This window comes from Gavia stellata, chromosome 22 (genome assembly GCF_030936135.1).
Source record: "Gavia stellata isolate bGavSte3 chromosome 22, bGavSte3.hap2, whole genome shotgun sequence".
In the NCBI taxonomy this organism is placed as follows: domain Eukaryota; kingdom Metazoa; phylum Chordata; class Aves; order Gaviiformes; family Gaviidae; genus Gavia; species Gavia stellata.
The window spans coordinates 5,681,592-5,799,884 of NC_082615.1; the positions used below are offsets into that span (position 1 = coordinate 5,681,592).

Sequence of the window (118,293 nt, forward strand, 5' to 3'; positions counted from 1 at the left end):
ATCTGAGCTTTGCTGATCCCTCATTATCACCACTTATCAACACATTTCATAACTCCCAGTTACCTATATATGAAAAATAATCCCCTTCTTTTCCGTCTACGTATTTAAGCACTCACCTCTGCTTCTCACCCGGCTCGTTACCAACCTCGCCTGGCCATGGGCAGCTACAGGCTTTGGTCCCTCACAGAGCAAAACGTGCTTTGATCCTGCAGTGAATCCAGACCACAGCAGGGGTGAACTGGTGTTGGAAAGCAGAATGAGACCCATATATTTAATTTTTTTTTTCTCCAGAGTTTGGACTGGGGTGCGTAACACTGCCTAAGCAGAACAAGCTTATGCCCTAGGAACCCTTTCCCCAGCCCAGTCACGAATGCCAAGCAGTACTTCACTTGCCTGGTGAAAAAAACGCTCACGGTGGGTAAAAAACCCAAGGTCTAATTGTCCATAGCCTTGTGACAGCCCCAGGAATGCATCCACCAACCCAGAGCTCCATCCATAGCGGACCCACTGGGTTCCCCAAGCACACATGGTTATCGAGGCAGGTCGAGCTGCCCAACACTCAGGAGCAGCAAAAGTGACAGCTCTGCAAGGCAAGACAAGAGAATGCCATCACCAGCACGGCCCACAACACCCCAACCGGGTCCAGCGATGGCAGCCAGGGTTAGACACAGCCAGCGATCGCAGGACAAGGCAGAGCCGAGGATAAGTAAGTCACATCAGTAAGACCTGGTCAGGATCAACGCAGTAAGAGGCCAGGCATGGACCTGCACCTACTCTGTAGCCTAAACAAGGACCAACGGCAAGACACTGAGCTCAAACACGCTCCAGAGGGGAGCAGGGGGTTAGAGCAAGGTGGCTGGGCAGGCTGTGGACCTAGGGAAGCGGCCACGCGCAAATACGCTCATAACTAGCCCAACAGAGGGAAAAGTCCCTACGAACATATCGGGGCTACCTACAGTCACTGGCCTTTCCCCACTGGAGTCGACAGGCACTTGCCTTAACGGCATTACATGGATTTCCCTCAGTACAAAGGTGTCTTACCTCGGAAGCGTGTCTTCAACGCGGAGCTTCCGGTGTTGCAGCATTTCAAGTCATCCTCCCCTCCCAATCCCTGGGACTGGTGGTTTATTTGTTTGCTGCAGAACATCATAAATATTTTTACCAGCTAGCAAACTTTTAAATCCAATTGCTTTCTGCATGAAATGAAACCCAGCGTGCATAATGCCCTTTCCTTCCCCCACAGTCCTTTTTTACGCGTATATCAAATCACAGCAGCGCTAGCATGAAAGCGCGAAGCATAGGCAAGGGCAGTTCCACGCTGATCCTGATGAACACCCGCAGGGGTGCTGAGCGCTGTCCTCTGCCACTGACTGCGAAAGGGCAGCACTTCGTGTCTTACCCACACGTCTGAGAATTTGCAGAATTAAGCTCTTATGAAGTATAATTATTATAATTATTCATAAATGTCATTGAGATCTGACTGCGATTGCTGCTCTATTTCATGCTGCAATGAGGTAAGGATGGCATATGAATGTGAGCACTGGAACACTCATTTCCAGGCTGTCTCACTCATGCCGTATTTTCTCCAAAACTTTCAATTACAGCACAAGTGCTCGTCGTACTGGCGAGTTTAACACTGCCCAGTGTCTACCCGCTGTGTGCCCTAACACGCCAAGGGAGAGCAGCCACCTCGGCCGCGTGCCCACACCGTTAGCCTGCTGCCTCTGAAGGCAGAGGAGGAATCCCAGCCCCGCGGGGAGGAAGAGCAGCTACTGTCATCCTGCTGCAAGGCTGGGTCACCCACACAGAGAAAAAACACCTAAACAGAAGCACCAGCTGATGAATGTGTTGCTTTTACCCTGTGTCAAACTGAACATAGGAACACAGGACAGTGGTCATTTATATACTACATAGATATTTTATGGGAATATGTGTAATAGGAAGAAAGGTACTTTGTAAGTTTAGTCTGCAAATTTTAGTTGAGTGTCAGGGAGAAATTCCAGCAAGGGAAAAGGCTGAGCACTCACTGCTATCCTCCACCTGCGTTTTCCTCCATCGATCATGCTGCTTGAACAGGACATGGGTGCTCCGGCAGCTTGTGATTCTCTCCACTGCCCCCCCCAGTCCCATGGCAAAGGGGCACAGCACGCAGCCCTGGGCATCCTCCGCTGTTTTTCCGCTACAGAGGAAATCCTTTTCTTCCTCAGCACAATCATTCAGCACTGGAGCTGTTGAACAAGTGTTCTGTACCACAGTTATACTTCTGCAAGCACGAAGCAAAAAATGATGTATGGTGGTGAGGCTCTTTTAAACAGGTTATTATCTGTGTAATTGTGGTTTTTTTTTTTTTTTTTTTTTTTTTTTTACAAGGATTAATAATCATAACAAACTCTGCAGGTCAGGCATTACCACAAGATGAGTGGCTCTGACAATAAGCAGTCACCACTGCATTTAGTAAGGATGCTTAATTGAAGCTAATTTTACTAAGTGACCTTAGCAAATAGCTATTTCCCTTTAATATGGCAGAATGATTTTTTATTTAAGGCACGAGCCTTCTATTTTTTTCCCCCCTTCATGATCTAACTTTGAAGTGCAAACTCCTAATGTCCTTTTATCCAAAGATTCAAAGGGCTATACGCAACAAAAGCTAACTTGCGAGGTTCTTTTCTATTTGTTCACATAAAGGATTTTACAGTCAGCTATTGAATAGATATTCTTTCTCTCAGAAATCAGAATACCAAGGCTGTCCAAAGATCACACTAGTGGAACCACAGTGGATTTTGACAAATCTGCAAATTACTGAATCTTGAGGGAACAATGCAGCAGGCAAAATTTGTCTGTACTGGCCTCCTTGCATGAGGCACTTGTTACCTTCCCTCAGCATCATCTCTGCAATCGTATTCTTCCACATACAATCCAGCCAAAGGATAGCCAGCAAAGCTGTTCCCTGCTGCTCCCCTCCACCTCCTTTAACTGCAGCATGAAACCAGGGCTGAATCGCGCCTTTTAGCCACACAGCCTCTGACTGGACAGTCGCCCTCCACATCTACATTTCATTTTAGATAAACAGCAAGCTATAATCCACAATTCTGATGAATTTTGTAGAGTTGGAGACATACAGCACTTAAGCTAGGAGAAAAACATCCAAAGTCATGGGAAAGGCTACTGAAAGAGGAACCCACAAAAACCATTCGACATCCTCCTCTTGACAAGGAGGTCCGTTTTCGGAAGATGGGCTCTCCAACAGGGCAGGGAAAGCAAACGGGCCAGGACTGAAGCAGCCACCCTGATTTCCCTACGACATTTCAGTAACCTATTCTGCAACTAGAATTAAGTGGTTCAAAAGGGCTGCTTAGCACTAAACCAAACATTTTCATTTTCCAAAGCAGGCCCTTACAGGTGCCACAAAGCACTTCTGAGATCCATCAGTTAAGACTGTGTCTCCCTTTTACAAAGCCCCTGGCATAACAAAAGCCATTCTGACAACTTAACAAGTATATTAACAAAACCATTATCTGTGATTCCCTTTTATTTGCATGGCTATGACCATGAAAAGAAATACAGTAAAGAGTCAGGTACACTCACATGAAATCAGCATTTTCATTAGGATAATCATTGTGCGAGCCTGTTCTCAATCATCACCAATTCTAACCCAAAGATAGCTTTTATTAAAGCAAAAAAAGTTTCAATCATTTAAATTAGACTTCTGCACAGTGTCAAAATGTAAACAAAAGAAAAAGGATAGCTTGGAGGAGGACATGTCAACAGCCGAAATAACTAAGGTAACAGAGAAAGTGTGAAACAAATAGAAATTGAGCTGATGCCAGCAGCAGCTAAATGCCCAAACTCAGTTGAACAAAGCACCCCCTTCACGTGCTCGCTGAGAATTATTCTCTGTTCCAGATTTGCTCTCTTTTGCACTCTAAGGGTGTTTTTTTCACTCTCTCCTCAGTGCTCCTCTGTGGTACCAACACAACCTCTGAAGTTAAACTTACCAAAGCATCATTCTGAATTTATCCATGAAAACTACAACAGTCTCAACCTCGCTTCTGAACCAGTGTGGTCATATCAGAATGGCAAGTACCTTGTTAAGCAGTAACGTCTCAACTTTGTCTCCATCTTTAAACTCTCCCATTTTTTAATATTTCTGCCAGCACATTAGAAGACCTACCAGGGAACAAGGAAAACATGGTATTAACTACTGCTGCCATTCAATTAGCGTAAGTGGAGCTACAAGACTTCCACAGAAAATAGTGATTCAAAAACACATTTCACTAGGAAAATTAATGGTCGTGATTGTAAGATCCTGTCTTAACTAACATACATGCACAATTCAAGTCAAAGTTGAGTATTGTGTCTACTGGCATGACGTTGAACATAGTGGTTCCTACTTATACTGACAGCAAACAATTAATCATTGCCCTAGAAAATAATCTTTGAGGTTCTCTTCATACACGCCTACTCTTCAAACAGAGGCAAGCTGCTAGGCAACCTCTGTAGCATTACTTGCTGGCACTTGGTCAGGTTGGTGCCCAGGGAACCACATTCCCCAGCTGAAGTAAACTTGTAGAGTTCAAAGACAACAAGACTGGAAAAGCTCCATTTGACTAACTGGCACACAGTCCTGAGTTTATGGGGCTTTTTCTTTGGGTTGTTTTTTGCATTTTGGGGTTTTTTTTTAAACACATAAACTATTTTTCCATAAGGTTATACCAGCAAATTCCACCAGGAAGTTCTCTTTCCAGTATAATTTAAAATGGTCACAAAAGGAGAAAGAACTCTAACAGTATACTACTTGTTTTTAATAACTGTACCACGGGAGGGTTTCTGCTAAGATAGGGACCTCAGTAAAAGTTATGGGGTTGTTTTTTTTTAAATATCCCTTACTAGTTTAGCTGTATCTCCAGAAACTTATAAAGATTAGATTATTTATAAAGAATATTTTATAAATGGTTCTCTTCCTTATCTCAACTTGCAAACATAGATGGTACCTAATGAAATTAACACAACAAAAGTAGGAGCACATCACAATTATGAACAAGGTCTACAGTTGTAGAAACTTTCCATATATCAAAATGAAAACCAACTGGCAAGACAAAAATGTAGGTATGCTTATATGATATGCATGAAAGACCAATTTTTACAATCTTCTTTGGCACTTAAATATCAAGAATATCAGTTTTTATTTCCTCTTTAGCATTTGTTTGAAAAAGTTGGGGATGTGGTAAGTCAAGATATTAAACCTTAGCAACAATGTAAAAGGATAAGAAAAGAAAAAAACAAATTAAAGGATGACAACTTTCCAATAAATGCAAGCAACTTAATGTGTAATTTTGCTTATAAAGATAAAATGCCTAATATAAAACAAACCCACAATACCACAAATACAGAAAAAGCCTTTTTTCAAATTCCACTTAATTAAACAGTAAGCTCCCAATTCAGATGAATGTGAAATTGTTCAAAGACCAAGGAGGTGAAATGAATGGGGTGCAGTCTCAGGGCTGGTAAATGCTGATAAAAAGATTAAGAGATGGAATCACAAACAGATATCAGCATTACTATTCTTTATATTGCTATACCAAAAATTTTGACCAAACTAACAATTGTGTAGAGCTGGGTGGACTTTTTTGCCTCCTGACAAATGAAAGAAATATAAGTAAGTGCAAAGCAATCGTGTCATCATCAGCTTGAATAACTGAGAACTGTCTCTTAAGATCAAATGTCAAAAGCAATACTTAATGTAGTTGATATTAAAAAAAGATACGGCTATCCATGATGCAGTTTTGAGAATTTCATGATTTCTTGTGAAAACTTGTCACAGAGCAATAATACTTCACTTTAATGACCCAATAAATAGTTCTGAACAGCCTTCTAACATCTGATATCAAGTCAGATCAAGCAGAACAGAGAAAAAAGAAATAAAAGCATCAGAGCCACAGAGGCACTGAAAATCCCCAAGTCCTAATTCATTAGTATCCCTGAAAGTCAGTCTCAAAATGCTTTGAAACTACATAAACTTAGACATTTTCTTTGATTTCTAATAAAATATTTTATATAATTCTTATATGGCAGGTGAACAACACAGAAGTTCATCATTAAAAGGGATCAATTTAAAAAGCAACCTCATGAGAGCCATAACCTAGCTACAATTAAATGGCAATGTTTTAAAAGCATTTATAAGTTACTCATCACCACAAGACCTGAGAATCATTCCCCCCCACCCCCGTACTGTAAAACATAATTGTTCCTTGTGAACTTCCAGTTCTTTCTTCTCTCGTTAATATATACGGGAGAACAGGTCCCAGGAACAGTTTGGAGACAAAAGTCACTAACTCCCTACCTTAAAAAAAAGCTCTTTATCCCTTATTGGTACTTGGGAGAAAACACATATGTGTAGCAACAAGAGAATTGTAATCACTGGCAGCATCCCATCATCTATAGCTTTTATGGTGCTCAGTATAAAAAACCAGTATGTCTTAAATTATAGGATAACCGGAGTGGTTAAGAGAGAGGCATTAGAGTGCTGCTAGTCACATTAATCATACATATTGATTGAATACTGAATGCTTTTTCAGTTTGTCTGACAAATTGGAATGGCTTTGGTAACCCCCTGCTCAAATGTGTGTTCTGTCTCATTTTCTTGTACATCATTCATTAAATCTCCTGGGAATACACAAGGCTTGCTTTCCTTACTGTCCTAACAGATTACTTTGCTTGCCAAATGTTCAGGTGCCCTCCCATCCTCCCATTAACACCTTACTGATCTCACAGCAAAAACCTGCAGTGAATTTAAAAATCCCTTTCTACACGCTTGTAAAATAATCCCTCTCTGCTGTTTTACTGTGCACGAAGAGGGCTGTGCTTCATGGGAGTTGTGCGTTACGTGCCCTGTGAGAGCAAAAGTGACAGCAAATGTCACAGGAGATACCATACTCCCTCACCAAGTTTAACCTTGGGTACACCTACGTAGTTATGACATGCAGGAGCTACTGACACATACTGAGTCGACTTTTTTTTTCCCACTTGTCTTATCTTTAAAGACATTAACATTCTGACTGTGCATAAAAAAAGGTTGGCAAATGGTACTTTACCAAAAATAACTACATGGAGTGTCTAAAAACACCTCTGCAGTGTTCCATACCTGCTCTCGGTTGCATCTTGTTCGCCTACTAGACAGAAACATAACTGCAAGTACTACAGAGTCACATAGACAGATAAAAATCAGGGTGAGTTGCATTCACTGCCTGTGTTGTATCATCTATAACAGTTTTGGATTAAAACTTACTATGCTAGTATCCTCGTTTTCACATTTGGCAGAATACAATTACAGTACAGTCTTCCCAAAATATACCGAATGAAACAACTTCGGTCAAGCATTTTAGGTATTTTTAAACTATGCAGTAGAATAAACACTGCAAGATTATTCTTACAGTTCACATTCTGAGTCTATTTGTACTTTAAAATTTATCTTAGACAATGTTCTCATCACAGATTATGAAGAAATTTCATTGAACTCAAACGAACTATTTGGGAGTCTAGGAGGGAAGCCATGTCTTATGGTCCTTCATATAGCATTACCCTGAGAAAGTTTCAGCAGCTATCCCAACACAGCTCAATTCTGAGATGCTGAACCAAGGGACTGTTTTCAATCATCAATACTTCACAGATCTCAGGGATCACATCTTTAAGATTGCTAAGGGAAATGTCTTCAAATTCTTATAAAGTCTTTCATGTCACACCACAACCTGATTCACGTTCTTCAAGAAAAAAACACCTGCATCTTATAAAATTTAAGCACATGAAATAGATTAAAACACAAATGGTTGGGAAACAAAGAACTGGGTGATATAGAATAAGGCAGCAACATTTCCCACAGAAATACTTCTGCATATCTAATTGTTGAAAAAGTCAGTGACATAAACGGATTTCTCAGTTGTGCAGACACATTCTGCAATATAATGTAGTACCTTATAAAAGTAAGACTCATTCAAGACAAGAATTCAAGTGTCTGCAGAACTAGAATATAAGAAAAATAATTTAAGGGAAATACAAAACTGTAATTCCATAGTGCACGGTAGGGTGAAATTAGGCAATTACATTCTGAAAGGTATGTCTCAGAACAGACTTGTTCAATACATAGATCTCTACATTTCCTGCCATTTCTAATACCAGATTTTTAAGAACACGCATACCACACTCAGTTGATTAAAGCAAGAAAAAAGCCTTTCAAATCTGGCATTTTTTCTCTTATGTTGCACATTCAGTTAGACTGATGGTGATTTAGTAGTATCTTCCTCCATCTTAACCTCTGCCGCAACTTGATCTTTTCACCTTCTCACATCACTTCAAAATAAAGGTGCCTGTGTTTTTCCTTATGTTGGACTAGGATCAAATGCTGCTGTATTCAGAGCCACGAGCAACGAGAGCTGCTGCTGCTTCCCACTCCACTGTAAAGAATGTAATTGTTCCAAAGAAGCCCACAACCACCATGATCAGGAGTTGCCACTGCAGAAGGAAATAGTTGCTGTAGAAATACGCAACTGCAGCACAGATGGACTGAGAGAGGAGAAGAAAAAAAAACCCACAATGTAAAAAGATTATCAGTAGAGGTATCCAGGCTAGTATTGCTATACAAGAATTATCAAATTGACATACCCAGTTTAATACGCAACTCTCAGTAGTATGCTTCTGTAGAAGATATATAATCTTAAAACTTCATTATACCTCAACATATGTCTTAATATGATATACAACAGATGTAGTTTTTACTTGTTATTTAAATAGTGTTCACTGCAGAAAGAGAACACAAGTGTTGTTCTCTGGTATTTGAAAACAGTTTGTCTAGTAACAACACTGCCAAGGCTTTAAGACAAAATCCAGAAAGCTATGTCTAGTTTTACAGCACCACAAACTATTCTATATAGAAATAGCTAGAGGCTTTGACAAGCAGTGTTGCTTACTTGCAATCTCTCCTTCTTAAAGGTAAAATTTTCATTAGAGCTCATATAAAGAAGCTTTATATTCCATGTCCATCTCAAATTCTTACATACCACTGAGACTGATGTGAAAATGGAGCCATGCACAAGAAAAAAAAATCTTTTTGAAGCAAGCAGCTGTCATCTTTTAAACCAGACATACCCTGACCTCTGCTGCCAGCACTAGCTTGCTATTGGTGTGACCGTGCATGAACAGTTTCAATGCTTTGCACCACCGTTTTTCTACTGATACCGCTAATCAACACAGATCTTGACCTGGAAAGTTCAGTAACCAAACAAAATTAATGCCTGTGAGTAAAGTGATCTATCCAAAATACAGCAGTTGTATTCATATTGTATGAAGACTTTTAATCGAGTCTCCAGCTAGCATAGATGCATTTATTTTGGCATTCTGACAACTTAAGGACAGATAAACGTTACTCAATTCTTCTTTTGTCTGCACACCCACCCGATAACTCCCAGTGATATGGTACAGCACCCACAAGCTCTTCAATTACTATCTTGTTTCCTTTTAACTCACACACCTCTGTCAAAGACTCCTTTGAGTAAATAAATTCAGTAAATGATTATTTAAATAAAATGCAAGTCTGGTTAATTGTACTAGCTTTCTGACTTCAAACCACAATTCCCAACACTTCTAACTTCCCCCAAAACTTGTAAGTAATAGCAGTTTGGTTATATAATCACACCAAGCTATGCAATCAAGCTACTCCTACCTAAAACTTTTTTCTCTCCCATGAAAGATACCAAACCAGGCTGAAATCCTTTACAGAAACAACATAGATTTTCCTCAGCTCATTAAAAACCCAGCCCAGTATTTCAATAACATTCCAACAATCATACTTTCAAAAGACTGTGTCATGTAATACCTGAACAAACTTAAAGATGGCAAAGGCAGGAGCACTGTCTTCTGAATACAGGAATCCTAAAATACTGAGGAGCTGGGTGTTAAAGCAGCTGTCCCCCAGGCCCAACAGAAAGCTGCAGAATATGGCCACCTCTTTGCTGAAGGAGAAAGTGAATAAAATTTAAAAGCCATTTGTTCAAACGACTTACACATCTATAAACTATTTTTGGCAGACTTATTTGGAAAGTGAGAATGGAAGAAAGTTATCAAGCTTTAAATTTCACTGGAAAAGAACTGGGAACGCTTGGCAAAAAGAATAGTTTAATCAGATTTTAATTTCTTGAATACTAAGACTTCTGTTACTGTTACCTGCAGTCAATTCTACGCTAATTAGAACCACTAGAAGAACTCATTTTGGTGCCTGAAGCCACAAAACCCACAAGGCAGTGATTAAAAGCTGACACACATGGTGAGTTCATAAAAACTGCAGGGATATTAGAGAAATACCAATTCATTTTGCAGAAAAATACTCCAGTTAAATAAAGAATAGTGACCAGCACAGGCACAAATGCTTATAATTGCAAGTTAGCAGCTGTGTCTGCACAAACTGACAACACTGTATTTTCACAAAAATTGGCAAAAATACACCCCAAAAGAATGTTGCAATGATGAGATAAGAAAGCTCCCTATATTCTTCCCTTAACACTGAGCGGTATAAGAGACAGGCCTAGCACAGCTCCAGTTAGACCAAGCGGACTTTGACAAGAAGCATTCAAAGACTTTGGAAACCAGTGCAGCAGTGCAAGGCTGGTGCTCTGTGCTGTAGTAAAACTGAGTCCAACACTGTTTCAAAAGATACTGAATTCCTGACATCTAGTACAGTAGTTGCTGGTCTCACTATTGTACTAGATGTCAGGAATGTCAGTTCTCAATGACAGAATTGCTACCAAATATCCTCATGCTTTTTATTCTTATGCCATTTAAATTCCTAAATTCAGTGCACATGGGTAGAATATCTACCTTTAATAAAAACAGAACTACTGAAAGCCTTTTCCATGGAGTTAGTCACTACACAGAAAAGCAGCTTCAAAGAGTTTTCTATTACAGGAACAAGCTCTTTACACACATCTTGAGTTATACCAGCCAAAGGAAGAAGTTTATATACCTTGGAATCATGTAAGCAACATCATCTGTTCCTTCCATAGGAGCTATAGGGGCATTATTTGGCATGTTGAAAAAAATTAAATAAAAGGCTATGAAATGGACAACGATGCCTAGCATCACAACAGGGTTCCTGCCAAAGCGATTATTCTTGCTCAGCAAACCGAAGATTCCTCCACCTGTATGAGTAAAGAACGGAACAAAACTTAAAATACTGCAAAAAAAAAAAAAAACCTCTGAAAACTTAGATAATAAACTTCCCCATGTTGGATAACTGAAAGATTGACAGACATGAAAACAGTCCCAAGGAGTTTTCCAGATCTGCCAGACGACACAACCTTTGGGTTGCTAGAGATGTCTGGGAAATGTGGGCAGGAGATTCATCAGACGATTGCCAATGAAAACACTTAACCTTTTTGCAAATACTTTCCCAGCAGCCACTGTTTCCTCCAGTATTGCAAGAGCACTATGTGAAAATGGATGGCCTTGTGCTTAGCCCTTTTAATTGCAAAAAAACCCCATGCATCTCTATGGATCCAAGCTGCTAGTGAACAAAGACAGCGTTGGTTTTTTTAGTAACCACTGCAGTACTTGAGTTTAAGCAAAAAAAAAATTACTTAATGAACATTACCTGTATTCAATTTTACTCAAATATTAGATCTCATTTAACACAAACTAGCTTTTTTAAAGAAAGAAAACTTTAGTGTAATACTTTTTTAGTAAATTTTAAATAGTTATGACATCACTTAAGAAATAGTAAAATTGTAAACAGAATACTATTTAAAAACAGACTACCAAAATGCCAAAAATTCCTGAACAACATTGTAGCCTACCGTTTCTCTCATTCTGAGTCTTATGTATTTCTTTGCAGTAACCCAAAAAGAATGCAAAATCTTAGGATTCGTGGTCATCAGTATTTCACATCCTAGTCTGCATTTATTTCACATGGTGTAATGTATAATTCGGTGCAATAAGGAACCACGTTGACAATTTTATTTCTAATATTTCATTTTTGTTTACACAATCATTGCTGGAAGCTTTAAAGACAGTATTCAGTTAAATAAAAAAAAAACAATTTTAAGTAACTACATCTTAATCCTTTTTTCTCTATGAGATAGAAATAAATAAGTAATAAAATACTCACCTAAAATTTCTCCGACACCAATAAAAATACCAGAGAGACCAATAAGGCTTTTCTCTTCACTACCAAACCTATTCACAGCACCAATACATGTTCCATATACTCCAGAAAAGAACGTTAATTCCAAACCTTTGAAAGAAAACAAACAAAATCAATAGATGAACTATTATGAAAGTTATTAAAAAATTCTTTATGTTTAAAGACTGTTTTTCCCCTAAGGTAGCTTTCAAATACATATATTTAAATGAGGTTTGTGTAATAGAAGCAACCAGGGAATTTTAAACTATGTAATTATGATATTCTCCTATGGCAGTTTATGAAAACTATATTAGAAAAAACAGTGTCACTAATTAGCATCACATGCACTTCAGTTCAGTACTGCTTCTGTTGACACAATCCCTATATATAGTTTATATTTCTACTTTTCAAGAACTTTGGAATTTCATCCAAATGAACAGTGCCACGTGAAATCACACTTAAAGTAACTGAAGAAATAAAGCACAATTTCAGTGTAAGATTTCCGCCCCCCCCCAAGTTATGGCATTCCTAAGAAAGTCCCTGCATCCCCAAATACCAATAAGGAGCTAAGATTCCTAAAACAGCCTGCTACTTCCCTATACATACATAATGAACTAAAACTGAGAAAGAACAACTGCTATTTTTTAAAAAGCTTTTTTCTTTCTATTGCCATTACTGTGAGGAAAGGTAACATAGCTGAGTCCAACTAGCATGTCTATAAGCAACCAGTGTAAAAATATCACTTTCTTAATAAAAAGTATATTTAAAACAATGCAAAGTGTTATGCTTAAACAAAGAAAAACAGTTCAAAAATAAAACTGTTTCTAATTCAGCTCCTTTGTCTTTCACTGGTACAAAAACATGGTACACCATATCCTGGTCTAGCAGTAGTAGGCTACCTAACATGGTATATGGACTGCACACACCCCTCAAAAAGGGATGAGCTTTGAGCAGTCTTAACAATCTGACCATCAATTTTGGAAATAAAAGCCTTTGTTGGCCTTAGGGGATTTTTCATTTTCCTACATAAAGTTGCAATATTGGCCAAGAGCCACCAGGTGGCAGCAGCTATTTTTGCCAAGCTGGACTGATTTTTTTTCCTGCTACCTTTAAGATCAAATTGCAGATTTATCAGGCAAAACCTGACTGACTCCCTTCCCTTGTTATCTTGCTTCACACTCCCATTGCACTAAACATCTAAGAGGAATTCAAGTTGGGTTAACACAACATTGGAGATGCTGTGAAGTAACCTGTAACTCAGATTAGTGGCTGGTGCAAGCTGACTTCATAGTTACTATTGCTATTTCTCTGTGAGAAGCTGACTGCAAACTTCAGCAGATGTTATGGCACTGTTTATAGTTTGTTCACATCAAGTCTTTCTTTTCACCTACAAGAGCTAACAACAATTTTTCATAACTGTGATTCTGAGCTGAGGTTCTGAAGATGCATCTATTCTTCCTAAAACTTATTTTGATCATGAACAGAACTACATCTGAAGCCAAATGAGGAGCAGGAAATCCCCCAAAAATCCATTAAAGAATCCTAGTAACTCTTTGAACATTTTATAGTAATTTTGTAGAAGAATCACTGTAGTATATGGCAAAAAATAAATGTATTTTTATTCTACAACTCATACCTCAGTCTAACAGTGGGAGACCAGGTTTAACTAAAGTTGCTAAAGAGAGCTCCTGCCATAGCAAATACTAATGACAAAAACAGTTGAAAGTGGCTAAACTTTTTCCCAAAAGAACCAAGACTAAAATGAAGACTGTTAGAAATCTCTTATGCCTTAATGAAGGTGACACTGAAAGCGTAATGTACAAACATGATTTTAATTCAAATGCAATGCAATTGCATTAAACATAACCTACAACTTATTGACAGCATAATGCCAAATCACATAAAAACCACCTATGTAAATTTTGCCTAACCCTCAGTTTGGGACCAGAACTGTACTGAACCAAGCATTACTACATCTGTCAGTACTTGCAGATTTAGGTGCACCGCTCCTCCCATACAGAAACGCTTTCCAGAACACAGAAATGTCGTAAGTGACTAAGTCATTCAAAGTTAATTGAAATATTCAAGTAACATTTGCAGAAAACACCTGGAGGTGTTCAAGGAACATGTGGACGAGGCATTGTGGGACATGGTTTAGTGGGCATGGTGGGGTTTGTTGGTTGATGGTTGGACTTGATGATCTTACAGGTCTTTTCCAACCTTAGTGATTCTGTGATTCTGAGATAACAAAATCGTGATGTTGCTCTGGGGTTAAAATTCCAAACAATGCCCTGACTGCTACGTGATTATACACTCTGCTTGCTTCATACCTGTGTAGGCTGTTGTAACACTGAGAAGCATAATCTCTTTGGTGAAGCTCAGCTTTATAGATTTCTCTGTAAAAACATATGAATGGAAATGAATATAACTTCTGATAACACTACTAAGAGAATCTACACTTTCTTTAGCTCTTTGCTTAAAGCAAAAATAGGTTAAAATCATGCAAACTGTGACTTTTTTTTTTTTTTACAGTAAATAGAGTGCTAAATAAACCAATCCTGACTTGCCCTTTAAAAGAAATGCTGTGATCTGAAATCCTTTTTTGTAAGAAATGCAAGGGGGGGAAATATTGAAGAGGGGATACACAGTTTTCAATTAGCAGACAATTTTCTGCTCATTGTGTTTTTGTACTCTCTCTCAGTTCATGGTGGTTGTCTGCTAAAAGGATAAATAAATTCTCAGTTAAGATCTCCATGTTCTCAAAACAAAATTAACAGTCACAGGCAGACCACATCAAACTTTAATAGAAACTGCAGATGCTCCAATTCAAAATTGTTGGTTTTAAGTGGTATCATTTGGTTACAAAATAAAACAACATGTAACTTCTCCTTTATCTTGTTATGTTAGTGATTTAAAAAAAAAAACACACAAACTAAAACTTTAATGCACTAGCTTTCCCAAGTGGTGACGTGTTCTTCTGGAGCTCATCTACAGAAGGAAGCTATTGTGAAATAGCTTGGATCTGAAACTGTATCACAGAAGTACCCCTGACTACACCAGTACGTAACTGAAGCGAAGTCTACTTCACTTTCTTTGCTACAGTCGAGATTTGTTTCTATGGTATAGTCACTGGAAAGGAGCGTAGACAGCCAGCTCACACCAATCCCACCATCAACAGTGATTTGCCCACGTTAGTTCAATGGTTCCAAAGCTTTTCAGTTGCAAGACCCATTTTGGCTAGGCTGAAAATCACAATGCTCACAGAGACAACTGAATTCCTATCAGGCTCAAAACTCATCAGTCCTATGTCCCTATGTGAACTGTCATCTCTGGTCTGGAAACCATTGCCATCTGGCAGTCATTTTTCCAAGCAGGCCATCGCTGAAGGTCTGTATTTGAAGTGGAGTAACTGAAATACATTCTTAAAACCTTATTTATTCACAATTTTTTGTCCTAAGTGATTTGTACATAGTCACGTTATCAGCAGAATCATGGAGAGCTAGAAAGTATATGTCAGTATTTTTTGAAGCAACTCTTATGTGAAACAGTACTTACTGAAGGCAGCTACTGCTCTCGTCATTTTGTTTTGTGCAGACCTGGGAAAATAAATTACTTGGTCAAAATGGAAAAAGAATAACCACACTGTATCACTATGCTGGAAGGCAGCTTAATTTTTCAAATTTTCTGTACATTTTCTAGCCCAGCACTACATACTGGAATACGCTAATATAGAGTCTCAGAAACTTTTGATAATAAACTACTAACGACAAAATTTATTTGCTTTCTGAACTAGTGAATGTCATTCAAAAATTAACCTGCTTAACAGAATTTTTCTTCTGAGCATTTTTAGCTTTAAACATTTTTTCACTGGCATGCTTACTGATGTTTTTCTAACATTTTCATTGTTCTTTAAATAAAGCAAAAAGATTTAAACTGATGCCTCAGGCAAAACTGTACTGAATCTATCTTTTGTGTACCTATGCATTTCTAATGTATTTATCAGGGTGGCATATATGTATTTAGAGAAGATACAAAAACATGTTTCATTATGTAAAAGATAACCTATAAAAAGGGAGTAATTTCTGCTTATTCCAGCCTTTAAACTAGGCTGGCGAGGGCAAGAAATACTATAAAAGGCAGATACATGTTTAATAACAATCAGTGGAGAAAAGAGGTAAAAGGTATCTTTCCAAAAGCACTTACTTATTAATGGAAAAACTTGATGTGCAGTACTGCACTCCACCCTTGAAAATATGTCATATAAAGAACATTAATTCTCACTTGTTAAAGTACAGAGACTTTCCTACTAAATCTGTAAATTCTACAGGTTGTTCGTAACATTCATGTTCCCAGTGTAGAGGGAAAGTGAACGCACAATGTTCTGTTGGAGGAGTAGAAGCACAAACAAGTATATGTGACAAGTTATTGCCGTAAGCACTTACGAGCTGTCCCCCAGGATTTCATTAGCAGAATCTTCCTCCCCTGGAGCTTTTGTGTCCTCTTGTTTCCTAATCAGAAAGAACAGAACTGTGCCCACAAGACTGATAACAGTCAGAGCAATGAAGACAGTTCTGCGATCACTCTCTGTGGAAAAACAAAGAAGAGTCATAACTGGATGTGCAAAAGCAATTCCAACCAATTCAACTACCTTCACAGAACTAATACAGACATACTACGTAACAGTGTTTAAAACACATACTAGTTTTCTAACTTACCTTCCACATGGAGCAAAAGGTACCCACCTGCTGGCAAATTCCTGTCTCAGTTTTATGATGCTAATAAAATATCGGCATATTAAAGAGTGTCACTCGCATTTTCTGCCATGCAAAGGCTATGACCAAGGAGGAATCAATTAACAAAGGAAGTGCATAAATTATTAGCAGAAGAAAGAACATCTTTCAAGACTTATATAATTCAGAGTGGCATAGCAAAGTACCCCAAAATCCTTCAGATTTCTTAAAAAAGAAAAGCTCTTTACCAGCATCAGAAATATTAGCACTGTAACATCATAAACCAGTAGGCTTGTAAACTACAAAGGCCTTAAACCCACTGAAACCTCACTAACTGACACAGCATACAGCACGCAGCTGGAGGAATGTAATTGCTGGCCTGTGCACGAGCTCTGCTGCACTAACCAACTTGTTTGGCATGGGAAAGTCTGCAATACAGAAGTCATTCCCATTTACAAATCTTAAGCAGAAAGAAAAAAAGCCAAGAAACAGCTAATAGTTGTGATTGAACTAGTGGATGATTCCGAAGACACTGCCTATGTTTGTATTTACTTCCCCTTTAGCTTAAAGGTAAACATAAAATTGTTCTACATCAATTAAAAATAATGTGTATTATTACAGATCAAAAAGGGAATATGTGCTTCACCTTGAAACGCCTGTAAAATTTTCATTTAGGTAGTAAAAGGAAGGAGGAATTGATTTTTAAACACTGTCAGATCTTCTGATACCAACATTTTTTAATAAAGAGGAGCCTCAAGACATTTCAAGGTGGGGGGGGAAATGTAACAGCAGAAATCCCTCATAGTTAATTGCTCTATTCTGTGGTTAGAAAGAGCAATGAAATTTAGAACGCACAGAAATGCAGGCCCACCAGATCCAAAGTGTCTCCAATACTTTCAATAACATTTAAGCCTTTGTGTTAAAGATGAGGGAACATGGGAGCTGACCTTTAAAAATTAACCTGTGCTGCACTACCAAGCCCATGTCTGAGGGGAACTTGAAAAGACTGATCTAACAGAGAAATGACGTGGACTATGTATCTCAACAGGGCAGTATTTCTGAAGCCTGATAATTATAATTTAAAAATCAACATCTTATTCCTGATTGACTACAGCAGAAGTAACCTCATCTTTTAAACATTAAAAGAATCGACTATTCTAGTAGATATTTTACTTTAACACTACAATAAACTAAACTCCCACAGTCATTATAGAACAGAACAATCAACCCTATTTATTTACAAAACGTTGTGTTTCCAGCAACACTCAGGTTTTATAATTAAAATCTTACATTTTGCTCTATTTTCACCATTGCCATTTTCTTAGCTGAACACCCCCCCCCCCCCCCCGCCCCCCACCTTGCCTTGCTTACTTAGGTAGAAATCTCCACTTTAAAAACAATGAGTCTCAACCACTAGCCAGCTTAAGAATAATATTAAAGTTTACTGTTCTCTCTCCTGCTCTTTACCCATCTAGCACTGTGCCAAATGAAAAAAAAACAAAAAACAACACTGTAGTTTTAACTACAATCCCATTAGGAAGTTAAGTCTTCATAAACTATGCCAAGAAAGGAAGACTGAGCTCTTTACATGCTCTTCCAGCAATGCTGCCAGTTTAAGTATCAGCAGCCCACTCTCAGTCGAGCTGCACATCTCAACCTGTCTTGCTACTGCTTTGTGCCAGCACTATGATTTGCGCAGCCACGCAGTGAACTGGGATGGTTTTCCTTTCTTTTCCTTTATTTCATAGGTTAATCAGTCTCTAATCTGATTTAGAAGGATGATCTACACCAGCAACTTACTTTAGAACAGGATAGCGTGTATATTAAACATATAGCCATTTCAGAATACCTTTCCCCCAAAATATGTGTATTTTGGCATAAAAGTGTCTGCACAGGGAAAATGCCAGAGTAGCTATTGTGGAAAAACTTATTCTAAACTAGCATTCTGAAGAATTTCATAGACAATACCCTAAAAGAAGGTACTCAAAGTGCATCACACACATGAAAACAACATACATAACACAAGGGTTGTAAGTACCATGGAATTCTGAATCAAAAACATACTCCAAAAACAGAGTCTATCTAACAATAAACTGGAAAAAAATTGTCTGCTATTGCGTAAGTTTCTTGCCACTTTCCAGTTCGTTATTTCATCTGTTTATTCATGCTACCATTTTTTAAAGGATGACCTCCCATATAAACAAGCAATACCCACCTGATATGAGAGTTTTTCCTTGCCAAGCGAAGTATATATAGAGGTTTCCAAAAAACAAGCTGTAAACAAAAAGGACAACAAAGGTGAACAGCACTTTTTGTGGTAAGATTAAGGTTGTAGCATCACAGTAATACTATTCTATGCAAAAAAATAATACTGTGCAATTGTGAAATAAAGACACTAGTCACTCGCCATGCAAACTGCTTGGTCTATATAAAACTTAAAACACAGTAGAGGATTCTTCCCCATAATGCTGGCTCTTCATTTTCCATGATCAAGACACAAGGTGGTAGCAAAAATAAGGAATTCTGCATCTAAGTTGCCCCTCTCTCTAATTTTGGAAGGGTATACATTAGAAAGCTAACATATTTATGGAGATGATTTCATAATACTTCCATAGAAGTCTCACGTGTCTTGTCTGAAGTATTTTCCCAGCAATGCTAAATTGGTTGTTAACAGCTCAAGGGAAATGCTGTGTTCCTACCTACAGTTTCCTGAAATACAGTAATTCCGAATGAACAGCGATTCAAAACAGCCTTAGAGTCAAGTTTCCTCATATAAAGCCATATATTTTACTCACTGTAAAACACACAATATGCTGGGTTTGTGAAAACTGCTACTCTAATAACGTACTGATATGCTAATTCTGGAACCTGAAACTTAAAGAAGACAAGAAGTATGCCACTGGTTCACACTGATGTCCTACTAATCCAGTATTCTGTCCCCACAACAGTATTAGCAATGCCGTCTAGCACAGGCTCATTCCCCTCATTATCTCCCAATATCCAAGAATTGCTGTACTAGGGATGGTAAAAAGTACTTCTTTTCAGGAACCATTTGTGGACCTGTTGCCAAAGAATTTGTTTGATCACTTTTTGATCTTGCTGACACCACCCAACTCAACACCCTTCGTGGCAGTAAGCTGAGTACAGCACCATTTCGTAAGCAACAGTTCTACATTCAGCTCACCTGCTGCCTTTGTGTTGTAGTAACCCATCAGTATAATCCTCCTCAGACACTTTTGCTCCAAAGGAAAGAGTCCCAGCCTTTTCAGTCTCTCTTCAAGTCAGCAGCTCTATCTTTTCGCCCATTTTTGTTATTTTTCCCTATACCCCGATTACATTACACTCTCCCAAGAAGCATAAACCATATACACACAAAATACTCAATGGCAGCAACACAACATCCACAACCTTGTTCTTACTACCCTTCCTGATGCCGAGTCTTTTGTTGACTTCTTTGGTTGATGCAGCACTCGGAGCTTAATATCAGAGAACTAACAACAACAAGACCTGTTTTCTGACTTATGACTGCCAGGTCCAACTTTAGTTAATCTTCACTTCAACTTGTCAGGGAGCAGCAAGGTCCGGCTGCTCCCTTAGGGAAGGGGGACTAAGAGTCAAGGGGAATCACATATCCAGCAGAGAAGGTGCCTCATCAGGTAGAGCCCAGCCCCACGATACTCAAGCAAGACAAGCAGGGCAGACCAAAAGACTGTAGGCAAGTCCAACCAAGAGCCCAGACCATCACAGAAGTTTGTGTTGATGCGGCAGGTCTGAGATCAAGCCAGGAAATCAGTCCACAGGCCAGAGTAAGGTCCGGTGTTGCCACACAGGTCCACAGCAACAAGGCAGAACAAAGCCAAGATAGGAAGTCAGTCTAGACCACCAAGAGCCAGAGCCAGGCATAGCTGTGGCCAAGCTGGAGACCAGTACTCCTCTAACACAGCTCCAGAAGAATTAAAGGCCCAGGGCTGAGTTTAAATAGGGCTCCTGGGCCCATGGGCAGGTGGGAAGGGTGTGGTGGAGGTGCCAGGTGAGGTTGTTCAGGACCATTAGGGCTTATTAGTGCACTCAGGATCCTGACACAAGTTAGCACAGCCCTCCACAACCAACAAGATTTCTGTTATGTATGTCAAATGCTCCCCTAACAGTGATGTATCTTTTTAGCATGCTGAGAGCAGAAGCTCACAATATGTAACTTTCATTCATTGTTCTATAATGCGCAATAGAAATGTGGCTTCCAGCCTTCCCTCCCACTTCATTAACTGCAAGGTACCAGTGGAGTATTTTTAGATGCAGTCTACCTGTTATCTAAAAATGTAAAAAGTAGAATGTGCATGCAAAAAAAAAAAAAAAAGATTAACAAGTACAGCTTACCTGGACTGTAAGAGTGCCCAAAATACTCCACTGTTCCTTCCAATGGTGTTTTCATCAGAATTTACAGTCAAGCAGTTTCCCTGTGCCGTCCAGAGTACTGAAATACACAGAATATATTGCTCAGGAAATAAAAATATTTTTTAGAGGTATATTCAAATGTAGCAAAGAATAGTAAGCAGGGTAAGAACAATGCTTACCAGCAGCTGCAATGCCAATAAAAACAGAAGCAGTGTAGAAAGCCCATGTAGCAGGTTGGATAAAAACTGCAATGTATAGGCTAGAATAGAACAGATCAGTTTATTGAATATAGACTTAAAGTGGACAATGCTCTTTAGCAATCAGATAGCTCACTTAGCTTCTTCTAAATCAGCTACTCTCTCTTAAGTGACTTTGGAAAATAGTTCAGGTCATATGTGAAAAAAGGTAATCTTTTTAATCTACTAAGCATGTAGAATTTGGTTTTTTATACAGTCATTAATCTGAGACCACAACCTGAACTCCACAGTCAGCAAAGTCTGGAAACGCTGTGGAAGAAATACGCTCTGTTTCCAGTAGGCTGAAGTACTCTGCACTTACACACCTGCTGATACAGAGAGTTGCCTTCCTTAGCCAGTACAATGTCATGTACGGCATGGTAGCCATAGGTGTGAAAAGATGAAAGAAAGATTTCAAAGGAAGCAGACAAAAATTCAATATTAAATACTTACCTATAAAATATGCCACTAACAACCATGGAGAGTTGAGGTCCTACTATTGCAACCACTGAAGGTGATATAAGATTTGATGCAGAGAATACTCCATAAATAATGGACATGCTACATAAATAAACAACAAACATGATTAAGTACTTAAAATACAGGGTGTAAGTGCAATGGATTTAAGAATGTTCAGTCGATTCCAAATTATCAAGTTAAATACATACATAACTTAAGTAACCGCATAACTTTCATAGTCAAACATTTCCTTCCTTTCTTCCATTACCTTCACCCACTGCACTCTATATGGGAATATAGGAGTGTACAGTGTTTCTTGGATTGCTGAACAGAGTCCCAAACTATTGCAGGCAAGCACATCTTGTAATTTACAACATGCATTTGTCAAACTGTGCCTTAACAATAGTTATTGTATTTTGTGCCCAGTAATTCTAGAGGAGAATGTTCCAGATCCTCATTCGTCTATTAGTGACATTGTCATTTTCTGCCAAATACACCACAGAAATTTTATAGATATATTTTGTGCCAGTTGTATTTTTAGTTTAAATTAAGACAGTAAACCCTTCAAAGCAGCAACCATGTTTTCCTATATGATAGCTTAATTTGGCGTACAAAAGGTCCCTGATCATGCTTGGCGAGTTTGGCTATGCCAGTGCAATAAACAAACAGAATGGCTCTTCATGGCTTTGCTTCTCGTCTTTCTGACTGCTCCTTTCACGTTTACATTGCAGTATTTCCTGGAATTGATCCACACGACCTATCCTACACAAACACACAGAGGTGTACAAGGGCAAACACCAAGGCCTTAGTTAGCAGTTTTATTTATTTTAAAACCTCCACATTCTTTGTCTCCTAAGATAAAATGCTGAGAATGTGATGACCGTATGGTGTTTTTTCTCCCTACAAAGAAAACATGCAAACGAGATATGTAGTTCAACTAGAAGTAATTCAGAGTAGAACTAGAGTGAATGTGAGAAGCACTTGTTTTAAACTGCTTTAAGTATGTTATCAAATTGTGAAGTCAGCAGAACACTATAATCTCTTGAGAGTATATCTCTACCAGATGGAATTATAACTAGCTTCGCCCTGCAAGGAGCACAGTAATAAGAAGATCTGAGTAAATTACCTTGTGTAGCCACTGCCATGAAAATCCGTATTGTTTAAATTTGTGATAACAGTTTGCTGTGAGGAGAAAAATCATATGTTGCAATATGTTAGAACACATCTCGTAGTTTGAAAACACTTGCATCAGTTTGAAGTCAGTATTAAACATTAGAATTAATCATTAACAGACTCTACAAAGTACTTAATTTACAGTGTTAATTACAACTTACAGCACCTCCACAGTGAAGGAGATATTTGGCAGGGAAACATCTATGTTTGAAGCAGTAATTAGTACTTTAGGATTGTATCATGATTTCATCACAGACCTTAAAATATTTCACAAAACTTTTGTTTCACAAAACACCTCCCTTCGGTAGATATGTATGACTATCTTAATTTAAAAAGTGGGGAAAAAAGGAGAAGTTTTAAAATACTCTTAACTTGACCTAACTATAAGCTTCTGATAAGAGTTTCCGTTCTTTTTGGTTTCCCGTTATTTCCCCATTCCTTTTTTTTCCACTTGAATCAGCTTTAGTGATCATGAGACCATGTAATTAGTTAGATTGGTGGGCAGATCTGATTGAAAGTCACTTGTAATGACTTCAATGACAATAAGTCAGGTACAGTATCACGCTGCACTATGACTTTTACAAAAATTATCCTAAGTAGTTATTTCTATAATGCAGTGAAGGGCATTTATATGTCTGAACCCAGAAAGGATTCTTCTTGCATGCCAGAAAAGAGAAGCTGTAAGATCTGTAGGCTCAAGAAGTATGTTGAAATCTAACTGTCCTTCAGGCATATAACTAATATTGAAAGCAATGCCAACAACTCAGTAAGTTAGGATCTGGGCTAAGCATGTCAGTAGCAGGATTCTAAAAATTTAAGTAGTAAGAGTACAGTCTGCTTTTAAAAGTAAATTTGGATTATGTTATGCCCAATTTTGCTTCACCATGCAGAGATACATGATACTAAAGCAGTACATTACTTATTCAGATGGAAGGTGACTTGGCAGTTCTAGCAATTGTGGAAGTCTGACTACTTGTCAGATGTTATCCTCATACTCCCCCTCAATGTTTAGTTTGTTAGAACAGAAAAATATGTTAGACTAGGAAAAACACTCTAGGAAAAACTAGGGGCATAGTTAATAATAACAACTTAGGCAAGTATTTTGAAAGGGACTATATAGAATAATCAGAAATATGGAAGGTCCAATGTAATTCCATTGTTAAATATTGCAGGTGTCAAAACAGACACCATTTTAAAGTTCAAACATTTGATAAGATTCATTAATTTTCTACTTTCTAAGCAATCAGGCACAGTTACATATGTAGCTGTGCTATCTTAAAGAAATAAACTGCTTAATTATCCAGTTAACCAACTTAATCTCGTTAACACTAAACCAAAAGAAAGGAGACAAAACGTCAAGGTGTCTTGCACATTATAAAATCCCAAATAAAGCAACTCTTACATTAGAGTACATGAAAGACAGGAAAGGATGAATAACTGCTATAGAAATGTAGCAGGTTTTGAAATTCATACCTACCGCAATATTTCCACATGTTTGGAAAGCAGTGAATATAAACATAAATGAGACTCCCAAAATAATTATGCTGAAAAGTTTTTTTGATTCAGGAGACATTTTGTGTTTTCTTGCCAAGTCCTCAGCTTCAGTCTGGAAAAACTCTATTTTCTTTTAAAAGTTTCCTCTTAACCACTGTTAAAAACAAACAAGCAAAAAGAATAAAACAAAAAAGAAAGCTTCAAAAATGACAATTACTTAGAGCTACTTATCAGCTGCTAAGACATAACCATCAACTAATCAAGAAATCTGGTGACTCTCTTAAATAATGTACTGCAAAATCAGTAACTCGAGAAAAAACAAAGATAAAGGTCTGGTACAAAAGGTAAAGATCAAGAGTATCTCTACCTTTTTCCATGAAGTTAACAGAGCAGAATGCAGTATGTTACTTCTTCATGACATCTCTTTCCCCCAAACAAAGCAGTTTTCCAGATACTGAGCTAGTTAATCAGATCAGTTTCTTGCCATTGTTCTAAATCAGAATTCTCGTCCAAAGCCTTTAAATCACCTGACGAAGGAAAGATGAGACATTCGTACACACGAGTCATTTCCATGCATGTTGGACAGGAAATAAGGAACATTTCACAATCTGAATCAGCTGACCCAGCCTGGGAAGCCCTTGTGCACTATGGGAAATGCAGTTTTATGAAAGTACACTTTTTCTACTTGGAAAAAAGTGGTGGAAATCTCCTAATCCTTAACATAAAAAGATTTGTAGTAGTTTTTAAGACTTATAATCTCCATCCACTAAATAATACCCAGCAAGATAAAAAAAGTCTTAGAAAGTTGTCTAAGAAAACTGTCTAATTAGCTGAATTCAAACACACACAAGGCCATTCCAAAGGGAAAATTATTCCCACCTGGGAGAAACTAAGAATCTCAGTGCCACCAACACATACACTCTGCACAGTGCTTCTGCCTTTCATTGTCTCAGTGACTCAGGAAAGTCTTCATAATCTTTCACTCCTTTGTCTCAAGGACTAACTCTCATTTTTAGTAATTACATAACCTTAATATTTTACTTCACAGTATTTCTAAATAATAAATTTAAGATCACTTGATCTTTAAGTTTTTAAGATCTCTGTTAAAGCATCAGCAAAACTGAAAGAGGATCACACGTCTTGTATCGACTGAATGGCTGCTTTTTACTGTTACTATCCTGCGTCTATCCTGTTGGGCCTCCAAGTCAGGACTGGAGCATTCAGCTAAATCAACTCCACCTAACTGATGGCCAAAGAGGAAAGGAAGGAAATACAGAATTTATTGAAGTAAACCATCACATTTTACCTCTGCTATCTACAGTAAAGGACTTAAATAAAGTCCATATCCCAACTGTTGTTACATATTTAACTCTTTTTTAACTCCTAAGCTGTATTTTCTAAAAACGTAGAACTATTTATTTTTTACTTGTGGAAGAAAGTCAGTATGATTATTCAGAGGCTGCTTTACAAAGATCCAATTAGAATATCAAGGTGGGTTTCTTTTAACACAAGCAAAGTTCTCTTCTTCCTTTTCTATATTATGAAATTATAGTAACAGATTCTTAAGATCCTCTAGGCACTGTGTCCCACTCACACTTTCTTCCCCTTGTGCCAGCATAAGCATTCATCCAGCTGCACAGCAAACTGGGCTGGTGTGCTGGACCAATTCTTTTGGCAGCAGCTTGTATTGATTTGAAGTGACTGTGAAACTAGTGAATAAGGGACACAGGAAGCTCCCTCTGTCATTTTTGGGAACTCGTTGTAAAGATGAACTTCAAATTTCTCCTTAGAGAAAGGGTTTCTGCACATGAATCAGAAAAGTTTTAATCAAACTCTTCTGGGGAAAAAATAACGAACAACATAGCATGAAGCAATACAAAATGTGCAGTACTAGTTTATTTGATTTCGTAAGTCTTTTGCAGCCAGAAACAAACCAGCCAGCAACCTGTTGCTTCTAGGTTTCTACTGATGTCATTGCTTCTTTTTATACTTCTTCAGTGAAAAAAATATTAAATATAATTACAATAAGAATTAAACATAAGTACAGTAAGATTTACATTCTGATACTGAATTGTTCTCATAGTGATACTGTCATTGCATGAAACAAATCAGTAGAGAACTCTCTCTTACTTGTTTTTGGTTTTTCTTTAACACAGTATTACAAAACAGATGGGTAGAAACATTTATCATCGTAGTGAGATTAGAACTAGGTGTTATAATTCATACTCAGAGTTTGGGCATTTTATTCAGTGCCCGAAATGACACAGCAGCAACTTTTGGGATGCGGGGGCAGCTTTCACCGAATTCCCTAGACAAAACTCAGGGAATCTGCTTGTCACCCTTACACAAGGGCTGTGCTAATCCTCACCCTTGTTCCGATTTTACCACGCCTGCTGCCGCAGCACGAACTTGCAGAGCGCGCTGCGTGTAAAGGCGGATTTGTAACGTTCCCCGGCTCGGCCCGCCGCTCTCTCACAGGCACTGCTGCAGCCGGTGGAGCTCGCCAGGCCGGCAGCGTGCGGGCAGACGGCTGCCTCCATGGCTCTCCCACCGCACCACAGCCCGCATCCCCCGCGGCGCGCCCAGAGCTGCACGGCCCGAGGAGGCTTCACCCGGCGCCGCTACCCGCCAGAGATGAAGGAGAGCCCGCGCAGCGTCCACGCCGGCCTGCCAGGCCCCCTCACAGCGGCGCCCGGGAACGCACCCGGCGGCAGCGGGAGCAGGAAGGGCACAGAGCTCCCTCAGCAGCTGCCCCAAGCAGAAGCGCCCTCACAACAACTCCAGCCGAGGTCCCCCACCCGCCTCCCCCTCACAGCGCTCTGCTCCTCCGCGTCCGCCATTTTAAACCGTCACCTCCCCGCCCGCGAGAGAGGCGCTCCCCTTCGTTAACGCTCTTTTTTCACGCGGCGGGGCTTTCCCGCCCCTCCTTCCCCTAGCAAAGCCAGGCCTCGCCTTATTTCCGTTTTTTTACCGTTTTCAGCACACATTGTTCAAAATTTCCCCGCCTCCGGCGAGTCCTTCCGGGTCACGGCGGAGCCGCCTTAACGGTCACTTCCAGCGGCAGGCGAGTTATTAATTTAGAAGACGATTTTCCGTGCGTCCTCCAAGGCTGCCTCCGGGATCCGCGGCCGGTAAGGAGAAAAAAGAAAGACAAGGCCGCGCTCGGGGAGGCCACCACCGGGCGCGGGGCGGGCGGGGCAGCGCGCGCCGGGCGGCGCTTTCGCTTCCGGGTCGCCATCGGCCATTTTGTGGCGTTAAGTAGGCGCGCGCGGGCGGCGCCCCGCTCATTTCCTCGCAGCGGCGGGCAGGGGTGGCCGTTGCTGGCGCTTCGTCTCCGCTCCGGCCTTAGGCCGCCTCCCCCCCGGACCCCAGAGGTGGGTGCCTACTCCTCCCTTTCCGCTGAGGACCCCGCGGCCTTCCCCTATGCCCTGTAGCTCCCCTCCTTTCTGGACTCTGCTGGGCCGCCGCTCCGGCGCTCCCCCTCCGGTGTGAGGCGCTTCCCCTCCGGGCCGCGCCGCCTCCTGACTCGCCCCCCTTCCCTCAGGTTTCTTCTCCTCGGCCGCCACCGCCCCTCGGGGGCTATTGCCCGCCATGAGCTACGGGCGCCCTCCGCCGGACGTGGAGGGCATGACGTCCCTCAAGGTGGACAACCTGACCTACCGTACGTCCCCGGACACGCTCCGGAGGGTCTTCGAGAAGTACGGCCGGGTAGGCGACGTTTACATCCCCCGGGACCGCTACACCAAGGAGAGCCGCGGCTTCGCCTTCGTCCGCTTCCACGACAAACGCGATGCCGAGGACGCAATGGACGCCATGGACGGGGCCGTGCTGGATGGCCGCGAACTCCGCGTGCAGATGGCCCGCTATGGCCGCCCCCCCGACTCGCACCACAGCCGGCGTGGTCCGCCGCCACGCCGCTACGGGAGCAGCGGCTATGGCCGCCGCAGCCGCAGGTGAGTGCCTGGAAGGGTGCTGGGGGACAGCGGAGTTTCAGTAATAAGGCAGGGAGACGGGGTTTAGGTGTGCGCCCGTACAGCGGGGGTTGCTCGGTTTTGTTTCCTCTTCCGAGTGAGTTTCGCGGCGCGGTTGGGGGGGGAGGGGTAGGGGTTTAGAAGCAAAGGCACGTGGAGTTCCCTCGGAGCGGAACGGTTTCGCCCTTTAGTAGTTTTAGCCCCCGGCCACTCACTCTGAACAATGGCGCCCTCTTAACGCTCATTTTCTTGCCCACGTGGGTCCCGTTCTGCCCTCCCGGTCCCGAAGTAGTGGCTGAAGTCTGTTGCGCTGCCCGTGTTCAACTTCTAACGCGCTTTTTCCCCCTCCTGTTATATTTTAGTCCTAGAAGACGCCGTCGCAGCCGATCTAGGAGCAGGAGCCGCTCTAGATCCCGCAGTCGGTCCCGCTACAGTCGATCCAAGTCCCGGTCTCGCACACGCTCTCGGTCTCGCTCCACCTCAAAGTCCAGGTCTGCCAGGAGATCCAAGTCAAAGTCCTCGTCTGTCTCCAGATCCCGGTCCAGGTCAAGATCCCGGTCCAGATCTAGAAGCCCTCCCCCTGCCTCAAAGAGGGAATCCAACTCTAGATCCAGGTCTAAGAGCCCTCCCAAGTCTCCGGAAGAAGAAGGAGCTGTATCCTCCTAGGAACATGGTAATGTACCTCGGGATCAGCACATGTTGCATGTTACTTTATTATAGCACTTAGGTGGGGTGTTGGGTAGTTCTTAGAGTATTAATAGCCTGAACCAAGTGGATCCTAGTGGGGCACATTGTTAGCTTTTTTTTTTCTTGAGCAGTGCTTTTTGGTTATCGGTTTAGGGAAATTAATACCAAAGGGCTTTCTGCGGAGAATTTTTTTTACAGAGAAAATGTTTTATTGAGAGATTAATGGCTTGGTTTTAATAAAATATTGTATGAGACGCAACCTATGATGAAAATGACTATTTCTTACTGTATTTATCCAACATCTGCATTTTCCCCTTTAAAGCTGCGGTCTCCTGTTTGCTAAAAGAATATTGGCCAGTATTGCAGATTTTAACTGATTTGGCTGATCCTCCAGGGACCAGTTTCTGTGGGCGTGTATTGGAGCAGGTTTGTCTTTAAATGTTAAAGATACACTATCCTTTTATAATGGAAGATTGGTTCAGTGGCCGTTGTACTGACTGGAGGTAATAACTGTTCTAGAAAAGTGGCAAATTCCTTGCAACAAGAAAACCATGGAAACTAGTTTTTCCTCAAGTCGACATCTTGAAGAGGCATCTAAGGATACACCGGGTGGGGAAAGGATAGTGTGTCTTTAACCCTTCAAACTGTTTGGTCCTATTTTTAAAAGGAAAGGGCCTAAGCTAGCTCTGAAGTTAGATAATTGTAGCAAAATTAGTTACACTTTCTGTTTTGAATGCTAATTAGAGTTTAGTTAAGTCTTTGTGAAGAAGTGTTAGCTTTATAACTTCTATATAACTTTCAATAATTTATTGTTGAAGAGGCTGGATTGAAGTTAATGGTGGCTTGATCTACAGCCTGATGCTCATTCTTCTTTGTAACTAAATACTTTGACAGAACCTTACATTTGGCCTCTGAAGTAAAGCAACACATGGGGGGAGGTGGAACACTATGGAAATTCCTAAAACTTAATTAAATTAGGCAAAGCCAGTTGAAACACAACTAGAAGTATACCTGAAGTCATCCACACAACCAAAAGAGACAAGGTAGGAACCTGGCTGAACTTTTCTTTCTTCAAACCTAGATGCATCAGATAAATGAGAATCTACATAAAGAACGCCTTTGGGGGAAAAGGTCGCTTGAGTCTTCAGTCCATTGGAGAGACCCCTGGCACGAGCAACCAGCTGTTGAAAAGGTTATTTTGTAACATTTTGTCTAACTTTTTACTTGTTTAAGTTGCGCCTCAAGTGGCAGATTTTACATTTTATGTGCCATTTTGTTGCTGTTATTCAAATTTCTTGTAATTTAGTGAAGTGAACGACTACCGATTTCATTATTGGCTTGGATATTTGAGGTAAAACTTCATTTTTGTTTATATAGTGCTGACTTTTATTTGAAATTAAAACTGATGGTAACTTGCTGCCTCCAGTTTCATACTGAGGAAACATGCAGCCACTATATGCTGAGTAGCTAACTCTGTCAAAAAGTATTCTCAATTTTGTCTTCATTCCTTAAATAAAATTCTGCAAAACTTCAATTCGAAACTTACTGTAAATGCTTTTTTTACTTTGAATTCAAATAGTATCTTCAAATTCAAATTGGTAGAAATCTTTTCAGGTGACAGTTGATATTTGAAAGGATTGTTTTATCAGACTCAATTCTAATCTCTTCTCTTATGTATTTTTGTGCACTAGGCGCAGTTGTGTAGCAGTTGAGTAATGCTGGTTAGCTGTTAAGGTGGCGTGTTGCAGTGCAGAGTGCTTGGCTGTTTCCTGTTTTCTCCTGATTGCTCCTGTGTAACGATGCCTTGTCGTGCAGAAACAAATGGCTGTCCAGTTAATTAAAATGCCTGACAACTGCACTTCCAGTCACCCGGGCCTTGCGTAAAAATAATGGAGCATACAGTGAGCACATCTAGCTGATGATATACACACCTTATTTTTTCCAGAATGGTAAAACTTACCAACCTACATATATGAACTTATATATGAGAAATGTTAAGAAAAGAAATGGTTCATTCCTTTGTAAGTACTGATTGGTGTATCTTTTGCTTAAGACATTCTGTACTATACCCACTGTCTCTGTAGTTAATATTAAACATTTTTCTGTGTTAACTTTTCTCAACTTAATGTCTGAGTCAGCTTATTTTTAGCTTGAAAAGATTTCTGCAATTATACTGTCAATGTTTAACTTCTATATAGTAACTGAATGCATTCTACTGCTTATAAATTTTACCCACTGGGGTTGCTTTTAAATTACCGCGGGCAAACTTAACTAGTATTGTGACTAACCCAAATGTTGTATGGCAAGTATTGCACACCAGACTACAAACACAAATATCGGACAGGTCCCCTGGACATTGTTATGGAAGATACACACTGAGCAGTACTAATTGCGTTTGCTGTGTGCTTGCCCTGACTTGACAGGCTGCTGCTTGATGGTAGCTAATCTTACAGCGATGATTATTTTTTTCCTTGATTTGGATACCAAATGAATTGTAACTTCAACCATCACGTGTCAAGGGTTATTGTAATGCCTTGTTAACTTTATGCATGTATGTTAAGTGGGAATGGAAACATCTGAATACTTGCAATCTGGCTTGATTGAGGATTAAAAGTACTTTTCTACAAACTTGAGGAGTTTGTATGTTCCAGGACTGCATGGCTAGTGGCAGTCTATGCAGATTCATTAAAAACAAAGGGGCTGGCTTTTATATATGAATCTTTGGGAAGGATCTTACGGGGATATTTTTTATCTCAAAAGAGTGCAGTTAACTTTTCTTCATAGCTGAAGTTGTGAATTTAAGTTGGATCTTGTGGATTGTCAGGTTGTTAAGCTATGTTGTGTAGTGGCTTACATAACAGAATTGAGTCTTTGAACTATTACATGGTCTTTGGGGAGGAGCACAAATTTCTCAAAAGCCATAGCTAAACAATTGAACAGCTTTATTTTTACAATGCATGTTTTAAGAATTACTGCTGAAGGGATCTGCTTCCCAAAAACATGTGCATGAGGTTTGCTGTGAACAGGACTGTTTTCTGCAGATCCATGCTACAGTGAACAGTTACATGTCATCTTGTATTGGAACCAACAAGTGGAATAAACTTAAGTACCATCTGATCTTGCTAGTGAGATGATCATCATTTCAATTGTGTGTCTTCCTGGTAGAGAAGAGCTGGCCAAGCGCTCCTTGTCTGCACTGAAGGAGTGTAAGGGAATGTGGGTGTTCTTCAGCTTCCATTTGCAGAGCAAAGCTTCAATAGACCAGTCAGCGCTGAGGGGAGGAAATGCAGTGTGTGAGAACGTAGTCCAAGTTTGTAACTTCTGCAGCAATTATAGGAGACTGTCGCCAAGCTTAAATACAAGAGTTCACAAAACTGAGCTTGTAACAGTTTTCTAGTCAACAGTAAATTTGTGGTTCTTGGATCATCTTCTGCTTTGGCTGCTTTTGTCTGCTACCCCTGGGATTTACGTGGCTAATAACCAGCCTGAGTCACAATCTGTGAGGAGCTTCTCTGGAATCAGTGTGGTGGTGCCTCTGAGAAGTTAACACTCTTTAATAAGAGCTAAGACAGGGAGATGGGACTTAGGATTTGAGACTTAAATATGCAAAAGAGTTTACCTTCGCACTTGATAAGTAGTCCAGAATTGAGCATGTGGATTCTTTTCCAGCAAGAAGTAAACTGTAGTTAAAATGTCTTCAAAGTCTGTAGCATGGGGAGATTAAGCAGTCTTGGTTAGTCTCTGGATTCTAGATACAGTGAAATATGCCTGGTTACATGAAATAGTAATTAAAAATAAATGCAAGATAGTGCATCTGTATGAGAGACCTGAGAGGCATGGCCTTCGGCAGTTAATCTACTCCATTTTCTGTTTGCCCACCCTCCAGTGGTATTTATGATAGCTTAATACCAGAATTACCCCCAGAATGAATTACCCCCCCCAGTTCAGTAGCACAGTATCACAGTAAAAGCTGTCACCTGATCTCTTGATAGTGTTCTCAGTACTCCTTGGACATGAAGTCCTTGCAGTTTGTCACAGATCAAAGATACCCGAGACTATTAACATACCTTTTGGGTCAAAAAAGACATCTGATCCCAAAATAATGTCAACAGGAGCGAGAGAGAGCAGCTCCGGAGACACCCGCCCCCAGGTGAGCCCTATAACCGGGACGTGGGGCAGGTCGTTCATCAGGCAGCTCCTCCGGCAGTTCTGCAGGCACCGGGGCAGCTCCTCGCTGTCGGACAGGATGACTTCAGCACCGCACTTGGCGGCCACCACACCGGGGAGGCTCACGCCGGCACCGATCTGAAAGCACAACGTGCCCGTGGGGTCGGACGGGGGGACGCCCCCCGCTCCCGCAGCTGACGACAAGGCGGGTGCCGAGAGGGGCCCGTCAGCGGTACCTCCAGCACTCGCTTGCCGGGCAGGCTTCTCCTGTGGACCCAGAGGTACTGGGCCAGGACCACGGCGCAGGGCCACACGTACATGCCGTACTGCGAGTCCAGCACCTGAAACACACCGGGCGCGGCGCTGGGAAGGCGGGCCCCGCCCCGCCGCCGAGACGGTCGCACCGATGTCCCGGTTTTACCGCCATTCCCCGCCCCGGGGGAGGTACCTCGGGGATGCGCAGCGCCAGCGCCGCCGGCCCCTCCGTGAAGCGGTACCGCCGCACGCCGCCCCGCCGCGGCTCCCCCATGGCCGCGCCGCGCCACCGCCCAATCGCGGGCGGCCACGTATGGCTCCAAGCCGTACGGACCAATCGGCGCCTTCTTCGGGAGAGGCGTCACGCGGAGCGCCGCCGCGGGCGCTGATAGCGGCGGGCGGGTCGCTCAGCGCGCGGCCTGTCTCGTGAGGTGCCGTGAGGGGCACCGCGCAGTCCCGCACGAACCGGCTGACACGCGGCCGGCTCGCTGCTCTCAGGGGAGCAGCGGGCGCGGAGCGCGGGCCCGGCAGGGGAAGGGGAGAGGCGGTGGGGGGTTCACCGGGGCGATCCTCCGGCGACCGGGCGCGGGCCAACGCCGCCAAGGGCGAGCGGCGCCCGCGCTCCCTTTCTGTCGCCCGCAACACCCTCCTTCCCAACATGGCGGCCCAGCGGCGCCGCTTCCCCGCCTCGGCCAATCAGCGCCGGAGGGCGGACGAGGCGTGGCGGAAGACGGCGGCGCGGCGAGCCAATGGGAGGGCGGCGGGGGCGGGGCCGCGGCGACAGCGGCGGCAAGGGGGTGAAATTTCTCGAAGGTGCGGCGGCCGGGCCGGGGCGAGCCGGGCCGGGGCGGGCGTGGAGCGGGGCCTGGCCTGGGGCACGCCGGGGGCAGCGGCAGCGGCGGATGGTGGCGGTCCCCAGCGCTGCCGCTAACACAGCCGCTAACACAGCCGCCATGAATCATAAGAGCAAGAAGCGGATCCGTGAGGCGAAGCGCAGCGCCCGGCCCGAGCTGAAGGACTCGCTGGACTGGACCCGCCACAACTACTGCGAGACCTTCCCCCTCAGCCCCGCCGCCTGCAAGGTGCGCGCCGGCCCCGCCTCGCCTGAGGGGAACAGGCGGGGGCTGAGGGGAACCCGGAGGGGGGGGGGGGGGGGTGGAATGGGGGCGTGAGGGGAATGGGGAGACCCTGAGGGGAACGGGACAGGGGGAGTGACTGAGGGGGTCCTGAGGGGATTGGGGAGGCCTGAGGGGGACTGGGTGGGGCTGGGAGAAGCCTGGTGGAAGCGGGGAAAGGGCCCTTTCTTGAGGCGGGGGTCGCCTTAGCGCTGGTGGGGCTCCCCGGGGGGTGCCGGGGCGGGGACCCTGAGGGAGAGGGTCAGGGTGGGGAGCAGGAGGTCGAGCAGCACCCGAGTTTTTTTCCTCCCTCCACGTGGCGAGGGCTGCCGGGCGGTCAGGGCCCCGTCGGGGTGGGATGGGTACCCTCGGTGCCGGAGCGCCCACGGAATTCCCAGGCGCATTCCCCGGGGGTCCCGGGGCGGCGTGGGGGGTGAAATGCAGCAGCGGATGTGTCAGCCGAAAGGGCGGGGGTGGCCTCTCCGCCTGGGGAGTTACCTCGGGGGGAGGAGTGCCAAACGGCTCCAGGCTGCTGGTGTTACTGATGGGTGCAAGGAGCGGGGCATGGGAAATAGGACTGCAGCCTCGGGGAGCTTAAAATAACACGTAGGCAGCTTGATACCCTCGTGGTGTATGGGACAAAGTATGAGTGTGAAGCTTCTCCACACCAACTTAGAAAGCGCAGCTCCAGGATGCTAGTCTGTCCTAATATCTGTTCTGTATTCCTCTCTTGGTTTCACAGGATAACGTGGAGAGGGCAGATGCACTCCAGTTAACGGTGGAAGAATTTGTTGAGCGTTATGAAAAACCTTACAAGCCTGTAGTCTTGCTGAATGCTCAGGTGGGCTGGTCTGCCCAAGAGAAGTGGACTCTGGAACGACTGAAACGCAAGTATAGGAACCAGAAGTTCAAATGCGGGGAGGACAATGACGGTTATTCTGTGAAGATGAAGATGAAATACTACATAGAGTATATGGAAACCACGCGTGATGACAGCCCGCTCTACATCTTTGACAGCAGTTATGGAGAGCATCCGAAGCGCAGGAAACTCCTGGAGGACTACAAAGTACCCAAGTTCTTCACTGATGATCTGTTTCAGTATGCAGGGGAGAAACGAAGGCCACCTTACAGGTATGTTACAGTGACAGTAAGATAAAAGTAGCTATTTTCCATCTCATTAGCTATTCCTAAATAGGTATGATTGTCTTTATATAAAGAAAAGCCATAGCTTTACCTCTGCTATTTTGAAATGAGCATACATCCGTAACCTGGAGGGAGGAGGGAAGGGCAAATTTATGTATCACAATCTCTGATTCTGCCACCAGTGTTGCCACAAGTTTATGGGGTTTGTCCTCCCCTTTTTTTTTTTTAAGTCAGTTTACCTCACTTTTTAGATTTTTAAAAAAATACATAGCTACTGAAAGTTTTGAAGATTAATTTCTTGCTATATATGTGCCTTCTGGCTTTCAAATTTTCAGTACCTCAAGACTAGCTTCTGGGTTTTGCACCAGTGGCTTGTGTACAGTGTGGAGTTTTGTTTAATTGTGGGTCATTCCTTTTAAGGTAAAGATCTTAAGCTAGATTAGTATGAAGTGTGAGTGTGAAGACTAGTTCTTAGCTCCCCTTCAGATGATTTCAAGAGAGAACAGTATTTCAGATCTATGTAGTCTTTTCAATGCTTTTCTTGCAGCTGATTAGAAAAGGGTTGAAGTGACATTTCATTCCTGAAATCAAATGCAACAACCTTGTATTTGGGCTGTTAGATACAAAAGTGATTTCTGTCTACGTTAATATAACGCTTTGTAGCAGTATGAGCACAAGCTGAACACTCCCAAGTAATTAAAGCCTTTACAGCCATATTATAATTGTCAGAGAATGCCTTGCCCTTTGAGTGACATGAGGCTGTGATGTGGGTGTTTTATTGTTTGGATTTGGTTTTAAATAAAATAGAACAGGTAATGAATAATAGTACTCCTCTCTTCTCTGCAACCTTTCACATGTCTATAGGCCAGTTGTGCTTTTGCAGGAGTGAAGCACGAAACTAATTCTATTTAAGATCACTGCGGTAGGTGTTTTTACAGTGTTGTAACAGACCCTTTTTATAATTCACTTCTTAGAAGAACACACAATGCTGCGATCAAACGCAAAAGCACACCAGGTGTTGTCTCTATTAGAAACTGAATACACTTACAGAGCTGGGAATCGTTTATCCAAGTTGTAGGTAAACTAGATAATCTGGCTGTGACTCACTTATATTGATATCTCTTTCCCCCACACCCTCTCCACCTACAGCCACATGCTGAGGTCCTTGCTTGTGATCTTGATATTCACAATTCTTGTACTTTGTTCTGGAAAATGTGTGTTTGAGGCTGTTATTTTTTGAGATGAGTGATGCAAGAGAGCACACTGATGCCTCCTGGAGTTAGGGATTTCATCTGGGTACAGAAACGGATGAAGAGTATCCCGTAGTAGAGCATAACTGAAAATCCAGCAGGAAGTAATGCTTTCTAATCATCTGATCGGGATATGCACTGTACAGATTGACCTCTGGGTTGAGAGGTGTGTGATAGTGTATAGGTCTTAAAGTAAGAACTTGTGCTGTTTAGAGCATCTTTATTGGAGTTGTTCCTTTTTAAAATAAAGGCAGTAATTTTTGGAAGCCATTTACTGAAGCAGCTGTTTTAGTCTGGGGGTTAAGGTTTGGGTTTTTTGCTTTTAAATTAAAGTTACAGGATGTGAAGTTTTTTAATAGTAAATTTGATTTCTTGTGGCAAACTGGGTTATGTTCATCGCAAATTAAACGCCTGGAGGAAGATGCTGGTAAATGATAATGTTGCTAAATAAGGGTTTTAATATCTTCTGCCTGTGTAGTAGGTTCAGGTTATAGTCAGAAAAATGGTATTGAACAGTGTGTCTATGTGTGTATCCAACAAGATCTTTGTGTTTAATTTCTTATGACTGCTTAGTAAAAGCTTTGACCATTCTGCTTGTGGTTTAATTAGCTTTCCATGGCTAATATGAATCTAAAGAGTGAATTGACAATAGAAGTGACAAACACCTGCTTATTTACGTTTTTATGGCTCCTTTGTGAAGTAGGAAGAGTGCAGCTTGATAACCAAATTTACAGTCCTACGATTGGTGCTAGCAAGTGATACTTGGAAACCAGCTTAACGTATACCTGGATTGGAAAGGGGAGATGGAGAGCTTGCTGAGTTCTGATTTTTTCCGAACCTTTGAACTCCTCTCGCTGGATATCGCCTGCCTGTCAGCCACGCGATGGAGGGGTCTTGTTGGTGCTTTAGTTTCTACCCTCTCTGTTGCCCAAAAAACAATTACTGCCATTTTTTCCCTCTTGATGCCTGATACTAAGTCACCTCACTTACACTGCTTTATCTGGTATGGTAGATCTTACTGTTCCATTACAGGAGAAATGAGCAATTGAAGGTGCTGCTGCTCTTAAACGTGTATAGTAGGTAAAGTTCTCCATTGGGAGAAATAAACCGTGCAAATGGGGAATGAGAATATATACACCAAATCCTGAATGGTCACTGGAGAATAAGCTCCATCTAGTTAAATGTTAGAATGAAAAGCCTGTTGTAAATGAGCAGAAGGCGTAGAGGGAGGTCAGGGTTGCGTAACTTTGCTCTGTTCCCTACTTGTATTGCCTTTTGTTCCTCATTGTTCTGCAGTTCTGGATCCGTTTATGAGTAGCAGATTTTAGAAAAATGTAGGCTTGGGAGAATCCTCCTGCATAGTAAGAATCCTAACGTAGGCTGTTGTGACTTAATCATGTTCATAAACCTTGGAATCACTATATATTTTATTGAAGAACTGTTTAAAACAAAGTACGGCTATGAAATATATAAAGCTAATTTCACTTTCTTGTCCCAGAGTCATTCTTGTCCCAATTCATGTTGGATTTTAGGTTAAAACTGTGTTGTATCTTTTGCTGTAGAGCGAGCCTAACAATCTCAAGAAGGTAAATGAAGGAACTGTAACTACCTTGATCTCTAACTGTATGTGAAATCAACAGCTGTAATTTTCTGTCCAATAGGAAGAAAAGAGAAGGTAGCTACTTGCTTGCTCTATGACTAAAGAATTTTTTCTTCCCATGCAGATGGTTTGTGATGGGCCCACCTCGTTCTGGAACAGGAATTCACATCGATCCCTTGGGAACCAGTGCGTGGAATGCCTTAGTCCAGGGACATAAGCGTTGGTGCCTGTTCCCTACCAGCACTCCCAGAGAGCTGATTAAAGTGACGCGAGAAGAGGGAGGAAACCAGCAGGATGAGGCTATCACTTGGTTCAATGTCATCTATCCTAGGACGCAGCTCCCCACCTGGCCCCCTGAATTCAAACCCCTGGAAATATTACAGAAACCGGGCGAGACGGTCTTTGTGCCAGGTACCTACAAATCTCTCCAGTAAGGAAATCTGGGAGAGAAAAGCATATTTTTAACACTTGTGTGTAGTAGAGGTGAAGAGAATATTTTAGCTTTCTTATATGGCCCATCTCTTACAAAAGAAGTTATTCTGAGCTGTTTCAAAAGGGATATATATTGCGAGGCGCATCTTGAGACTATTCATTTGTTTTCTGAATGTCCTGAAACGTACATAGCCTGTAGCATAGGATTGCATGTGGTACAGGTGACAAAACAAATGGGACCTGAGTTGCAGCATCACAGGAATGTGATCCTGAACTAAATTGCAGTAATAGGAAACCATCAAGGCATAAAATAATAGAGATGTTTGAGTATTAGTAACTCTTAGACAAAAATGTTTGCGTTTATATACACTGTAGCAAATTCATGACTGAATTTTGCAGCCTGGGTAGTCTGACTGCATATGAATTTTTCTTAGCTGTGGGAAAAGAACTCCTTAAAGGCACTGACACTTTCCACCCACCTCTCTTGTGGTTATGCTTCATCTTGCATTTGAAATCAACAGCCAAAGAAAGATCTGATAAAGGTGCCATTCTCTTTGAGTGGCTGCATGCTGTGTGCCCATTTTAACTGGGAGGTGAGGTGGCTAGGGGATAAAGCGGGTGAATTCAGGGCCAAATTCTAACCTCTAAATCTTGCATCATTTTTGTGCAGCATGGCCCATAGCTTCTATCCGCATTGCTTGTCTCTAACATACAGCTGACTTCATGTTTGAAGAGTGCCTTGTGATTGTCTTGGCACTTATTAGTGACTCCTCAGTGTACCTTCTGTTAAGATTATGTAGCTGTCGGATTCCATTAAACTCTTCCCTTAGTCTTTTTATGAGATTATAAGTGGGTTGCAAGAACACCACTCTATTTTTATCCTGTGTGGGGAAAAAATTTTGCATCTATTTTTAAATGAAAGGTTAGTCTGTAGTCATAAGAACCTTTCTAAATCAGCATGGAAAGTGTTCCCCAGCTTAACAGAAAGGGTCTCTGTGCGGTCTGGGTTACAATGGCTCTTGCTGTTAAATAAGCCATCCGTAGCCAGTGTGTTGCTGTCAAGTCAGATCTTCAGTACTGTTTGTGAGCTGGATAATTTGGTCAGACCATTGAGCAGCCTTCTGTAACAAGAATCTGTAAAGCATTGGAGTGAATGCTGAAATAAGACTGAAGAAAGATGACATGGTGGCAAACTCACCTGGATTTGGGACATAAGGTCCAGTTTCCACCTGTGCTATGGAAAAAGTGGTCATGGCTGTTCTTCAACTTGCTTTCTGCTATGTAGACAGAAATGGTCACTGGTGTTGTCTTTGTAGGTGGATGGTGGCATGTAGTTCTCAATCTTGACACAACTATTGCCATCACACAAAACTTCGCCAGCTGTACCAACTTCCCTGTGGTGTGGCACAAGACAGTAAGAGGGAGACCCAAATTGTCACGGAAATGGTACAGGTAAGAGATTTAGTAACTTTCTTTTCATATTCTCTATTTAAAACAAAACCCAAAAATACCCTATTTGTTTACATGCAGTGTTACTGTTCGAAGGCTAACCCTGACATTTCAACTGCGTTTAGGATCCTAAAGCAGGAACATCCTGACTTGGCAGCCTTGGCTGATTCCGTTGACCTGCAGGAATCAACTGGCATTGCTTCCGATAGTTCTAGTGATTCTTCCAGTTCCTCAAGTTCCAGCTCCTCAGACTCTGATTCAGAGGTAATGCTTTTTACTACAGTAGGTGATCCATATCCTGCAATTATATTGGGTTTTCCATACCTGATCATGTGTCCTCATCCTAATATTCATGTCTTAGTTGCTTTCTATTAATTTCTCCCCTAAGCAAATCTGCATCAGGGAGGAACCTGTGGTCTTAGGAGGTTCTGTTTGCTGAAGCCTCTCTTTGTATTGCTAAATGAATTCGGTTGGTTTGATCTATGTTTATACTGTGTATAAATCTGTTGCTCATTTAGCTAAGCCATGCTTGTGTAAAATGGCTGCAAAATGGATGTTTTAAAAATGGGGAGGGGGAGCAAGATCTAAAACTGAGACTGTCAGTTATGATACGGGACTTTTCTAGGCACCTAAGTGCTTCAGAAAGCACTGAGCCTGCCCTCGGAAAATTAGGTCCTTCTAGGAGCCAAAAGGGACGCATCAATTGTCTTGCCCCAAGCCAGCGTAGTCAGTGATGAAATCTAAGAACATACCTGTTGCTGATTTTTAAACACTTAATTTAAAATTATGTCATGTAATCTAAAATAGCACATTCTTTGAATATTGATTGTTCAGGGTTGCTGAGGTAGCACTTACGGTGAATTCCACAGCACAAACAGTTTACTAGGTTTCTCTGAATTCTGGTTTCATCTCTTCATACTTCAGTGTGACTCTGGCTCTGAGACAGAGGGGATGATGCACCGGAGGAAAAAGAGAAGAACGTGCAGCATGATGGGTAATGGTGATACAACATCCCAGGACGACTGTGTGAGCAAAGAGCGCAGCTCCTCCAGGTGACCTGGTCTTTTTAAACAAGCAAAAGACAATACAAGGCAGAGCTGGCAGAGTTAAGATAGGGTGATCCATCAGGACAGAGGGATGGAAAGCAAGGGGTCCCTTACAGAATGTAAAGCAGTTGGCCAGTGGTGATATCTTCCCTCCATGAATTATTTTAATTGCTCCAAATGGAAAACTAAGATTCTTGATAATTTTTTTAAAATAAGGTTTTTTACTTTATTTAATAAGGTATTTATTTTATTACTTTTCCTAGTTGTCTCTTCTAATAGAGAAAGTATTTTTTTTAATGGGAGAGATGGGATATTTTAACTGTGTTCTTCAGAGAACACAGTTAAATAGTAAACAGTTAAAGATGAGGAGTGATCAGGCAAGACTCAGGTTTCGATGCCTTGTTGTCCAAACAGAAAACCTTCAAATGCAAGTTTCTAGTCAGTCTGGAGGGAGGGAACGTTAATATTGCAGAACCAAGACTAGGTATTGCTTAGGGTAAAGTTGTTGAGGAAGGAAGTTCTCTGGACTTGCCAGGTTAAAAACGGTGAAACACTGGGAATCTGGGAGTGTACTGCAGGGAGGAACTTAGCAATTCGTTGCTAAATGAAACATTTTTCTCATATAGCAGAGGCTTGCCACAATTCTTAAGCAAATTCCTTGCAGTTTGGTTAACCAATGCTGCTGTACTAGCTGCCTGCCTGCATTAGGGTGCTGCCTAGTTACTGAGCTGTTGGATACTCCAGGTTTGGCATGGATGCAGGTGCTGCGGTGACCTACTGTGTGGCCTGCTAAAGAAGGTGTGCGATAGTAATTTACCTGAGAAAGTCCAGATTCCCAATACCATGCCTGACTTCCCAGTGCAGGGTACTGCCCAAAGACCTGTTTGCTCCTGCACGTGTTGCTATTTATCTTGATGTGATGTATTGCTCTCTTGTTTTCAGGAGTGGCTCATTACTGAATACAATTGAATTACAAGTACAGAGCATCATTAAACAGTTGGAGAGAACTGTACAGACTGCTTATTTTGCCCTGGAGGTTTTAACAATTTTTTTGTTATGACATTGTCAAATCCCATTTCAGCAGCCAGTGTGACTTCAGGCAGGGAATGAGCAGCAGGAGATAATAAACCTTAATGTAGACCCTGTTTTCTTTTTTTTTTTTTTTTAAAAAAAGAAGCTGTAAAAACACAGATCTGTTCTTCTCAAAATCCCATGCATTTTTAAGTTGTTTGCACTTCAAATTTTGAAATGAGTAGTTTAAATATTTGAAATCAGCACACTGCCTAGAACACTTGCTTTCCAGGTTTCACTGTTCTTTCTCCTGTATGTTGATTATTTCACTCTGTGAGGATGGGTGGGCTCTCTGCTCCAGCTGTGTGATGGATTAGTAGAGAGAAACAGTTCCAACCATAAAATCTTACCTAGCTTCTACAATTAACCTGCATGCTACGATCTTTTGTCCTGATCTGAGGGGAAATGCTATAGTTGTTGACAGGCAGTTGTACTTTTTTTGACAGGATTAGGGAATCTTGTGGAGGCCGCAGCTACCCCTGAGAGATAACAACACCCACCTAGAGGCAGCTGCCGATCGAAGCTCCGTTAGCAGCCAGCCAGCTCTGTTCTACCCCCTTCTGCTTCTATTTCTCACAGTCTTTAAGTTTTTGTCACTCGTCCTCGATCCAGACATCCGTCTTTCATTATGTGCTGTCGAAGGTTGGCTCCTTAACAACTTCTAGGGGAATGCCCCGACTACGTTATTGTGCAATGCTTTGTCCCCTCTGCGCCCCGAGTGAGTGCACTAATAACCCAGCTTTGGGTAAGGACATGCCAAGTATTTAATGGTTCACGTTACTGGCAAGGAAGACGACGGTCAGTTTTTAAATAACTCTTTTTAAAACCAGCAGGTAAATGTAAAAACCTGCCTTGCTTTGACACTGTCATATGTTTACATGTTGTCCTGTACACTTGAGGAAAGGAACACCAGCCCTTTTGGCCTATCTGAACGTCCGGCGGATCTCGCACCAGAATTTCAGGAAGGGAAGGTGGTATGAATGCTCCAAACACTGAAGCAACTTCAGCGGAGGTGACCACCGACCTGAAGCATCTTTTGTGGTCTTAATCTACGCGCGTAAATCTAAAGTGCAACACCTTAACCAGCAACGGTCCATTTGCTTTTGCTCTGTGTCTGTTACGATGACTGGTAACAAAGATGCACTAGCACCTTGCAGTAGGAAGCTCAATGGAGCAGGAGAATCCTGGAGTTTCTTGCACAGCAAAAACTGTGGGGGAAAAAGTCAGCATTTGCCAGTAATTACAATGCTTTAGGTGCGAGTGTGATGTTTAGCACTAGGCAACAACTAACAAAGTCTGACTCTCATATGATAAAGTTGCTGGGCTTTAAATACCAAGCAGTTACAGGGCTGTGGGCTCGTTCAGGCCAGTGCCGTTCACATACCTTAATGGCTTTTCTTTGAGGTTGCGGGTTCAGAAGTTTCCAGAACTTGCAGTGCCAATTTTAAAGGACTGGGAGGGGGACATACTGTTGTTTTATGCTTTTTAAAAATGCAACGTGTTGCTTAAGTCTGTGTAGATGCATTTGTATTATGGCAGGTAAAGCTCTCATCCCCAAGGGATATGTTGGAGCTGTTGGGGTTTTTTTAGCAGGGGCTTGTGCTTATGGTGTCAGCGAAGAGGTCTGTCTGGCTGAAGGTGTGCTGCAAGGAAATGATCCTGCTTCTCTATCTGAACAGCACAGCCAGAAGCTAGCTGGGCTGGGGTGCTTCCTTGGGTGATCTCTTGAGACTTAGGAGGTGGGTATTAGATCTCACTTCAGCCGTTCTTCTTTGCTAGAGGAAACTTGAAAGCGGAAGTAGTGTGCATGTAGTAAACGTGCAATAATTCCCAGGAACTGGTAACAGAATTAAAAAGCAGATTGGCAGCCTTAACTGTGACTTTCTTACACATGTTGGGTTTGATGGAACCCAGAACATTGCTTGTCTGGGTTTTCTGATCTTTTCTTTAACCTTGTCTCATCCTATTTAAACACTTTCTCCCTTCTTGGAGACCAGGCCATATCCTGTTGTGCAAGGAAATCCTAAATACGTTTGTCAGGATCTCTGTTTCTGAATCTTCTGCGCCAGTTACTTTGTTTAGGAGCAGCGTAGTGGTGAAAAAATGGGGAGAGGGAAGGTTTATTGGTACACTCTGTAGCTGTCCGGATTCCTGAATTTCCTGTGATAGCCAGACATAAGTGAGCACACTTGCTCTGTAGACTGTTGCAGATTCTTCCGCAAGATTACTTCATTTTAAAAAAAACCTTATCAAACTGCTGGCATTTCTGGCCAAGGTTGCCTTTTTTTCTTGCTTGGTTGAACAGCCTGGGAGCCTGCATAACCTGTATGTCTTCTCAGACAGAGCAGGCTGCAGCTGCTGCCTTTTGGAAGAATTGGGGGGCCTGGAGAGGCAAAGGCTCAGAAGTCTCAGCTCTATCAGGATGAGGGGAGCCCTTAGAGAACTGTCCACTGCCCTCTTTGGTGGCCTGACAGTTATTGTGTCAGTAACGTGGCTTATGCTGTAGCTTGCGATTGCATTTGGTATGCACGGTTCAGTTTTGCAGTCTTAAAATCTTACATGTGCATGAAAGCCTGATTGCTGTGCCAGGAAAGCCACACCTCTACCACCAGAAGCACAGTGGGAAGATCCAGAGCGCAGAATATTCTTCCGTGCCTATGAACTCTTCTATGGTGTGAAATAAAACAATTTCAGATTGAAGCCTGTGTTCATCTGACATCCCTCGCAGAAAAGCAGTGTGTTTGAAATGGTCTGCAAGCATCGTGATACCAGCGACGCTATACTGACTTCTTCACAAGGCACTTTCTGATATGGAACAAACGCGTATCTGTTTAGGCTACCTGGGAATCAGGACTCCTGGGATCTCTGGTTCTTCTGCTTACAGGCTCTTGCCTCAGCCGAACTGGTGAGCTTCTGTCTTTGTTTTAGGAAAATACCTACCTCACAGGGGTGTTGTGAGGCTGAAATGTAGTTACTGTGTAAGATGCTTTGAAGTCGTCCTCCCACAAAAAGTGTTCCAGACCTCCTGAACAACCTGAGACTTCCTAACCTGGTGTTAGCTTTTTGTAGCAGAACACATTGGGGATGTTGTTCAGCACTCTTGGCCACGTGGTGTTCTGTGGTGGCCCTTCCAGAATCGCTGTGTGGTACATAAGTTGTAGCAGAACAAAGCTTTTTGTTTTCACCAGAGTTTAACTGTTGGCATTTCATGGCCTGCTCTGAACAGGAGGGCCTGCTAGATCGGTTTTTTTTTTAAAATAGGACTAGATTAAATTATTTCTCATCAGGGAGTCAGCTTCACTGGCCTTACGGGAAGGGGGGAGCTGGTGCTTCCCAGGCCCTCGTTCCAGGCCAGTGAATGAGGAATAAAGTTAAAAACTGTGCTCCTCTTGTGCCTAGCTCCATGCTTGTGGGAGGCTGACTGGGGAGAGTGGGTGTTGTGCTCTCAATTCTCCAGACTTGTGCTTCTTGGCGCATCCATGTCTCTTGTTCCGACCCCACTGCTTTTGCGTACTGTAGAGCCTCTGTCTGTAGCAGGCTGCTGTGGTCCAGCACCCAGACCCCGTGAGCCCCTCGTTTCCTTGAGTCCCAAAGCAGCAGCGTTGCTCTGCCTCAGCCCCCACCGGCGCTTTGTCAGCCCGGTGGTGCTTTGTGGGCCGCTGGGTTTGGACTGTGGGCTTCCCGATTGTACTGTGCATATCGGTGTCATTGTCCTGCCTGCTCTGGCGAGAGGTAAAGGGATTTGCGAGCTCTGGCTGTGCTTTAGAGTCTGGTAACCAATACAGGTACCAATACAGGTTTGTCTGCTATGACAGTTCAGGAGTAAACTAATAAATACCCCATCAGAACTGTAGATGTGAACAACAGGCATGCCGGTCTCGGCACCTGTTCTCTGCACAAGTGCTGTGGGAGCAGGTGACGCCGAGGGAGCACTGGCATACCTTCCTCCTCTTTCCAGCTCGGGTACGCTGGCTCTAGTTTGCCTTCTCAGTTACATTAAGCCTCTCCAAATGCTTAGAAGAAAGACAGCAACCTCTTTCGTAATTAACCTAGACCCTTTTCCTCCCTGAATCCCCAGCCATCGTGGCGCAGGAAGCAAGACTGTCGACTGAATCAAATGTGAAATGCCTGTGTGGTCTAATTGTAATGGGAGGTTTTTGGCATCCCCCTTGCAAAGGGGGGAGGGAAAGAGCGTACTGATTCGTTTGACAGTCACACTGTCAGCTGTAAGCCCTGCCACTGCTGTTAGCTGCTTTTATCACCCCATCCAGCAGAGCTGGGATACTTTTAATTGTCTTGTTTGAATGATTGTGGTTTTGCTTTTTATTTTAAATAAAATCAATTATTTTGCATTATCCTGTCAGTTAGTCACTTTTTTCATATCGTGGTCTGCAAAACAAACTACAGGTATACATCTCTGTTGCCCAAAGCACTGCAGTAGACTAAATGGTGTTCAGGTAGTAGCTATGGGGTGCTTTGGGGACTTTAGCTCTTTTCTCACATGTGACTAGTTTGCCTGTATGGCAGGGTGTGTTTTGGAAGCTGCTGGGGCTGCGGTGGCTTTGGGAGAAAGTTTGTGTCAGTAGCTTTGTTACTGGACTGCAGCGTGCGCTTTTGCCCCTGCCCTGTCCTCCCCGGGCTGTATTACAAGAAGCAGTGTGTTGTATTTCTCTTGCCACCACGTACTGGCGAGAGGGGGGGGTCTCATCTTCCAGGTGTTGCGTGCTGCCTCCGACTTAGCTTCTAGATAAGAGGCACAGTGCAGAGGGTTGCTGTGGAAGGGCTGGACTCCAGGCAGAGAGCCGACCGACCTTCCCTCCCCAAACCCGGGGGTTCAGGGAGAGAGCCGCCCCCGAGGGCACTCCTGTGTGTCTGAAGCTGCCTCTCACATGTTCGGTTCCGTAGTGGAACAAGGACTAGGAAAGTGGAAGAACTTGCACGTTTTGTTAGCGAGCTTTGTTGGAACTGGTAACTGTAGGTAAATAAGCTGAAGCAGAGTGTGGGACAGCAGCCTGGAGGCTTTTGAAATATTTATGTGAACATGTTATAGAATGAAACGCCTTGAAGAGTAAATGGTTTTGTGGAGACAGCAAGTTTGCCAATTTCTGCATAAACCTGTGTTCTTCCTTTCCCAAACTGATGTAAACACTTTTCTTGATTACTGTCACCTATAAAACCAATTTTTTTTCCTCTGTTCCAATTGCTCTTCAGAAGATCTCTCCCCATGCCCTGTTCACATCCTCTGCAAGATGCCAGGCAGTCACAATTGGCAAACGAGCCCCTGCTCTCCGTGTAGGCAGTCCGGGCGCGTCAGTGCTTGGCATTTAACAAGACCCAATTCCAGAAAATGGTATGAATTGTGGTGGCTGAAAGCAACGTAGAGCCGTTGTCGAAATGCTTTTGTAACATCTCTCTTCTGCTTTTCATTCCCAAGAGAGGCGATTTTGTGTGATCCCAGCTTCAAGACAATCCTGTTGTTCTTCCTGATTTGCAGGTACTGCTGGTACCTCCTTCAGGGCCTCTGTGGCCTTGCAATCTGGACTTGATTTATTTTTATTCCTCTGATTTATCTACCTATCTTCCTTTTTGTGACAGTTGCAACCTAATACCTCGTTTCAACAAGGAGGGTGGTATACTGGGTCTTTTTAATTGCTACCAGGGAGCCGCCAGGACAAGGTTACCTGAGTGGGAATGTGGAGGCTGGATTGTCTCTGCTGCACCCTCACCGATGTTCTTGCTGCTTTCCTCCAGTTTGATGCAAAAGCAAATTAACTACTGCTATTTCTTTTGTGGCAGTTAGAAAGCAATTCACAAAGAGAACAGGGCTGCACTCCTACTTAAGTGTTAGCCACAGTACTAAGTAGCTGTGTGTTTTAAGACTGGTTTGGGATTAAACTAATATGCTTGCAGCATCTCACCTTTTTTTTTCCAAGTCATGTAAAGACTCCTCTGTGGGACTGCACCTCCTCTGTTTCTGGAGAAGTGTAAATTGAGGCAGGTAGAGCTGACTGGAAAAAGGAAATAATCATTCCACGTCCCTTCTGGTTTGAGAGCTGGCGGCTCCCAGCTCCATGCGATGCCTGCAACAGTTGTGTGTCCTCTCGTTCGACAGAAGGACCTGAAACCAGGGGGCTGCCACTGCAGCGCATGTCTGTGCAGCCTGATGGCAGGAGCAGCAGCTGCTCCAGCCGTGTCCCAGCTGTGCAAGCAGGGAAGGCATACCAGGGCTGGAGGAGAATTTCAGAAGGATTGCTTTTCCGATGCAGCACTGCCTTGTTTAGACCTAAGGCTGCGTCTTTTTCTCAGCTGCTCTGCTGCAGTCGGGACTGGACTGGCTGCCAGTATCCATGAGCTTTTGGGTCACTCTTAGGACTCTGAGCTTGTATCAGCTTGCCTTCAAGGGCAAGGCCAATTGTACAGCTGGTTTGAAACTCTGAAGACCATCAACAACACCTCGGAGCCTGCCCTAGCTCAGGGATTAGACTGGAAAATGAGTTTTAACATGATGGAAGAAGAGCCTGTACTGGGTGAGACCAGAGGCCTAGCTAGCAGAGGGGTTAGTAATGGGAGCTTAGGCAGAAGGTAGTGTAGAAACACAAACTCAAAAGGAAGCTCTTTGGTAGGATCATTCCTTTCAGCGGAAGCAAAGTACGGCCATCCCCACCCTTGCGCTGGCTCACACCTCTTGGTGAGCTGAACCCTTCTTGTGGTGTTTAGTCTTCTGCCACTCATGAATTGAACCAGCTCTCTGAGCATTGCTGCAGCATCAGGGCTAGCACACAGCCGGGTGTGAAAAAGCAAATGAAGAACAGGCAGCCAAATAGGTTAGTGACCTCCGAGCCTGCGTCAGCTGAAGAAGAGCGTTAAGCGCAGTGACATTTCCTGAGATAGCTTCTAATTTCTGGCATGAAAGCAGATGATGATGCTGTTCTTGGCAAGGAAAAAATGGTGTCAGTGACTGGAAGCGTGATGGGGGCTTGCAGAAATAATCTGAGTTTGGACCAGTTATAGGACCAGTCTGCTCAAGCTTTGTGCGGGGGAAATGGTTCTTGGAGGACCTGGGAACGCAGATTTGTCTGAACACACGCTGTCTGAAGATGCTAAGGTCTGTCCAAACCAGCAGCTGCTGCTTTCCCTGCCAGAAACCAGCATGGATCTGCTCACCTCACTTCACAGGGTCTTGTAGACCCATGCTTGGGTTGCAGTGGTGGTGGAGAGAGGGGTGTTGAAACTCAGCTTGCTTCAGCTGACTTCCTTGCTTTGGGTGGGAGCGACGCATCTGTGTAAGCAGAGGATGTTGGAACAGCTACTGCCTGCACAGTTCATGTGCTGCGGGAGAGAGTAAGAACGTGCAACCTGGTAAATCGGGTCTTTTTTGTGCCTGCAGAAGGCTTTCCTGGCTGTTCGGCACATTATACCCGGGAGACTGGGAGCAGTGCTGGCCGTAGCGGCCTGGGCTGCAGGTAGCCAAGTGAGCAAAATCCCTCTTGCAGACAGATTCGCAGCACAGCATTCTCCGTGGTGAGGGCTGCTCCCCGGAGCAGTTGTCACCGCAGCTCTCCTGAATGCCCCTTTGTTGGTAAAGCTCCTCAGCTGTCACCCAGCCCCTGGCTCCCCCCGCTGCCGCCTGGAGCTGGCAGCCCTGTAAAAGCAGCTTTTGTCGGGGGCCGGGGCTCTCTCAGCGAGCCGTAGCCCAGCCAGCCCCTTCCCTGGCCGCAGCCGGTGCAGAGCTGTTCTGCTCCCGAGAGAGGGCAGCGCGTTCCTTCGGCTTCCCCGCTCGGGGCTGCCCAGGGCAAGGCGGGCACCCCCGGGCTTCAGCCTGCGCCCGGCCTGGGGCAGGAGGATCGCCCTCCCCGAGCCCCGGGGGCTCTCCCCGAGCTGGCGGGCAGGAGCCGGGCAGGGATCCCTGGCTGCGAGCCCGCCTGGCTGACCTGGCGTGCAAATCCATCCCCTCCTGTCCCGGCGCGTGTGGCTGCATGGCGGGAGCTGGAGGTGTTAATCTTGCAGTTGGCTTGCAGTCCCCTCTCTCTGGTTTTGGTGAGACTCGGTGACAGGCATCTTTGGGGTCCGGGCGGCTGTGACACCAGCCCAGCTCCAGGGAAGCACAAGAGAGTTACCACCACCTTCCACAGGCCGCCTGCTCTGCTGGACATCAGGTTTTCCCACCCACCTTGGCAGTTCGGAGAGACAGCAGCGTATTTTTGTGAGTCAGTTGATGGAAGAACCATGCAGATACCCTCTGTCCCTCCCAGTGGGAGCCTTGCTGCTTCAGGGCAAGTTTACTCAGGCCAGTTGCCTCTGGAGAACCATGGAGGGGACAAGTCGCTATCACACGGGACCTGCTGGGCCTGGTTTCTGCTTGGGGGATCACCCCCATCAGATCGTATTCTGCGGGAGAGCCTAGCTCTCACCCCAGGCCTGGAGGTGGGGAGCTGAGCCCTGTTGCTGATTCTGCCACCGTGTTACTCTATGAAGTCAGCTCGGTTACAGCAGCCGTTCTGGCAGACGTGTCCTTGATGCTCCTGCCTCTTGCTCTCAGGACCCAGAGTGTTGTTTTTCAGAGGTGTCTGAGCCCTGCAGTTCTCACGACTCCTACGAGTGCGGTCGGTTCCAGCAACCTGATAGTGAATCACTGCAGGTCCAAAGGCAGAAGCCGCTAATGGTCGTCCCTGCCTGTGGCTCCTGTTTGGTTCCCCCGCCAGCGATCCCGAGCTGAGAAGAAGCCGTGAGGGCAAGCACCTCATATTTTAAGGCGGTGATAAATCCTGCTTGGGAGACTGCTTGCTGAAGTGCTCCGTCTCTGCGCTGGGTTAATGCAAGCCACATGCCACTGCATTCCTGCACAGGCAAACACCCTCTAACAGACTTCCAACCAAGAGCCGTGGCAAATGCATGGTGCCAGGGAAAAAGAGCAGGAGATGTCCTGGGTGCCGGCAGCAATCGAGGGCACTGTGACAGCTGCAAATATGTACGTCGGTGTGTAAGGCCAAAACACCCCCAGTCACCCTACTAGCAGGTCACAGCGGCCAGTTTCTGGCAGTCTCGCCCAAAATTCCTCTTTGTTCACAAAACTGACAGTCCACGTGAGCATGGGAGCAAAGACCCAGTCCCGTGAGTTTCCCCACGCTGGTTCTGTCTCTAGCTGTGAGCAATTTCCAGGGCTCGGGGGAAGTTTCCGAAAGCAAGACATGCATTGGATTTGGGACAATGCCTTCATGGCTGCTGCAGGTGGTCAGCTCAGCTCCAAGGTTACTTAAAAACAGAAGAAATACAAACAAACCTGATTAACTGCTGATTCCCAAACTGCCTTTCCAAACACACAGCGACGTATCGCATACCCGAGGCTGTGCCAGGCCCTGATCAACGATCACCCCATCCTGTCGGACAGGCTCTGCCATAAACCCTTTGGCTGAGGCTCTTTGCTCCTTCTGCCCGTGGAAGGGTCTTCCAGAAGCTGCCTGAGAGAGAATTTCAGTCTCGCTGTGCTCCAGACCTATTTATACCCCTTTGTATCTGCCTGGTGGAGCAGTCCTGCTGTCACATCCCTCGTGCTTTTCCACTACTTCCATCTAACGAGTCAAACTTTCGGAAGCCGGTAGCTTCACCGCTAAAGAGTGGATTTGGACAAGAAGGGAGAAGAAGGGACCAAATATACATCAAGAAAGATGCTGAACCAAACAGCGCTGTGATGCTACCATCCCTGGATGTTCTGGCTGAGCTCTAGAGCAGCTCTGATGATCGGGGCTCAGGAAATGCAAAGCTGTGCGGGAGAAGGGAAGATAAGTACCATGGTTGGTTGTTACTAAGAATACAATTATCCATACGCTAATGATTGCCTGCCTGATAGGATTACCAATAAAGACAAACCGCAGTGAGGATCATGGCTTCACTTCCTTCCTCCCACCCCAGGGATTTAATCCCGTCTTGGTTTGTGTTTTGTTTTTAGCCAGTCAATAAAAACCTCTGCTCTCAGAGATATCTCCAAAGCCTGTTCCCTGGAGGAAACTTTGGGGGTGGATTCCCAGGTCTGCTCCTCTCGCAGGCAGCTGGGAGAAAGCTCCGTGCTGGTTTTACCAGGGCAGGAATAGCTTAGGCCTTCTAATTTCAGGCTGCTTTGTAAAAGGTTGGCTAATCCTCCCAGCAGTCTCAAGAGGCAGGAAATCCTTGGTGGCAGTGTCTGGAAGGACCCGACACCCCCTTGGCCACTCTCCTTGCCAGCTCGTGATGGCTTTTGGGCACATCCCAGGTTTTTGAACCTCCTGTTTTTCAGACGCCCCAGCAGCAAGGTGCCTGGGGGGAGGCTCTCGCAGCCCAGCTGCTCTCAGCACCCACTTACTTTGTGGGTGCGACAGCAGTTTATGGCACAAATGTGCCACCGCTATCGCCCGCAGCTCCTGGGGAAGGTGGAGAGATGCTCTCAAGCTTGGCATAGATGTGCTGCCAGATGCTCCTCACCCAGGAGAGTCAGGACGGCCATCCCTTGCCCTGCCAGCTCCTCCGCTACCCAGCCAAGGGCTAATGAGGTGCAAATGCTCATTAAGCATTCCCGGGAGGCCAGCCGACACCCCAGCCCGCACACAGCCCCCTGCAATCGTGCTGTGGGTGCCTGTCTGCCCGCAGCGAGCATCCCAGGAGACGGAGCTGAGGAGACGGAGCCCTTTCCAAGTCAAACAGTTAGGAATGATGCAAGCGACTGTGCGGAACGCTCTGGGAGCGACTTTTTGGCTATAGGGCAGTGTCTAACAAAAAGATCCTCCTGTCCCGAGCCGGACATTCGCATCAGTGGTGGGCTGCTCGCAGCGCAAGCGTTCCTCGCCCGCTCCCCCTTGCCCAAATCCCACCCGTGGCGGTGAGTGGGTGCGGGTGTGCATCCCCGGCGGGGGGGGGGGGAGCGCTATGGCTGCCGGCTCTGTGCGGGAGGGGGGTGCCGAGGCCGGGAAGAGGGGGGGCCGGGGCTGTGGGCAGGGCCCAGGCAGATGACGCCGGGTAAAGCCGGCTGAGAGCCTGCCCAGCCCCGCCGCAGGCCGAGCGGGCTGGCCGCGCACCCTCCGCGGCCGCGCAGTCGGGTCGGGCGGGCTCCGGCAGCAGGGCAGGATGGACGTGGCCGTGGACTTGTACCTGGCCGTGCCGCTGCTCTTCACCGTCCTGGCCCTCGTCCTCGCCTCCGTCTTCGTGAGGCTGCGGGGAGGCGAGGGGGAGCGGGCGGCGGAGCGGCCCCGGGAGCCGGCAGCGGCTGAGCCGGCCCGGGAGGGCGGCCCCGGGGGCGAAGCGGCGGCGCCGGAGGGAGCGGGACCGGCCGCGGCCGAGGGGCCGGAGGACGAGGGGGGCCGGGTGCCGGTGGAGGAGGTCGGGGCGGGCGAGGAGGGGAAGGAGGCGGCTGGCGAGCAGCGGGAGGCGGCGGCGGAGCCGGGCCCCGCAGCCGAGCCCAGCCCCGCGGCGGCCGAGAGCATCCCCCGGCAGCCGCCCGCCGAGCCCCGGGAGCCCGGGCACCGGGAGGATGCGGAGAGCAAGGTAAGGCCGGCTCCCTGCGGAGCCTCTCCCCCGGCCCCGGGAGGCGGGGGGGTCCCCGCCGCCGGTGTGTGTGTGTGTGTGTGTCCCCGCAGTGTCCCTTCCCGGCTGCCTCCGTCCCCGCGGGAGGGGCTGGTGCCCGCGGGTGGCGGGGCGGGAGCCCGGGTTTGCCTCTAAAACAGGGCAGGTCCCGGTAAAAGCCGGGGTTTGCCCTCGGGGGGGGGGACAAGCCCGTTGTCCCCGCGGGTGGCAGCGGCGGGGGGGTGTTTCGGGCTCCTTTCCACCACCGCCTCCCAAGGTATGCTCTTCAAAATACTCAAGATAATGAAGATATAAGGGAAGAGAAATGTATGTCGCTGTGAGCCTCTCCTGTCTGCGCATCCAGCCCCTGGGAGTCTTTTCCCTCTCCCAAGAGCTAATCCAGGTGCTGGGGTGTGTGTGTGTGTTTATTCTTCCCATTTGCATCCTCTTTCTGCGGGTTGCAGCAAACTGTCCCCTTGCCAGCGTGGGGTTCCCCTACGCTGTCCCCGGCCGGTTGCCCTCGCCTGCCCCAGGAGAAGGGACTGCCTTCCCCCTCCCTCCCAACCCCAGCGGGACGCTGGTCCCAAGGTCTGACCCCTGGCTGAACTGGGGGGGGCTGAGGGGGGGGGGGCTGAGGGGGGGGGCAGCGATGCCTATAAATGCCTGGTAAATCCTCCTGCAGCACCGGATCTTGTTTAAAAATAAAAGGGCGACCCCGCATCCATGGAAAGAGCTTGCTCTGCTCTTGCCCGGCCCGGATGGGACTCGGTGACAACCCGAGTTGCTTGAACTCCCTGCGCTGGTGGCTTTCTCCTGGGGCGGCCCCTTGTCCCAATGGGGGGAAGTGAGTAATGGGGTGGCTCAGAAATCCAGGAGCGATGCGTTGTCCATCTGCAGGCAGCGTGTTTCGGCTGGGGAGCGCAGGCCTGGGGCCCAGGCGCCTGCTGGCTATTATTAGCAGCATTTGTAATCCTCAGCGACTGTATCCAGGCTGCCCGGCAGCCCTCGCCTTGGAAAGCATCGCCACTGACTCACTGGATGGCCTTGGGCAAGTCCCAGGGGGTTGCGCACTCCCCTCCTTACCGTGATGCTCTGCAACGCCCAGGGGCGAGCCCTGACCTGCTCTCAGGGCTGGGACGTGGGTCTGCCTCCCTGTGCTCTTCCTCACCTCCCCTTGTTGCTTCTGAGCCTCGGAGCTCTCCCTCTCCTCTTCCCAGCACCCCTTGGCCATGGGTACGGCTCTCCAGCAGCCTCCTCCCTCATTCCAGCATCCTGGAAGCCACATCTGTGCCTCTGCTGTGTGATTTATTGGTGCCTTTGAGTACCAGGATCTCTGTCAAGCTGGAGAGCCCCTGGGCTCCCGTTAGCTGGCTGGGTCCTGGCTGGGCTAGCTCGGCACCAGAGCTGACCACCCAGCCGGAGCTGCTGTGGGGCCTGGGATGTACCCGGCGCTCTCTGATGAAGTGCAGCACCCTGTCGGGACAGATGGCTGTATCCAGTGCTGCCAGAGCTCAGGGGTTCCTCTGCTGCCTCGCTAGCTTGAGTCTTGGGAATGTTTTTCCTCCTTTCTGGCGGCTCTTCAGTCCCGATTTCTTTGAACAGGCACTACTGCAATGCTTGTCACCATCAGAGATGGGCTCAGCTCCTTTATCCCCACTCCCGCACAGGTGTGGTAACAGGGTTTTGCATGCCTGGAGGCCAGCCCTTACTCAAGGCACAGGGAGTCTTGTGTCTTCCAGGAAGCCTGGCTGGGCTCTGTGGGGCCGGGGTCTCGGCTGCGCTGCCCACAGCCCCTCTTACAGCAAAGCAAAGGGGACACCAGAGCTGAGTAGGGTCCTGGCCAGTTTTTCCTCCTGGGAAGTGTTTACCACACTGCAGGAGCAAGGCAGGGCAAGTCACCCAGGACCTGAGCAACATCCCTTCGGGAAGGATGGGGACCAGGCAGTGGCTGTGATCTGGGTGGTGATGGAGAGCAGCGGGAAGGGGGAGGGATGCTTCTCACTGCTGAGTAAGTGTTTGGGAGCACTGGCCTGCGCGTGATTTCGTGGCTGCCAGGACTGCTGGGCACAGGCTGCCTGGCTGGGGCTGGCAGTCCCGTGGTGCTGGGTGGCACAGTGGAGGGAGTACGTGCGTTTCCAGCAGGCACTGCGCACGTGTGAGTGAGAAGCAGCGCCTGGGCTGCTGATCCGGGGGCCAATCCTGCAGGCAGAGTCGGGGAGACCATCCACAGCTCTGCAGAGTCTCCCCTGGGTTCCCTGGTTTTGTTCCGTGCAAATATCCTCAAAGTTGCTTCATCTTCCTCATCCGGCACTGCTTAGGCGAAAGCCCAGCAGGTGTTACAGGCACGGATGGGACTGGCCTTGGGCAGAACAGCGAGTGCTTTGCAGGCGGTTGCTGGTGGAAACGTGCCCTATCAAACCCATCTTGGCTCGGCTGAGGGCTGCGGTCCCCTGATGTGACTCAGCAGACGAGGCTCCCAGACACTGTCCGCTCAGCTGCGGGCTCCCGGCAGCGTCGGGGCTGCTGCAGGCTCAAGGCTTCTTGGTTGCCTCGGTACATCAGCAAGCAGAGGGCTGTGCCTGGCACTTGGAGAGCTTTCTTCCCCCTTTTTTTTTTTTTTCCCTCCCGTTTGCTCAGCACGTACGGCGCCAGGCTGGTTTGGATTCACTGCAGCCATTAACCACCCAACCAAGATGCTGATGGATGAACCTGCTCAGGGAGAGCAGCCTTGGCGTGTTTAATGGCTGGCTGGAGCTGTGCACCCCGCTGCCTCCTTCCTTCCCTTCTCCCTGCCCATGCAAACCAGTATCTGCTGAGCACCCTGAGCTGGGGCAGCTGCGTGGCTCAGCCTCCCTCTTGTTCCCACCTCCTGCCAGAGCAGCCTGTGATGTGCAACCGGCTGCTAAAATCAGTGTGGGTCGAGGCTTCTCTCTCCTCTCTGGGAGGAATGGATGGTTGCAGCATTGTGCCCATGGCTATAAAATGAAGCAGTGGCAGAGCAGGGAAAGAAGCCCAGGAGTCCTTGTTTCCATTAACTGCTGGTAGTGGTTCCCCTTGTCTCTGCTGGCTCCCATCACTAAAAAAAAAGTTAATTAGTGTGTCGCTGTCTGTTCTCATCTCCATCCCCGGCTTGTTAATGGATGAGGCAGCGCTGTCAAAGCCATCCCCTAATGAAAAGCTGTTGGGTGGGAACTGCAGCATTGCTGGGGCTGCCGAGCCTTGTTCTTGCAAGAAATGGTCGGAAAGCTTCAATTCTCTAATGAGTATTTCTGTCGTGCAGATGGCAGTGACAGGGCAGGGTTTTCAGTGGTGGTCCAGAGCCACGGCTGGGATGCTGTCCTGGCCAGGGTGCTCTGGAGATGGGGAGGGCGAATGGGCAGTGCCAGGCTCTTGGCCGGGCACGGCAACCTGGCTGGTTTGCCAAGGGTTAACTGCAGCTGGTGGCTTCAGACAGAGCAGGGTCAAGTGGGTGCCAGTGGGGAGAGAGGGGACAGCTCTGGGGGTGATCCAGCAAAGGGCGGGGGGGCCTTGCACTTGGAGGTGCCCAGCTCATCCTGGCCCAGGGATGCAAAACCTGCCTGTTCAGGACAGGGTGCTGTGCTGTGCGGTCGTCCGCATAGCAAAGGCCCAAAGGGAATGTCACCTGCCTCTTCTGCAAAGCTCCCGGCACCTTTCCCCTGTGCCTCCCACACCCATCTGTGCCTTCCCAGGGCTCCCAGTGCCCCTGGACACACCAGGCAGCAGAAGCACAAACCATCCAGCTCCCAGCAGGGACCCTCTTTAAATTTAAGAAATCAGCATCTCCCCCCCCCCCAATAGCTCCTGCCTGCCTTCCCCATGCTGGAGGGGAGAGGGTGTCTAATTAGTCTGGCTTTAATTAACGGCTGTGCAGGCTGTTTCCACGCTGCCGCAGGGCTGGGGCAGGAGCTCTGCCGTCCTGCAGCGCAGTGGGGAGGGATGCAGTGAGGTGCTACTCCTCGGCAGCAGCACAGGCCCCTGCCAGCGGGATGCGGGGCTCTCCTGCCAGACCCGTAACTGCCTGGATGTGCCCTGGCTCTCAGCCGGTGCGGTCTGTGCCGATAACGAATGCATCATCTCTTGCAGTGTCTGCAAATTGGGAAGCGAGGCAGGACGCGTGTCACCCCCGGGGAGCCTGTGCATGTGTTGTGCCCTCCCCTCCATCCCAGTCATGGGGTTGGAGCACAGGGCTGGTGCTGGGACACGGCGTGGGGCACGGTTGCGTGGGGCTTTACGTTGTGTCCCCTACGGTGGGTCAGGGAGGTCGGGCTGCTGCTCAGTCCCTTCTGGGCTGGGTACGGCCCCGGGAGCCTGCCCAGAGCTGGTGCGCTGCTGGAGCAGATGCCACGAGGACTCTTTGCCTTCTGAAGTGCCCACCCATGTGAACAGCCGCCGGGTAAGGCTTTGAGGTGAGGGCAGGCTTTGCCTGCCCCTGCTCCCTGCTCAAGGAGGCCGCCTGGCACATCGTGGCAGCAAGAGATGTCCCAGTGCTGGTGCCTGTGGTGTTCGCTTGCCAGAGGCCCGAGCAAAAAGGGGAGAGCACCGGACAAGCTGTCTGGGTGCGCTGCTGGGGTGCTGCACTGGAGCATGACACTGCCTGTGGGTATGGGTGCTGCTGAGCCAGGACTCCTCGCCCTGCTGTGGGACGCTCCGGTGTTTTCCTAATCGGACCTGGTACTGCCTGACCCCTCACCGAGGGCTGGATGGCCCCAGAGCTTCAGTGGGGCTCTGGCCGCGCCGTGGCTCATCCTTTGCCCGCAGCGGCGACAAGGGGGACTGGTTGGAGCAGATGCTCCCTGTGCTCTGGGGGGGTCAGACCTGTGAGGCGCTGCCTCCGTACAAGGCACAGCCCTGCCAGGCACCCCAGGGCTGGCAGGACCTTCACCCGGGGAAGGAAAACTGCTCTCCTTCTGTAGCAGCTGCTTCTCTGGCTGGCAGGAGGATGGAGAGCCCCAGCAGTGGGGTGAAAGGGAGCTGCCGACGTAGCAGCTGCTTTGCTTTGCTAAACTCTGCCCAACATTATTATTTATTCTTTTTTTAAAGGCTTCTTCCTTCCCGTTTTTCTCTTTCTGGCTGGCTGTCTCCTGTCCGCTTTCTTTCCCTCTTGCAACGTCTTGCATCAGGCTTGGAGCAGAAAGTGCAGCCATAAATGGCAACACGCAGGGGCCGGGAGTTTAATCCAAGACAATTTTCTCCCCCAGCTTTGCAGCCTGGGATCGTCCCTTTTTCTGGAGTTAGAGGGGAGCACTCATCTGTCCCCATCCTGCCTGTAGACGTCAGGGCTGTCCCTATGACTGAGGACAGGGAGAGGAACACACCAGTCCCACAGCTTCCTCATGTCCCTTCTGAGAAAGGAAACCTGTTGCTCAGAGGGGTTTGTGCCAGGGATGGAGGAAGCGGGGAGGAAATGGCCAGAAATGAGCTGAAAACCAGATGATGCTGTGATGGGGAGCCCAGCCTCCATCTCCCGTAGGGCTGGGAGAGGGGCTCGCATGGTGGCAGAGCCACAAAGGGGAATTTTGGGGGGACAACACCAAGCTCCTGTATCTGAGCTGTCTTCCCCTGGCTGACCTGGGGCCGTCTGTGGTTGGTGCTGCCCATGCCCAAAATGTCCTTGGAAGTCTTGTCCTCACTCCTGCTTTAGTCCAAAGCCTCCGCTGCTGGAGTCAGCTTCACGCGCAGGCGTTTCGCTTGTTGGCCCGCGGAAGCTAAAGGGCAAAAGCGTGTTTCTGATGATCCAACAAATGCTTCAGCTTTAAATCCAAGAGCTGCCAAAAGCCAAGACGTGTATTGCTGCATTGTTATTTAAGGTAAAGGACTTGTTGGATTTTAACCCTGCAGTGGCAGGCGCTGGGCCTTCCCAAGCCCCTGGCAAGCTCTGCAGAGGTATGATTCAGCCGTAAGCGGGCACGGGATGTGCTGTGGAGTAGGCTGGGTCCATCCCGCCCGCAAGTAGGAGCAGGCAGAGAGCATGGGGCAGGTTCCTCGCCCCGCGTGGCCTCGGGGCCAGGCAGCTGCTGCTGAACGTGTCCCCTTGCCGATGCCGGCGGCAACGCGATCTTTGTTTGCTGCAGCAGCTGGCCTGGGCGGCTTGTGTCAAGTCTCCTCCAGATGCTCCCAGATAATGACGTGCACAGCTGCCCTGCAGTGCTTCTTGTCACCCTTTTTTTTCTGCGGGGACGCTTTCCTGGTCAGCATGCAACCGCGGAGAGATGCTGGCTTGCAGGTTGGTGGCTGGAGCACTCAGCTCCCTGCTTCTCCAGCAGCTCCTCCTGCCATCTGGCCCTGGTCCATGCTTCCCTCGCTCCCCACCACATGAAACAGTCTCGCTGTATTGCCCCTGGGCTGTGCCTCACAAAGAAGAGCAGTGTCCGGGGTGCCGTAGTGTCCTGTTTGGTTGTCAAGTCTTCCAGCGTTGCCCCAACACCTTCCCCCTCCATTTTTCAGCTGCAGGACACTGCCCTCCTCTCGCAGAGCATCCCGTGGCTGGGGCATGGCAGCCCCCTGGCTCAGCTGCTCTCGCCCCATGGCTGTGAGGGGAACTGGCACAGCAGCACCCACCAGCCACAGCAGGGCTGAGGAGCCCTGAAATCTGGGGCAAGTTCCCTGGGGGTGTCGAGATGTTCTGAGTAGGGAGGGCTCTCCCCTCTGCCCAGGCTGGCAGGGGCTGCGGACACAGCCAGACTCGGAGTGGGGATTTTGCCCCTGCTGACCATTTTTCAAGCCAGCCCGGAGGCTGCTCCCAGGCCGGCGCTGGTATTTCGCTGCAAGGCTAACGGACGCGATGTCCCCGCTCCCTGCCCACACGTATCCTCCTCCACGGCCGCCCTCCCTGCACAGCGGGGAAAGGTTCTGCTGAGAAGCGTTTGGGCTGGGAGAGGGCAGGGGAAGGAGGGCTTTGCACGGGGGTTGAAGCCATTCTGCATTCAAAGCTAATGTGGGGCTGAGAAGGCAGGGAAGCCCCAGCTCCGGGATCGCAGCAGCGGGATGGGAGGGTTTCAAGGGGGTATTACCCAGTGATGGAGAAGGCAGCTGGCAGAGCAGGCCCTGCAAGCGTTAATGAACTGCGTGTACCATGCCCTTCCTCTCCTCTTCCCTCCTGCTAGCCCAGATCTGCTGCATCAGCATCCCAGGCAGCTGCCTCCAGCCCTGCCAGGACACCCAGGCAGCCCAGCCTGGTGCTGGCCAAGCTGTTCCCCCTCACCGATGGCTCCTTGCAAGGGTCCTGGGACCACGGGCTGGGGCTGCCGCAGAGGGCAGCTCACGAGCTCCCAAGCCGGGCTCCGGGGCTGGTCATTGAAGGTCTCCGGTGTTCCTCACTCCAGCAGCCATGCCACAGCTTGGCACATGGATCGGAGGCAGTGTGGGCTCGGGCACCAGGGCAAGGCCGGCTGCCGGCTGCATTCGGAGATTCGTCTGCGTGTGATGATGCTGCTGGGGCTGGTTGGTTGAGCACCGGGAGGGCTCGGGGGCGTTTTTGCTCAAAGCTTTTGCTTCTTTCCAGATACCACCTTTGGGTGCCTCACCTGGGTCCAGCCTCGGGCACACGGGACAAGCAGAGGGTGTATGCGGCCATGAAGCGCTTTCCAGCAAGGCAGAGGTGCGTGGGACAGAGAGCTGGTCTGGGGAGGGTGGCACAGCAAAAAGCGTGCTGGTGTCCCTGAATGGATGGGACATCATCCCTGGGGTAGCAGTGGCCATGGGGGTGGGGGCAAAGCTTCCTGGCTGTGCTCCCCTGGGGGGGTTTGGGTGGGCTTTTAGTGGCTTGGTCCGTTTAAAGCAGAGAGAAACAGTGCTCCAGGTGCAAATGTGCTTCTCGGATGTGCAGGGAGCGATGGCTGGCTCATGTGGGGGGTCAGTGAGTGGGGTCATGCTAAGGCAGCCCGGTGGTGGCACAGCAATGGCTGTGGGTGCGAGGGAGCGAGCGGCCCCGGCGAGGCGGACAGACGGGGATGTCGAGGCCAGGGCCGCAGCGCGGGGGGAAGGGAGGTGCTGGCATCTGCCTCTAAGCCATCCAGGCAGAAAAATGTTGTACTGCGGAGAGCTACTGGCTGCTACAAGTGGGGGGTTCCCAGCACAGCCACGGCCACGGCACATTGCTGTCGCCCGCCAGCCTGGCGTCCCCAGCTGCTCCCTCTCTGCTCCCATCAAATGTGTCTTCCTCTGGGTTGGAGCAGGGATATTTTCCTTCCTTGGAGGTTTGGCACCCAAATTTCCTGCTTGCTTCTACTGTTAAATGCTCAGAAATGCTCAGTTCCTAATGCCTGGGCAGGGAACAAGCTAAAATATCCCTTCTTGTGCCAGCTCCTGGAGGGTTGGGTCTCCCCAGGGAAATCCCAGCTCACAGGGAGAGACAGATGTGATGGGGAACCACTGCCCCCAGCATCCCCTCCCCGCACCCTCCCCGAGGCTGCTCCTTTGGGTGCTTCCCCGTTCCCAGCTGTCCCCCCGGGAAGCCCAGGTGTCCAGCGGGAAGTGCCCATGTTTGGAAGCATGGCCTAAAATAGCGGTGGCTGCGGGGGGTGGGGGTCTCGGCCGTGTGTCCTTCTGGGGAGCCCGAGAGCAGGGTGGCGAGAAGAAGCCAAATGGCTGTGAATAATGCGCATTCCTCACCGATGACAAACTAACCTAGTTCTGGGTCGGGGCTGCATACCGCGCTCCAGCAGTTTATCTAAAGCCGTGCATTGCAAAGCCAGCGCTCTGCTTTGTGCAGGGTCCTTCTCGAACCATCTTCATTTCCCTCGGGTCTCCTTCACCCCGACTTTTCCCTTGTCTTCAACAGTGTGGCGACTTGCCAGGCTCCCTCTATGCTCCTTCCCCTCTCTCCCGTGTGCTTTGCCCTTTGCACGCCAGCCCCGTCCCTTCAAATGGGATGCATGGGGCCAGGGAGGATTCAGGAGGACGCGTGCTCCGGGGTGCTGTTGACCTCTGGGCTCGGCTCGTGGGGGTTTGCAGGCAGGGTGCTGGGTGCTGTGCTTTGTGGGAGGAAGGCACATACGTGGGGGCATTGCCATGTGTCCCTGTCTTATCTCCAGAGCTGGCTCTCCCTCCCTGTTTGCCATTTGCATGACTCTCTGCTGTGCGTACCGCAAGGGGAAGGAATCTGGGCTTGATAAAGCTTGTTGTAGCTTGTAGGAAGCAACCCCCAAAACTTCCAAAATTGCTTTGCGTTTATAAAAAATAATGTGCTGTTGCTGCTCCTGTCTGTGCTCCAGAGATCAGCAGTGCCACCGCAGTGCGTGTGGGCAGGCATGTCTTGGAGGAGCAAGGGGCTGGGGGTCCGCAGGCAGCAGCCAGCGCTGTCTCGGGGGGTCGCTGGCAGGCGAGGCTGGGAGGGGTCCCAGCAGGAACCCCCCAGCACTGGCTTTGACCACTGGTTCCAGCTGGCGAGTGCTTCTGTGCTTCCCAACAGCCGCTTGGCCCGTGGCTGCAAGGTGGCTTTTGCTGGGGACCTGCCTTTTCCTAGCGCTGGGATGGTCTCCCCAAGCCTGGCCTGGGGGCACGCAGAAGTCCCCGTGGCTTGTGGCTCAGTCCCCTGCACATCCCTGGGCAGGGTGGGGGGCGTGGGGGGTGCCAGCCTGGGAGGGTGCTTGGGCACAAGACTGTACCTTGGGACGCCGGGCTAGCAGGTACTTCTTAAAAACCTTAATATCCCCTCGATTATGAGGAGGCACTTGCAGTTCACAGCCTTTGGGTGGGACTGCAGTAAGCAAGGCCAACCCCCCCGCCAGTGATGAGCAAAAAGAAAGCAGACTAATGAACCTTGCTCGTTAGCGAGTATCCTTTTGGCTTATTCTGTGAAGGAGGCAGGGAAGGGGTACCCAGCCCTCGCCTCCGGAGCTCAGGTCTCTGCCTCCCTGCCCTGCGGGCTCTGGTGCCCTGGCCAAGCACGGGTTATTTAGCACAGCAGCTTCTCCTCATGGCTGCTTTGTTTTTAACTCCTCCAGGAGGAAGAGCCGGACTCAGAAAATGAGAAGCTGGTGGTGAGAGAACCAGAGGATGAGGATGGTGAGTGATGAGCAAGCCAGCACCCTGCGGGGAGGATATGGATGGGTTCGAGGGGCTGAAACCCTGAGTGCTTGGGGATGGTCTCCTTCCTCCAGGAAACACAAAGGAGATTCCTACCCTGGCAGCAGCTCCTGTTTGCTTCCCCACACGCCCTTGGGCTGTTTGTCATGGGGTAGCTTTGTGATGAAGCTGCCCCAAAAGCTCCATCCTCCCATCCAGGACAATCTCCAGGGGCTTTAGTCAGAGCTGTGTTTAACTGATTAGCCAATTAGTTGATTGGAAAATGATTAATTGACTAATTAGGGTGACAACTGCTGTGCTCATAAGAAAATGAAACAGATGGTGCCAAGCAGGAGTGTGTGTCTGAAGGGGACTCTGCTCTCCTGAGCAGCCCCGGAGATGCTGGGATGTCCCCAGGAGTCCCTGCCCGGGGTGGCTGTGGGCAGCTGGGGCAGCAGGAGAGCTTGGAGTGTTCCCCCTTCCCTGTCCCACCTCCCACTTGCGCTTTTTAATGTGCTGCGTGGCAATCCCCTGGCTCGGGAGAATTACACCTAATGCCACAAAGAATCAAATTTTAATGCTGGTGCTGTGCCTGCAAGGTGGGGGAAGAACCTTTGGAGACGGGGTTCCCAAAAGACACTTATTGCACCCTGTTAGGCTTCCTCGCAGCACTGGTGATTGAGGATGTTACCGTGAGGGACTGCAGGAGACCTGGTTTGAGGAATGATGGATGTATCCTGCCAAATGGATGCTCAGTAACGCTGCTCTGCCAGGGTCTGCCTCCTTGGGTTCAGCTCTGTTTCAGGGCTGCTCCAGCACTGCTGTGCATCACCCCGAAGCGGCTGTGGCTCGGGATCAAATGATGATGGTCCCTGGCTATGGGTCATTGCTAGCCCAGCATCCTCCTTAAGCACATCCTGCAGACAGCCACTGACTCCTCTCCTGAATTATTTACACCATTTCTGAAGTGTTTTATAACAGGACTGGGTAAAGCTCAGTCTGATGAGGAGGAGGCGAGCGGTGTGCAGCTGGGAATAACGGCAGTGCCCTGGCTTTGCTGGGGAGCAACATCGCTCCTTCCTTCACCGTTTCTCTTGTGCATTGCTTGGTCTTGGCCCAACTCAAGCCACTGAGCTGCTGCCCGGCAAGCCTGCGAGCAGAGATTCCACTCAGGCACACGGGGATGGCATGGGCAGTCTGTCACCAGCCCAGGATGCTGCCACGGTAGCCAAAACCACCACAGCAGCCTTCTCCCTGCTCCGGGCAGCAAGGCTGGCAGGGAGGTGGCAGGTACTTGCTGCGTGCACAGGGCGTGCTGGAGCAAGTGTGTTCGGAGCAGAGATGCACTCGAGGGGCTGCTTTCACCCTGCCAGCCCAGGGTCACAGCACTGGCAACGCAAGGGCAGAGAGATGAAAGACTTGTTTTCTTTAATATGAACTCATGGAGGCTCTGAGTAAGTAGGTCACCTCATATTTCTGTAGTGTTTTCGCTGTCCACGTGAAAACCCGGCCTCCCCTTTTCCATGTGTTTCCTGAAGTTTGTTTTCAGTCTGCAGAGAAAGTTCCTGAGCTCAGAAAACATCCAGTGGTTTCCAAAGCCGCACACTGGCTCCTTTTAACCACAACACGTGGGCAGGGAGATGGGTGGCCTCCTCGCCTCCCCCTTCCCTTATTCTTTTCTGGTGAGGTGGCATTTAAACTGCCCTTTTTGGGACAGGCAACATCCCAAATCTCAATGTACTTGGCAGAAAACCATGTGAGGGAAATGATCTTAATTGTCCTTGAAATCAGGCAAGCTATACAAAAGTAACGAAACAGCTCCTGCTCTGCATCAGGGTAAGAAACAGGATGTTACACCCTCTTGTTTTTTTTTTTCTTTCTTAATATCTCCCAAAGCAGCAGCCAGCTGAGTTTTCTTTCCGTTCACTTTTACAGCCACCCGAAGGGCTGATAAGCTGCAGCATTACTGCTTGTTTCCAGCTGGCCAGACTTGTCTGTCTGCTGGTTCGGAGGGTTTTCCCACTGAGGGAAGTGGGATATGGCCAAGCTGAATGGTTTGGGCTGCAGGACCAGAGCGTGGGGGTGCTTGTGTTCGGACACTTGTGAAGATGCTAGGGAAAGGGTTTGCCTCATGGTTCCTCCAGGAGCCCTGACGGTGTTTTGGGATTAGAGAAACACTGCGTATCAGTAACTGAGCAGTAATCCCCCAGGACTTCCCAGGGAAGCTCCCCAAGATAGGGGATGCAGAGCCGTAGAGAAGGGTGGAAATATGGATACCTGCAGGGAGGAGGTTTCTGTTAAATTCCCAATCATTAACATCACTCCAGGCACACTCGGTACGCTAGCGGCAGTGACCTCGCAGCAGTTGGCATGCTTGGTCCCATACCAGCCCACGCAGCCTTGCACGGCTTGTTTTTGAGATCTCAAGTTTCCCCGTCTACAAAATGAGGCTCTGACTTGCCTTTTGCGTGGGGGTCCCCAAGGTCTGCGAGAGCTCTGGCAGCAGCTGAGTGCGTGTGTGAGCTTGGGGTTGGAGAAATTGCTAAACCAAGCAGTTGACCCTGGACACAGGGAGAAAATCCTTAAGGGCAGTATTGACCAGAAAATAAAGGGAAGCTGCTGATGCTGAATCCTTCTGGGTGTGAGGAAGGGAGGAGAGGGGCTGTGGGGTGTTTTTCATTTGGGCAGATGAAGGAGGAGAGACTTTCATGAATGTGGTGCCTGCAATAGCAGCGGCGAGGACTGGAAGGGGCTTCCTATGTGGCTGGGGACAGGGGATGGATCCCCATGGGTTATGTACAAGTCAGGGCTTCCTCTCCTGCCACAAAAGACAGAGGAGTTCCACCACTTTTGGGGTCTTTCTGGTGTTGGGAGGTATCATCCTGGATATTTGGTTTGTGCATAATGTGCAATTTTTTAGGGCCATGCAGATAATACAATAACATCTTCTTTTTGTGGACTCCTTAGAAGTATCCCCGGGGCTCTGAGGGTTGGTGGAAACAGCAGATGTTTCTGGGTGAATGTGGAAACAGCAATGCTAGATGGCTCGACGTGAGGCAGCCGAGTCTTGCAGTCCTTGGGAGATAAAGGCTCACAGATAAACAGCCCACAGATAACCAATAAAGGCAACTAGCCGAAGCAGCAACTCTTCCTGGGCTGCTCTCTGGCTTGACCTCCACTCCGGTTGTTTTCTGCCGCCTGTAGGAAGATAAAGCAAGGGAGAGGTTTTTAAAAGCAAATAGTGCTCAAACAAAATCCGATTGGAAAAGGATCGGCTTTGGCTCACAGTCCGTGAGCTTCGGTGCTCTAATTAGCACAGGGCTGAGGCTGGCGAGCCAGGGAGGAGAGCACCCAGGCCTGGGGAAGGAAAGCCCAGTTTCCTCTTCAGGTCTGTCAGCTGGTGACAGAGGGACTTGGACCCAGCTGTGTTGGTGCTCCTGGGGCTGCCTTGGCTCCGCTCTGTTTGCAGCTCTGGGATTTGCAGTGTGACACCTCCTTTTTTCACAAGTCTTGTCAAGGGCTGCAGGAGAGCTGCTGGGCTGCGTGACCTGGGACAGCTCTGCTTGTGGCACCATCCGTGAGCCCGGAGCATGGGAAAGGGCCCCTGGATGAGGAGAGGGAGAGAGGAGGAATGCAAGTCTGGAGAGGAGAAGCGGAAAATGCTGCGAGCTAATCAGGGCAGGATTAGCATGTCTTGATAAGCCAAGATGGGCCTGCAAGGCTTTGAATCCAAAGAGAGCAATAGCATATGGTTCCTGTGCTGTAGGATTTACTTGTATCTGCTTCCAAGCAGGGCTGCTTGCTCACAGCAGTCCTCGCTGTTTCCAGTGCTAGCTGCAGCTGGGACTCCTGCCGTCCTCTGGCCAGCAACACCTTGGCTCTCCACCGCAATCCACACAGCTTCCCTGATGCTGCCCAGGCTTTCCGGAGACTGGAGCCGACTGTGGAAGTATCTTTTGGGGTGGCCATAGTGTTTAGGGTGTGCGTGTGGGAGCAGGGGTCAGCGAGCAGCCCAAGGGAACAAGCCCACTACTGTCGATCATTGCTCTCGGGAGGTCTCTGGCTCACGCAATCTCTTGCTCTTCTTTGTCTCTCCCTCTCCTACTCTCCAGCTGCAGATGAGACATTCTCTTTTAAATACAGTCCTGGAAAGCTGAGGGGGAACCAGTACAAGTCAATGATGACCAAAGAAGAACTCGAGGAAGAACAAAGGTAAGTTGAGTTTCCTTTTTCTTCTTGCCCCAGGCCATCTGGTTGGCATCCTCTTGAAGCAAGCTGGATGTGTTCAGACTTCTTTGTCCCCAAACTACCTTGGTAACCTTGGGCTCAACATCTCATTGCACCATGGTCCAGACCTCTCTCACCCAGGAAGACATGAGAACAAATAAACTCACACTGATTTAGGAGAGAAGACACTGTGGCCCTATAAACCCTTAGAGCTGTTCAAGCTCCTTCTCTGGATGCTTAGCTGGTGTAGTTCCCCTGATCCCATTAGTACCACATTGATTTACATCTCTTGAGGACCTGATCTCTAGCTACTTCCACTCCCTTTACCCTGTGGATGGCCTCCAAACTGAGGACATGGGCGTAGCTCAGAAATACTGGTGCAAAGTGAGTGAGTGTGGAGCTTTAGAGATCACTGTGATGGGGCTAAGACTGGGAATGTCCGTACCTAGGGCTGACTCCTCAGCTGTAAGTGATGGTGAGTGGGGATTTGCCAAGTCATGGCCCTGGTAGAGAAAGGGAATTGTCCATCTTGCAATTTTTTCTAAAGTTTCCTCCTGAGCTTGAGCCCTGCCTGAAGAAAGGAAGAGCCTGTCCCATTACCGAAAACAGGCTTTCTAGCTCAAAATTTCCCAGCCTATACAAGGGAAATCAAACCCAACCTTGCACCTCGAGCTGCAAAGCCCTGTCCAAAGCCAGTCTGTGCTGTCAGTGTGAAGTCTCTGCCCATATGCGGAGGGAGTCCTTCAGCCCACGGGCACCCAGAGCCCATGCTAAACCAGAGACACCAAACCCTGCCGCCAAGGGCTTTGTCCTACAAGCAGGCTCTGCGGCAGGCTGCTCCGTAGCAGACGTACCCCTTCCCTCTTGGGCAAGCTGTATGGAACCAATTTCCCAGTGGCAGCTCGAGGCAAGCCTGGGATATGTTGTTCTCTCTGCTGCTGTCCCAAAGGCTGTGGGACTCAATTATCTACGCAGTGGTGTGCACATCCTAGGATGATTTCAGGGAATTTGTCACCCCTTGCCTGTGATGCCATGGTTGGATACCACCACAACTGGCATAGTATAAAGGTCTGACATGGATTAAGTGGAAACTTGACCACAGCAGGGAAGGCAAGGATGGAGGGATCGCACCTTTCCCCTGGGTCAGGCATGATCCTGCTGGCAAGCCTGGCCTCGAGGTCTCTGGGCAACATCTCCACGTTGCTGGCGGCTGGGCTGGCCAGGCTTTCTCTCCGTGGCGTGAGCAGGGCACTGCGGTACGCAGTGTAAATCCAGAGACCTGCCCAAGGGCTGGCACTGACATGTCCTCACTCTGGTCCTGGGGGAGACTCAGGTGGTGCACAGGGCTCCGTGCAGGCTGCCTTCACTAGCGGAGCCTGCAGCCCGCAGCCATTCCCTCCATGTCAAACACGACTTTCCCGACAAGAGGTGCCTTCCCTTCCCTCCCTGGCTTCTGGGCTCCCACTTGTCCTCAGATCTTGGGCTTCGCCTGCCTTACAGCACTGCTAGGAGCAAAGATCTGCAAGGGCTGGAGGGTCAGCAACAGAAATGACCTCTGGTTTCCTCTGGCACTGGGTTGATTCTGCATTGGTGGCATCAGGAAAAATGTTTTCTTTCTTCCTTTTGTTATATTTTTATCGGGTCTGAAGCCCCCAATCTGTAAAGCACTAAGCAGGTCTGTTAGTGCCATTGTATTTTTCACTTGGAGAAGGGGGGCGTGGAATGAACTGAGTGAATGTGAGTGAAACCCATGGGGCTCAATGGGAATTGCTTTTCAGGAGCCTGCTAAGCACCTATGCAAAAGTCTACCTGCAGCAGGCAAATTCAAACCCTTTGCACCAGCAGCTCCATCCAAACCAGCTGAGCAATTGCTGCTCAGATTTTCAGGGCCAGGAGTCCTGTCGGGCCTTTGGCTGGTTCCTCTGTGGCAACAAACGCTCCTGCTGTCCCCTGGCCTGGGGACACTGGGGGGATATTGCCTACAGGCAGCAGTGGGGTGGGGGTTTTGTACTCAGAATGGTAGAACTGGCTCCAGGGGGTGGTGGAACTTTCCTGGGCAGGTGGGATCTCCCAGGCATTGCTGCTCACATCCGTCTGGAGCGGTCCCAGGGCAGGACAATGCACGTAGGACTGACGGACAATGCCTGGGCGTTGGGGACCCTTGGAGGCTCTCAGCAGCCTTCCACGCTGAGGGCCATTAGCAGATGTGGTTTTTCTACTGCTCCTTTATTTTCTTCTCTTCCATATTTGTGTTGTTCGTTTCTTCAAGGCAGCTTTGTGAATTTTTTTTTTTTTTGTCTTGCTTTGTTGCTGGCTTACTTTTTCCCCCCCAAATCTTCACTGCGGCATCAGCAGCTTTTCATTTCAGGCCTCGCAGGTGGTGCAAGGGGGCAGGGCTGCTGCCAGGTAAGCTCCCGGGCAAGCTGAGCGCAGCGGCTCAGCCCAGTCCTGCATCCTTCTCCCTCGGCAGTTCCATCCCTCTCCCCAACTCCACGCACACCGACCATGCTGCTGACCTGCTGTGACCCAGGTTTGCCACCTTTATGTTGCAGGATTGAGCTGACCTCTGATCTCACATCTCTGTAGCAAGTACCTTAGGTCCTCGGCCACAAACATTCTTGCAAATCTTTTTGGTAAGGACACTCTGTTTCTTAGAAGTAGTGGTACCACTGATTATATCCGCTAATGTCTTTTTTTTTGCCTTTGGGTCTCATTTTCTGGGGGAGGGCTTGTTTCTGAGCTGCAGTTGACTGCCTGTCCCACCTCCCTCCCCACCTTCCTCTCCCTTCCCTCCTCATACCAGAGTAATGAGTCCATTCCCCTCTGCCTCCATCTCGCTTTCCATGAGCGCTCCCCGGGGGGGAATGGGGGCTCTCACCTCTTCCATCTTGGATGCCTGAAGTTGGACATCCCACCACCACTTCTGTTTCCTGATTTGGAAAATTAGGGCTGATGAGTGGGTAGTTAGTCCTAAGGTGTGTTGCCAAAGCTGAGACACACTTAGTCTTTGCTTTTAGCCCTGTCAGCCCTCCAGTTTTGCCGTGCACCAACAGGTTCCCGTATGAAGCAGCCTGTAAGCAACATGCCCAAAAATGCAAGTGGGTCTCCCAGACCCCCTTGAGGCTATTTGTTGTGGTGATCAGTAGTCCACTAATCTTAATTTGGGGACCCCTTATTTTGGAGCTGCCATTGAAAGAATTACTTGCCTTTTCCAGGAAGAGCTATAGGACTTCAGACAGGAGAGGACAGGCATGCAGTAGATTGGGTTATTTAACCAAAAACCCACTTCTGCTCTAATCTGCATCACTCCAAAAGCTGTGGTTGTCTTGCCTAGTATTCACTTGAGTCTTGCTGCTTCAAACTGGTGCTAAATCTGGACGAAAAGGGGAAGGAATGTGACCTTTACCGAGTGATGCAACTTCCTGCTTCTGGCTACTTCAGTCTTAAAAAATAGAGGGACTTCTCAGTGAGGGAGAAGGACAGTAAATCTAGTTGGAAAATACATCTGCTTGGGTGGTGGCTGTGCTTGATCACACCTGGTGGGTCACCAGTACTTCTAGAACAGAAGCATATAGTGTTTGCTCCCCTGGGGGAGAAAAATAGGCTGGGCAGGAAGGGGAAGAGTGCAGGGGAAGGATGCAGCCCTTAGTCAAGCCAGCACAGTGTATTTCCCAAATCCTTCTCTTCTGCACCTGAGGCTTTTGGCCATCTATTGCCAACTGTAGCTGCCATGGTGCAAAGCACTAGTTCAGGCTGAGAAATATGACTCGTAGCAGTGCAGCTTGCCCCAGTTCAGGCAGGGCTGAGCTGTGTAGGCATGAGAGACAGCCCACAAGAGCTGACTGTTAGGCGTTGCTGTCCTGGCAGATGAGGGAGGAAGAGGAAGGGCTCCCCAGTGTACCTTTAGGGCCTGGCTCGCATGGATGGATTGAAGTGGTCTCTGCCAGCTGCTTTTCAAACCTCGCTTGAGGTTGAAAGAGGTTAGTGGGGGTTTTTTTGCAGTTAGAAAGGAGTATGATCAGGACTGTGTTGATCATGGACAGCTGCAACAAGGCTCCACTCAAGGTGAAAGAGAAAACAAATAGGAGAAACAACTCCCTTGGGTCTCTGCTTTCAGTTCTCTCTTTCCATGAGGCATAGCAGGTCCCAGCCAAGTCTCGGTGACACGGAGGGGTTGAACTGTCTGTGCTCTGTCCTTGCCACTCTTTGCTAGGTGCATTGGCTGGAGAAAGGAGAGCAGATCCCATGTGATGGTCTGTGGAAAGGTCTCTCCTCTCTGTCCTCTCTCTTGTTTACTGGCTTTAGGAGGAGGTGGGGGTGGAGAGCCAGAAGCTGCCCCATTGAGCCTCAGCTGGGGCACCCTTGCCGACCCCTTGAGCAGGGTCTGAGTGAATGGCACCAAACTGCTCAGACGCGCTCCGCTGTTTGCTGGTGCACTCATGGATGGAGCAGGTGATTCCCCAGACCACAGTCCAGCCTCTGTAAGACTAAGAAGGTAGGGATGGCTTCCCAGTTTCCTTGGCTAATGGGCTCAGTTCCCACAGCCAGGGGACCCACTCCAGGAGCAAATTCTCTTCCTGCCTCTCCTCTCATCTCCTGGCCAGCCATGGGTGGGTTGAGGAGATACTGCTTGAATCCAGGCTAGACTTAACCCTAGGTCTTGACTGCAAGCTGGAATTCATGCAAGAAGAATTGGATGGCTGTAAGTCTCACACTCCGTCCTTTTCTTGGTGGTAATTTAGCAATGGAAATCTGTCCCCTCCCCAGCTGGGTTGAGAGTACCTCTTGGTTACGAGGCACTGAATAAAACTGGGCTTGGGCCCTGGAGTTTCAGCAAGGCAGGGTGCCCCAGACAGACCCTGGCTCTAGGGAATGACAGAAAGGAGAGACCTTTGCCTGCTCTGCCAGATATCCCAGATTAAAGTGGGGACGCAGCTGTGGCTTGAGGGAGAACTGTGCTGAAGTTCGGTTTTGAATGAGACAATGCTCATAATGACAACTCTGGAGCACACAAGGGCAGGAAGCAGCTGCAGGGGTTTAATGACCGTGTTGTCAGGCCTTCAACTATTTTGAACATCTCCACTACTGGCCCTCCAAAAATAAGTGGGTGGACTGGGCTAGGGGAGATTGCATTTCGGGAGAGCTCTCCATCTGCATCTGTCCCTGTCCACCCCCTGCATTGCCATCACATAGCCCTGGCTCGCTTGCTTGCTCCCCCGTCTGTCCTGTCCTGTCCAGCATGGTGCTTCTTTTGGATGAGGGAAGCTGGTAAGTTTGGGCTTTCTTTGGGTTTTTATTATTTGTTTGCTTTTCATCTTCTGCAGCACGATAGTCGTCCTGGGCTGAGGGAGGAGGAGTAGCAGCAAGGGACCACAAAGCCTAAGGCCATGGGACTCTTCAGGCCAGGCTGGCCACCGCTTCACTGTGGCCACCAGCCACTGGGATGGCAGTGCCCATGGGCAAGGCTGCTTTCGGCCCCAAAACACCCAGCGCATGAGGCACGTTTCCTTCCCACCTGCCTTTTGTAGGAAAGGGACACTGTGTGTTTGGGGGTCCCTGCTGAGCTCCCCCTGCTCTGGTGCTCCTTCTGTAGGTGCCAGACTCCACTTGTATGAGGAGGGAGTCTCCTGGTGGCCCAGTGCTGTTCCCTGCCTCCACCATATCCCTGGGGAAAATGTCCTCTGACCTATGAGATGTCAGGGGAGTTGAGCTCTGGCCCTATTTATAGAGCATCTGGTTGAGTCATGAGTCCCCAGCAGCTTTAAAAAGTGAGCAACTCAGGATGCCTCCCTCGGAAACCCAGGGGAAGGGGAGGCCAGGAAGCCCCTTCCCCTTCTCCTCCTCTCCCATCCCAGAAAGGAAACTTTTGCAAGCTCCCCCGTAGCCTTTGCAGGGTGTGCATCTCTGACCCTGCCCTGGGTGAGATTTCAGACCAGACAGCGACTCTGCTTTGAGCTCCGGCTTTTTTCTTTTGGCTCAGGTCCTGAATTGTCCCAGCTTGTGGCTGCTTCTCCGTGTCTCCCTCACCAAGTGCTCACAACTTGTCTTCATCTGCTTCTGCTTAATCCTGTGCGGCATGGGCAGCTTGCCGTTCTCTATCTGCTAACTCTCTGGGAGCCTGGCTCTGCCTCTCCCGCGGCTCCCCTGCGGCCAGGGGGGACCAAGGCTGCGGGGAACTGGGGCATCACACCAGGCTGGGTGCAAAGTGGTAGACAGCGAGCTGGAGCACAAACACTGAGCGATGGAGGAAAGCGCAGGCTGGCTCATCCATGGCTTTCCCCACTGCTGCAGCGTTGGCTGGGGGCGTCACGAGTGTTGTAAGGGGATGGGCACATGACTGAAGGAGGCGATCGTGGCCTCTCGGCTGAGCTGGCCGGGAGCTTGAGCAACCTTCCTGGCTGTACTCTGGCCTTTTCGGCTGTTGCTGCTGTGCCTGGGAAACGTGGGAAGCTTCTGTCTTGAAAGAGCGGTGGGCAAGGCCCACTTGGGCGGTGACACAGTCCCCGACCCCACTGACTCCTCACTGGCCCCTCTCCTAAAGGTGATGGGACTTGTTGTCCCCAGTCACACAGGCTCTGGCAGCCTCGACTGTTTTCCTGGTGTTCCTGAGGAGCAGCAGGTATTTCCCGAGGTCGTGTGCACCTTTTGACTTTTCTGTCCCACTGGAGGAATTTTGTGTTGATAGAAGCTCCCTTTGGTACCTCTCACTGTCCTGCTCTTTTTTCTAAGCACTGACTGTCTTTCCCTGTTCTGCATTTAAGTCCTCTCTCTCCACGTTTTACCTATTGGCTGAAGAAACTGGCCCACGCTTTCGAGATGACTGGAAAAGCTTAGATTTAGTATGTCATTCCTCATATTCTTTCTACAATACCCCGATCCTGGACAGGACTGAGTTATGGTCACTACCAGAAATGAGATGGTAGCTGCCCCAATGGTAGAGAAATGGGAAGCAGTGGTGATGAGACCATCCCCAGCAGTGAGATGGGAGGGAACTGCCTGGGGAGAGCTTGACCACCCATTGCCACGTCTGCCCAGCACCCAGGGCCTTTCTTCACTGCTCTCGATCCTCAAGGGTCAATCTTAGCCTGTCTGGATTGAAAAGAGTCTGGAGCCAGATTGCTATCTGCCCTCCTTGCCAGGATTTCAGACCAGAGGACTGATGTTCCCAAGAAGCCGAGCACCTGCTCCCTCTGCCAGGGGAAGGAGCTGGGAGTAGTCTGCACTTCAGAAAATCAGCTTTCTGAGTGAAACTATTCATGCAAAGGGCACAAGCAATTGCCGGAGGTGGTTACAGCAAGATGCTCTGGGATCTTCTTGGAGTGGGTCAGGACTCCTTTGGAAAGCTATAGTCTATGGATGGGCTACAGGATTTCCTGACCTCCTGCTGCAGATTTTGCATGAATGAGGGATAAACACATATGGGAATGCCACCAACCCACCCCATTTGTCAGTGCTGGGATGCTGTCTGCTCTCAAAGGCAAGAAGCCCATGCCCTTGTGCTGATGCCATGGCTGAGCTGCAGTGAGGGGAATTCTGAGGCCACCCGAATTACATCCAGTTTCCATGCTTGAGGAGAAGCACGGTCTTTTGAAACCTTCAGTACCTGAGCCTCCCTCATAAGCCAGGACCTGCCTTTGTCTGAGCTCCTTGTTCTCCAGTTGTTCCTTGCACAGAACCATGTCCAGCTGACAAATCATACGATTTACTGACTTGGCCTTCAGCTGGGGCCAGAGCAGAGATATTTGGATAATTTGTATCTGAAGAGAGGACACGGGCTTCCAGCAAAAGAAGACTCTAACCTGGTTTGATTGATGCGCTGCTAGGGGAAAGCATGCCAACCAGGTTGATCTCATTGTTCAAGGCGAATAGAAAGGAGGGAAGAGCCAAGGATAAGCAGTGGCTCTAGGCTCTCAGCCTCCATCCCAAGCTAATTAAGTCTCTCGGGCTCTGTGGCAGCAATGTCAGAGCTTCTCAGCCTGGGGGTTATATGGCCCTGATGTCCCCAGTGATGGACTGTCTCATGCTCTTTAGTCTAATCCCCCTCACAGCTTGCTCCAAGAGCAGTAAGGGTTATCCCTGTTGTGCAGATGGGGCATTTATGTCTCTGACGGACATCCTCCATTAAGTTTATACTTGTTTAAGATCTTCTCACCCCACCTATCAGCCTGGCCCTGTCCTGGAGGTGAGTATCCCTGTGAGGAGCTGCAACCGAGGCCCATCCACCCTCCCTGACATCCTCCATCCCTCACCACTCCAACTGTGGCATGCTGGAGGGCACCTCTCCTTCTGGGCCCCCATGGCAACGAGCTTATGCCCTCACACGTGAAATCTGATTACGCTTGCGTGACTTGAGCGGGATGATCCGATCCTCAGCGCTGCGAATCTCACAGAGCGATTATCCACTCTGGAGAATTTCCTTTCTTTGTCCTAATGGGCCGGCCACTGAGCCTCCGCAGCGTTGCTTGAGTAACCCCAGTGCCACGTGATGCTTCAGCCTGTATCTCTCATCCGGGATCCGGGTCGCCAGCTGCACTTGTGAGGCTGCTGGAGAAGGCAACCTTTTGCAGAGGATTGAAGAAGAGATGAGGCTGTAATTTGCCTTCATGCTGTGGCTGTCAGGAGCATGGGACTTTCAAATGGGACTCGGGTGTTATGGGCAGTGAACCCTATTGAATTCAGGAAGAATTAGGCTGGGGTGCATCTGTGTGTGTTGGTAAGTGCCCAGGTAACACGTGTTGTAGCTTCTCTCTACCTTAGTGCAGGTCTCTGTGTCCGTGGGCAGTTGCCCAGGCTACCGTCAGGTTGCCCATTGTGGATGGTGGGCCATGAGAGATGCTGGAGCAGTAAGAGCAGAATGTCTGAAAGGTTCAAGCTGAGAACAAGGGACCACATTTTTTAGCCCTGGCTCTGCTAACAACATGCTGCAAGACCTCAGGGAGTGCCTGGATATCCCCCATCCATAAAACACATGTAACCATCTCGCCCTCCTTCCCTGGGACACTGGGAGAGCTTCCCATCAAAAGGAAGCCCCATGACCTGCAGAGAGTTTGAGGTTTTTTGCCTTCTTCCCTTGAAGAGACACATCTTGTAGGAAGATTGAGAAAGGTCAACCTGTTCAGGCACACTGCCCTGTGAAACCAGTACTCATTCCTGGCTCATCTGGCTGCAGGTGGGAGGAGGAATCTGGGCTGGACAAGGGTGCCAACAGCCCAGGGAGAGTCTGCACAGGGAAGTGAGGCAGTAACCCCTGGAGTTAACGAAGCCTTGCAATTAGTTGGCTTCTTCAGCTCTCATCAGTAGGTCAGAAGAGTTGTAACTTAGACTTGGTTCCAGATGAGAGGATTTACGCTTCTGATTGAGTTTTGACTATCCTGCTGCAGTTGATGAAGCAAAGTGCATTCTCCTTAGAGGCACGAGGTTTGCAAACAGCGGCTTGTTCTGCCCTGAGGTGGGAAGTTGCCTTGCCTTCCCCCCCACACACGCGGAGTTTTCCCCCTGCTCATTTATGTGAATAATAATGAACCAACCTGAGGGGTGAAGTGACTGAAATGATTTCTCTTCTCTCCCTGTTTCTCTTTGCAGAACTGAAGACTATATGAAGTTGTCCCTAGCCTCCTCCTAAAGGCATCCCTTGGCATCTTTAAAGGCTTGAGAGAAATACCAAAACCAACCAAACACACCCATAAGAGAAATCCATAAACCCTCAAAACTTGGGATCCCCTCTTGGTCTGAAGTTGAGTTCTTCAAAAACTCCTGTGGTGTCAAGTTTGAGGAGATCCTGTTGTGTGGCTCCATGGACTGGGGCTGGGCCCAACCAGTGACTTGAGTTGTGTTTGGGGGACTGGGATGTCCTAGGAGATGAACCTTCCTCCCTCTCCCCCAAACACAACCCAAATTGGACACTAAATACGCAGCGAGTCTATTAGTTGTGTTCATTACCATGTATTAGGCCTGCCGTGAAATCTGTGTTGTTCCTTTATTGGGGTGGGCAAACTGTAGCTCTTCTCCCAGACCAGCCTGGACCTTATACCAGACTATCAAGTTGTTTCTTCCTGGGGCCAAACTCCTCTTTACTGCTGGGGGGTGGGAACTGCCTATGATTTCAAATGTTGTACAACGCTGCTTTATTCTGAGGGGTGGAGGGACAAAGTGGGGTCCAAGTGAGGGATGGCAGATGGTAGCTGGACTGACTGAAATCTTGCTTCTGTAGTTATTTTAGCAGAGAGCTGATTCTGTAGGTAGACAGAATGACTCGAAGTGACAAAGATTGATAGTTTAGCTGTTCTGCTTGTGGTGGAGATTTAGGAGACCACACTTTGGCTGCTGTTAATACCTGGATTCTCACTTTTCCCTACTCTGGTTCCCAAGACGAGACACCCAAGGAGGTAGCTATGGCATCAAGGGTTCCCTCTGGCTCAGGATGAGATTGTGGGGGTCCTGGAAGAGACACCCTCCCCATTCCTCTGCCTGCTTGCTGTTCCAGTGCCCTCTTCTCTTGCTAGCCCTGTGGCTTGTCCACTGGAGCCAGAGCTCAGCATTGCTCCTCAGCTCTGTCAAATATAGAAGATTAATTCGGCTGGGCATGTGCACCTGCTTCAGACATAGCAGGTTTCAAATCAAACCCAGCTGGTTTGCAAGTGAGAAGAGGGCCCATGTCCTCTAACGATGTTGTAGAAACACCAGGCTGGGTGGGCATGTGTCCTTCAAAGTTTCTCTCTCACTGCAGGACAACTGCCTCTTGGCTAACGCTGCAAACATATCAGAAACCCAACAGGCTGCTTTTTTTCCCCCTTTTTAATTCCTATGCAGACAATACTTGAAACCTTGTACACAGTTGTCCTTTCCAGCGCCTGGGGTTGGCAAACTCTTCATAAAAGGGCTTATTTAAAGAACAGCAGGAGGCTTCAGCTTTAGAAGAGGCTGGGCTGCCCCTTCCCAGCCGACAACTGCAAGCGTGTTCAGTGGTTTGCATATGAATTTAGGCACATCTGGACCCTCTGCTTCAACATCCCGCTGGTACAGCCGCTGTCTCCCCTCGGTGCTGGCTGGCTGACTCTGTGTCCCAAGCACCCAACTATGCAAAGAATGCCTTATATACATTGTGTTTAAGTTACATGGCAATATGTACATCAAGAAAAGTCTATAGTTGAGTCCAGATTTTTGCTAGTGGCAGCAAGTCAAACTATTTCTTCAACTCAAATGGCTGTCTGGGTATTTTTTACTTTTGTTTGTTTTGTTTGTTTGTTTTGTATCTGATGGTGGCTCTTATATAAAGGACTGTAATTCTAGTGGCTTGAATCTGTAAAAATTGCCTTTGTTTGGTCCAATAAACCTTTGAATAGTTTATGTGGTTTGTGCTTGTTCTCCCTGCCTCCAGCAGCTCGCAACTTCTTCCTCAAGAGATTTGTGTTGAAAATCTGGATTTTAGGTTAGAGGTACGTTCTGCCCTCCTATGCCTTTTACCCCATAAATTATTCCACTGGCTTCCTTAACAACAGAGTCAGACCAGTGGCGAAAGTCAGGGATTTTCCCTTATTTCTGCTGGAGCAACGCAGTGTTGCAGCAGGATGCTGGTCTTGTTTGGCTGTGGAGCAATTATCAACATTCCCAATTCAGAGCTCTGCCCAGGAGTTCAGCTGCTGTGAACACGGATACCTAGCAGTTCCTGAAACACAGATTTCCTTTAACATATCTATGGCTCACTGCCCCAAATCTCCAGTTAATCGCAAAATTCTTGGACTGAAATGTCTGAAAAGAGCCTGAGGGAGTTAAGTATGCAAATTCGATTGCCTATCAAGAAGAATTAGGCTGCTTTGAAAATCCTTAATTAATCTATTTTGTCAGCAATGAGTAAAATCCTGTTTGACCTCCTGAATCCAAGTAGTTTTGAGGACAGCACTTCTGGGAAGAATGATTTTACTTGTGAATGGAGTAGGTTTGATCTGAAATAATCAAAAAAAGATACAATCTGGAGCAGTACAAAGTTGTTTTACAAGGTCACCTTTGATAGGAGAAGCTCCTTTTTGAAATCAGTTTCATGTTTTTGATGCCTTACTCTTCCTTCCCAGGCTCTTTTCTCTCTTTATCTTTGTTTTGCTCTCTCTTTGTTGTAGATTATGTAGTGCAGACAAGTAACAGCTCTTTTTTATTTCTGTTTTTTAAATGCACAGTCATGATACTTAAAGTTGAGGGGAGAGCCAAAATGCATTGATGTTGCACTTAAAAAAAAAGAGTGAATATTGTCTGTGATCTTGATTTTGGAGGTTTGGAGACAAGGAAATGGGCCTTTGGGGAGGTTTGAGCAGTGTTAATGGCTGTGAAATAACGAGCAAGGGATGCAGACCTGTGTGGAGCATTCCCAGCTGGCATGTATTTCAGACACGTGAGGCAAGGCTGTGTATTGAATTTCTCCACACCAGACTGGAAATGTGCCCTCTGGTGCCCAGCAGTGATCTAAAATAAAATATTGATCGCTATTGACTGTGCTTCCCTTCCTCTCATCTGGAAAGGGCAGTTGGATGCTATTCATCTAAGCACAAAAAATTACAGAAGAGACAGACAAATCCAGGTGCTTGACAGCCTGTGGCCAGAGCTTTTGTAACCAAAAGATCCCATATCATTATTGGGATATGTTTGGCCTTAGGACAATTGCATTTTAATTGCAATAGAAAAGAATTGGCAAATGAGCTTTCTTTTGCCAGGATCTGCTTTTTTTCCTGCCCTGCCTGCTGCAATGGTGCTGGGAGGACAGCCTCCTCTTCCTGCTTCTGCTGGGGCTTAGTCCAGGAGAGGGGAAAATGCAGAGCCCCACTCGGCAGAAGCTCAGCACGCCAAGGCTCCTGTGCTTGTTCCTGACTGTCTCCTTCCATTGATCTTGTTCGTGGTGTGGTTGCTTCTGATGTGTTGATGCTGTCCTCTCTTCTTTCAAGCAAAGATTGTGTCCTGGTTTTGCCTGTCATATGTATTTCTACCCCTCCTGTTACTGGAACAGCTAATAGCTTGTCCACACAGGACTTGCAGGAAGACTACCCCCAGTTAACTAATGGCGTGCATTTAAATGGATTAATTACAATATATTAAAGTCCTACACAGAAAGCTGGCTGTGATGGGGACAGAGGACTCTTGACAGGGTGACAATGTGGAAGTAAAAGCCAGAGTCTGTCTTTCTAGCCCAGGGGAGGTCTAAAGATGCTAAACAAGCAGGAAGAGCTGGGATTGTGGCAGATCTGTGCTCTGTGCTGCGGGGCTATCGCTGAATTCTGGCCCCACAGTCACGCAGGGGCAAAATGAGCCTTGAAGTAACAGAAACTGCTTCTCCCTTGTTACAGCCATAAAGCACCACAACCTCCTTAGTTCTTTTAATCTCACACAGGAGCGTCAGGTATGAGGTGTGCTAGGCAATACTTCAATCTGATCCCAATCAGGTAGGGGTTCAGCAATGAGAATGTACCAGCCCACAGCCAGCCCCAACTGGAGCCAAGGTGCACATTCATTTTGCCCTAAAAGAGGATTTTCTAGACAGTTGTATCAGTTCATGAGCTACTTGAGAACAAATGACACTCCTGTGCTGCCCACCCTTCTGTATCCCTGACGGATGATCAGTAGATGTATGAACAATATAAGCCCTCCTATAAAGCTTCCTCAAATGAAGCCCTGTGACAGATACCAAGCTTTGTGCTGCAGGACATACAACAATGGTTAACTGCTTCAGGTTAGGGAAAAATCAGGACATCATCTGTTATGGGGAGAAGGGAGTTAATCATCTACTATGGGACTTTCTAGGGATGGAAATCTGAGCTAGATGGTCCACTGGTCAGCCTCTGCCCACACAGAGATCACCTCATTGCTGGACTGGCTACATGAGTCCATCTCACCATTTGTCATTGGCCAACAAACTCTCGAATCAAAAATTTCTATCTGTGATCTTATCTTCCAGCAGCTGATTAAAGTCATGTCCACACTGGAAGGTAGTCTAGTCTCTAGTTCTAAGGTAGGGTATGCATTTAAAATGTAATAGCTGTTCCTGAATTACTCTGTTATCTACATACTCTCATTACAGACTGAAAGGACACTGTGCTGATGAAGCTTAATCCAGTTTCGTTATGGAGTCTGCTAAATTGGGACATATTGGTCTTATGAAATTCCACATGCCGAGTTATCCTGAAATTTTGAGCATAGATAAGCCCTAAGGAACTGGTTGTGTTAAAGCAGTCTGTTTTATCTCCATATTTAAAGAACTGCAGAGAGACGTGCAGGATGATTGGAGAGATGGGAAGGTGGAGTAAGGAGAACCAGAGGCTATCTCTTTCTCATCTCACATGGGCAGAATTCCTGCAGTCAGTAGGGCTTGTAAAATGACCTGCCTTTGGCTTCGTGTTTCATTTGACCATGGTGTTCTTGCTCAAAGTGCCTTCTGGGGACTGGCTATTCCTACTTCTCCTTTTCTTCTTGACAGGGTTCAGAGAGAGCAGCTGGCTGCCATCTTCAGGCTCATGAAGGAAAAAAGTGACACATTTGGAGAGATGTCTGAAGGAGACATGAAGGAGCAGCTTAGACTGTATGATATATAACCTTGCAGCCAGTGCAGGCTATGTCCAAAAGTCATCTTGGCCCTTATTATGCAGCACACTGGAGACTGTAGTGCTATAAACATGTTTCAGTAGTTATTTTGCAGTTCCAGTATGCTTTGCAAACTCATATAGGCCTGTAATATATACTTCAAAAGATTTGTAATTTCTCATCCTTTTTATCATTTTTCCTTGAAGAGTTATCGTGATATTTTAATCTCATACAGAGATTTTTACCTCTCTCTGGCTTGGCCATATATCTCAGTGATAGAAAGTAGTTAAACTTGCAACTTTTTCCTGGCCATGCTTTATAAAAATGAACTTTCAAACCTAGTCTTTACCAGTTTGATATCTGAAGAAAGCCAAAGATGATAGATGTAAACCAGATGAAAATAATAGAATCATAGAATAACTCGTGTTGGAAGGAACCTAAGGAGGTCTGTAGTCCAACCTCCTGCTCAAAGCAGCATCAGCTATGAGATCAAGCCAGGTTACTCAGGGCTTTATCCTGTCGGGTTGAAAACCTCCAAGGATGGAGGCTGCACAACCTCTCTTGGCAGAGAGGCTTCCAATCCTACACTTAGAGAACGAATAGCCAAAGACAAGGCATTAATGCGCCGATCAGAGGTGAGTTGCCGTTCTCATTTCCTTGGAAAGATCACTTCATCCTCCTTCACGCTGGCTTTTTGAAACAAAACCAAGTCAGTTCTGGCTGACCCCATTGAGCTCATCTTCACACCTGAGAAAACAGCAGCTGACTTCAGCCTGGAAACACAAAAATCTCTTTGCCTCTTGACGCTGGTAAAAGCAGGACAGAAAAGCGGCCGTCATTTTTACAAGGATGGTTGTGTCCAATTCAAGTCCTGTTCTCCTAACATAAAAATGATGTGGGAAATTACATACTTAGGAAAGCTCTGTGAACTTATCAAGTATTTTGAACAGTTTTGCCCAACTCTTGGTGGTTTGGATAGAGTAAATCAATGAGCATTACTAATTTTAACTGAATGTCTTCCGGTGTACTTCTCTCACCTATGAAATGCTGTTAAATACTTTATTATCAGGAAAGATTTTCTCAGTTTTAATAACTGCTGACAAAGGGAGGCAACATTTTCTGACTCAGTTTTAGGGAATGATCTCTTAAAAGATTAGGTTTGCTTTATTTTGTGTAATTCTTTTGAGTCTGAGAAACCAAATATCTCATTATCTGGTCACTGTTTCCCACTACAGTATATTCTATAACACTGTACTATTTGACTTTTAAGAATCATTTAATCTTCTAATTGTTTTCACTTAAGTGAAGGCATATTTATTATGAGATCAAGCTGGTTTTACTACCAAGTCATGACTTAACCTAAATTTAATGTCTGAAAATTACCTCTTCTTATTCAACATGAAGGAATTAAGTGGGAAAAGGAGTATCATGATGTGCAACGTCATGCTAGCTTGCTCTATGCCTAGGCCACAATTTCCTTTGTCAAGCTGTGCAAAGGGAGAAATGTAGAAAATTTGTATATGGGACTTCTCCCTAGTTCAAAACTGAAAGCAGGATCTTTTCCAAAGCTCTTCTTGAAAGCAAGCAAAGGAGAGTTAAGGTTTAGTTGATTTTTAGTCTTTGGCTTGTGGACTTTACAGTTTATTTCCAAAGTATTTTTATATTTCTTCTTTTACATTTGGGCCTTCTCTCAACAGGAACATTTCTGGGGGAAAAAAAAAAAAGAATAAAAATTCCTTAAACCCCTCAGCTTCACATTATGCCAGCAATCATAATGCTGAATAAGGAAGAGTAGCTGGCATTAAACGTGTCCCGTCCACACCTTCTCCGAGCAGCGTCACCAAAATGTTAAGATGCTGTTGATGACAGCACAGTGGTAAAAGATCTGTCATTTACTAGGCTCAAATTTAGAGAAAGAAATTAAGCTAAATAAAGAAGTTTGTGCCCAAGACATGAAAGAAAGGGATGTCTAGATGTAAAACCCATGGGTTCAAAAAGGTACTTTTTCTCTGTGTGTGGTGCAAGGCTGTAATAAAGAGGAACCCACTGGACACGTCTGTGTGAGTCTGTGGATGGCAGTGGGGAGGTGGCGTTCGGAGGCACCTTTGAGGCCACAGGCTGCCGCTGGGACCTGCAGCAATGGGGTATGTCCCGGCCTGGCTGTCCAGCTTCTTATTTCCTTTTCCCTCTGGGCTCATCCGTATTTATACAGGAAATTTCACCAGTTGCTACGGCAGGATCTCCCCTTCTGGGTACTGTCCTTTAAATAAACACCAGCTGCTTTTCCTTGGCCTCACACAGGGATGTAGGCTACAAACGTGGCCGTAGGAATGCACAGCGAGTAGCAGGGGGACAGCGCGAGGGCCATCGAGGAGAGAGTTTAGGGAAACTCTTCTCCCCTTTGACGGGCGCTGGGGCCGCAAACACGGGCAGGAGGATCCCGCACCAGCGCTGGCGGTGAGGGGCCTCTCACGGCCCTTGGTACCATGGAGGCCTGGTCTCCTGTGAGCCCCAGCCTCGGTGGGGTCAGGGCCCCCCGGGACTGGGGGGAGGAGCGGCTCCTGCCCACGGCTGATGGCGGAGGCTTCGGGAAGGCCTCCGCGGGAGGAGGGGACAGCAGCCCCGGCGCAGCGGGTCTCTCTGGCTGCGAGGGCCGCGGCGGAGCCCGGGCAGGGCACGGCGAGGGGGCGCGTTGCTATGGCAACCAGCCCCGGGGCGCCCCAGGCCGCTCGCGATTGGACACGCCTGTCCCCATTTGGCACCCGTACGGAATCGCGGAACGCGACTGGGTTGTCCCTAGCCGGCCCCCGTAGCCCGCTACGGCAAGGGAGGGGCAGGCCGGGAAAACGTCGAAACCGGCGTTATCCTGCAGTGCGCATGCGGACTGCGTGGGCGTCAGGCGCTACAGGGGACGTAGCACCGCCTTCTGCCTGAGCTGGGGCAGAGCGCGCATGCGCGGGGCTGCTCCCCCGCGCTTTACTGTAAGATGGCGGCAGTCGCGAGTGAGCCTGAGGGCTGCTGCTGGCGGGGTGCGGCCGGGCCGGGCCCGGCCGAGAGGCTGAGGCCTCCCTCAGTGGCGGCGGGGGGCCTCTCCGTGAATGTCTGGCTGGAGAGTGCCTGGCAGCGATCCTGGCTGCTCGGAGAGGGCCGTTTCGGTGCCTGTGAGGTGGGCTGCCGTGTGGGGAGGCAGGGGGGTTAGACCTTACCTGCCACCCCTTCGCCAGCCGACAGGCAGCCCGCCGGGCTCCGGCTTTGTGCGGCATCCCGATTACCCCGCCTGTGCACTTCACAGTTTCCACCGACTCTGACCCAAAAGTCCATTGAGGTCGTCAGGACGTTCGTTTCAGTGGGTTTGGAGTGGGAGTGCAGTGAGATAAGTCGAGGTGATCATGGTTTAAGCTGTTCTTTAGTAAATCTATGTTCGATGATGGTCTTGGGATCTGCCGGTGCTGGCACCTTGGGGAGTGAATCCTCTGTCCCTCTAAAAGTGCCCAAAGCAATGTGAATTGTGTGTTGCTGCCCCCAGTAGCGTGCTTGGCAAGGATGGTTCATTCAAGATCTTTGCCAAGATGTTTTGTAGCCACGTTTTTTCTGATGTTCTTAAAATGTGTGTTCTGACATCCCCCTAAGCGTGGTTTAGTGTAATCTAGTATTACGACTCTTTATCTGGTAAATAAGGAATAGATTGTGTTGTCTTGATCTAATGTTGGGTATATCAGAGAATGAGAGCGTTTTGTTCCACATCCTCAGTGTTCTTGGATGTGTTTCATTTCTCATTCAAGCTCAGGCAGTCTTTGAGCACCAAATAGACATCCAGGTTTAAAAAAAGTGGCATGATTTCATTGAGGAGCTTTAGTAGGTGGGGGAGGTGAAGGCAGGAGAAAGAGGAAGCAGCATTCCCCTCTTCTGGCTCTATAGGTAGCTTTGGTAGGGATTTCAGGTTTGGAGACTTTCTCTACAGATCTTTTAAATGAGCTTTTTTGCATAGGTTGCCTCTGGAATTGGTAAACCTTATGCTCTGTGATGCGATAGCATCTGCTTTGCACTCTAGAGCAGGTGTAAGTTATGTAAATCAGGCTTAGCCCAGTGCATTAGCAGTGTAGACAAAGTGGATGGCTGTGCCAACAGCATGAGGAATTGTGCCAGTGAACTGGTCAAGTGTATCCGATAGTGAAGAGATGGGTTTCCACTGTCCTTTCCTTTGAAGGAAATGGGAATAGTTACAGATGGGAAAGTGTGGCCCCATACCCACCATAAACCCTCTGCTTTCTGCACCTAAAAGGTTATTTTCCATCTTATGTTGCCTTCTGCACTGTTAAGGGGAGTTATGGGATTTTTGCAAACTATGTCAAATATTTTGAATAAGTTCCTCTGGGGCATTTCTCAGAATGAATCAAAGGCAAAAGTCCTCATTAATATCCACGAGAGGATAGCAAGTAGGAGTTTCCAGACCAGCTTTGGAGTTATCATAACACTAAAAAAACCCACACTCCTGTTTTGGTTTTTGTTTGTTTTTTTCCCCCCAGTCCCTCATGTCTCTTAACCACTGTATCCAGGTTACATGCATTTAACAGGGAATTAAATCTGCAGCCTTTGACTTTATAATAGACTGGGTTTCTTCCCATAAGAATGGTGGGAACAAAGTTAAAAAATCATGTTGTAGATAACAATTCCTTTTAGCGAATATAATTTCCTCTGGGGCAGGGGAAATAACTAGTTCTGAAACTTGCAGTGACTGGTGACTGTAGGGAATTTCTGTAGTAATCAAGCAGTGAATGTGTGGCATAAGCATCTCCTGTTTTAAGAAAGCAGCTTCACCTTTATTACCACCCAGGGTTTTGTTGGTGAATCACGTTTTGATATAAGGACTATATAAAAAGGGGTCAAAGAGGCAAATCTCTATAAAACCCTTGATATTGTAGCCTTTTCCAACTGCATTTCTCTGGAATCTGTCTGACCAACATAACCTCAGAGGTGGTGTAAAATGTACAGTGGTGTCTGCTGCCTTCTGTTTGTGGCAAGTGGATGGTTTTTGTTTTATTCTCCTTTCTCCATAATATGACTAAAGCTTTTTTCTCAAAGGTGAGTTTTTATAGGGATTCTGACATGTTCCAGGAATGTGATCTTTCTTGTGAGTCCTCTCTAAATGTCAAGTGAAGCAGCAGAGATTCTGATCCTGTGAGGACATGTTCAGACTGAGTTACAGAAGCAGCACTAGATGGTAAGAATTCCTAAAGATAAGGTCAGGAGATGAGGATGGAGTGCTAGTACCATGGATATGAATCTGGCTTTCTGCTAGGACAGGAACAGAGCAGAACATGGAACTCCTTGCGATTTTTTTTTAAAAAACTTCAAATATATCTATTGTGCATCAAACACATCCAATTGCTGGATCCCAGCCAACAACTCTGGAATAGCTGTAGGACACTCCTTTTGCTAAAGGAGAAAATCTCTTGTCTGAAATGCTTTCTTAATTCCCAAAGTAGGTCAGGAATGCAGGCAGTATGTGTAGTGAGTGAGTCATGATGTGATCAGCTGTTGGGAATGCTGTGTACTGCTCGCATTTGTTTGTTAAGTTGTATTGGGAACAATAAACTAACAGAGGAGGTACATAGTTTGTTTCATCTTTGTCTCAAAGAAAAGGATAATTGATCTGGTTTTCCATGAGGGGGTAGTGTCAAACCTACAGTGGGGACTGTGACTGTTTTCACATGTTAAGCCAAATTGTTAGGGATGCCGCTATAGAAAGAGATGAAACAGCCAACTGACATCGTCCTGTGGAATTCTAAGCAGTCTCAACACATCTCCAAAATTGGCAGTGTGAACCAGGCCAGACATGGCAGGGGAGGTTGCGTGCCTTCTCCATGTGGTTGCGTGTGGACTCGCTGCAGCACATCTGGCTGTGATGTTGTTCCCAGTGGTAAAATCCAAGGGTGAGGTATGATGAGTCCTCACCTCCATTGGGGTAAATTTTTCCTCCTCAATAGTGGTTAAGAGATCATAGTCCTGGTGCAAGGAAGGGTAACAGAGAGAGAGAGTGCTGCTGACAGAGCTGCCTGGCAGTAGAAAGTGTTCTTTTTGGAGCTATTTTTTACCACTCTCCTGAAATGTTTTACCTTTTCTTACGCAAGGCTAAGGTAAATGAAACCCTAAAACACTCAGAATTGGAAGAAAGTTTATATACTGCATTTTTTTAGATAAATGTAGGTAAATGTGAAGTGGTAGGGGAGAAAAAGCGAGTACCATTTATCCGCTGGATGGTGCTGTTGTTTTACACAACAGCAGAAGGGTCCTGCACAGCTCCAGCTGAAGACTTCAAGTGCTGTTTTGCTTCAGAGAGAATTAAGAAGGATGTGCACAGACCTTTTCTCCTCAGTAAATTTCTTACAAATCCTGCATGTTATGATCCACCTGTTACCCAACATTCCTGAGACTGGCTAAACTTAGCTAGTGACTACAGATGGGGAAACTCCTATTTTCTGAGCAATTCCTCCTGATCAGGTCCAGAATTTTTCTAAAAAGGCTCATTTAAAACTTCCCTCAATCCCCCAGCCCCCAAGAGTTAAGCCTTGTTTCACCTGTGGGGTGAGTATTTGTTGGCTCAGTCAAGTTCAGTAAGCTAGCTAGGAGTCGCTGGAGGAAAAGCTTGTTTTCAGAGTCTGTGTTTATACTTCATTGTGGGGAAGAAAAGACACATTCCTCTGATGAAACCACCTTCCCAGAGGCCAGGACTTGAGTTTTAATTTTGTTTGCCTGCCATACCATCAGCTAGCATAGCATCAGATAAGATCTGAAGTAGGTATTTACAACTTACTTGACGTTGTTCTAATGTCCTTGTAACTTCTTGTTGTATTTTATTGTATTTTATAACTCTCTTAGAGAGATAACTGCAACCCTGACGAAAGAGAGGACTTTGTGGATCATTGCCTCTGTAATTTGTCTTCCTTGTCAACACTGTTACACCCTTTTATTGGAAAGGAAACAAATAGTAGCCCGTGTGGTGTGAGAAGTTGTTTTGCAAGCTCTGCTATGACTCAGTTGTTGGAATTCTGCTACTGATAATTGATGGAAGCAGAAATTAACTAAAGATGCTGGCTTTAAGGAAATGGGAGGGTGGGAAAGGAAGTAGTAAAAGTGTTTAGTTTGTAGTAAGTGAAGATGGCCGCATTGGTTCAGTAACTCTTCTGAAAGGTGATACTTTGAATTTTTTGCGCCTTCCAGCATCACAGACCGGGCTGTCAGCTTCTTTCAGTTTCCAGATACCTCAAATTCTGGTAGCAGTGGAGCACTTTGCAGAAAAAACTGCAGTCTGCTGGCAGTAAATGTTTCTGACGACCATTGCCAGTCTGTGGAGTACAGGTAGAAAACCCTCGTGTGACTGCACTGGTTCAGCGCAGAGCATTTTGTACTGTGTCACCGTCAAGGCGTTCGTCGGTACCCATGTTCCTGCAGCAGCCGTGTCTGAGCTAATTGAGAGTTGATCTGGTGGGATGCATGTGTGGGTGTGACTGCCCAGGGTCTAGAGACTGGCTGCTACAAATGTGGGGGAAAGCAGAGGACATAAGAGGTAGTAGCGTACTTCGAGGATGCCAGTGATTCGTGCGTGAAGCAAGTCCTGACTTCAGATGAATAACAGCATCAGATTCATACCTTAATTTCCCATCTTATTGTAAGCTGTTTGGACTCAGGGTAGTGGTTCCTTGTTGAAGCACAGGATCTTTCTAATCCCTCCTGTCACCCTGAATTCCCTTTAGCTGCCGCTCTGTTTGTGTGGAGTGTGGCTTTTCATGTCAGCAAGGTCCATTTGAAAATCTAGCTGTTTCATTTTTGGAGGACAAATGTTATAGCCCAGCAGCTAATGGAGATGACCATAATCTTTTGAGGGAAGAGGGACTTACTGAAAACGTGACTGGATGGATAAACCAGGACTGCCTGGGGAAACAGATTTACAGGGAAGTCGAATGACTGACTGCCTAGGCTTGTCCCAGCACCTGACGTTTGTCCTGAAAGTCAGAGCTATGTCTTTTGCAAAATGGAGGAGTTATAGTTTCTGGATACATCTAAGATGTGCTCTAAGTGTGGTCAGAGTGGCTGGGAGAGACACTCACACCTGTTGATCTCTGAACTTTCTGTTTGTTTTGGCTTTTTGTGAAAAGATCTCCTCTGTGTGTGTTTATGCACTTCAGTTTTGATCGGCCTGGGTCCATGGTTTTTGTTTTGTTTGTTTTTCCACTGTGTTGTGAAGCTATTGGATGAGTTACACAGGGTGTTACCTGCATGTTAGCAATAGAAAGACCAGTGGAAACCGGATGGAGAAAATAGAAACCCCAGCTTTTCTCTGTACAGACTATGCTGTAATTTTCACACCCACACACTTAAATCAACTTTGTAGTGGTGAAGTTTGACTTTTGGGATGAGCAAGAAGACTCTTTTTTTCAGGCAGCGCTGCATGAAAATTGTAGGTTGGGTATTGCCGATTCTTTTTCCTGTATAGGCTGTGTTTCTTTGTCCTGCAAGAAAGGATTTCTGCGTCTCGTTTACTGTCCTTGTGGCAGGATAGAGCTGTATGACATTAGTGAAGAAGGGGAGTACACAGTGTATGAACCCAGTGACCCTGAGATAGGGTCAGAGACATTCTGAAAACTTGTTTTTAGGGGGGGATTTAATCTTTCAGCTATTTTCAAGCTGTCTATGAACATCCAAGAGCATTGTGCCTCAGTCCTTTACTCTCATTTTGTGTGTAGACCATGACAGTTTGAACAACCCTACAATTGCACTGTTAAATTGGCAGTGTTGCGAGTGGGTTGATGAGATGGTTCCCTAAAATGTCCTGAGGAAATTGCACTGTCCAACACACTTCCTTTGTTTGTTTTTTAAAAAATCCCACCAGCAGCATTGAAGTGGGAAATTTTCTGTTTGGCTGTTTAAGACAGAGAGCAAAAGGAGGGGAGAAAAATCTGATGTTAATGTAACTGAGAATGTAACTTACTGCAGCAGAGAGGTATTCCTGCGTGATACAAAGTCATAAAAAGAAAACCCTGCGCCAGTGGCTTTTGGACCTGTGTGTTGACTTTGAGGAAATGCATCCTGGGACGCTTTCACCACTGAAATATTCTGCCTGGGACACAGTGCAGTCGTGGCTGTGAAGATCCTGCTAACTGTGGTTTCCTGTTCTGAGGGCTGAGAACTTGTGCAGACAAAATTTGGGATGGTTCCTCTCCTCTTGCACTTTGGTATTTCACCTGCAGCTCAGCAGTCATCTCAGCAGAGATGCTGCAGGTTTACAAGAAGCCCCTTAATCCATGCTAGGCTGCTGGTGGAGCTGCTCCACTGCTGGTACCGGTGGGGAATGGCATCTTTATCACTGCAAAACTTTGGGTGCCCAGGCAGAGAAGATGATGGACCTGCATCCAGTACCTTTACGCTGGTTTCCAGCAGAAGTGCTGTCTTGGGAGGCCCCTCCATTCCCAGGCTCCTTCACAATAAAGGTCTGTCTTTGCAGCTGAGCAACGCTGCCTGTCTGGGTGGGATCCCATGGAGCTGCGGGAGCAACACCTGCTTTCCCTGGCTCCCACCATCCTTTTTGCCAGCTCCTGCTGTAGCCTTTTGTGGCAAATGGTTTCTTAGTAAAGGGTGGGTTATCCTTGTTTATACATGGATTTTCTGTACCCAGGAATGATCTGCATTGTGCATGACAGTTTTGTTTATAGTGACAAGCCCGTGACAATGGTGTTGATGTCCCTCCTCACCTTTCTGCAACAAGAGATGAGGCAAGACACCCTCTTGCTAATTGTATCAAAATATGGTGGGCTTTATCCTGCCCTCTGCAGTCATAGTGACTGACTGAGCTGAGAAAAAGTGGCTGTTTCGATGTCTGTAGGGGCACACACATGCAGACATTTGGGGTTAGGGTCTGGGAGCTCAAGACTGATCCACCACGTTGTCCTAAGGTGGGAGAGCATGTGGTGGTGGTAATGGCAGGGTCATCAGCACGTGGTAGAGTAGCAAAACTGTCATCTGAGACCCCCTCATACAAACCTTCTTTCTCTCTCTGAACAAATCTACCAGAGGACAGGACACTGCATTAGCTGCCTGTCTCATGTTCTCGATTCTTTTTCGTTCTTTGTGAGCACAAAATACCACAAAATAGTCATGTGCACAGCTAGTTTTGGAGAAGGAGGTGGCTGGGGTACTGAGAGTGTGCTCTTAGGGTCACTTAGCTGACAGAATTGACAGGTATGTTATTTAAAGTCATGTTTTGGTGCACATAGGAAGGGATGGTGTAAGGATGGTCTGTTGTTTGCCTGTTCTGCTCATCTCTCCTCCATACGTCAATTCCGCTTGCCAGTTGCAGTGTTGAAACAAAATTTGATCACCTAGACTCTGCTCTGAGTCAAACCAGGTTAATAAAACTGGTGACCAAGGGTTTGCAGGCATGTGTGTGACTCTATTTGGCCTGCAGGAAAACCCTGGTATTGTTGGTGACCACCAAGCCTGTCTTGATTTTGGCATTTTGGGTGCAGTTAGCAGAGTGTGTAGGTAGAACAGGTATCCGTGCCTGAGCATATCTAACCCAGAGTCCCCAGCGCAAGATCAGGCAGCCTTAAGACACCATTTTTGTTGACTTTCCAGACCAGTGGTGCACTTCAAAGTTTGTAGCAGATAAACTTGCGCCTGGGGTATGTACAGTCAATGGCCTTTTTAGTAAGCATGCACTACTTACTTATGCATAAATGGAACTGCAGTCCTCTGGTTTACTTGAAGTTATAAGGCCAGACCTTGTCGAATGCTGATATTGAGAGAAGCGAAAGGCTGGCTGAATATAGCATTCTACAGGGAACAGTAAACAACTGAAGGAACTGGCCGCCTAGGAAAACTGCCTTACAATTCAGCTGCAATTCCTAGGCAGTAAATTGTGTTACAGGATAACAGAGAACCCAAGGACTAACCACATGACAAGACGGGAGTTTTGATTTTTTTTTTTTCCTTCCTGGATAGATTAGATAGCAAACCATGTGAAATTCCGTAAGTAAAACGCCACTTATTTATCTTGAAAGAGAAGGAGACACTGTGTGTTTTGTAGATGTGAGTTATGAGTGAGATAAAGCTAATTCTCAAATCAAATTGTATTTTGGGGAGGACCTGAATTTCCATTCATGAAACAGTGTAGTTATTTTAATGTGTTTGTGGGGCGCTTGACATATCCAAACGTTTTGAATAGATTGACCTCCTGAACAACAGTGAAATACTTTGGCAGTGGCAGAACAAATAGCCCACCTTAGACTTGTGAGCTGTTGCAGCATTGTGCCTTCAGCCATCAGGGTTTTGAGGATGTTGTGGTGGAGCCACCAGTGTCTAGATGAAGCTGAAAACAAAGATACCCATGTAGCTCTGGGCAAAAGCAGGATTGTTGGTATCATCCTGGTTAAATTTTCATGTGATTAACTGCCTTTTGCTGCTCTGTCTCCTTTCTGTTTATTTCAGAGACCTTCTGTCTGGAAAAGCGTGTGGTGCTGTAGCATGGCTTGTCCTATTCCTCTCAGCAATGACTGCCTTTCAGTAGCAACTGAAGGAAACACAGTAAGGTAATTTGCAAGCGCTTTAGGGTAAATTACATGAAGTTTATAAACCCAAGGGCTCTTGTTATTTGCTCTCGGATTCTCAGAGCGCTTTACCATATGGTTTCACAGAATAGCACACGTCGTTAAACAACCAGAAGAGTAATTTTGCAGAGTCCTTATTTTTCTGTGGGGCTGTCAGTGTCCTCTTGCTTTTGATTGTTTTGTGCATTTACTCTTCAGATACTCCATTATTTTAGTTAACTGGGCTTGTGTTTACTGATGGTTACAATATCAAGGGGTGAATATGAACTCAAACGTTGACCAAGCTGAAAGGTGGGGTGGAGCAAAGTGGGTGCCCTAGGTGATGGTCAGTGGAGTATGACACAGTGGTGTAGATTGCTTAGGGAGAGGGAGGAGAAACCTCAAGCGCTGAAAGATAGCCAAGCCCCAAACGAGATCTGCTTGGAGTCACAGGGTTGGTTTAGATATCACTGCAGCTTGGAGCTGCATGAGATGACCTTTCAGAACGTCTCTTCCAGCTTTTGTTGCTGTGGCTGTGCAGTGTAACTCATTCTAGATGAATGCGTAGTGTCTCAGCAAGTGCAAAATGCCCACTACAGAGAGGAGAGAGCTGTAAGAGCAGGCTAATGGGGATTATCACAAGGACTGGACACCACCTGAATTTGACATCATCCTGTTAACAAACAGCTTAGACTCTTCCTGTTGTAGGCCTGATCATTCTCAGTTGGTAACTAAAAATGGGGACACAAGGCTTGAGATGCAAGCTGCAGAGCTAGGAACAAACACACTCAGTGTATGTCCTGCCTGAATTCTCCGTGCCACACTTTTCACTAGACTGACACCCATTTTTAAGAAGTGCAGCTTATGGGAGGAGATGAATAATGTCATTGCGCAGCATTGTTAGAAACAGACTGGCTGATCCGCTCGTTGCCGGCTGAGACTGTGCAACAGGAGTGTCCTTCCCAGAGATCTCAGGCCTGTGAGACAAACCCAGATTGAACAGATGCTGAGCAGCTCCCAGGGAACCAACAGAGAATGGCATGCCCTCCCTGAGCACTAGGATCTCACATTTCCACTGCAATAGCACAGTGTGCTGCTTTCCTGCCCGGCAATTACTTTGCCTGGAGTTTTCTCAGTATGAGGTTGATAGGTGTTGTGCAAATGGAGTGGCAAAGAATTACCTTCGCTCCATGGCTGGCAAAAGCCTCTGTCAAGTTAATAGGAGGAGGATGGAGATAAGTAGCACAGGACCCTCTAGGTATCCAAATAAAGCAGGAGAAGAACTCTTAAATAGCATACAATAGACAAAAGAGAGAGAAGGGAAGAGAAGCATGTGATTTCCAGCAGTAAATCCATCTTGCTTCTCACAGGACCCTGTGGCTCTACTATTCCTTCAGCTAAAAATGTGACTGCACTTCTCCAATACATCTGTCTGTTCAGAACAGAGAGGAAGGCACTGTGAGGCCACATTTTTCCAAGTGTAAGTCAGGGACACGATGATTTATACCACTCAAGAAGCAGGCTTACATCTTGCATTCCTGTAGCACTTTTCAACCCAAAGGATGCCAAATGGCACATTTGTCCTGCCAGATGTCAAGAGGGATGGTTTCTGATGTTAAGTCAGTGGGAATACTATGGGAAAGACCTTTAGCAGGAAATATTTCACTTCTGGCTCTAAAATTAGTAGACCCCTGCACAGATGTGATTCTGTAATTCATATCTCTGCGGGGCCTGATTTTTGCAGCCAGACGTGAAGTGCTGAGATAATATGTCTGCATTTTCTGCCAGGGGTACGGAGAGGCATTTGGGCTTTGTGATTCTTGTGTTTCTCTCTTGAGCAGCGGAGAGTCCTGGAAGGCTCCTGGCAGCTGTCAGGGACAGGAGCTGGAGAGGCTGCTTTTCTGATGGGGGGGCCAGCTAGCCATGAGTTTAATAAATTATCTCCTCACCTGTCTGCAGTACTGCCCTGTTCCTTGGGGGAACAGCTCTCTGAGAGATTCCTAGTCAAGGAACAGAATATTTTCTTCCTTTCCATCAAACAGAATTTAAAGGGGAAAAAAACCCCATAACCCAAATCAGCCCTGAAGCGGTGTCAGTTTTGTCTTTGTCTGTCAGCTCTTGGGTGATATGCTAGGCTTCCTGCTGGGGAGGCACAGACAAAAGGCTGCTGAGGGAGGCATTTGGATAAAGGAGTCCTGGTTCTTTCCAGCCTGTGTAACTCCAGCTGATGTTTCCAGCCATTGTTGCTGGAAGTGTATTTTTCTGGTTGGGTTTTTTTTTTTTATTCTTTTAAATGAAGTGGCTTATCAGTCTTCTCAGCTTTGTGTATCTGAGAAAGGAACGCCAGGACCAGAGCCATTTCAGTGTTGCAGTTTGAGTGGGATGGGGTGAATGGTGAAGAGCTCAAGAAGCAGAAAAGTAGTGTGATGGAAGTCCTGGTCTGCTTCACTCAGTGCAGAGAGGTTAACACCTATAGCTGTGGCCACAGGGAACATGCTCAAAAGCTGAGTAGTCACTGTGCTTGCAGAAGGAACTAAAACAAGTTCTAGTGACCAGAGGCTGTAATATGGCAAATTCAGAGCATTTATAGCCCGTCTCCCAGTGATTGCTCCAGGCAAGGACGTTCCCTGGTGCATGGGAGCTGGCTGGAGGAGCCTGCCTATGTTCCCATTACCATGTGGGTGAGGGGGAAATACTCAAGCTTGGACCTGTATCATCTGCTGTCACACCATAGATTCAAGGTAGTTTCTTTACTGGGGCATTAGCTGGGAGGGGCTGGATACCAAGCAGCCAAAGCAGTGCTAATGAAAAACCAACAAGTTTTGCATTCTCTGCAGCTGTCCTCTGTGGACACTGAGGAGGCGCTTACCAGTGTTCCACCATGAAAGTCACTGTCTTTTTCTTTCCACAGGCACTTCAGCCCCTGGAGAACACAGACTAGTTGGCTCACTAAGCTGTTCCCCACCTCCTGGTGCAGTTCTCTGAGGCTTTTCTCTGTGACAAAATTGTGGGTGTTCTTGTAAGTGCAGCAGTAGAAGAGGGTGGGGGCTTTGCCCTGATAAATGCTGTTGTCTCTGCATGTTTGTTCAGTGTTTTTGAGAGAAGGTTTGGCACAGAAGAGAAGGGACTTGCTGGAAAATGGCCAGCGAGTGTGGAGTTAAGGCAAGCTTGGGAGCTGTTGGGCTATCAGTTTTGTTTGGTGAAAGCAAGACAAATAGCTGCGCAGAGCTTGCTCTTTAGTTTCTTTTCCCCCTGGATTCCCAGCCAGAAAGCATGTGCTTCTGAAGATGACTACTGAACTGGGAGGGGAAAACAAGAACCTAACATTTCTAAGCCAAGCCTTTGCTAGCTTAGCCTTTGCTAACCCACAGGCATGAGCGCTGAGCAGTCACATGCTGCAGGCAATGTCATTCTTTTTCTCTCCCAGTTATAACTCACTCAGTTCTTACATCGTCAAGTAATACTGTGAAGAGGTCCAAACATCCCCAGCTTCATTAGCAGGTCCTTATTCCACAGGCTTCCAGTCAAGTATTGGTTTTGGTATGTTGTGGACATCACTGAAAGACAAGTTTGTCCTACAGTGAAGCCTGATCAATTCGTAGAGTAGCTTTGTCCTTAAAGCACATCTTGTGATGCCCTGTTCCCTCGCCCAGAGCTATGGGAAAGTGAAAATCACACAGGGCACAGGCAAGCAAGCAAGATTTGATACGCAGCCCTCCGGAGAAGGTGCACACAGATAAATTGTTGGCATAGTTCAGATTCTAGCCGACGCCCACAACACACACAGCTTAAGATCTAATGGAGATAAAGTTTGTTTATGAAAAAAACCCAAAAGGCAAATCTGCCTTTTATCTGTCCAGGATGTAACTACGGATGTAGTTGTCTGGGGGCTGGGAGCCCTATGTGTCCCAGGAATCCTAATTCTTACAGAGCTTTACAAGGCAGCAGCTCTGCTCTTGGCCTCAGTTTTCACCAGGCCATCCCTGAGGAGTTACAATACATCCCCATTTCCCAGTCTGGCTTCATATTTGAGCTAACCAGCCTGGCTACTTGAGCTCTGACAGACTGATTTCAGCAGTGAGGGGTGGAGGATGATGAAATAATATTTCAAGGAGGTGAAAAGCAGTACTCTGAAAAGTTTTTTTAGGTTTTCTTTTCTTACATCAAGAAGGTGAAAAGCTGTGTGTTTTGCATAGCGAGCCTGCTTTTGGCTAATGTGCTTGCCAGAGATTTGGATAGTCCCCCAAGCACAGTCTTTCCTGAACATAGAGTACTATAGACATGTTCTCCACAATTGCCAGCACAGTTCCTTAAAAGCAAAGAAAGCTGTCTTTTTCTGGTTGTTGGAATCTTGCTATCCCCTGTGCCTCTTGGTTTCACAGTAATGTTACATGGAGGAGGTTGAAGGAAAATTTTTACTGCTTCCAGAATTTCCCTTTGGGACCCTATTAACAAAAAAAGCCTTATAGTCACACACAAGCAGCTTCTTCCAAGCAGTATGCCTGAAGGTGCATAGGGCTTGAAAGAAGGCAGCTAAAATGAAACCATTGCTATGTATGCTGCATATCAGTGCTTCGGAACTGATACTTGTTCCTGTAAGAACGTCCAGTTGGAGATCTTGTGGTCACAGAGCTGCTACTTGCCTGTTGCACACCCAGATCTGTAGCCCACCTCTCTAGAATTGCCTGGAGCTAATGAGGGCTGCCCAGGAATATGGCAATACCTTGGCTGATCCCTTTCTCAGTGCCTGTAATTGTTCAGCAGATCTCCTTTGATCCTAGGCTCAGTTTGAGCAATAGTGAAATGTTTTGCTTTAGATGGAGGCAGGGTTGTACCCTGGACTAACAACTTCCCTCGTGTTTCTTAAAGAGCTTTTCAAACCTGTGTTATTGTTTCATTTTTCTCTCCTAGGTCCTCTGATAACCGATGTCTTGCACTTAAATCCAGAGAGAGTAACTTGCCAGGAAGTATAGACAATAAAGAAATGCAGCTACTACTAAGCCTTTTACAGGGAATCCTTGCAGCTTTTTCCTGTGATGCGTGGAGGGGTACAAGGTAGGTATGAAACCTGCTGACTGGCTTTCCTGTAACTTAGAGCAAACATCTTCAGGTTCTCTGTGTATTCATTAACAGTGTGAGTGCTAGCTTCTGAGATTTATGATATTGTCAACAAAAGCTTTTTTCATATCTGAGCTTAATTTTTGATAACAGCTGTGCAAATCAGCCTATGTCGTAAGCAGCAATATGGCCATCTCCCCTTGAACTGTCAGGGTTAATATTTAACAGGTGCCCATGAGTTAAAATGGCCCTTTGCTGTTGCATGTAAAACTACATCTCTGGTACAGGTAAGCGTTTCTCTAGCTGTGGTGTTCATCTCTGCTAATCCTTCCCTGTGCTGGTGGGGGCATGTATTCTGGACTGCCAAAGATCGATCTCCAGGCAGACTGCTGATTTTCATGCAGAGGAGAGGATGAGATACGTATTGTGGAACGTGGGATGGGGAGAGGGATTGTCAGGTGCTACTATCAACGAGAAGCACCATATCCTAGGTCTGAATATGCTCATGGCTCAAATCAAGTGTAGTGCAAACCCCTAGGGTTGTGGCAGAGATTCATTACCCTTGGAGCGTTTCGTGTGCGCATGGCATTAGTGAAGCTTTGTTTTAACTGACATTGTTGATGAGCAAAGCCTGGTTGTACTGTACAAAACCTGAATGACCAGAGTAGTGTAGAAGGCAGTTGTCTGTCTGTCCATGATGGCATGATTCACAGATATGAGAAACTTGAAATATATTTTGGTGTTATGTGGAATAAAAAATTCAGATATATTAGATGCTCCCTTGAAACCAACTGAATTTCAAGGTGCTGTACTGTGGGGGTCACCAGAGTGATCTAGTTCTTTTAAATTCTATAACTAGCCACAGACTGAAATCCATCCATGTCCTGTTTTAGTGGTGAACTGACAGCTATCATTTCTTGGCCACTCAGTGATCCCTGTGAAGTGATGGGGCAAGAGTTCAAAAGCCAAAATTATAAGACCAGTCCTAGAGTTGGTGCTGGAGGAAGCTTGACTGAGTGCTCACAAAGAAGAGCAGCTGAAGAGTGTGTATTGTTGCTATCTGTACAAGCAGCTCAGAGCTGAAGTGGCACACTCTTGAGCCAGCTTGGGAATCTAAGCTGTAGGCAGGCCCGTGTAACAAGTTTGTCGGCAATAGCAGGATTAGATTGTGATGGACTTGGCACCTTTCAGACAAGTGAAATGCTGGATTGAAGTTTTTCCAGTTGCCTTAAAGGCAGGTCAGCTTTATTAGAGAGGAGGGGACTGTCTGACTCTGAGCTCTGTCCTGTAATGCTTTACCCAAGCACCAATCTGCCTTTAAACACAAACTCCTCTGTTCTATGGTGGATTTGCAAGGAGTCTTATTTTGACTTGTTTCAAAGCAATCACAAGGTAAAATGGATGTGTATCTAGCCGTCAGCTTTTGGGGACAGGGATTACTTCTGGGTTGGAGCTACAAGCAAGTACTGCATGAAGAAGAAAATAAAGATCTGTTTATGGTTATGCCTAGAATCTTGCCTGAGCCCTTGGGCAGGTGGTGGTCTGAAAGCTAATTTCTTTGACTGTAGCTATGGCTACTTCTGTAATTCACACAAACGTTCCCAGTGATGCTTCCACCAGATTAGAGGTAAAGGGTTTCCTTCTTACACCGGACTAACCGCATTAAGGAAAATATAGGAAACTTCCATTGTTTGCAGTAAAAGGTGTTTATTTCTCCACTCTGTGTTGCAGTAAGCTTAGGGTGATAGACGGGAACAGTGCAAAGCTGCTGTCTTGTCCAAGAAATTGGATCTGTGTGCAGTGTCTGGGAATGTTGGGAGAGAGGGTGTGCACGTTCTTGTAGGGAAGTCCAGAGAGAAGACCAGCCCGCTCATTGAACACACCTTTGGAAAGCACTGCCTAGTGAGCACCTCTGGGCAGCAGCAGCAGCAGAGCCACTGTCTCTCTCAGGCATCTTACCATGTGGTTTTTCAGGAGAAGGCTTCCTAAAATGCCCAGAGCCCTCATTTGGCTCATTGTTTTAACACACTTTTGCATCTTGTTTGGCTTGTTGAAGACAAGGATTTTCAGGTAAGAGACCTGCTTCCTTCTGATATGCACTGTCTGGATAGAGTGCTTGTGCTCACTTTCTTTCTCTCTCTGTGTCTCTGTTTCTTTTTACCCTGAAACTTGCACTTCTGATCTGAGTTAGATGACCACTTTGCTTTAGCAGACCACATTGTGTACAATCAGAGCATGGTGTTGGAAGATCCACAGTCAAAAACTTGCTTCTGCTGGATTGCTAGTTTCCAGTGTTTCATTGTGTAGCTGTTTAAGAAAGCAGCTTTTGCTTTACTAAGGCTACCTGTTTTCATACTTTGGTACTACATAGTATTTGCTTTTCCTGGTGGCTCCCAGAGGACCTCATTCAGCCCTAGTTCAGATTGCATTGCTGGACATTGAATTTATAGTGAGTTCAATATCTGATTCCTCATACAACTGTGCTGCATACTGGGAGACCAATGTCATGCAGACATGATCAATATATATATATTATTTTTTATATAAATGGTCAAGTAAATCCTACAAGAATGGGTGTGGAGGGAATTGCAGTGTAAATTGCAGTAAAATGTCTCCAGTATTGTTGGCAGGAAGCACTGTTCCTTGCATGAGCACAGCAGATACCTGAGCCTTTCCTGCTACAAGCATGGCTCGCTTACATGTTGGTGCCCTGTGCTGTGTATAGGAAGTGCTGCTCCCCAGCATCCCCACCAGTTCTCATATGGTCCCAGCTCTCCTGATAAGCTCTTCTGGCTTGTCCTGGTGGGGTTAATTTCTAGCTGGACCTCTCAGGGCTGATACTGTGGGGGCAGGCGGGGGGGGATGAGGCTGGGAACACCTACATCTCTTCTGGAGATGGCATGAGTTTAGCTCAGCTTCAGTGACTTAAGACCACACCTTGAGGACAGCTATCAATTTGGAGAGGTCGGAATCTGCACAGGGGAGGCGGGGAGAAGGAAAAAGTGTAGAGGAGCAAAGTGAGTTGTCTTTGGTCACAGAGCCCATCAGTGGCAGAGCTGGGATAAGAACTGGCTCTCCACGCCCAGCTGCTTGAAGCCATTTCATTCTGCCGTAGTTTCAGATAATGGAAATGCCCATATTTTTGCAGCTTAAGTAAAACACAACTAGACATGAGCTGTATGTGGTTATCTGTGTGTCAGTTCTATTTCCGTACCTTTATATGCAATATAAAATACATAAAGTAGCATTTTCATGGCTTTATCCTCTATTTGTCCTTGGGCTTTGTAAATGGAGAGGAAAATGACAGTTGTTTGCCAGCTGGACTCTAGAGCCTGAAACTTGATGAGCTGCTTTGACCAGTTGTCTGGATTTAAAATGCTGGTCAGGAGAGCAGGGTCCTGTGTAGGCATGAGTGCCTGGCCATGTGGGTCTGACTGCAGGGAGCAAGGTTTTGGATGTGAAGGGCCGTTGGTTTTACAATTTGGTCTTTGTATGTTTGGCACAGTATTTGGAATTGAAGTGTAATAGAGCTGGGGTGGAATCTGTGCCCTGCAAGACAGCAAGTATGGTAAGTCTGGGGTGGGTGGTGGTTTGTCATACTGTCCTGTTTCATTTGTTCTCTGCCCTTTAATTTCAATTTTAAACATAATTTAAAAATACAACAGAAAATCATCCAGGGATTTAAGATCTGCCTGAGCTACCTTACAAATTTCTCTTTACTTAAGAGTGTGTATATAAAATCTTTCCTCTTATTAGACAGTAAACAGTAACATAAGTTTATACATGAAGCACTATGATACAAAGCAACAGCTGCATACTTGGTTGAAATTATGAGGGGAGGTAGAGGAAGAGCTGATAGGCCATTTACCACAACCTTTTTTTCTTAGGAAGAGTGTTGGAAAGGTCCAAGTATTTATCTGATACAAAATTATTTTTAAAAACCTCCTTAGTTGATAATTTCCTAATTACTTTAATGAATGCCATACCACTCTGATGCTTCAGCAGCAATTGAACTGTTATCTACAGCCTGCTATCTGCAGAGGTGCTTTTTTTTCCCCATTTATCACCTCGGAAGCAATCCACAGCTCTCCGAAACAAATGCGTCATGCAATCAGACTGCCACAACTATGCTGGTTTATCCTGAAAAGCTTTGCTGTACATAAAAGCTCAGCTGCAGAATTTTTTCACCTTCCTTTTTCCTCTTCCACCCTCCAGGCATGTGCAGATAAGAATGAATGTTTGGGGTAAAACCCCACCACTTCTGGCTTGGTTTTTTTGCTGAGTTTCAGCCCAGCCTTGTTGCAGGTGCCTTTTCTGCTGTTGGCAGCTGTAGCCTCCTATGATATCCTTGTACCTGCCCGTGCCTCTGAATCAACCAACAGGACAGCTGCAATATTAGAGGCAATTGCTGAAAATGCAGAGATTTTACATTTTTAAGCTTTAGAGTGTATTTTAATAGCTTCAAAGTGCCTGTCTTAAGACATGCGTACCTGGCGAGTGCTGTGTGATGCCATTGCATCAGCTGGCTAAGGGGGAGGAGGAGAGGAAAAAGTGCCTTCTGGCCCCAAATGCTCAAGAAGTGATGTATGGTAAAGGAACGAGTTTCACTTCTTATTAGATCTCCCGTACTGAATTCTGGAAGATCTTCATGCTCTGTCACTGAAGCACTTGGCTCTGCTGGCAAAGAGGAGAGCCAGATGGCTGTCTTCATGGTATGCGCTGTGTGCTGATCTCAGGATCTCCAAAACAGTCCTGCAGTGCTCTGGGGACATTGCCACGGATCCTGCCCAGTGCAGGGCAAAGCTGTTCTGTGCTGGTTTGCAGTTACTGCCAGTGTGGATGTTTCATGAGCCAAGTGCTGAAGAGGAGTATGTAGCCTCTGGGATTTGCTTAGTGGGGAGATAAGTGGTATTCAGGCCAGAATGGTGTGGGAAGTTGAATAACGCTTTGGTGGCAAAGTTGAAAATGAGATTGAATTCATACAGCATCCTGCAGAAACTCAGTGGCAGTTGCCAAGGCAAGTCCTCGGAGTGTGGTGGTCACATGCAGTGGTTGCTCTGAAGCACAGACAGGGGCTCAGAGTCAAGAGCATTAGAAATGGGCTGGAAGGTGTTCAGTGTTAAGTGGAAAGTGTGTGTGATGTGTCTGCTTTTCCTTTGATTGCATTCAGGCAATTGAACATTTTCCAACATGCCCCAAATATGCTACAAGTGGACACCCAAGAGCAACAGGGTTTAAACTATTCTGATAATGCAAACCCAAGGAGCTTTTTAAAGGTGACTTTGGGGAGAGACATCACAAGGCTAGAACAAGATATGGTTGAGAGGACACCAAGCTGGGAAGGAAAGGAGGAGCAGAAGAAAATGACGAAACCAATTGCCAGGGTGGAGGAAGCCAAGGAGAACATGACTGTGAAACCACGCCCTGGGTTGGAGGGAATCAAGAAGACAGCAGTGAAAACAGCTCCTAGGGGGCAGGGAAACAAGGAGAAAAAACCACTGAGACCAGCCCCAGGGGTGGAAGAAGCCAAGGAAAAGACAATAGTGAAACCACTTCCCAGGATGAAGGGAGCCAAGGAGAAGGCAACAGTGAAACCATCCTCTGGTGTGAAGGGAGCACATGAAAACAACATATCCAAAGACCAAACAAAGCCAATGAAAACTGTAAGACCTGTTTCTCAGGCTACTGCAGTGACAGAAAAGAAGAAACTGAGGGCTGCTGACTTCAGGTCTGAGCCACAGTGGGATTTCGAGGACAAGTACCTGCTGGACAGCTCACCTCCACCATCGGTAGGTGTGATGGCCGTGTGTGTTCACCAAGAATGATGCCTCCCTGTTGACTTCCTTGTCTGCTTTCCCCTGGGCATGTGTGCCCTTTGCAGTCGAGCATGATCTCCAGGCTGGTAGGTCAACTCACTGGTATATGCAGACGCTACTGGGACCCAGAGAAGGAGACCTATACGTGAGTACGACTCAGCCTGGCCAGTCCTCCAGTATGGGAACTTACTGCAATTGCACGCATTTCCATGGGTTCCTTTGAAAGTCAGCCCAAGCAGCCCTTTCTGGAGCTCAGGTGGATTGGAAGCTGGGGAAAATATCTCTCCTAGTTGTGCTACAAGGTGGTCCCACTCTTAAGTGCCTTGATATATTGCATAGGGGACTTAGGCACACAATGCAGCATGTATGTACCCTGTGACATGGCACTCTAACTTGGGTCACACCTAGTCTTGTGATGCCTACGGGCAGGCATTAGGTGTCTGGCACTAAATGGCAGTCTTCATACAGGCATCCCATTTCTCACCCGATCTCTTGGGAAACTGAACATCTGCATTCCTATGAAGACTTAGGTTTACAGTCCCCAGATTGGCCTTGATCTTTGTTTTGTGCAGCCCAGCTAAAGAAAACAAGCAGGGTCATGGTGAGGGAACAGGAATAGGAATGGCTCCGTATGCCTGTTCACCCAAGCACATGCATACCAAAGCAAGTCAAAAGCTTTGGCAGCAGTGGGGCAGCAGTGACGCTTGTGCTGTGCTGGGCTGTGAAGAGTGACGCTGGCAGTGATGGTGAGGAGGGTCTCAGTGCACAGGAACAGAGGCTTTGTTAGTTGCTTGTATTAAAGTCAAAATAAGGTCAAAGAAAAAGGGTTAGATGAGGATTGATAGGCATGTACCTGCCTGTTTTGGAGACAGTAGGGTGGGGACTGTTCCCATGTTTAAGGTTTTCTGTCAAGATTGGCAAAAATTCAACTATGTACATGTGTGCCCCTTTGGAGAAATGATGGTTAAAAAGTAACTTTTTTTACTGTTCTTGTGGTTTATTATCAACAAGAGAGTCTTTCCCAGGTGTTGCCAATTCACCTTTTCCACCCTGTATGTAGACACCTGTAGTGAGCAAGCAGATTCTTTACCCTTTCAGAGCTCCACGACTCAGATGGTCCCAGCACGTTGGGTTGCTATCTAGGATTTTCTTGCTATGCATTGAACCATCCTCACAGCAGAGCAAATCATTCATAACAGATCTGGCATTCAACAAGTCTTGCTTTGTTCCTCCAACAGGAACAACTGTAGGCCTGGTTAGCACAGGTAAAGTATTTTGATAGAGGTGAAGATGAGAATCTCAAATAATACAGTTGCACCTGTGAAGGCAGTAGCACTTGCACAGCTACAGCTTCAAAGTTTTCTTACAGATCCTGTTTGCTGGGAGTGTTGTTCGGTAGGTTAGTTCTCATGATCACCTCTGCCTGTGTAGGTCATGTTACTGATGTGATCTTCCAAAATGGTATGTGTGGTGCCCACCGTCATGTTGTCCTAACAGCCATGGAATTGAAAACCTGTCTTTTTCTTTTCAGTTTTGCACTGAACTCTTGTTCTGACCATATTTTTGACCTTTCCTTTGTAGCTGTGAGAGTTTGGAGCTCATTTAAAATGAAATTTGAGCATCTCATAAGTACTCAGGTCCAGGAACAGGGCCTTTAGGAAAGCTGTAAGCTACAGCAAAGTTCTCAGCAAGCAGATAGGGCAGGTTGTGTTGTACAGTACGGTCTCTGTCCCCCATCTTATGCTGGTAACTCTTTGTAAAGCTTACCCAGAACACGTTTCCCTATCACCCCTGTTGCTGGAAGGCTTGGACAGGCAAGTAACACTCTCTAGAGTGAGGAAGGTCTTTATACATGGGTGTAAGTGGCCTTTACGCACTGCTCATGTGCTCAGGGAGGAGGGAGGGTGTAGGCGGGTGAGCAGAGGACAGGAGCACCTGTTCTAGCTCAGTGGTCTTAGATGAGCCTTTTGACTATTTAAAGTCTCAGTGCTGCAATCTTCCACCATTGCCATGTGTCGTTTTGGTGGCATTAGGGGGAACGTAGATCTTGCTCCATGGGACTGTCAGGGCTGCAGGCACCATGTCGTTCTGCTCAGACCTCTCCTGGTGGAGCAGGGGCTACTCTTGAAAAATGTAATCCCATTCCTCAAACCCAGGGTGCCCAGGATGCCCTGGGAGACATGCAGAGAGCAAAGGTAGATGAACTGGGCCAATTAAAAAATCCTAGGATGAGTTTTATTGTTTTGATGTTCTATTTTTGAGTTCTCTCTCCCTTGTGGTATTTTGATGTTGCCCCTTTTGGCAGTGCGAGTCATTCTTTTGCTGACGGGATGTGCTCTTCAGTTGGCATTGAGCCACTTGAGAGGAGCAGCTGGCCACCAAGATACCTCTCTTATCCAAAGATCTGTGACTATTAAATGCAGAACTTGGCTGTTATACGCTTGAGCTCATGCACTGGCCCAGCCTTACTGAGTCACAGCAGAAGGGCCTGGCAGATGATCTAGACTGCGGTGCAGGATGTGCATCCTTCTTCCTGGGCAACCCATGGTCTTGAGGCACCCAAAATACACATGGGAGTGGGTGAATTACATGGCTAAGAGTGCGTATGCCACATGAGACAGTACCTTACCCTTCCTGGCCCGTGTTACCGCTTGTAGACAGAGTGGGGTTAGGTCACCAGGATCCTGCTCATCAACTGCCAGGTGCTCCCGTCTTCTCATATGATGAGCTGCAGAGCATGTGCAGCCATCTCAGAAGTGCAAAGCAGGAGCTGGCAGAGAAATGTCAGACAACAATTCATAGCAGGAAGCTGAGAACATCCTCCACTGTAATTGAGGCTGCAGAGCATCTGGGTATGCAGAACAGCTGAGACAGTGGAGGAAAACCCTTCCTCCATGTGGAAAAGAGGAGAAAATGTACATGGAAGGGTCTTTAGTGAAGATGTGGATCCAGACATCACATGTTGGTTCTCGCTCCCAAACCTGATCTCTAATTCTGCAGAGAGAGGGAGTGGCTAGAAGCACTCCCACCTCCTTCATTTCCTACATGATCAGACTTTTCCCTAGTTCCTCTGGTATTGATCCAGTCTAGCTGTGGAGGCACAAGTACCACCAAGCCTTGGACAGTACAAAGTACAGCTTGAGCAGGAAGGGAATGTCCCTGTCTCTGGACATGAAATGTGCTGCAAGTGAAACGATGCCAATGTGAAACGCTCCACAATGTTCTCGCTGCACTCCTGTTGTGACAGGCAGAATGAGAGCTGTCTCCTCAGGCTGTGACTGGATTGTCATCCTCACCAGTAGCAGAGAGCCCAGCTCAGCTGTGGAGCACACAGCAAGGCTTTGGCAATGCATTCTGGTCATTGCTGGGGATTTGAGCTGGGCATGCGGGTCCACTCAGTCTCCTGTTTTGTCTTTCAGTAGGTATTGCAGTTAGGTATTTGGGGAAGATGTCTAAGAAAGTAGAGCCCAAATTGACTCAGCAAAAAATCCAGTGCAGTGGAGTTGTTTGCTCTCCATCTGCACACACAGCCTAACCCTTGCCAGCTGCAATGAGACCCCCTCTTGTCAGAGAGGATAAGCTGGCTTGGATTCCTTTCTCAGCCGCATGCTTCTCTGTGATTCATTTACGACGTTGAACAAGTTGCTTGCACACTTTTTCTTATCTTTAAAGGGAGTGATAATGGTGATCTGATCTCACTTGTTCCTCAGTGTTTGTTCGTGTGCACTCTGAGGCCGGGACCTTGTGAGGTACATTGCCAACAGGGACTGCTAGCCTTATTTGGTATGTTGAGATTAGTCCTACTACAGATACTAATTTGCATCAGTTGATGAAGCCCAAAGCCAGTAGAACATGTGCGCACTGCAGGCCTGTTGTTCTGAAGAAGAAAGTATCAGAGACCTGGAGTCACTCTGGCTTCCTTGTAGGTGACTTTCCACCAGCTAGTTATTGATGTAGTGCTGAAATTATGCCTGATGTTCACGGTGATGGGGACTCTGAGGGTAATGGATGATGTACTACTGGAGTTTTTATGCTTCTTTCCTATACTCTCGCACACAGGCGCACAGCGCTGGCACTCCATCAGGTTTATCAGCTCCCTACTAATCAGTCCTTATTGTTTTCTTTTTGTTTTTCAAGACCTGCCCTGAATCAGTGAAGGCCAAAGCTGCCAAGTCTGACTGGCTGCGAGATCTTTTCCTGCCCAACATCATGCTCTTCACAGACAAGAGATACTTCAATGACAGTGAGTGGGACCGCCTGGAGCATTTTGCACCTCCGTATGGCTTCATGGAGCTGAATCATTCACGTGAGTCCCTCAGGGCATGTCAGGATGGGACCATCAAACTCCCAACCTTATACCAAGTAGCCGGAGGTTTGCAGCATCTCCCTGTCAAAGGCATCAGGCTAGGTGGATCTCGTGGTGGAAACTGTGGTGGTTTCACTGTGTCCATCCCGAAGGCTCTTGTTGCTAACTCTCCACCATGTTTCCTTCACAGTGGTGGAGGAGGTCATGTCCCTGCTGCCCCCAAATCCCCACCAGCAGCTGCTCCTGGCCAACAGCAACAGCAGTGTGCCAACATGCATCAGCTGTGCTGTTGTGGGGAATGGAGGAATATTGAATAACTCTGGGATGGGCCAGGAGATTGACTCCCATGACTACGTCTTCCGGTAAGGCAGGCTTCCTTTTTAGAAGATACACAGCTAGCTTATTCTGGCTAGCAGATAATTATGGCTGCATGACTTCACCTCTTCTAGTATTGCACTGACTCCCAAGTGCCAAGATGACTGATAGGAGGAGGAGATGAAAAACCAGAAAGGAAGTGGAAAGTTCCTAAACACGCAGGAAGGGCCTGGGTTCACACGTGAGCCATAAAGAGCCACCTCCAAATCAGGGGCTCTCCTGCAGATCAAGAGGTGTAGCTCAAAATGGGCATAATCCTCCCTTCCTCCAGACTAATGCTGTCTTTTCCTGTTAAAAATATGGATGCAAGGGTTTTCAGTGGTCACCTGCTAACTCTGCTCCTCTGATTTCCTCGGCCAGGGTGAGTGGTGCTGTAATCAAAGGTTATGAAAAAGATGTGGGAACAAAAACCTCCTTTTATGGATTCACAGCCTACTCCCTGGTGTCCTCTCTCAACATCTTGGGACACAGAGGGTTCAGGAACATCCCATGGGGAAAAGTAAGTCAGGTCCATGCTGTATGCATGCACAACTTTGGCGGGATGCTGTTAGTCTGTGGCTTTCAGTTCTGGTCTTGCCGTGCATGAGGAGGAAAGGGGCCAAACTAACACTTTAGCATTACCCTTGGTGAGGGAACCTGCATTGGCTTGGCTTGGAGTGAGTATTTGCAGAGGCAAGCTGCGTCAGTCCTACCCCGGCCTTTTGGCATGTAGAAGTAGCTGCAGATCTGATGTTATCTTCATTCTGCTTCTGTGGAATAGTTAAAAGCTGCAGATCGAAGATGTGTGTCCAAGAAACTCAGCGAGCCTAGATGCCTGCTTGATTTTTGTTTTTTAAAGGATTTGTCTCTCTTGTGCTGTTCATTAATGCTCACTTGTTTTCTTAGCATGTCAGATACATTCACTTCCTGGAGGGAGCTAGAGACTACGAGTGGCTGAAGGCTCTTCTGCTGAACAAGAACATCAGGAAAGGATTCTTGAACCACTACGGGTAAATCAAACTAGCCCCACCTCTCTGCCCTTCAGTGTGGAGCTCTCTGTTGTGCCCTTTTCCTCTCCACAGTGCTCAGCCCTGCTGAGGTGCTGGCCATGGTAAAGCCAGGTTGAAGCCTCCCTCCCCTGGCCGATCTGTCTGGAGAAATATCTTATCTCCTCCACAGCTCTGAGCACTGCTGTAACCAATACACCTCTTTCCCAGAAGTAGCTGATTTCAGTGATGCGTGGCCAGAGCTTGGAGAAAGCTTGGTGGTCCTCTGTGATGAACCCATGCTGTTGTCTGGTCTGGTATCTGTACATGGTGGCCTACTCATGGATGAAGGCCTGGTTTCACCGATTTTTTTCCTATACACACACATGCTTTTGATATTCCTGTCCTCCCTGATCTCTTCCTCTGCAATACACACAGTTTATGGAGGCTTTGTCATAATCTGGGAAATGTTGCAGAATAACTTAAGTGTTTGTGGTTCTTCTCTTATCACCAAGTGCATCAGGGCTGATGCTTTCCAGCTGTGATGAAATACAGGAGCTTGTCCTGAGTCTCCCCATTCCTGTCCTTAGGCAGAGGCCCCGGGAGAGATTCAGTGGAGATTTCACAATGGACAAATACCTGGTGGTTCACCCTGATTTCCTCAGATACATGAAAAACAGGTGAGCTGGGGGTTGTGTGCTCTAACAGGCTTATTTTTTCTGTCCAGCACCATCTCTATCTGTCTCTGGGCTTTCTCCTCCCAGCTCACTCCCTTGTAACTGGAGTTTAGCCACACCAGCAGATTGGGGGTAAGCTTCATCAATGTGAAGCTCTGTCAGTTAAAATTCTATGCGGTGCTGCAGTAGGATGTTAGTGATGAGTAGACTTCCAGCATCTGTTAGCTGGAGAAGCAACAGCTGTCGGGCAGTTTGGCTTTCTGCATCCAAAAGAGGTCCTGGGCAAATGGCAACTTTAGATGTGGGAAGAGTGTTGCTAAAGTGCCAGAATAGTTGAGCTAGTTCGGGACCAACCTTTCGTGTTCCCCATTGCTTAGCACCTCGGAGGAAGGCTCTGTAGCAGCCCTTCTCTCCCGAGATCCCTTCTTGACTCAGGAGTTGTTTGTGCCCTCAAACACGGTAATAGCCACTTTTTCAGTATCCCATCTGCCTGGCCTGGCCGCTCTTCTTTGCCTCTCTAATCCTTTTCACAAGCCTGCTGGACACTGTCACTGTGAGATCTGCCAGTTGTGGGCCACACGTGACCAAGAGATGCGGGAAGAAGAGCCGCTGTTGTGCCCTGCTTTGGCTGCATTTACCCTTCGGTCTCCTTGAGACCTGAGTTATTCCTTGTCTGAGAGCAGGCAAACGCAGTGCCAGATGGCTTGCACCTCCCTGCTCGTTCTGCCGTCTCCCCTCTGACTTGAGTCCTTTCCAAGGCCAAGAGGGCTCGAATGCTATTTCTTCCTGGTGTGGACTCCTACGTTCCTAACAACTGCTGGCACAAAACGCTGCAGCTCCTAGCAGGTTTTGTGACCCTCGTCTGCACCTTTCCTATGTTTCGTTTTACTCCTACATGTGGATGGGAGAGCAGGATATACCAGGGAGCTTCAAAGCCACTTCTGCACTGCAAGGCAAAGGACAGATTTAAGAGTGGGCTTTAATGTACTAGATCCTTTAATCCACCCCCTCTTTATCCCCACTGCCTCAAGACCTACCACTTCCCCAAAGCTGGGACAGAGCTGGGCTTAGGTTGCAGTGCAGGTGATGGAGCATTCTGTGCTGGCCTTGTGCTTTACTGAGCACGCAGCGGTACCCACACACGTGGGCATACTCATGGCTTGTCTGAAATGCCTCATATGGCCACAAACTGCTGCAAGGAGGGAATATGCAACACAGGCCAGAGGGGGACAAGGTGTGCCCAGCTTGAACCACCACACCCAGGAGCTTGCTCTGTGCTTTCTTCTCTCCTGCTGCAGGTTTTTAAAATCTAAAAGTCTGGAAAAGCCCTACTGGCGGCTGTACAGACCTACAACGGGGGCCTTCCTGCTGCTGACGGCCCTCCATCTCTGTGACCGGGTAAGGACACGGTGATTCTTGCACACAGCACTGTGTGGAAGGGGGGATAGGATAACAGGGCAGAGCAGGCATGGCTCCAACTCTGCCTACCATCTGCCTTGAGGGTATATGGGTTCTTGTCAGCTGTGGAGGAGCAGATTGAAGACAAGAGAAACAGCCCCAGAATAGTTCACATAGAGGTTGTGAAGCCTCCTGTGGCCTGAGGGCCATCCTGCCTCCCAGGGAGGCAGTGAGAGGACCGCAGGCTCTCTGGAGCCAGTGTTCATAGTCTGGTCCTTCTGGACCCCCATGCAGGGTCACCTGGAGGAGACCTGAGTGGCATCCCTGTCCTGTGCTCCCTCCCCGTTTGGGAACTGTGTCCTGTATTTCACTTAGCTCCCTTCATCACGTCGCCCCAGTGAGCCTTCCATCTTTCCCAGGTGAGTGCCTATGGCTACATCACGGAGGGTCATGAGAAGTATTCAGATCACTACTATGACAAGGACTGGAAACGTCTGATTTTCTACGCTAACCACGACTTCAACCTGGAGAAGCAGATGTGGAAAAAGCTTCATAATGAGAATATCATGAAGCTTTACCAGCGATCCTGATTGTGTGGCAAGGGCCATTGCCTGGGAAATCTCAACACCACCTCACTGGGAACGGAAGAAGACCACCAGAGCCAAAGTTAGCTCTGGACTTCCAGGCACGTTTCATCCCGACAAAGACAATTCCCTCCTTCAGCATCTCTGTTTTCTCACAATGTTTCTACAAATGTGCAAATGCTACAGACCAGGAGAAGAATAGCAAGACAACCCAGCACACCAACAAAGAAGTCCCATCTGGCTATGCTACAAGACTGTTGCTGGTGGTTGTAGGCACTGGTATTGGGAGGGAAGAATCCAGGATTGATCTGGGTAGCATACGGTCCAGTGTCCTGCATCTTCATCCAGGTTTTCTCTCTTTGCAAGGAGATGCTTCTCAGGCTGGGGCTACTTCTGTTTTAGGTGGATCCTCTCCATTAGTGGTGCCCATCTTGGAGCTGGCTGTATTGTCCAAGCAAGCTCCCTTGGCAGCTAGTGGATGGAGGTCGTCACACAGATCCTATCTCAGGTTGACTTAATTCCTGGGGGTGCTGCTCTTATTCTGCTCCCTGCAGATAAAAAGGATGGACTGGGCACTTCCAGGTGACTAAGTTGAGAGAGGAGGAGTCTCTCTTCTGCTTCCCAGTGTGGCCTTGTCATGATACCTGTGAAGGACCACCACCATCAGCTCAATGGCAGGAAAACGCTTTCCATGGTGCAGCAGGCATGCTGGACTTGGTACTTCTTGCTCTGGAGCTCCCCTGGCTGCAGGACATGTGAATGTGCGCGGTCCTGGTGTGCCAAGCCCCTGCTTAGCTGGGCTTTGGCAGGCTTGGCACCTAGCTGTGCCAGGAGGAATGTGTTTACCCTCTTGCCAGGGGGAGGTAGGAGCTCTCCAAGTCCAGGGATGGATGCTGTCTGTCCTGGCTGCTGGCTGGAGTGCCTGTCCCCCATTGTGCTGAGAGGGGCCTGGTTGCAGCCAGCAAGCCTGCAGTGTATTGGCCTTCTGAAAGGGGTTTTGCAAGCAAAATAAATGGCACTACTTTGGCCAAGCTGATTTTTCATTGCAGCCTTGTGGGATGTGGTTATTTTAGTGTGCGTCCAAAGCAGTTGCTTAAAGGCTGAGACAGTGGATGATGAAGCCAGGAAAGGGTAGGACTGAGTGTTAATGAGAACCTCCAGCTGCAGGTGCTCTGCAGCTTGTGTGGACACACCTGGGCATCCCCCACTTGTTCACCTTGCTGTTGCAGGATGGGGATCAGAGCTGGCCAAGCACCTCCGTGAGGAAGTGGTTAAACACTTGGCGAGTTTGTCCTTGTCCCAGCAACTGCTTTCCAAGTGTATCAGATGCTGGAGATAAATGCGTGAAGGGCTGGATGTTTCCCCATGACACCATGCAGGCAAAAAACCACTTCCAGTGTCCAGTCAGGTTCAGTGCATCCTCCCATTGTTCATCAGGCTCTGGATTGGGGCCCAGCTGCACACTGACTGGTCCCAGTGGACCTGCTCTGGCTGCAAGCAGTTTTCCTTTTGTGCCGCATTTCTGCTGGGGGCAGCAGCGTCTCCAGGGACCCCCCGGGTTCCGAGGGAGGCATTTCAGTGCGGATTGTCAGCAGGGTTTGTCAGGCCTGATTTCCTTTGTCCCTTTTTTCCTTGTGCTGTGGAGAGGCCAAGCAGTTTCTCATGTCTCAGTAAGCTTGTTTGCAAAGGACAACCCCCCACATTGATAATCTAAGTGAAGAATTCAGCTTATCTGTGAGAGGATGTAGCCTGTGTTGGCTGCTCTGCCCATACAAGCCCTGCAGTGTCTGTGGGAGCAGGGAGTTATCTGAAAGGCACTGTGCCTCTGTTGGGAATGATGTATGTAGCCTCACGTGAACACCAGACCCGTGGGAGGTGTTGCAGGCTTTGGAGCAGACCAGAAACCTTCCTGCGCAGCAAACGGCCTCCCCGTGAAGGGGGAGCCTGATGGAGGCTAGTCACCCTCCATAACTGACTGAGGACAAACTCCCGCAGCACCCAGGAGCTCTGGGTGTCTCAGCCCCTCGCGGTGGCTGTGCGTAGTTGGTGTCCCCTGTCCCTGGGCCCTGCAGGCTCTCCCTGCCTGGCATTCACCCGGCTGGGCTCTCGGTGGGCAGCGAGGCAGCTTTGTTCCTTGCCCGCGTGTCGGGGCCGCACCGAATTGCTGCGGGTTGCTTAGTGACCAGCTCCGCACGGGTATTCTTCCTGCCTGAATGGGGCTTTTCTCTTCCCAAGAAGTTGGAAGAAGTTTCTCTTAGACCCTTCCCTTCCCCCTTCCTCTTCTTTTGTTTCCCTCTCCTCTGGGAAGCGGGATGGGGCTGAGTCCCGCTGAGCGAGGGGACCGTGGTGGGTAGAGAAGCTTTGGGGATGGGCTGGTGGCCCCCGGCCCGCGCTTTCCCCTGGTGCCCAGCTCCTCTTTGCAGCTGAGGCTTCCCATAGTCAGGGGAAGGAAACTTCCCAGGAGACTTTCTCCACCAGCAGAGCATGTTCCCTCCAGGCTTTCCTCTCAGCACAGCTGGCATAGGTTGGTGTTATGAGGGATAATCTTGGCTGGAGAAGGCCCTTTGCTGTGGTCTGGAGTTTCCCAGCAAGCTCTAAACCGTGTCCTCTCTGGCCCCGGAAAAGCAGCTCTGACCTGACCCTTCGCCTCCTCGCTTTGCTTCTGGCCCCCCTGCACCAAGGTGTCCCATCCCGCTGTGGGCTGGCTGAGGTGCAGTGCCCATGGGGACACGTCGCCTGGAGCACAACTCCAGCTGCGTCTCACCAGAGCTGCCTGACCTTGCGGCATCAGGTCCGGAGCAGCCACGGGAAGTCGAGGGGGTTTGGAGGTGGCATTTGCCAGCCAATTTCTAGCCTGGCACAAACTGGTGTAGCAAAACCTGTGGAGGGCAGCTACAGCCGGAGCACTCTTGGCAAGAGACAGGATTCAGGGTGTGGGTGAGTTCCCCACCTGGGTGTGTGTCCCAGGGCGAAAGCGGCAATGCCAGGCTGTGCCGGAGCAGCCCCAGCCTCCCCAGTGCAGCTGAACAGTCGGTACCATGGTGCAGGGCCACCCCAAATGTCCCCATCCAGGTCCTTGCTGCTGGCAGGCCAGCAGGATTGTCCCAGTGCCAGCAGGTGGCAGCTCCTGTTCAGGGACCTGTCAGCACGTACAGTGTCTGGCACATCCAGGTTTGGCACAGGCCATGTCAGAGTGCCATGCACAGCCCTGCAGCTGCCCACACTGCATCAGACTATTGTCCCCCAGTGTCCTTCACTTTCTAATGCCCACCTGCCTGTAGGGTTTATGGCCCAGGAGCTCCTTGGGGTAGGTAGGGACATGCATAGAAGAGGTTGGGTACCTGCGAGTGCCACTCTTGCAGCTGCAAAGTGTGTGCAAAGGTGCGGCCTCAGCTTGTGCAACGTGGCATGGTGCTGAAGGCAGCACGAGCGGAAGGACCGACGGCAGGATCAGGTCTGACATCTTGAGAGATGCCTCAGAAACAGCGACGACTCCTCGTGCGTGGACATGTTACCCAGTGCCAGGAAGCAGCATCATCTTTCCCTGCTGCCAGCCAGGAGCTAAAGGGTCTGCCAGATTTAAACAGAGATGTCTGATTTGGGGAAGAAATACACAACAGTGCTTTAGCGTGTCCGGAAGCTGCTGTAGTGTCAGCCATGCTTTTTTGTGAAGCTATTGGTGAGTACCATGAGCTGTTAGTACAGCCGTGCCCAACTCCTCCCTGCATTCCAGGAAGTTAACAGCCTCTAGATATTCCCTGCTGGGCTGCAAGAGACAAATCCACTTGTCACCCAAGAGCTCTCATGGTGTCACCTTCCTGGCAGAGCTTTGAATCTTTTGTTTGGTTTCCACCTCCTATCTTTTTGTGGTGTGAGTGCTTGCCTGTCTAGCAGAAGCAGGGACCGTGTCCTGCTGCATGTTTGCAGGCATGTAGCTCCTCGATTGGGGCTGGGGTCGAAGCAGGAGGAAGTGGATGGGGACTTGCTGGGCTGGGGGACAAGGATACGCCTTGGGGACAAGCAGGCAGTGCAGAGCCCATCTCATCCCTGCTCCTGGTCAGCCCAACCCTGCCTTTCAGGCTCCAGAGAGCAGGTTTGGGCTGACCGGGAGCAGGGACGAGATGTTTTCTGCACCGTGTCCTGGAGCTTGGGGTGCCTGCTAGTGCTGGCAGCCAAGACAAAACCCAACCCTGTGCTGGAGGGAGCCACTGCACGTGCCACAGATGGCTCCAAGGCAGTCTTGTGCCATGGTGGCACATCCAGATTGTCACTGCTGTCTCTCTTCTTCCCAGGCAAGAAACCGAGGCACAGAGCAGCCAGAGCTGGACACCAGCACCCAGCTTCCCAGCATGGATGCG

At 47.5% G+C, this 118,293-nt stretch overlaps 6 protein-coding genes across 10 annotated transcripts; 4 read left to right on the forward strand and 2 right to left on the reverse strand.

Moving 5' to 3' along the window:
• Positions 1-7,221: 7,221 nt before the first annotated feature.
• On the reverse strand, positions 7,222-24,726 carry MFSD11 (major facilitator superfamily domain containing 11). Of its 2 annotated transcripts, XM_009816431.2 has the most exons (13): positions 24,631-24,726; positions 23,107-23,162; positions 21,975-22,082; positions 21,465-21,544; positions 21,268-21,364; positions 19,109-19,167; positions 16,623-16,747; positions 15,719-15,779; positions 14,494-14,559; positions 12,149-12,274; positions 11,009-11,183; positions 9,866-10,001; positions 7,222-8,556 (listed from the first exon to the last, which is right to left on the reverse strand). In XM_009816431.2, exons 1-13 carry the CDS (start codon positions 24,724-24,726, stop codon positions 8,389-8,391), a joined length of 1,353 nt encoding a protein of 450 aa, XP_009814733.1. In that variant the 3' UTR covers positions 7,222-8,388. The 2 variants fall into 2 exon arrangements, with proteins under 2 accessions (XP_009814733.1, XP_009814734.1); XM_009816432.2 differs by lacking the exons at positions 19,109-19,167; positions 21,268-21,364.
• A 3,036-nt stretch (positions 24,727-27,762) lies between these two features.
• Positions 27,763-32,422, forward strand: SRSF2 (serine and arginine rich splicing factor 2). 4 transcript variants are annotated; one of them, XM_059828195.1, is made up of 3 exons: positions 27,763-27,778; positions 28,192-28,600; positions 28,981-32,422. In XM_059828195.1, exons 2-3 carry the CDS (start codon positions 28,239-28,241, stop codon positions 29,282-29,284), a joined length of 666 nt encoding a protein of 221 aa, XP_059684178.1. In that variant the 5' UTR covers positions 27,763-27,778; positions 28,192-28,238; the 3' UTR covers positions 29,285-32,422. The 4 variants fall into 4 exon arrangements, 3 of the variants coding, with proteins under 3 accessions (XP_059684178.1, XP_059684176.1, XP_059684177.1); XR_009484419.1 differs by lacking the exon at positions 27,763-27,778 and having other exon boundaries at positions 27,969-28,600; positions 28,981-30,497; positions 30,997-32,422; XM_059828193.1 differs by lacking the exon at positions 27,763-27,778 and having other exon boundaries at positions 27,969-28,600; positions 28,981-29,291; positions 30,387-32,422.
• Positions 32,231-33,957, reverse strand: METTL23 (methyltransferase 23, arginine). The gene is made up of 5 exons (XM_059828196.1): positions 33,921-33,957; positions 33,709-33,813; positions 33,373-33,610; positions 32,925-33,009; positions 32,231-32,576 (listed from the first exon to the last, which is right to left on the reverse strand). Exons 2-5 carry the CDS (start codon positions 33,790-33,792, stop codon positions 32,408-32,410), a joined length of 576 nt encoding a protein of 191 aa, XP_059684179.1. The 5' UTR covers positions 33,793-33,813; positions 33,921-33,957; the 3' UTR covers positions 32,231-32,407.
• A 684-nt stretch (positions 33,958-34,641) lies between these two features.
• On the forward strand, positions 34,642-47,137 carry JMJD6 (jumonji domain containing 6, arginine demethylase and lysine hydroxylase). The gene is made up of 7 exons (XM_059828072.1): positions 34,642-34,809; positions 35,585-35,973; positions 38,960-39,246; positions 40,584-40,719; positions 40,842-40,980; positions 41,641-41,768; positions 43,280-47,137. The coding sequence occupies exons 1-7, from the start codon at positions 34,681-34,683 to the stop codon at positions 43,314-43,316; spliced, it is 1,245 nt and encodes a 414-aa protein (XP_059684055.1). The 5' UTR covers positions 34,642-34,680; the 3' UTR covers positions 43,317-47,137.
• A 6,774-nt stretch (positions 47,138-53,911) lies between these two features.
• Positions 53,912-83,253, forward strand: MXRA7 (matrix remodeling associated 7). Its single transcript, XM_059828186.1, has 5 exons — positions 53,912-54,344; positions 61,885-61,980; positions 64,328-64,388; positions 68,501-68,600; positions 83,071-83,253. Exons 1-5 carry the CDS (start codon positions 53,928-53,930, stop codon positions 83,183-83,185), a joined length of 789 nt encoding a protein of 262 aa, XP_059684169.1. The 5' UTR covers positions 53,912-53,927; the 3' UTR covers positions 83,186-83,253.
• Positions 83,254-101,774: 18,521 nt separating this feature from the next.
• ST6GALNAC1 (ST6 N-acetylgalactosaminide alpha-2,6-sialyltransferase 1) lies at positions 101,775-113,941 on the forward strand. Its single transcript, XM_009816869.2, has 9 exons — positions 101,775-101,884; positions 104,985-105,603; positions 109,768-109,936; positions 110,127-110,298; positions 110,672-110,810; positions 111,197-111,300; positions 111,867-111,956; positions 113,252-113,351; positions 113,771-113,941. The coding sequence occupies exons 1-9, from the start codon at positions 101,775-101,777 to the stop codon at positions 113,939-113,941; spliced, it is 1,674 nt and encodes a 557-aa protein (XP_009815171.2).
• Positions 113,942-118,293: the final 4,352 nt, after the last annotated feature.

Bases quoted from the DNA above. Each gene is read 5' to 3' on its own strand.
- MFSD11 (XM_009816431.2), bottom strand. From the start codon at position 24,726: ATGTCTCCTGAATCAAAAAAACTTTTCAGCATAATTATTTTGGGAGTC. The intron at 23,163-24,630 runs GTAGGTATGAAT...TTCTCCTCACAG, and splicing joins AAACATGTGGAAATATTGCG to CAAACTGTTATCACAAATTT. The intron at 12,275-14,493 runs GTATGAAGCAAG...TTTCTTTCAAAG, and splicing joins TGTTACAACAGCCTACACAG to GTTTGGAATTAACGTTCTTT.
- SRSF2 (XM_059828195.1), top strand. From the start codon at position 28,239: ATGAGCTACGGGCGCCCTCCGCCGGACGTGGAGGGCATGACGTCCCTC. The intron at 28,601-28,980 runs GTGAGTGCCTGG...GTTATATTTTAG, and splicing joins TATGGCCGCCGCAGCCGCAG to TCCTAGAAGACGCCGTCGCA.
- METTL23 (XM_059828196.1), bottom strand. From the start codon at position 33,792: ATGTACGTGTGGCCCTGCGCCGTGGTCCTGGCCCAGTACCTCTGGGTC. The intron at 33,010-33,372 runs GTATGTTAATAG...CCCATGCTACAG, and splicing joins TGTCTTTTTTGACCCAAAAG to ACTTTGAAGACATTTTAACT. The intron at 32,577-32,924 runs GTAAACTCTTTT...TCCTCCCCTCAG, and splicing joins ACTACTTATCAAGTGCGAAG to CGCTGACTGGTCTATTGAAG.
- JMJD6 (XM_059828072.1), top strand. From the start codon at position 34,681: ATGAATCATAAGAGCAAGAAGCGGATCCGTGAGGCGAAGCGCAGCGCC. The intron at 40,981-41,640 runs GTAATGCTTTTT...TTCATACTTCAG, and splicing joins CCTCAGACTCTGATTCAGAG to TGTGACTCTGGCTCTGAGAC. The intron at 41,769-43,279 runs GTGACCTGGTCT...TTTTTTTGACAG, and splicing joins AAAGAGCGCAGCTCCTCCAG to GATTAGGGAATCTTGTGGAG.
- MXRA7 (XM_059828186.1), top strand. From the start codon at position 53,928: ATGGACGTGGCCGTGGACTTGTACCTGGCCGTGCCGCTGCTCTTCACC. The intron at 54,345-61,884 runs GTAAGGCCGGCT...GCTTCTTTCCAG, and splicing joins GGGAGGATGCGGAGAGCAAG to ATACCACCTTTGGGTGCCTC. The intron at 64,389-68,500 runs GTGAGTGATGAG...CCTACTCTCCAG, and splicing joins AGAACCAGAGGATGAGGATG to CTGCAGATGAGACATTCTCT.
- ST6GALNAC1 (XM_009816869.2), top strand. From the start codon at position 101,775: ATGTGGTTTTTCAGGAGAAGGCTTCCTAAAATGCCCAGAGCCCTCATT. The intron at 110,299-110,671 runs GTAAGGCAGGCT...TTCCTCGGCCAG, and splicing joins TCCCATGACTACGTCTTCCG to GGTGAGTGGTGCTGTAATCA. The intron at 111,957-113,251 runs GTGAGCTGGGGG...CTCCTGCTGCAG, and splicing joins CTCAGATACATGAAAAACAG to GTTTTTAAAATCTAAAAGTC.